The sequence below is a fragment of the Thunnus albacares genome, chromosome 10 (genome assembly GCF_914725855.1).
Source record: "Thunnus albacares chromosome 10, fThuAlb1.1, whole genome shotgun sequence".
NCBI lineage: Eukaryota > Metazoa > Chordata > Actinopteri > Scombriformes > Scombridae > Thunnus > Thunnus albacares.
The window spans coordinates 9,753,604-9,861,825 of NC_058115.1; the positions used below are offsets into that span (position 1 = coordinate 9,753,604).

Sequence of the window (108,222 nt, forward strand, 5' to 3'; positions counted from 1 at the left end):
TATGGAGCTCTGGAGCTGTTTAGTTTTTTGTGAATTCCTTCAGTTTCCCCCCCTGAGCTCCCTCTCCCCATTGTGTCATTTGAATAGAAGGATTTTCACATTCAACGCAAAATCCCAAAGGAGGATCAGCGAGTGAGACCAGAGTTCAGTCAATCACTTGTTTTCACTGATGTTTCTTTAGAAATCATAAGTGCTTTCTGATAAATCCAGCCAACAAATAGGAGAGAAAATATCTAAGAAGAGAACATATACAACAACTATATAGGCTATGAGAAATAGACTAAAATTTTAATAAATAGGAGGAAAAATAGAGCAAACGGCACTGTAAACCTATATATTGTATAATAACATAACTTACCTATAAACTGTATTGAGCAACACACACATAAAATTAACTTTCGTGTGTGTGTGTGTGTGTGTGTGTATGTGTGTGTGTGTGTGTGTGTGTGTGTGTGTGTGTGTGTGTGTGTGTGTGTGTGTTTGTGTGTGTGTGTGTGGTGTGTGTGTGTTGCTCTGTCTGCGTGAGAGCTTTATCACAAATCAGAGTGTCGGCGTCTGCAGGAGCTTACAGGGCAAGAGTTCACCGGTCTGTCGGGAGTCTCTCTCTTAGTTAGATGATCGCTGACGAAGTTTAGAGGCAAAAAACCAAACACATGTGATCTACAAAGGAGTCGCTGTCCGCAACATAACTTCTGCCTTACTCATGGATATAAGTTAAGCCGCTAAAAGTCCACTGGATAAGTTTAGCCGGTGTGAAAGGCGGTGTTTTTATTGACTCGGAGGACAGCAACGGCGATGCCCTTTTAACTGGGGGGAAGTTTTCTGGGGGTAAGTCAACATCTTTCAGATTGTCTTTCGCGGGTATGATAACTGGATAAGCTAGTTTCTGAAGTTATTGGATTTTTAAAGTGTAATATGTTCGGTTAAATCGCCTAACATTGTCATTTTGAAGAAGCCTTAACGCTAAACTAAGTTACAATTTCACAAACGAATTTCATGAAACCGAATTAGGAAACTTTCTTCAGCGTTAATGTCATTTTTTATTGACGCCATATTTTTTTAAAAAACGTAACTGTTAGACGCCCAACCCAAAGTTATGCTAACCACACATCTGTCACCGATGGCGACTATCTACTGTCACAGCAGATGGCAAGTTTTGTGGTATGAATTATAAGACTAAAACAACAAAATATAGCTTTTTATGTGTGTTTAAGGACTATATAACAATTATGTTATTATATTGTCACACCACTCACGTTGTAAAGTTGAATAAAATCATATTATCAGTGTAACTGCATTAATAGTCAAGGAAAGAGACATTTTACATTTACATGCTACGTAATAATAACTACATGTAAATATGTGTGTAGGAGACTATCCTAATCTGGCATTTATTTATACACTCTATATTTTTGGATTGATTGAGTACATTCTTTAAATAGTAGTCTTCAAAAGCTTATCAGTAAAAAGCCTATAAATTAAACTGTGACATTCAAGGAAGAGGCCAGCTTAATTGAAACACATCTTTGGTGAGGATCTCATGTAACAACAAAGATGTATGCTGGAGGCCCCAATTACACAAGATGCTTCCATACATTAAAGGGATTATGAAGTGGGGGTAATTAACATGTAGTAGTGTGGCACTTGCCATAGCATCTTCCTCCTCAGAAGAAGCTTATCTGAGCTGTGATGATGTCACAGCCGAGCAGGCCTGAAATAACCAGACATCTCTGTAGTGAGCGTTTCCATGACAACACTGCCTCCTGGTTTAAATGGTGGACGGGGATTGTGTCTCAAATAATTGCTTTGGATAATTTGGACCAAATATGAGGGGAGGGAGGCGGTGGGTGTTGGTGACTGTTGAATCATGGTACAAAAACTCTCGTCTGAGAATCACATGATCAGACCTCTAAAGTATATTTTACATTCATGGCATGCATCTAAAGACGTTCCGAGCAAGTTAAGACAGAATAAGCATGACATGAAATGATAAGGCAGTCAGTTTGATGTCAAATTCCTGAATTAAAAAAAAATGTGGTTTTGTTCCTCCAGGTGTTTGTGTGTGAGAAGAGAGCGGCCCACGACATGATGGCCATTGGAGCTGATAGCTGACACTGTAGAATGAGAGAGGATGGAACAGACAGACAACCCTGCCCCTGAGAGCAACAACCCTAATGGGTTTGTCAACCGCGTGTTTAATGTTTCTCTGGATGTAAAGAATGAGACCAGCAGTGTTTATATTCAGGAGACTGGGCCATGGCCTGCAGAGGGGCAGGGAGAGACCCAGGCTGCCTCTGCTCAGACCCCTGTCAAGGACAGACAGGAGGTCAACCGGAGACCCCGTGCCACAGGGGGCATCTGGAAGATCTTGAACCGAAAAAGAGCTGTCGCGGAGCTGGAGCGGAGACCCCACTCCATGATCCTGCCCGGGGAGGCTTCCATCCCTAAACTCTCATTTGCTGACAAAGTTCGCTCCTTCAAGAAGCTTAAATCTCCTTCTTTGTTTAGAGGGAAGACAGGGAAATTGTCCACTGCCAAGTTCAGCAGCTCCTTGGTGGATGAGGAGTCTTTCTGCCGAGAAATTGGAACTCCACAGCAGTCCAGCAGGGGCACACTTAGACACCGTGGGAAGAGGCATTCATATGCTGGCTACACAGCAGAGTTTGACTGCTCGTTTGAAGATATTGACCTCACTGCCCCCATAGATGGCCATCAGCCCACTGAAGTGGGAGAGGCTACGACTCAGAATGGTTGTAAACCGTCTGAAAGAGTTACCTATACGAAAAGAAACCACAACAATTCAACCAACTGTAACAAAGCAGCTGCAGGCTGTGAGGAGCCCAGCATTAAGGGTAGCCCCAGGACCCCCCATGGCGCAGGAAGGAGACACAAAGATGTGTGGAGTTACCTGAGGAGGATCTCTCTTTTGGGGAAGGCCAATCCTGCCTACTCAGAGAGGAGCTTTGATTCTGAGCTTCACTCTCTGGACAAGACTATGGACTCGGATTATGGCTCTGTAGACTTTGAGAGTGTCAGAGACTTCCAGCCACCGCCCCCGAAACACTCTGACAACAAGGGGCACTTTGGTGGTCTATTCAAGTTTTTCAACAATGTAGCAGAGACGGCCAGAAAATGGCGGACAACATCACGCTCCTTCTCCCCTCCAGAGGGAGAGAGGACACCGATGAGTTCACCACAGGCCTCACAGCACACAATGGACAACATCCATAGTGTGTCCCTGACACTCCACAGTGATGGACTTCCAAAATCCCAGCCTATCCCAACATCACCAGTGAACGCAAAATCCTCACACTCCAGTAACTTTGACAGTGAGGCTTCAGCACCTGTGACAGGTGGGCGATCCCCTAATGTGGTCCTGAAAGCTTTTAGGGCATGCCCAGGGCATGGGGCTATCAATGGCCTTCAGAGCTCTGAGGGTTCAGACAATCATATAGACAGAGAGACAAACCACAGATCCACAGCCATTGTAGAGAATCATATCCCCCAGTCAGGTCCAAACACAGAGACTCAAAAAGAAGCGGAGGTTGAAAGGAATCCATTAAACTGTCTCTGTAAAGAGGAAAAGGTAGAGGGACAGACAGGAAATGAGCAGGATTCCAGGGATGCTCCACCTGACTCCCACCAGATACAGGAAGTGAATATCCAATCACAACAAGGTGATAAAGAGAGCACAACCAATAGTGTGCCAGCATCAGATTCCACAGAGGAAATATTTAAGGTATGTGACTTTAAATACAAATGGAGCTGTGTTCATTACCAGCCACTGAATTTTAATAAATGCATTTAATTTGTGATGCTAAAGTACTGTTTTGTTCCATTTATGAGAACAGCATTTTCATGTATAATGTGTCACATTTATGCCATAACCACATTCCATTGCAGGCTTTTTCCACATCATTAACATTGCCAAAGGCATGCATCATGTAATTACTGCATAAATGCTCAAAATACCATTTTATGTAACTGTTTTAACCACAGTCATTCTTTTGCTTCTTAAAATCTTCATCAACAACAAACTGGAATGTAAATGGTACCAGAGCTGTTACTCATTGCCTCATGATGTAAGTCCTAGGTGTGGTTCTTTAACTGTCAGATAGAAACAAAAACATTCAAGACACCAGCCTGTGAGGACATGAATAGGGCACCTATTCATGTCAGTTGTCCTTTTGCCCCATCTGTTGGAGAGAGGTGGTAATAGTCAGTAATTACAATGGGGGACAACATCACACTAGAGGAGTTTGTTCTTTCCTGCTTAGCCAGCCTCATGTAGCATGCAAGGAAACCCTATTTCCCATCAAGCTGGCAGTGTGTGACTGCGGTAGCCCCTAGAGCACTGTGACGTCTGCGCTTCATGATGGCACCCTTCCCTTCTCACTCCAGTGGAGGCATAGTCATCTCCCTTCTAGTCACACCAACGAGTCAGGACATGTTTGCCCCAGCTCCTAATGACAAAATTAGATATGACATCTCAATACTCAGCACACTTTCATAGGGGTTTATTATGCAAGGGCAAGAGCTCTGGGAATATGTGTTTTGGGAAGGGTGTTAATGTGCAGTGCTAGGAGAAATTATGTCACCGTGAAAATCCTCCTTTCCTTTTTTCCATTTTTACAAATCAAATCCACCTGTCTGTGGTATATTTTTTTCTCTTCTCTGAAATTTAACTGCCATTAAAGGGCAGTCGCACCTATTGCGTTTGCCCCTCTTACATTGCAAGTAAGAACATAATCTCCTTGCTACTAGAACCTTTTGAGATAAAACACGAGATATATTTTGATGAATCTATAAAGAAGACATTCCTTCCACCTCCTGACACGTGAAATGTGTTGTTGCACCTTTATCTGGGCCAAATTGCTGAGTGTCTGTGCCAATCACAGCTGTGTGAGCAGATTGCCAGCCAGACAGGCTGCAGTGTAAGACAGCCGGGCCCAGCCATGCCCCACTCTAGCACAGAGAAGACCTCTGTACCTCACAAGACACTGCGCCATCGTCCTCGCCCGGCTTCAGCTGTACTGGACCTGTGGAGGCCCAACCCAGAACGAGATCTCTACAGCCATTATAGTGAGGTCGGCTCACTGTGCCGGCGGAGACGCAGGCCTGCTCCCACCATGCAACACTCTCCGGGGCAGAGACGGACAGCTGCTCGTTCCAGACCTTGCTCTGTCATAGAGACCAGTGTTACTAGGGAGACGCAGTCCACGGAGCTGCATCACAGAGTAAGATGTCAAATAACAAAACACAGGCATTCATGCATAAATTCACTGAAAGTAAACATACAAACACTGACATAAAAATGTCAAATAAGCAGTCCCATAAATCTACCCACACACACAGTTATACAAAGCAAATGTAGGTATGTTCTCATAAATATGTCTCATCCAGGTGAAAAAATGAGAATAGAAGGGCCAAGTCTCACTAGTAGTCTCCACCACCTCACTGATAAATATAGCCCAGGCCTATAATGAATCAAACACACTACAGACTTTGAAGGGCAGCCCAGTACTAACCCAGTATTTATACACCACTCACTGTTAGCTGCAACAATGCATGCATGCTCTGCCCCATTTATAGAGGCCTGTACTTCTGGATTCTGCTTTTCCGTCAGACCCCCCCCCCCCCCTTTTTTTCTTTTTCTTTTTCTTTTCCTCTCTCTCTTTCTTTCTCTCTCACTCTCAGTCTTTCTCTGTGGCCAATTTTCTGCCTCATCGCTCCCATAAGCTCTACCTCTCATTGCCCTAACTCAGAGTCAGTTCATTTTAACCTGAGAGACCGCCTGGTTGGCATGATGTATAGTCTCTCATGGTTTGCTGCAGGGCATGCACACCGACCAATGCACCAGAATAGACTTGCTGGATGTGAAATACTTTAATTCACTGCAAAAAGGGGACAAGGCAGTAAGGAAGAATTTTTTTTAACATGAAGGGCAGGGGAGTGTGTGCATTCAACCTTGTGTGTGTGTGTGAGTGTGTGCATCAAAGTAACTGTATGGAATATAGGAGGTGCCCTAACTACTCAGTACCCTCTAGGCCTTGTCTCGCCCGCCGGGTGTGTCACCGTTAGAGCCCCCATTGAGGGTATCTCTCCAGCGGTGCCGCTCCCTGCCTCTTCCCCCCAGCACTCTCACTGCCTTGGCGCTGCTCCTGCCTCAGTCAGGTACCATTGCATATCTTTATTTTGCATTAATATGTAGACTGTTGACTTGTGTTTGTTTGTTAAATCGATCATCTGTTTGCCTGTCTGTCTGCATGTGCCTGTCCAGTGGACATGGGTCAGACATCGTCCGTCCGTCTGCGGTCTGGGGACTCCAGTAGCTGCAGGAGGAGGAGGCTGCTAAGACCTGGTTCAGAACCACTGCAGGTCAACATAGTGAGTCAAACACACCTCTCATAAACACATACATAAACATATAAATACTGGTCACTGCTTTTGCTTTCCTTTCTGGTTTTCAAGGCCCTTAGATGAAAGAAATGTATGATATAAAGTACCTATATTGCACACACACACACACATATATGTCACACTGAGTTTGTTTACCTGACAGATATACTACATGAGTAGATGTGAGATAATAAAATGTATAATTGAGTATGAGTATGACTGGTAAATAACTTCTCACTGGTAACGATACTGGTAATATGGAGATGACAAGGCACCGGTCAGTGATTGATCAGATAATGAATGAATTGACCTGTGAAGATGGTTGCCATGTGGATTAATGTCATCCAGTACTCTAGGGCAGAAGTTCTCAACCAGGGGTCCAGGGACGCCCAGGGTTCCTTGAGGGAGTTCTAGGGGGTCCCCAGAAAAATGGGGGATAGTTTATTTTCACTATTTCATTCACTGTAGAAGTGAGCCCAATGTGAGTAAAAGTCATAAGAGTGACTATTCTGATCATATGTTTTACTTTCTCCGTGGTTATCTCATCAACTATAGTTGACAACTAGAGAATTCTGGTCTTTCTCGTATCTAACAACCAAAATTCTTTCAGGTGGAGGTCCCTGAAGCGAAATCTTATCAAATGGGGGTCTGTGACCTAATGTGTATCAATTTAGGGGTCCTTGAAAAAGTTTTAGAACCACTACTCTAAAGCTATTACTCATCCTGAACTGGGCACCCAACATCTCCCACATCTTTTTTTTCTTTTTAATTGAGGAGCACAATTTCACAACAGAAAGAGAAGTGACATTAAAGGATAGGTTCATATCTTTTTAGTGTGTCTTAAAACAATAATCAGATGCTCATATGTGCAGTTTGTGCTTGGTGTAATCATTCCTCCTGTTCAGACTGGTCATTAAGAGATCTCTTTCTAATGCACTTCCAATGTAAGTGATGGGGGACAAGATTTAAAGTCCTAATTCTATGCAAATTTGAAGCTAATATGAGGCTTCAGCAGTATGAGTTAGACAAATAAAAGTTTTATTTTTAGCACTAAATTCTCTCTGTGTGCTTCCCCTGACAGTGTTTCTGTGCTGAGCTGCAGTGGAAGGATGGTATCACAAAGAGAAGATTTTGTAGTGCAAAGACACTGTGGAAGACATTTGCGTGATTTGTCAAACTCAGATTGATGAAGCCTCATAATAGCTTCATTTAATGTCTAGGATGCATTTATCACAGACTGTGAATTTTGTCTACCATCACTTACATATGTATTAAGAAATGATCTTGCACTGGATAACAGGAACAGGAGGAATAATTACATCAAGCAAAACTTGTTTCAGTGTTTATATGGGTAACTGTCTATTGTTTTAAGGCATTTTTAAAAAAAAATATGAACCTATCCTTTAAATTGTTTCTGTACACCTGGTGTGCTGGATTCTATGAAAGGTGTAGCACATCTTTGTCAGTTGTGTAAAATTAGCTTTAGAGTATGTCAGAGTTATACTACGCAGGAAGTGAAACCAGGCATTTCAGAATCGGTTCTTTGATGTGCAAGTGGCCTCAGGGGGATTCTAGTGGAAGGAGATGCAGAGTTTCTCTGAAACATCCTGACAGAGTAGTGAACAATTCTGGGCCTCTGTCCAGCATCAGTACCCACAGAACCGCAATGCACAGGCCTTTACACTATTTACATTATTATTTGATCATACTAAATTGAATAATAGATATGTTTCATAGCTTGTTTCATCCAACATTAAGTCCATTTTCATCAACATTTGGTAATAAAGAGGTATTTTCCCCACCAAAGTATGTAAGTTTAATATCATTTAAGAATGAATGTGCATATTGTTGTAAAGATATGTGAGTAGTGCTCACATTTTCTGTAGTAGACTCATTCAAAGTACTTACAAGGAGTCAGTAGGGATTAACCACAGCATTTGAAGTCCAATAAGTAGTCAATTTTCATGACAGAGATGCTGTCTACTCAACTGTTGAATTATGAGCCCAGGGCTTTCAGTCCTCAAGCGTCCTTGCATTGAAATTTAGTAAAGTGTTTCTTTGAAAAGGTGATACTACTGCATTTAGGCTTTGATTATAACTTTTTCTTGCTGGTCTAAATAGTGTTTGTGAGCCACTGCACGTTGTTGCCATGACACTCGCTGGCTCCTGTTCATCTTCTTGCTTCTATCTTTAGGCAGCCTTTTTAAGTGTGAGCTAAATAGAGAAAGTGTGTGGGTGAGAGAGAGAAAAAGGGGTGGGAGAGAAACAGAGAGGGGAAGAGAGATTCTCCCTTTGTATGTGCACTTTTGTGTCATGGCCCTCCCCTGGGGTAGGGAACGTGGACACATAACACTGGAAATGTCTTGTGTGTGTTTGAATGGTGAGGGAAGTTCATGTGTAGCAGGCTGAAAAGCTGGGATTTATGACTGCATCTTCAGCATGGGAGTAGCATATATATATATATATATATATATATATATATATATAAATATACAGTATATACTTTATACGCACCATATGACATAACATGGTAATGCAGCTGTAGTTCAGTCACATGGATGGATGATGCTTCAACATGAAAAGTGTATGTTGCAGTTTTTTTCTGGTAAGTCATGCATTGTTTATTTGGTACAGTACAGATCTCATGTCGGCGTTGGATCTGTTGTTTGTGAAACAGTGCAGTATATGTTACAGTCTTCCTTTTAGGATGACTACTGGAGCCTAGAGGCCGCAGGCAGAGAGAAAGCATTCTCACTGCAGTGGATTAACTGTTAATGCTGACGCCTCTCTTCTCCCTTTCATTTAAATGGATTTCTCCCCCAGTCACTGCCCTCTCCTCTCCTCTCCTCTCCTCTCCTCTCCTCTCCTCTCCTCTCCTCTCCTCCTCTCCTCTCCTCTCCTCTCCTCTCCTCTCCTCCTCCTCTCTTCTACTTTCCAACAAACAGTAGCAGTAGAAGTCTTTGTTAATTCCTATGCAGATGAGAGAACAGTTTCCTGTGTGTTACTAATGCTGTGCCCGAAGCTCTGCTGTCAACTTGTCAGAAAGGGGGACTGTCTTATTAAGGGCTTCATGCAGATTAAGAGTTTCAACAGAAATCTTCTATGATTAAGTTTGGGCTAACCTGGGTCTGTCTGGTCATAATCATATTATGCAATGCTATCTATTTATTATGAACGCATGAGTCAGCAGGCAGTGCCTAGTTGGGCAAATAGTAGGGCAGTGATGAAAAAGGACAATGTAGAGCCGTGCAACTATTTATGCACACGCTTTCATACACATGTAGGAGCCACCGGTGCTCATATGTTAATTTAGCCACTTACACATTATGTAGATGTTTTTATCTGCCACCGAGGCCTCAGCCTCAATGATACACCCTTTTCACAACACATACACACACACACACACACATAAACACACATTTCACATACTCTCCTGATTGTATTCAGAATTCATCTGTCAGGGTGTATGAGTCATTGCATTGACGACTTCATTATTTGGTGAGGAATGAATAGCACCGGCTAGTGATATCTCTGTCAAACACACTGCGAGTGTGTAGCTTTTGTTTCACCAGGGGCTTTATTTTGAGCCCTGTGAGAGAAACCATGGGAATAGGTCTTCCTCAAAATAACTGCATGTATGTACAGTCCGCACCCTGAGCCACGGGCGACCTAGAATCCTTTATCAGTGTTCATTCAACGCCGTTCCCCTGCCAAGATACAGACACACATCCGCTGTGACTTTCTGCAGCCACCAGCTAATACTGTTTTGTAGGATGAGGTGGGCTCTGATAAATAGTAGTGCTGCTGACTGAATCTGAGCAGGTGGTTGTGTCAGAGCCTCCCTTGGCTGTTTCTTCCACAGAATGGGTTTTATGCCTGTCAGGTGTGCGCATGTGTGTGTTGTCGTTGGTGCATGCATAGGCGTTCGGCTCCATGCTTATGTGGTGTGTGTATATGTGTGTGTGTGTGTGTGTTTTTGTGCATGTCAGGGAGAGAGACAGAGAGGCTCAGGGCCTTTTCTCTTATATAACTGTTGAGAGGGTTTCCTTTGCTCCCTACAAAAGCCATTTCCACTTTTATTTCAGATGGTTGCATGTTCCCAGGGACTGGAGGAACATTGCTGTGTGTTAATTCTCTGACTCACTGGTGTATCCTGTTTTATAGTATTTCCGTATTATATGTCGTTTTCTGTCACGTTGTGCATGTCTGTGCAAGTACAGCTTTGTGTTTGTGCTTCTTGACTGCACGTTCTGTTTTATACCTCATCAGCGCCAGTATTTCTATCTTTCCATCATCACTTGAACTATGCAATGTCGCTGCCACAGTAGGACAGTGGGGATATATTGGTGGATGGTTTCAGTTGTGTCGCAACATGCAGTGATTTTTGTTATGAGACTATTTAAGGCCTACGGCACTCCAGCGCTTGTTATCCGGCATCAGTTGTATCATTGGTGATAGTTTTCCCAGGCTGCTTAGGTGATTTTACCCACAGTCATCAGCTTCCACTCTTTGTGTAATACACTGTTTGTTTTCATGGCTTGATGGGCTTATACTTGGGATAAAGACTTTTTCTGGTCTTATGTCAACACAAAAGAATGTCACTTGTGGCAGGTGATATGATGATCCCTTATTATCTAACAGCACCATCTTAAAGCAGAAGCTCACAGGCTAAAATGTGTTGCAGTTGTCTTTCACAGAGATTAAAGACATTTTATTGATGTATTAATTCCATTGATAACTTTCAATATAGCTATTCTCTTTTTTACAACTTAAAATTTTCACCCAACTATGATAATGGTCTAGAATTGTATATATCTATATATCATGGCAATCTCATTACTCATTATCTCTCTATGTTACATTGCATTATAAAGAGAAGGTTGTTTGGCCCAGGTCCTGCCGGTGTTTAGTACACATACAAAGAAACTCAATAATTCTGTCTTCTGCTAAAAAAGTTGCAATTTTACTGTGCACAGAATACTTGACACTTGACATTTTTCACGCATCATCACATCTCACGCCACTCTCAAGCCAAAATCTTCCACACTGGATCTTCAGTAACCTAATTGGCAGATCGCCACAACGTTTTAATTAGGTAATTTAATAACCTAAGAAGTAACAGTTCATAAAATACAAAAATGATTGATGAAAAGCTAAAAATCAACAATTGTGTAATTCTCAATATCACACATTCAAAATGAATATTCTCTCAAGCATAATTTGGCTCTTGCTGTGCAGTATTATATTCATGCTCTCATAACTAGCTAAAAAAAATAGTCCTACAGATGTGTCCTATCAACATCAGTGACATCAGGGGCAAAAAACAGATGAAACTAGGATGGCAGGTATTAACACTCGTTCATTGTGCCAGTAGACTATTTAGTCCTGATTAGGGGTTGTCATCCCACTGCTTTGTCAACATACAGGCTCATTTCTGATGGCTGTTGTTGTGGGAATCATGCGTGTGTTCTGTTCTAATTGTATGTGTCTTTAAAGGACTTTTTCAAGTCTGTCCTAAAACAATAGTCACATGTTTTTTTTGCTATAATCATTCATTTCTTTCATTCATCTCTTCATAATGCACTTTCAATGTAAGTGATGGGGGACAAAATCCACAGTCCTCCTTCCCTATAGAAATGTATTTAAAAGTTTATTTGAAGATAATATGAGTCTTTACTTGTCTGCATTAGTGAAATAAAGTCAATATCTGTCTTTTTGGTGCCAAATTTATCTCTTTTTTGCTATCCTTCCACTGCAGCTGAGCAGTCGAGACACAAAGAGGGAAATTTTTACTATAAAGACTCTAACTGTGGAAGATATCCACATTATTTGACAAACTTAGACGGCTGGAGCCTCATATTAACTTCAGATAAATATTTAAATACATTTTTGCTCAAAACGAGAACTGTGGATTTTGTCCCCCATCACTTACATTGTAAGCGCATTTGGAGGGGATCTTCTAATTGTCATCATTAACGTGAGGAATGATTACAGCGAGCAAAACCTGTTTCAATGTTCAGTTGGACACACTATTGTTTTAAAATAGAGTTGAAAAATTGTGAACCTATCCTTTAAAACTGAGCCACAAATGATCATTTGTTGATTCATCATCTTCTAATTGTCAGCCAAGTCAGCTGTTGCTTCCACAATGAAGGAAACAACCAACTTTTGCAACTGTTACTTAATCAGAGCATATGGAGGGAGCATCCTGGTAAAGTAATTTGAAAGACACTACATATGCAACCTGCAACTCTTAACTGCTATCAAGAATTTTCCTCAGTTTAAGTATTTTTTCACTTTTACTTTTAGATCTTTTAAGTGTGATTTCCTATATATTAGATTTTTTAAAATTTAGAAATAAAAAATAGTGATCACACTACTATATAACACTTATTGTAATACAGTAAGTTGTGGGAAAATCTTGTAATGACAACTGATGCATCAATAGGATAATAACTAATAACCATTTCTCTTGAGATAAGTGATTTTTTTCAGCTTCATGACTAAGCATCTCATTGTTTTATATTTATAGACAACAGCACTAATCTGAATGTAAGTTAATTGAGTTTTGTGCTCTAAATAACATACATAGCCCTGGTCACTTTGTCCCTGCTTTAAAATAATGAGACAGAAGCTAACTGCCTGTACAGTGCTCTGCTAGTTAGAATGTATCCTGCAGGCCTCTGTGAAAGATGGGCTGGATTTTTCTGGCAGCTGCCACTTCTTGTGTACATTATTTAGCTTAAATTTCTGCCTCTGACCTCCCTGGCTTCCTGCTACACCACATGCGGCGTCAGAGAAAACCCTCCATCACATACACGTATTATGCAACCCCTTCACTGCTTGTATTTCTTCCTCAACCCCCCTCTATCCGCCTCCCTTTTTTCCTGATCTCAGAGCTAGTCATCCCTCCCTCCATCACTTCCATCTCTGTTTTCTCCTCTCCTCAGATCAAGTTTTCTCTCCCCCCACTGTTTTTTCATCGCTCCCTCACCTCACCTCCCCTCTATCCACTCCACCGCCCTCCCTCCCCCATCCTTTCCTCCCTCTAGGCATGTGAAAACACCTGCTTCCTGGGGCCTGTTGTGTGTGCAAGTGTTTTTTTTTGCGTATGCAAGTTTCTGTGTGCATCCATGCTTTGTGTGCAGTCATGTATTTTAGATAACAAGCTTGTTAGTAAATGTTTTACAGGACAGGGTGATATCAGATGGAGTCTATGATGTCTTAGATGGGAGGAATTGACCAATCAACATGAAGTAAGGTGCTGAGAAACACGGAATGCCAAACAACCCTGCGCCTAAATATTGCTTCACTGCAGAGTTTTGCATTTCAATCCGCTATGCTGCTTTTGAACTCTCATGGTGTGGAAGCAGTGAGAATGTAAAATCACTTTAGCTCAGAGGACAGGTGGAGCTGTTCGTACCTATCCCTCCTTCATAGAGAGTTACACATCTAGTGGGCAAGATGGATGGTTCCACTGTCTCAGATGAAGTGACATGCCTCACCAGAAATAATACTGCCTCAAAAGAGACATATTACAAATCCCCAACAAAAATTACATTCAAATGTAGTAGCCAGGAAGGATGGGAAGGCACCACTGTGCTTACGACCCAGTGTTTGGGAAGGGCAGGTGGCTGACAGTGCTCTGATGAATGGTGACACTAGCGAGCATGCTCAGTACACTTGTAACCGGCATAGTACATGGAGAGTAAAGCAATCCTGGCTTGGGCAACCAACCAAATCCTGGTATAGGTCATTTGGTCTTTGTCCCTCTCCCTTAAGCTGGACTCTCTAAAGACCAATCTGCAGGGTTTTATTTAAGTACACACTGGCACTGATGCTGAACAGAAACATAAATAAATAACAGACTTTATTTTTAACAAAGTTCCTTCATGCTTCCTTTTTGTTGCAGTTTGTGAAATTGTTAAGCTACAAGTCTGTCTGTGGGGAGCTTGTTACAGTGTCTGCAGAAGCACTGCTTCCCCTCTATGGGAAATTTTACAGGAATTTCACCTTCACTGAAGAAATGAGAGCATTAGGGATCTCAGATTGAATATTTTCAAAAATCTGAAGTGTCTTTTAAAGCATCTTCTACTCTGTAGATGAATCAAGGAGGCTTAAATGGAGTAAGTAGATGCGTTAACTTGTCAAATTAAAGGGGCCATATTATACTTTTCTACAAGTTAACACAGTTCCCTGGGGTCTTAAGATTAGATTAGATTAGATTAGATTAGACTATTTTTATTTCAAACATGTTAAAATAACAAAATAAAATGTATAGGCAGCCAAATAAAACAAAAGAAAAAACAAAAATAACAGCAAACCTTCAGTAAGCAACACAAAGAATAACCTTTCAATGTTCGAAAAGGGCGTAGGATGAAGTGAAGAACTTCTAGTCCTACCCCCTTTTTTTTATACTTTATCGATCAAATCAAAGCCAAAAAACATTCAATTAAGATCTTATTAAGACCTGGGGTCTTAATAAAATGTATCTGACATGCTTTGGTCAAAATACCACAATGATCAAGCACCACAGCAGCTTTTCCGTCCTGTCTGAACAGCCCTCCAGTTTGAGTGCCTGTCCCGCCCACCTGACCTCCCTCTTCTGCAGGGTGTGCTGGCTACGTCAACCCGTAAACCGCAGAATCATGGCTGCTGGAGAAAACATAGCAGTTCCCATGAGCGGTGCAGCAAACACACCAAACACCTTGTGTTACTCATGCGAGTTTGACCGTGGGATCATCTGTGTTTATTCACCCCAAACAGCCAGCGAGCAAAGGCAGGGACCAACTAGTCCCCAACCAGGGTGGTGATGTTTCTGAAGCTCAGCCTGAATGAGCCCAAAATAAACTTAACTAAACTTTGTCAAGTCTGCAAGACAACAAGCAAACACTTTTAAAATGCTTGTTTTCTGAATGGAATTCAGATCGATCAGGGCTATGCTAACACTGTAGCTGCTCTGTCCACACTCTAATGTCATCTAAAGACATTAATATGACAGTGATGTTATTGTTTATCCACTTATCTACAAACTGTGTAACTTTAAAATTATATAAACTCACCGGCATTTAAGACATTTATTATTGATGACAGCAGCTGTGGTGGTGTGTGACTTAGCTCCAGCTAGGTTGAGAAGAGAGTTTGAAGATAAATCCACTCAATCCTAAAAGTTAAAAAAAAAAAAAACAACTTCTCCCACCGGTAAACTGCTCTGGATCAGAGCAGAATCGGGTGTTTATTCCTCCAGAAGATGAGACAATTGCAACAATGCAGGACTCTCCAGCTCTGCTCCCCAGCTCTCTCTGGCAGAGCTCGCCGGCGCTCAGCAGCCGTCTGTCGGCAAGCAGCGGCTCTGTCCCCCGGTCCAGCCCCACGATATGCACAAATTTTTCAACCTTAGCTTAGCTTAGCTTAGCTCAGCTGTTCCCGGCTGGTGCTTGCGAGAAAAACATGGTGGACCTCAGGAAATTTAGTGGGTGGAGACTCAGAAAGAGGCATGGATGAGGGGTGGTACAATTTCAATGAACTCCAAGTGATGTAAGAAGGGGCATCAAAGTACAGAGCAAGCCAGTTAGTAGGCACATCAGAGACACAAGCACTGAAAAAGCGAATTTTTTCATAATTTGGCCCCTTAACTCACTGGTGAGAGAAGAATAGCGTCAAATAAATAGATTAATGATGGTGAATAGGTAATCCAATTAAATGCACTACTGCACAGAATACAGTGTATTGGAATTAAACTCAATGAAAAGATTTTTTAAAGATTTCATGAATATAGTGAGGAAAACAGGTGAGACATGCAAGCTTGTCTTCAAAAGCCTGTTCTTTATTTATTTAATAAGGGACACCATATATCCTTAATTCTGGCAGTATATACAAAGGCTTCTGTCTGTTTCCCTGGTAGAGCTGCACAGTGTTATTCATACTCACAAGGGGCTGACATAAAGAACACAGTCGCAGGACAGATTCATCTTTTTCTACAGTCTCCAGAACACTCAGACATTGCACTAGTTTATCATTAAATAATCATTTGTTTTTGTTGGTTTGATATTTCTTGTGAAGGCGTCAGGTCTAGGACTGTTGTCATATCACATGTGATTTCTTCAAGCCTAATTTTAACCCTCCCTATTTGGCATGACTTATCTGTTCTATCATATCTATCTCACTCTGTTTCTCAAATTTCTCCTTGCTCTGACCCACTGACTCGTCTTTACGCTAACAGCCAAATTCAGCTGAACGAATAAACAGCTGATGTCTGAACAATGGTGACAAAACTGTGTTCAGGAAAAGTCCAGTGATTTATTTTTAGGCTTTTTTGTGGCTGGAAGGCTTGGGAGGAAGCAGGAAGTCAGTGTGGTTGTCGTGGGGATGGGAGGGGAACAAAAGAATTGGAGCAGACTGGAGCGGAAAAGGGTGTGGTGGGCTTTGCCTCTCATTAGCCAAATACCTACTGACCACAAACAGATTCATTTGCAGTGAAATTTGCAGTCTTATGCAGGGAGAACTTTTCTGAAGATGTGGCTTATTGGCTAAAGCCACAAAGAATTAGGATTGACCTATGAGTAACACAATCTCTTAAAGAGCTGATCTCAGACCAATAAATGGACATAGAGAGGTTTGGTTAATGTTCTTTTCTGTTATATAATATTTATTATTTTATATTACATTATATTTCTACAAAATATGGTTTTATAATAAGTGAATATCCAGCAATATTCCTTGTGAATGCAGAATTTCAAAGAAAATCTGCAGAAAGTGATGAGATGCTCCTATTCTCACTGATGTTGTAATTAAGCTAATGCTTAAATAATGCTAAACAATAAGGAGGATCTGAAATCATTTTCATCTCAAGGTGAGAGGTGCAAGCATTTTCCTCATATGGTTGTCAGTGTGGAAATGATACATGATGTCAATATTGTAGCAAATCACTGCTGACTAAATAGAGCTTCCTGCCTACATCCTATCAGGATATTCCTAACTATTATGGGTAGATATTTCTTCTAAGGCTTATATCTTGAATTAGTGCTCTGCAGCAGTAGTACAGCATGCTTTTTTGGCAGCATTGCATCAACCTTGTTATGTGGTTTATGTGCACGCACATCTGTTTGTAATATTCATTGACAGGATATTGAGGCACACTCGAGATCTGGAGACAGTCCAGTTTGATGACATTAGATTGGCCTCAGCTATTTACAGACAATGTTCACCCTTTGGCTTAGTTGGACCATGCCATTCAATGCACACTGGAGTAGTTCTCTCATGGGGGAAATCTGTCCCAATCAAGTGGGGAGTGAGCAGCTGCTTCAGTGGCAGGGGTTCAGCATCATATTCACAAGGGAGGGTGAAGGGTGAGATCATGAGACTGACTGTAAGTTTGGTGCATTGCCTCCCCATCGCAGCCATTATGTCAGACCCTGGTGAAAAGGAGAGTGCACAAACACAAAGCAAAGTTCACTTTTTATGTATTAATCTCCTTATGAACCTGACCTGGTTGCAGGGCTAGAGAAGTGACTCTGCAAGATGAACTAATTCTTTATTCATGAGTGGGTGAGGTCAGCAAGGATGGATCTCATAGACGAGCAGGTATCAGATTTACGAAGGCATCCCCCTTTAAAGCAACTACAAGGAGTTTTTAACTGGTTATGAATGGTCTTATTTTAATACTGATGCCTCTATAAGCAAACAAGACCATCAGCAAGAAGATTGGCTATTTCTATATAGTTATTGTAAAAGCCTGCCACCGGGTCGGATTTGATCAGATGAAACAATTTACGACACGCAGACTGGAAGAGCCTGTGTTTACATTACATGTAGCATGAGGGATTACAGAGATGTTTCTAGGACGAGGAGGAGGACATTTCTCTTTATTTGATAAAAAGTAAGTTAAAAGTAAAGTTACACTTGTTTCCCGACTGATTTTAAAGAAGACAAGAGAAAAAAAGAGAGAGCATAAGCGAGACAGAGTGTGAGTTATGTTCTAATAAACACGCCCACACCTCTGCACAACCCTGCGGCGAGGTGCTGCATTGCTGGGTTTTGTGTGAATGCAGCTTTACATGTAACCAACAGACGGGTGACAAATTAAAGGAAAAACCAGTACGGGCCTGAATGCTTGACCCCTACAGTGAGGGGATCTGGTGGCTCTGTTATGCTTTGGGGGGCATTTTGCTGGCATGGTTTGGGTCCACTTGTCACCCGTCTATAGGTGTATGAACAGTACTAAAACAAAGTTTACTTTGTTTCACCATCTTGATGTTACAGTTATTAATCTTACATAGTCACAAACAAAATCCTGCAAACAGCTGTGTTTAAAAAAGAAAAACAGTATTAAAAATAAGTTGCGTCTTTCTTTCACTCACTTCCAAAACAAATTCATTTGGTAGCCAGATCAAGATCTATACGCCAGGAGGCGGTGGTGCTCATGGGAAACGCAGTCTCATAGTTGGATAGATCAATGGATAGAATAAACCTTTCACAACAGTGCTGCAAATGTTATCTCAATTCATTTTCATCAGGAAAACTCAAGGCGAATAATATGCCGGTTAAAGCTGGCACATTATTCGCTCACATTATTTTTAGCACTTTCTGCATACATGAACATAAGTACAATATAATTTAATTGTCCTGCTACTTTTCTCTGTATCTGTTGTAATTGTCCTAGAAAAGTGTTGGCATTAAGCTGATGAATGTCTCAAGATGTGACCGAAAGATTCAGAAAATTTCCAGTAAGTGGAACATATGCTAAGAATGTTCAAACTATAGATATTTACTATGCATTTTTTATTATATAGTATTATAGTAGTATCATTTTTGAGACCGTAATTTGTACGTTTTTTTATACAATTTGAAACATTGGCAATTGCAGTAAACAGATACATACCTAACTATCTGCCAGACAAATCCTAGTTATAATAGATGACCCCCTCACAATAATAGCAGTCCTGAAAACGATGGGAGTCATATTAACTGGTTGCATCTGTTCATGTTGTGCATGTTGTTCACATACAACCCATTTAAGTTCAGTCTCATCGAACATGTGATTCTCCACTGGTTGGAGAAATTCTGCTGTTTTTACAACCTCTCCCTCTCCTCTGTATATGTATGAGTATATTAGCATTGGTGTCTGTGCAGATTTAGACTTTCAGATGTGACCTTTGTTGTCTAAATGTCAGGGAGATTGGAGAGGGAGCCCACAGAGGTAGGGCAGGCTTATGTAATCTGCTCACTTCGCGTTTCACACACATGCACACACACAAGCACAGAGCAGAAAAAAAAAGCTTGTTTGAGGACGGTTGTCATATCTCAGCTGTGATGCCTCGTACAGCCCTCTGCAACTCACTGAAAGCTTGGCTTTCAGGAGCCATTGCTTTTATCAGCATGTATGTGCAGAAAGTGCCCTGGAAATTATTTATGGCTTTAAAAATACTGATATAGTGCACTCCTTTGGTGTTATTCTTTTAAACTTATTCTGAGGTTTTTTGACCTATCTCAAAGCTCTCAGCTGAATGTGAAGACAGGAAGACAGGCTGTAGTTTGGCGAGGGTGTGTGTGTGTATGTGTGTTGGGTGGTTGACTGGGTGGCTGCTCTGGGAGTATGGGAACTAAACTGCACTGATTCTCCTGTATGAATCCATTCATGATCATGTTGTGCTCCTTTCATAATCTGCCAACAATGAGAGGTGCGGACACCAGGACAAGCTCTGCGGCTCCGGCTGGGACGTGTTCATGTGTAGTACAATGTTCACCTTAAGTATCACTGTGAACATAAAGGCCAAAATAATGATGTGCATGCCAATGGCAAACACGTGCAACTGATGGGAGCTGGAGCCATTTTGTCCTGTCACTCACAACACTGAGCCTTAAAGGAATACTGCACCGAAAAACTGTTTTGAATACCAAATACTCATCCCCCTGTTGGTTTGAAATGCGGCTCTAAAATGTTTGTAGCTTGCTGCTTTGCGGAATACATCAGATGTAATCGCCATGGATTTATGGCATTTATAGTGGATTCCAACTTCAACACAGTTTCATGGCAAAAGAAAAAAATATCAAAACATCCATATAAACTTCTCAGAATACTCCTGCAGCATAATCCACTTCTCTGCTATCCACACGCTCAGCCAAAATATGTCAACCTGCAACCATACTCACGTATCCCTGCAGTTCAATTTATGCTTCAGAATCTGCCAATAAAAGATTGAAAACCTGAACAAACGGACTCCAATATCTAGCGATATTTTGGCACAAATATGACTGTTTGGATAAAGGAGTGGAATTGGCTGCAGGAGATTTTCGATGGGCAACTGGATGCTTGCAGCTACAGGTTGTAACTTTAGTGCTTACTGCTACAATAAATATGTCCCTGTCACTTTGAGGGCACAAATTATGAACTCAAAGGAATAATATCTAAAATGATATTGGTTTAACGATTATCATTTTTGAATATGTGTGGAAAATGTTACCGTTGTTTGTTTTGTAAAGTATGTGTATGGTGTAATGTCTTTCTGGGCTTGGGCGTCACATGATTTCCATATTACTGCACCTCACTGTTCCTGGGGGCTTGGAAATTATATTCACCACAACTGTTTGGAAAACCACAGCGCTCCTGAATATATTTTCCTGTTCCACAAATTGTTTCTTTGTTTAGTTTAGAGGACTTCACATACACACCCTATTCAGATGAGGTTTTGGAGCAAGGTCATGTTTTACTTCTCAACCAAATTTTTTTCTACCTTCATTCATTTAGAGTAGGTTTGTTGCACACTTAAATAGTCACTAATACAATACAAAACTAATAGTTGCTAATACAGCACAGTCTGAACTGTTGGCCACTGAGCAGCTCCATATATATGTGTGTCCTTGCATTAGCATACACAAAATGATTATTGATTTTCTCAGAGACTACAGAGGACTAAGTGAGGATGTCATTGTCTCTGCTGCATCTATTTTGGCCATCTTTTTGTAATCTGTCTTTTGCAAGTCCCCCATTTATTTAAGTGTTATAGTAAATTGCTGGAGAACTTGTGTAATCAATAAAAGGTTGTCAAAATTATTAAATTGCAAAGTGTAATATTACAGTGTACGCAAAACATTATTACACTTTGCCTTCAACATTGTTATTGCATGACAGACACGTTACATATATTTTCATAATATTTTGTTCAGTTATTTAAATGTTTTACTACATGAGTTGTATCATAACTGTAATGAGATGCAGCGGTGATGGCACTTTCTCCTTTTTCTTATTTGTAGAGACACATTAGTATAAACCTCTTGATGCTGTCATGGAAAGCAAAACATGTTGCAACTTAAGTAGCTGTTCATTCTTTTTTTATTCTTCATTTCTCTTATAGTGTCTGCATTGTATGCATAAACTGAGCAGAAGACGTTTCACATGCTTCGTTTCCAACATTTTCCCCTCTTCTGTGTATTACTTCACTTGAGTTTGGACACTGAGCTTCGCACTCTGTTTACACTGAAATATGTGAATATGAATACAAACTATTTTAGAAATTAAACACAAATTGAAGTGTGACTGTTTGGTCTGGAACTGCCTATTTTAAAGTGTCTTTTGTGAAATGCAATAACTTAGAATTAAACAGTTCAAACAAAGATTAAAACCGTGTTTTCATTAAACATTTTTGATCAGGCAGAGATACTTTTGCATGCATGGCTGCTTGCGTCAGCGATGTCTGTCTGGTGCACAGGTGGTAATAAAGAGTGCACATTTGGTTGATTATCAGATCAACTGGGCATACTGTATCTGATTGATGCGTGGCCACAGACAAATTGGCACAGACAAAAAGGCTGACATTATGCCAATAAAATTATAAGATGGTGATCACATTGAGGAACGTGCATCCATTATTCTGACATTTATTCTCCTTCATCACGGGCTGTTAATGATAAATGATAAATCACCACAGCACGGTGATATTTTTAGATGGGGTGGGAGATGAATGAGGTTATGATTCTGGCCTCTGTGGTCGATGTAGTCAGCGAGGGGCTGGCTGTGCCCCTCCCCCGACTGTAGGTGATGGCTGATGCCGGTAGTCTAGCAGCGGAGCGCTGATCAGTAATACAGGACCGCCTCTCAGCCGCACAGCCGATCTCCCTGGTCCCCTCTCACCGGAAGGCAGCTCGGCAGCTGCGACCAGCCTGCGCACAGCCTCTCTCTTGTTTGCTTTGAGAATCTATTGGCCTGAGAGTCGGTCGGTTTAGGGGAAGAGGCGAAACACCGGCAGGTGTTGACTAGCGGGGAGAAATCGCGGTGCAGACTGATGACGATGATGATGGTGAGGATGATGCATCTCTTCCCGTGCCTTTATGAATTGCAACGCGTAGTGTGAAGAGGCGTAGGGGCATCTATTTTTTTTTCATATCTTGCCTAACTGTAATGGTGGATTTCTTGGTCGCTTTGGGGCTACGTGTCTAGACGGGGGAGCTGAATACCGCCCGTCACAGAGAACGCATCTCAGCATCGGCCCGCAGCGCTGCGCCATGGCCTTGGATGTCCAGACTTGCGCGGTGTTTACGGTGATCGCGGTTCTGGTGCTTGTGAACGTGCTGTTGATGTTCATCCTCGGTACACGTTAATGGATCTGCGCTTGGGGCCCGGTTCGCAGCGCACCACACTTTCACACAGGAGAGGAGAGAAAGGCAGTGCGCGTTGGTCGAGAGCGGGGACACCCGGCGCTCCATCACGGCTACGCGTTGAAATGAATGACGTTGGTACAACATAATGTATTTCTGTTACCCCCCTCCCCAATCCTTCGTTATGTCTTGTGTCCTCTCACCGTTTGTGATAGCTAGTGTTGTCTGGTGGTCGTAGTTGTGCGGATACAGATCTGTGATGCTCTTACCTTTTCTGTGGTGACTGGAAATTCATATCCCCCGCATATAAACATGTCCCCCCCCCCCCTACGTCGATCTCCCTCTCTCCTCCATGTTGTATTTTGTGGATTATGCGCATGGATTAATTTTATTCTGTAGCCTAATTATTCGATTTTTAGATGATAAAATGAAACTGGTGGTCTTTTTTTAACAACAGCCTACTGCTGCGTCAGGACTTGTTTTTCTATTTGTGATCCACTCTAGCCACATCTACAACATGGCAGCTAATAGCTGAGCAGTGATCTCTCCACTGAACTAAATGTGATATTTGTAGCAAATAGCGGTGCAAGTGAGAGGTTTGTGCTGCTGATCTTAGGCTCTGGAGGATCATTGTAATCTCAGCTGAACAGTAACCAATAGCAGGCAGTGCTAGGCCTAATAAAGGAGGGCCTCCTTCACTCCAGGTTTCCCCCATTTTAGATGCAGCTAAACTCAGCTCCCATTTCATAGCCTACAATATTCACATTTCAGTATAGCACCTGTTTCTGAAGCCCACACACTATTACACTTGGTCACTAAATAGTGACCAATAAAAAATTAACCAGTGTATGTGCATACTTCTTACAGATGAAATGCCCTCCAAGTGAAAAGGCTTGTCATATGGAGATTAAAAAAAATGCCTATATCCTTCTCTTCCACATGCAGCAGCATAATCTAATAAAGGATTGGAGGCAGGTGTCATGAATGTTGAATGAATGTCAGAAATAGATATGCTAAAAGCCTATCCCAGAGCTGTCTATGACAGTCCTATTAATAGGGATGGTAGGCTGGCTTGGTTTTTTGAAGATACTGTATGTGCTCTCTCACACTCAAAGCTAAGTGCTGTGTGTTTTCTGTGTGCCTAGTTAAGTGGTAAATGTTGTACCGTAGGTGTAGAAAAAAAAATTTTGGCGGCCATGTTTTATGAACAGAGATACCTCCATCACATGCCATGGCATGTGGGCTGGTGTTTTCATCACTGTGGTACAACGCATAAACATCTTTCTTAGCAGGGACCCCCACAGGACTGTAAACATAGTCTCTTGATGCTGTGTACTGCAGTGGTTATGGCTCAGTTGGCTAGCAGTGATAACACAGTGGTACTTACACATGTGTTCACATGTAAGCATGTGAGCATGATTAGTTGTGTGTGTGTGTGTGTGAGTGTGAGGTGGTCTGGCTGCATGTTATCTGTAGCTCCTCTTTGAATCAGAGTCCTGTGCACGTCCCCAGTGTTCACACATTTGTAATCCCTCCAGGACAGGTGCCTTCTAAAAGAGTTCTGTTAAATGCTGTGCAGTCAGAAGTGTCAATGTGCGGATGCTGTGCGCGAGCGAGACAACAGTGTGTGTGAGGATGTGTGTATATTTCTCACCGGTTTTAGACAGAGCATCTTTGATTGGCTCCCAAACTCAGGGTATAAGTGTATTACATAACAGGGTTGGCAGACACAGGGAGGACGGACCGCGAGACTCACTCGGTGCGTCGGAAAGAGAAGCCTCTTTCTGGAATACAGCACCTTGTTACTCGACATCTCAGGCTCAGCTCTTGCGGAGGAGCATCACCTCGATCACTTCCAAAAAAGGGATTTAATTATCATGATTGTATGAACCGGACTTCTCCATGCATACACTCTCTGAACAGTTTCATGCCACAAACATGGTAAGGCTGGCTAAAGGCGTGTGTGTTTGCTCAGGGATGCTGTAGGTGCTTTGGTGCAGCTGTGCTATGGCTAGAGATAGAGGAGGATGTTGGAATGCAGTGGAGCTGCCAGTGCAGTGAATGCTGATGTGTTGTGCTGCAAAGATGATATAAGGAGTGAATTGCTTTTCCGTTCTCACATATTTTCTTGTCAGTCTCCATTCCTGTGCTTGAACATGAAACAGAGAGCATTGTCACATATGTCCATGCAAAGAGATAGATTCCTCTGCATTCATTTGCATTGACCCAAATACAGGTTTTGCGGCTTAAAGACGACTTTTTCGCCTTCTGATTTTTTGATGTTGTAACTGCAGTGTAACATAATGATGACATAGGTCATTACAGCACACAGGTAATGATGGGCATTGTGGAAAGACTTCTCTGTTTGTGTATGCGTTTACTGTATGCCATTTGATCAAAGGTATGAGGGTGTGCTAAGGCAGGAATTGGGAAGATTGATTATGTAATGTTTTTAATTTATTCAGACATGTAGAGAGGGAAAAGGGATGCAATGTATTGGAGAGGGCAGTGTTGATCTCATTAGGGAGATGGAGGGATGGAGGGGAAAGAGAGAACTGAGCAGGGAGGAACATTGGCTGTGAATGGATCTCTAGCTTTCTCTCTCCCTCGTTCTTTCTGTCTGTTACCTATATTACAGCAGATTGATGGGGACTGGAGAGATTGTGCTTGGAGTGAATGGGGCTGAAAATGGAGTGGTGTTGGAGGGGGGAGAGGAGGAGGTGGGGGGGGGGGGGGGGGGTGGATTAGGCCAAGCAGACATTACAGTAAGGGAGCAAGAAGCAAGACTGACCTCAGTGCCAAGGCTCATCTGTGCTGTGGGTGCTGTTTCAGGCAGAGGTCTTGATGTCAGATAGTGACGGTCAAGTAGAACTGCTTCGGGTTCACTAGCGTGTTTGTGTTTTTTTTTAACTATCCATTCGTGCAATAAATGATTTAAATCAAATTCCTCTTCCTGAATCAACAATGATTTTTTAAATCTTTTTGAGCACTATTCATTGGTCCTGTTTCCATGGCAGCGTGACACATGTTTTTGCGGTAATCCTCCTCTCTTCCTGTAGTGGAGAGCTTTGAGATATAGGCTGGAGCTATTGTTACCCCAGCTCCCAACCCTGTGTGATTCCTGATTGAATCAACCTATTCAATGACATCTTTGATCTTAAACCTGCATACAGAGGCGTATACTGTCTGTATACCTTTGCATTTACATGGACATGGAATTGATCATGTTAGTGGATTCTCTAATGTGATCGGTTTGCCACATTAATATTTAATAACAGGGTGATATAAAATTTATTCAGTTGTCACCCTTTGTGCTTGCTCTTTGTGTGTGTCCACTCACACACACATACACACCTAAATTTGGAAATACTCTGGTGCATCCTGAACTGTCCTTGCCTCATCCCATCATCTTGTCAATACCAGTGAAGCATCCTCATCTGTCGCCATGACGACGGCAGTTCTTTCCCTTCCAGGCATGGACGTCCCTCCCTGTGTTCACTCCTCAGCCCTGGTTGGCTTATATCCCCTGTAGCTGTCTCAGTAAGCCATCAGGGAAGTGGGCTCTTCTACAGGTTTAAGGGGCAACAGAGCTGCTGAGTTTGAGAGCTCGGATCCTCACGGGGGGTTTGGTTTGCTGTTTCTCATGGACGTTCTTACAATCTAAATGCATCAGCACATACTGCTGTTAGAACAGCATTTTTGTGCCGGAAAGATGAGGTGCATTTTAAAAGGTCTTTCATTTTCTAAAAGGCAAAGCAAACTTAAATGATTTGACATCAGCAGAAAAACAACCATAACTAGCTTCACTTGAAAAATAACAGTAGTTTGATATTAATTAATTTTATGTCAATTCATATGACATCCCTGTCTCCAAGCCTTTGACAACTCTTTACCTGGAGCCTAAGCAGCTCCTGTCAGGCTCGGTTAGAGCTGGCTGCTCTGCCCACAGCCCCAGGGACTGGATGCATGGTTAGCTCCTGACTGGAGAATGCTGATGAACACTACTTTGGAGAGAACAATTGGAACAAACAGTTGGAGCATTGCCACAGATGCATACATAGATTTAATGCATACGAGATTTCAAGTGTGTCTGCACATGCGTGTGTATGCATTTGTGCGTGTACACGTATGCAAGGCGACAAGCTGAGTCCTCGGTGTGATGGATAGCGGTGCTGTTTGGTGGATGGACGATGTCAGACGCAGGTCCTTCTCAGGAACATTGTCCGCTTTCTCTTGTCCTTTAATGAGAACAACCTTTAGCCCTTCCAATGCCCCTAAAGAATACTGATCAGCTCACAGCCTTTCATGCCCTTACCCGCAATATAATACTCTTATCATGTACATGCACACAGCTGTACAATTTAAATTTTCAGTGTCACATAATGTCCATATTATTTATTCATAATGTTAAAATCAATAGGAAAGATTTGATGAGTCATCCTTCCATGTTTTGTCAAAGACTGTGCTGCAGATAAAATAACAAGCCCTGGTGACAGAATGAAGGAAAGGAGATTATCCCTTCACATTTGTTTGCTCCTCAGCATTTATATTTCATTAACACGTGTAATTATTCTAATGTCATAATGGGCCAATTACCGTCCCTGTGTGGAGACTGGTGCTGTGCTTCTGAACGCTGTGTTGTTTCTCCACTAATGGCTCTGCCTTTTTTGTGTTGTTGTATTTTGTTGTGCTGTGCTGTGGACTGTGTTAGCCATTGTGTTGTTCTATTTGCAGTCCCTAAGCTGCCTGTGGGCCCTGGCTTTGAGGGTGTGTATTTGCATCCATTAGTAATCTGAGTGGGTTTAACAACAAGGATTCACACAAATTGAGACCAAAATGAGGCTGAGTACTGTATTACAATCACTTTCAAATTTGATTCACATGCTGTTGTAGATCACGTGGATCCATTTTATTGGTCAGTGTCTACGGTGCTGTTGATGCTGTTTCACTGGTGTTCCCACAGTAGTGGCTTCATTTCACGAGAATATAGCATAAGACATTGCCTGTCTCTCCCTCCAAATTTTCCAGTTGATAAGTGGAGGTTCAATCGTCAACGCTGAGGCGGTATGGGACCATGTGACCATGGCGGACCGGGAGTTGGCGTTTAAGGCCGGTGACGTCATCAAGGTGCTGGACGCCTCCAACAAGGACTGGTGGTGGGGCCAGATTGATGAGGAGGAAGGATGGTTCCCTGCCAGCTTTGTACGGGTGAGTTGCCATGGCTGGCCAGCGACCATAGACACAACACACACCCACACACATACAGAGATGGAGGCACATGAACATATGCACACAAGCTGATAAATACACATACAGGAAGGTGCACATGCACAAGTATTTTTTTCATATACACAAACACACACACAAGTACAACAGCATTAATATGCTTGCTCCACACGCAGAGACACGGAGTTGAGTAATGCTTTATTTTAATAATACATAACACTCAAGAGATCAGAGAACAGCTAACTAAGTGCCTTTATCGGGTGTTCAGGGACAACGAAACAAAGATGCTGATGAGCCCCCTTTTTTTTATTGTGGCATCAACTTCAACTCCTACCCTTGAAATGCACTTAAATTTACAACAGCTTCAATTTACATCATGATTATATAATCTCACCCGTATCTGAGCTCAACTAAACCTAACACTGTTAACACTGAGGCCTGATGCAGCTACTGTATGTTATTCCACACGTCTTTCAATTAACACTTGACTTACTGAAGGAAGAATTAGCATCCTTGTTGTAGGTGGAGGCTTCCCCCAGCAGAGCACCCTCCAGACACTCCTCATGGCCATTCCCACCTGTCCACCCTTCCATATTCACTCCTGAGAGGGCAGGGCAGACAGGCTGACTGACTGTCAACCAAAAAGTATCTCTCTGTTGTGTCATTCTCTCTCTCCAAGGTGGAACCCCACCCTCCTCAGCCCCAAACAAAACAGGTTTTCTATATCAACCCCATAGCAACTCCACGGTTCCAAAACACCACGTCAAAGGTGCGTTTTCCCAGCTTCATCTACCCATCCAGCCTGCCCGCCCACCCGCCCGCTCCAGTCTGTCCACGCAACGTACCCTCGACATTACCAAACATTAACGTCCCCATAACGTTATCACATCATCCTTTACGGGGTTGATAGAGAGGCAGAACTGATGAGTCAAAAGTAAAGATAAATATCTTGTCAAAGGCTTATACTCAAATTATAGAAATGTATTCATATAGAACTATGTATTTTGGGATGATTATTCCTGTTAACATTTATGTTTATTCCTATTTTTAATATGTATGTATTTAATTGTTTTCAGTACTCTATTTACTATTGACTCTGACTATTTCTCAGTCTTAATGCTGCGCTACTAGTTCTCGTCTGCAGTCAGTGCTCTCCCACCCGTCACTCTGCTTGTCTGTGGCGCTGCATTTCTCATCTTGTGTTTGGCATTCTACCCGTCGGTTCTTTGATGTTCTCTTGGCAAACTGTGTGTCATCAGGTGTTGGCTGCTGGGCATCTGAAACCACGCTCACTTGGCCCTTTCTATGAGCAAGAGTGGAATACGCTATGTATGTGGATCTGTGTGTGTGTGTGTGTGTTTGTGTGTGTGTGTGTGTGTGTGTGTGTGTGTGTGTGTGTGTGCGTGTGTGTGTGTGTGTAAATCATGAGATTGTGCGCAAGTGTTTATGCATGTATATGTGCAGAGGGGCGATTTTTTTTTTTAGCCACACACACAGGGTGTGGGCATTGAATATCCTCTGGGCACCAGTCTCAGAAATTCTTTGGAGAGTTTGGCAGTATGTCCCTCACCTTTCTGACACGCTGGACTAAGAGTCTTACTCACTGTCCAAACTAGCAGAGACCCTCTAAAAGAGGCTCTGTGTTTGTTAGATGTGTGTTCATGTATGTGCTGTGGGTGTGTGCGTGCTGCGTGCATTCATGCTCATACTGAGTGAGTGGTATAGTACCAGTTATATGACAAAGATTTTTTGATAAGAATACCTAAATGTATCTGTTTACTAATACTTTTTTCATCAGATTTATACATTTGACACTTAACTGTGCCCATTTCTTAGCCAAATGCATGTGTGTGCGGCTCTGTGTGTGTGTGAATGTATTTGTCCACAGCTGTGGGTGAACCAGGAGGATGGGGGAGCGGAGCCAGCCGAGGGGACCAGTGAGGTGCAGAACGGGCACCTGGACCCAACCAATGACTGTTTGTGTCTGGGCTCGCCTCTCCAGAACAGAGACCAGATGAGAGCTAACGTCATCAATGAGATCATGAGCACAGAGAGACACTACATCAAACACCTCAAGGACATCTGTGAGGTACTAAAACACGTGCACAAATCCCCCAACAAACACAAACATGCACACGGCTGTTCCAGGCAATGCTTTAGTACCAAAGACGCAGTAGGAAAGGTGAATAGTAGGAACTGAAAAGTATGAGAGAAGAAGTGGTATTTGATGCTACACAAGAGTCTGGTATGAATTCTTAACACTCACTCACTCAGCCATGTTTTTTTTTCTCGATTCCAAAAACAGCCCAAAATATTTCTCTCTTTGTTAAATATGAAACCACAATATGTCAAATATATACAGTAGTGGCAGCAGCCACTTAAATTTGTCATTATATTATGAATCAAGTCAAAGTGACAAGCTCAAACTCACACCCAATAAAAGTAAACAAAAGCCTTAGCAAGTCTTTTATTAAGATCTAAGACATGACATGCCCAAATTTAGAGTCAAATACTTAGATATGTTAACAATTTAATGCTTTAAATTCTGTGAAGAAATATAATTTTGTCTTTTTTTTTAAGTTAATTTTTCAATAAGTTGTGAATTTCTCTACCTGCGTATACAGTATGCATGGGCTTGATTTTACATTACTCCACTATGCAGCAGAATACATGTAAGCATGTATAGTGCATATACAGCTGATAAACTATTTTATATAACATGTAAGAGTATAATTAATACGTTATGATATATAATAATACATAATAATACATAAAACATTTAAATGAGCAACCAGCTTCATGTGTATTTTATTTATGATAGCAAACAGACCATAGTCATAAACAAACACTATTGCATATTTCATGACATGTACAACCAGTTCGTCTTTCTGCTGATGCTGTAAAAATACACAAAAATATCACTGAAGTAAAATTACTTAATTGATCCTGTTTGTGAAAGTTATCCATACTATAAACATGTTAATGATATGTCAATCAAAGAAGAAGCCTCTGTTTGACACCAGTAGTGGTTGAGTACAAGTTACGGAGCGTTCAGTTAAGAGTCACAGGGAAAACAGGATGAAATACCTTTGCTGCCTTATGACTTTGGGTGGCCAGGTCTCTAGTTTATAAATTTTTGCTTGTCTAATCATCTCTCCTTAATCCTCTGTATACCCTTTGTCTGTCATCCGGGTGAAGTGTAATGTTTAAAAATAGTTGCAGTAATGCGTAAATTTCACCTTCTCACCTCTGCACTTCCTGCCTATGGGAGCACCTGGCGTTTTCCAACTTGTAATAAACATGCACAGACAAGCAGTGTAGATGAGGTAATAGACATTTCTGGAATGAAGGGCTTTCTATTTTAAATCGCTACTTTGATTTTTATTATTTGCATTGAACTCGACTCAAGAAACAAAACAAGGGCTCAGCATGTGTATTTCACAAAGACAACAGGGAGAATTCTGGGTAGTGGAGTGTGAAATAGCAAAAACCTACCTCTTACAGCAAATCTTTTCCCAAAGCGCCGAAGCTTCAGGGCATTTAATTAACCACAAGAATGGGACTGACAAATTGGGGCCACAGTTCGACCTACACAAAATTGTCTTTGACTCTCCAAAAAGTCCTGCAGACTCATTGTTCATTTTGATTTAGATAAATTACATTTAAGGAATGACTTAACATGTTTATTACCAGGAATTAACAAACACATTGATGAGATGTAACAAGCTAAGGCCCACATTGTACATTTCTGGAGCATTTTCTGACTCATAGCCTTCTAGCCATGTCACATTTGAGGAGCTGGCCCTCAAACTGCATCATCTTCAGAAGCCTTAACATAGTTGTAACCCATATTGTTGCAGGGCTACCTGCGCCAGTGCAGGAAGCGTGTGGACATGTTCAATGATGACCAGCTGAAGGTCATCTTTGGGAACATCGAGGACATCTACCGCTTCCAGATGGGCTTTGTTAGAGACTTGGAGAAACAGTACAACACAGAGGAACCCCACCTCTCTGAAATCGGACCATGCTTTTTAGAACATGTGAGTTCAAATATTATCTTCCTTCTTTTTTTTTTTTTTTTTAAATAAAAATTAGAATAAATAGGCTCAGACACACTGTCCAGCTGAGAGCAGCTATAATTGCTGATAATTTTGTTAGGCCTGTTATCTCAAGATCAGAACTTAATTATCTCGTTATTTTGAGATAACAGTTAAGTTGTGCAGATAATTAAGTCACCAGCAAACAGTTTATCTCAAGATAACGAGATAATTAAGTAATGATCTTGAGAAAACAGCTCTAATAAAAATTTTAGCAACCGTAGCCGCTCTTCTGTACATATTGGCAGTCTTCTCCTCAGCATGTTTTATTTAAAAGAGGATCAGTACTTCTTTCCCTCTCTGATCATGGCCTTCCCTGCTCTTTTATTCTACAGCAAGATGGTTTCTGGATCTATTCAGAATACTGTAACAACCACTTGGATGCCTGTATGGAGCTGAGCAAGCTGATGAGGGATGGCAGGTACCAGCACTTCTTCGAGGCCTGTCGCCTCCTCCAGCAAATGATTGACATCGCCATAGACGGCTTCTTGCTCACCCCTGTCCAGAAAATCTGCAAATATCCACTCCAGTTGGCTGAGCTTCTCAAATACACTGCGCAGGAGCACAGGTAGCGTACGCTTTGGCCAGGATCACATTTAATTTGCTGAATGTGTTGCTGTTTGATAGGAGTTCATTTGTTTCTAAAAAGAATCTATTAGCGGAGCATGGCTGTATTGTGGATGCATTGTGTTGCAGTAGAGCTGCTGCAGGTGTTGGGTTTATTCTGCTGAAGCAGTGATTATCCATGCATGAACTGAAACAAGTGTTTGCACCATTTTACCAGCTTTCTATGAAGATTTTAGAAGAAAACATTAATCAAGGATTCTCAGTTGTATTGAAAATATATGCTACCGTACTGCAATTCATAACCGACATTTTCATTTCAGTGCACCAACATATGAATAATTGCACAGAACTCTGTATAGAAACAGATTACAGATTGAATATAAATCGGGTCTTTTCCTGGCTCATGTACAAGCATCAACATTTTCCACACACAGCGCATGCACGTCACAGAAGCACAGTACACAATGTAAACATTTGCAGAGGGTATCTCGTGCACATACGCATACGTGAGCATCCAGATGTGCAAACTCATGCGTGCAAGAAACATGCTGTAAGTGATTCAGCGTGTCTCAGCCAGCTCCAGGTCATTCACAAACCACGCATTCTCAGCCAGAGAGGGACAGGTGCCAGCTCTGCCAGCGAGGCCTGCCAGATCGCAGTGTTTGACTGTTAGGAGCTGTGGAGAATCTGCCAGATATAGGCCCGCTCTCTGTCACACACACACACACACACACACACACATTATCTTCCAAAGTGAGGATTGGATCCATAGCACATCTAAGCCAAAGGGATAAATCCAGCTCAGTTAGCATAGAAGCAGCCAGAGTTAACTGTGGATAGAGAAAGTGGCTGATTAGAATTAAATGGTGGTGTGTTATTTTGACTGTGTTCCAGCAGACATACTGCTTTTACTAGAGTTTATAACCCCAGTCCTTTAATAGGCCATTCTGTGTCTTTCACTACTAGTACAGTACATGTCTTCTTTAAAGAGTGGCCAGTCTCCAAGAGCTATAACTTTACCTTTTAATACCCCAGGAGTAATTATGTGCACACTGTGTCTGTAGCGACTATCGATACGTGGCAGCAGCCCTGGCAGTAATGCGGAACGTCACCCAGCAGATCAACGAGAGGAAGAGGAGGCTGGAAAACATCGACAAGATCGCCCAGTGGCAAGCCTCTGTTCTGGACTGGGAGGTATGTGTTTGTATCGACTGCGGAGTAATTACCGAGCATCTGATGTCCACGGATGTTGTTTTATTGGCTAAATCTGGTCTAGTCTGTGTAGTCCAGCTTTGTAGTTACAGTTACTTTTACCCCATATAGCTGTCACCAAATGTGAATAGCTTTCCACAACCTTGTGTTTACTTTGTGAAAACAGTCAATTTGATGTTTACATATTCAGAGTCACTCCCTGAATTCCTCACATTTTTGTCTTTTGAAAAGTGAAGCTTTATGGATTTTTATGGGCTTTCAGACTGCGACATAAATAGGAGGACAGATATTTTACTCTTGCACTGTAACTGTCACCAAATTTAGACAGATTTCGACAACCTCAAGTTAACATCGTGAAAAAATGTCATTTAACATTTGTATATGACTTTAAAATCCCTAAAGTTACTCCTTAAATCCCCTATGTGTCTCTCTTTTTCACAAACTACAAAGGACATCTTCTAAATGTTCACTTCAAGACATTCAGACCTAGACATAACCTTGCATTAGATGCCTAATCATCTAATATAACATCTTTTAACAACATTAGGCTTTTTAACTTTTGGCAGTTGCATCTATTACCTAGTAATGTCTCTGAATATCTTTTTGATTTATTAATTGTGTATCTGTTTTCATGCGTGTGTGTGTGTGTGTCTAGGGGGATGATATCTTGGACAGAAGCTCGGAGCTCATCTACACTGGGGAGTTGTCATGGATCTATCAGCCGTACGGACGCAGCCAGCAGCGAGTTTTCTTCCTCTTTGATCACCAGCTGGTCCTCTGTAAGAAGGTAGGCTGTCTTGTCTCTTTGTTCACTTTCTCCCTTTTATTTGAAGACTTTGTTGGCTGAAAACAAGCTGATAAGCTAAAAACGCACCCCCAGCCTGTGTTCTTGAAACTTGTGTATCACATGCTGATGACGGAGATGCTTGAAGACAATGTGACTCCTTCAACCTTACTTGAGAGCTGCAAATAGATTACATAACACTGCATGAGACGCATCACCCCTCAGTGAAGATCCGTTCAAGTACTCAGCACCTTTCACAAAATGGAGCTGTGGTAGTTTGGGCTTTAATGCACAGAGGCTGCGCTCTCCTGTCAGACGGATGTTCACGCTCGGCTAGGCTCGACAGTACATGCACACGGAAACGCAGACACAAATGCGGACAGACACTTAGACACAAACATACACAGAGACAGAGTAACCGCAGCATCACAGGCGCACACACGTGTACACACTAAGGAACAATAATTTCTCAAACACACTGAAAAAGTAGCATATATATGGATATACTGTCTTCCTGCTTCTCTATCCTCCCCTTTGTTCATCTCCTTCTGTCACGGTTGAACATCTGTGGCACCAGAAATGAACTCTGGTATGTCTGCAGATCACCACATGTGTTAGCTGTTATGGTCCACTGGAAAAAAAAAAGCTCCAAGACATACTAAATTATAAATTTTAGTCTTTGTTCTACACTTCCTTCTCCAGCATCCTCAGTGCCACATGTGTAACGGCAGCCCTCGGGGGTGTGTTAGTAGTAGGTTGCATGTAGCCTTCCATCTTTTCCTCCCATCTCTTTTCTTATCAGCACACAGATGCAGATTTCTCTCTGCACGCTCATTAGATGATTTTTTTTTTTTTTCTTTTTTACCTTCATTGACCTTCTAGTGTGACTGGATGTTATTTTGTCCTAAGGCAATGGACTACAGAGATTGTTTTATGTGGACGTCTTATTCATGCAAATAATCAAAGTTGGGTTGGTTAAGGTTACTTGCGCTTGACGTATTTACATAGAGTTTAAATGATAAGTCGAATGGTTGATTAGTTCCACTTTATCCAGTGTGAAGATTGGTGGCTTTACTCTGTCTTAGGTGACAGTAAATTTAACATTTTTGAGTTTTGGGCTGTTGGTCGGAAGAAACAAGCAATTTGAAGAGGTCACCTTAGACTTTATGAAATTGTGATGTACATTTTGCTCTATTTGTTGACATTTTATAGACCAACGATTTATAAGTTAATCAAAGAAATACTCATTAGTGACTTATCAGTGATGAAAATAATTGTTAGTAGCAGTCTTTTACTGGTGTAGTTGAGCAATATAAATCACATATTTATAGTTTTTATGAGGCTTCGGTACTTCTAAAATCAAAAACGATACTTCAAAATCAAAGAATTACTCCAAATCTGTTGTGGGTGAAAAATATGAAAACAAAATATATTTTTGATTACCACTATTTATCTGTACTGTTGTTAATCTGTACTGCTAATTTACAATACGTCTTACACAGTGTAGTTACTGCTGGTGTTGCATTAAGGGGACAGAATATTAGAAACACAAAATGCAGCCTCAAAAAATGTAGTTGAATCAACACCTCTCTGATGCAAACCTCAATATTAATCAATTATTTATTCTTTATTATTATTATTTTTATTATTAATTATAAGCTTCACAAAGATATAATTTAATGCAAGGTTGTTGCATTACATTGCACTTGTATATCTTATAAACTAGTATGTGACAGTGCCAGGGTTAAAATAGCAGTTCCTACCTTTTTTATGTCGTGATACCACGGAATGAGCAGATTTGCAGAGAAATTTGGCATCCTGCAATGTGTATGGAGGGTGCTTGTATGTTTGGGCAGCAGATGGAAAGGGTTGCATAAGACAGACTCTCAGGATACCACGGATGCTTGTTGACACCTATAAGGTTCAGCACACACATGCACACACGCACAATAATAGACACCTTCCCTTCCTCTTCCACAGGATCTGATACGCCGGGACATCCTGTACTATAAGGGCCGCATTGACATGGATCGCTACGAGGTGCGGGACGCCATAGACGGGCGTGACGATGACTTCAACGTCAGTGTGAAGAACGCTTTCAAACTGTGCAACAAAGACAGCGAGGAGATCCACATCTTCCTGGCCAAGAAGCCGGAGGAGAAGATCCGCTGGCTCAGGGCCTTCCACGAGGAGAGGAAGATGGTGCAGGAGGATGAGAAAATCGGTTAGTCGCGCGCATCTCCGCACCTCCCTGTTAGTTTCAGTCACAATGGGCACACAAGAGCAGTGATAAATTGTTTTTGCTGCAGCACACTACAAAGCACGTTTTCAGCACAAAACATGAGCTCCCTGATGTAATGCACATAACATTCAAGCCATACCGTAGTTGTTATTAAATGAGTGTTGCAAATGTATTAATGTATTTATTTACTGCTGAAAATGTCGTCAAAAGTGATAAATTTATATGTAAAGAAATAATATTTCATTATTATTATTATTATTATTATTACGGTTTGGGTAGGTTTTGTGCTTTTTATGACTTTGTTGTGAAAAGTTAAACCTAAAGAATACCTCATAGTTGTTAAATCACAGGAAAAGACTTCTCGTGGCCCTTTTTTTTTTTTTGTCCCTGTGTGGAAACATTTTACAAAATACTGTATCGTTTGTTTAGGTTTTGAGATTTCTGAGTACCAGAAGCGGCAGGCAGCCATGACAGTGAGAAAGGTGACCAAACAGAAAGGTGAGGCAACAAGAAGATATCAGGTGATTTCCCTTTTCTTTTCCTCGCTGGTGTGCTCTGTCTTCTCATCGCTGTTTACTCTCCCTTCAACCTGCTCTCTTTTTTACTTTCTACACCTCTTTTTGAACACGCATACCTTGCTTATGAATGGACCTAGACTAAGTGTGTACTAAGTAAGCTAGAAAAGTCACGTGGCTTCATGTCTTCTCGCTTTTTTACCTTCAACATTTCCTATGAATTAAATGTCTGTCAGCCAATACACGAGGAAGACTTGATGTGTGTAGTAAAGCAGCTGTTAAGCATCAATGAAAAGACAGAGGGCTGTTTGCATGAAGTATTGAGTTTAAAGGGTGATTCCAGTGTTCAGGACATGTGGGTTCTGTGTCATGCTTGTCTTGAGAAAATTTAATACCTCAGACAACTGTTTGCGTTTTTTACTTTTACTGACTTAGGGTGGTCGTTGGTGCTTACGACTTACCCAGAAAATATACCCTAAACAACAAATGCCTTTTTGTAGGTGCAATTTTTCAGTAGTTTCTTCATTATGTCTTAATTATGTCAGCAAGTAACTTTTAGAAGAAGGAGCCTCTACTTTACATTGTGTCATATAACACAATGGAACAAGTGAGAGGAAACATCAAGGTTAATGTGTCATTTTTTCAATTTTACAAAATCTGTGCCACAAATGTCAAAACGCTATGACAGTGATAAATGAACCCCAACAGCCACCAACTATCTCAGTAACAGAAAAAAAGATGTCAGACAAGTTATTTAAGATGCTATCTACCAACAAAGAGACACAGACAGAGGACCCACATGTCAGTACTGCTGGTATCATCCTTTAAGATTTAGCCATTTTAGCGCTAGGCTAGATGTTTGTACATTTACCATTACTGATGTTCTTGCTATTGCCAGTGTCACAATAAAGCATGACCATCCATTAAGGTATTAATTAACCAATGACCACTGCTGGAATGTTCTCTCTGACATTAGGATCCCTGTAGATGTCTGTCAGAAGTAAATGTTGTGTGTTTCTAAGTGCTGTATGTGTACATGGCTGGCACAAGGTGAAGTACTCTCTTGAATTTCAGATTCATTTATAGATTTCATCTTGAGAAAGAGGGCCATGTTGTATGGACATGGTTTGAAAATGATAAAGGTATATGCATTAGAGTTCTCCTTAGAGCTAGCACAATAAGATGCCATGGCAACTGCTAAGCAGCATTGGGAGGTGTTGTGATTAACGTTGGCATTGGAGCATGCAGTCACTGTCCAATCTGTTTACAAGCATTGTCTTGACTATCCAATATAAACAGGTTTCACTAACACAAATAGATCTAACCCTTCTAACTGCTAAAACAGTGTTTGGCAAAATACCCCGTAACAAAAAGACACTGTTTCTCATCTTTTCATGTTTTTTTAAGATGCCATGGCAACTTTTGAATATTTCATCTCCAAATATTGACTGTATCTAATTTTTAATTACACTAGCATAGTTGTGATGCTTGTAGACTGTAGCTAAATGACATTGTAGACTGTAGTTAAACGCATATTAACAGCTTTTCTGTTGGCTCTATTTTCGCCACTCTTGTGTTCTCAAGTGTTGAGGGTGCTATTCAAACAAACGTGCTGTCAACAAACACAGAAGAACAATGTCTCTTGTCCAAATGCTTGGTCTCATCATTGTATCAGATGTAATCTGTCGGTTCTCTTGTTTGCCTGCTACAGAGTTTGATTGAATAGCATCTTTAGTCTCCCTTGTGTCATTGCTAGAGCTGAATTCCACTTTACTTCCAATTCAGCTGTCATCATATGATCATACTGTATCATATCTCAGGTTTAATATGCAGGAATGTTAACACCGAAGGCTCATTTCGTACGTCTATATGCCTGTTTTCTGTGGAAGCATGAATTGATGTTGTGTTGTTGTGTCTGTTTCAGATACAATACTGACAATGTTTCCTCTGTGCTATCCACCTCCCCTCCTTTTCTCTTTTGCTTTGTGCCCTGCACTGCCTCCTTGTCCCCTCCCTTCACACCCCCCTTCTTGCTCTTTTGCACCTGCCTTCCTAGGTGTAAACAGGTGCACGCCCCCCTCATACCCGCCCCCCCAGGACCCCCTCAGTGCGGGGCAGTATGAGGTAACGGAGGACATGGCACAAGGAGAGGTTTTTGAATTCAGTCAATCCAAAAGAGGCCAGGCTCCTTTCTGGCAGAATTTTAGTAGATTAGCTCCATTTAAGAAATAGAGATACACAGACTCTTCTGAAGGACCAGCTATTTTTCTTAGAAGCACTAAACACTGGATGATCATGTCCCATGATGAAGAAAATACGAAAAACACACATACACAAGAGACTTCAAAGTTAAGGACCAATGTTAAATATAGAGTGTGATTGGAAGCAGCAAGAGGACTGAAGACTTGGATTTAAAAAAATTGAGGAAAAAAAAAGAAACTTTACAATTCATATATGTTAGTAACGTTCTTAGTTATCATGCTTCTCCAGCTGAGTCAACCGTCATGAACTCTTTCCCTCGGATTCTGCAACACTCATCATCACACCATCTGAATGTCCTGGAGTTCATTGAGATTGTTGTATTATTTCATTTTTAATCCATCATCCAGAGACAAACACAAGGCCACGTCAGGTCATCCCTAGTAGTATGATTGTGTCTGAGATCCTGCTGTGCTGCTATGTGCAATTGCTTGTTGCATTCTTCTGAATGTGAGATTGAATAACGACAGGCCTCAGCTACTGGCTGAGGCATCTGACGGACCTGTGAAGCTCGACTGTCACCTCTGAGTTAGATCCATCCTACCGCTGATCACAGGCTCTACTCATGTCTGCGTCTGGATCTCCTCCTCACTCTCAGCGCTCCATATTCCTCTTCACTCTCTCAAGCTGTCTGCGTATAGTAGCCCTCTTTTCAGCAAGTATGACGTTCACAGTGTCTCCCTCCCTCTTTGCGTCCCTCTCTATCTCTCTACCCACCTGCTCAGCCTCTGTGAGTCAGTGGTTCTCAGAGGAAGAGCTTCATTCTTTTGGAAACCTGCCATTGGCCATGATATGATGGGTCAGGGAACAAATCAATAGTGGGAACATCAATAGAATATTTACATCCTTTCACCAACCAGTTTTGACAGGGTATTCATATCCGATCACGCCGAGGGGCTGTGGGTTGCATTTTACGGAGAGCTTGCCGCTCAGATGAAACAGCTGGGAGCAGGAGATAGGCAGGCTACGGTCCACCTGCCTTGTGTCAGAGCCCCTCCCCACTCTCCCCAGAGACCACCCCTGTAGCACTGTGCTGGCAGCTCACTGGGTGTTTGGAAAGAGTACAGCCTACCTCCGGAAATCCGCTGAGAGCAGAAAGTGAAGTTGATGCATTGGCCAAGGTCTGAAATAATATCTCTTTCTCACGTCAGCTGTAAAAAGACTTCCTCAGTTGACTTAATTATTTTGTATTGCTCACACTGTAAAAAAAAGCACAGCACATATTCAGTCTGAGGAGTACCTTTTTGTCTCATTTGAGTTAGAGTGATGCCACAGTGTGAGAAATTAGAGAGAACCATAACCAGCACAAGGGAAAATGGTCAAAAAATGATAAATGAACTATACGACTATTTACAGTTCCTGAGGTTGCGAGTCGTTACTGCAAAAAGTACTCTGTAGGAGTGTGAGCCAATACCGCAGGGAAGGCAGAAAGGTGGATTTAATCTGTAGCATGCAGGTGTCCTCTGTCAGATTCATGCATCTCTAAAGACTGCAGCTTCAAGTCTTGGCACTCCTCCCTGTCACGTTGTTTTCCAGATCTGATCCATGTTCTGGCAGTTAGCTCGGCACCGTTAAGTGAATTACAGAGGACTGTGGCCTGATCAGATTGATTTGTTTAATCATCAATGTCCCTGAAGCTGCTGTTGCAATGCTATTTCAACAGAGATATTAGATAAGAGAAGATCCACTGAGGAGAAAACTACCAATTTACACACACGATGAAGGTGTATTCTTTTCTACAGTTGGAATGTAAGTGAAACATCTGCCCACGGTTTGTGATCATATTTTGACCTCAGATGCAGAAGTACATTTTGTGTTATATCACCAGATGGACAGTACATATACAGTATGACAACTTGTGCAATGTGATATATCATTATATATCTTCACTATTCACTACCGTGATATGAAAGAGTTATATATCGTTCTATGTCATTTGTTTGCCTTCTTATAGGCCTTATAACCTATTGGAAAAAAAGACCTTAGAGTTGCTTTGTATGTTGTGTAATTTATGTTTTGTTTCAGTAAAGAAAGTTGAGAAATGGGTGAGTTGGCTGCTGGTGTCTGTAGAGATGGCTCCCAGTGAGATTGTTTTGGAAGATAATTCCCTTGTCTGGCACAGCAAAAAGATATGGTTCCCAGGCCATGATAACCTCAGGTCCCGTGCTACGCCCACCAACCCACCCCCCTTACACCCCCTCCCCTACTCCACGCCGCCACCACCACCACCACCACCACCACCAACATACAGATACAAGCATGCAGGCAAACACACACACACACACACGGACACATAATCATGCACACTTGCTGGCCCGTTCTGCTGCGGAGAAGAGAGATGCTATCTAACAGTGCCTTCCAGCATTCCACTAGTGATTATCTATTCAGTTTCACAGGCAGATTTGAATTAGTCATGTATTTTCCCTTCAGTGTGGGACTTGCATCTCTCTCTTCCTCTCTCTCTCTCTCTCTCTCTCTCTCTCTCTCTCTCTATCTCTCTCTCTCACACACACACGCACACACACTCTCTCTCTCTTTCTCTCTCTTTCTCATACACACTGGGAATTCCTCTTTCCCCCGGTGCATGAGATCCACTCGGACAGAAACTTAGAGGTCAGGCCTTTTCCATATGAGTAGATACTGTGCTGTCTGACTGAAACACCTTATTATATTATATCACACTTACATAGCAGTAATTTTATTGCACAAAAAGAAGTTAATTCTGATTTCAGATGTTTAGAAACCACATAGAATTCCTTTATTGTTATATATTTAACTGAAAGATGGTTTAATTTGAATATATAGTAGAAACCAGATTTTCATTAGTCAAGTTAGGTTGCACATTTCAAAATATATTATTAACAGTGAGTTATGAATCAAAAGAAAAAAATCATCTATTTTACCTTTATCAGCTACACACTGTAAATAATGTAAAAAGAACAGATCATATATTTGGATATTGGTATTTTGCGTTGGAGACGAATGTTGTTCCAGTTCTAGCGTGCGGTAGACCTCAGTACCAGGTAAATGCATGCTTGTGGCATCCAATATTTTGCATGAGACTTAAGACAACTCTTAACAGATTGTTTAGTTTCATTTAACTTCCAATGGGATTCCCCACAATGTGGAACCATTCATTTGTGAACCCATGCCATCTCACTAAAGGGAGTTCTTTTCTCTGTCCACCTGTCTCCTGCTCACTTCACATTCACGGTTGTAGCTTCTGTTTTTTTTTATTTATTGTCAAGCAGAGGGGGGAAGCATCTTTTCCTCATGCTGAATCAAAGACTTAACTGTTGATAGGTAAAATGAAAGGCACTGATGCTCTCTTTGCCCAGATATAATGGGTACTATAAACTGTAACATTATCTTCAACTTTTTTTTCTTCTTTTCTTTGAGTCCAACCTACACTGTCATGGTCCAAACCGCTGGTTATTCTTGGAACACCATTAACTGCTGAGGCAAAACGGGTATAATTTTTCTATGACAACAGTGAACCAAATAGGAGTTAGCACTGATCATGGGCGTTTGTGTATAGATTTGTAGTCAAGCAGAAGAGCTGAATAAATGCGAAACCTCTCGGGATGAGCTAAAAATAAACATAATCCTGAAGACACACACAGTACTTCATTGCAATTCACATCATGCTCTTGTTTCTACTTAAAAAAAAAAAAAAGATTCTTTGGAGTACAATGACTTGACAGTACAAATTATTTCCTCACTTGTATTTATTGAATGCAGTATTAAATATTACCACTTTGGCCACATTGTTAGAAGGATGTATATATTGGTTTTTCTTATATAATTATCATTCTGACCTTGTACTGAGAGCTGAGAGGACAGCCTTCTGTGCAGTTTTTTTTTTTCCTTTTTCTTTTTCCGGTCATAATCCAAGACAGCCAAGTTAGCAGACTGTCAACTGAGTGCATCAGAGGTTCTCAGATTTCTGTAGTCCCTTTTAGTCCAGGTTGTATATGGAGCCAGTAACCGCGCTCACTCACATTTAGCATAGCAACATCTTCAGTAGGAACTCCTCACAGTTGGTTAATGCAGTCCTGTATTGTTTCAGAATAGTCAGGGTACAACAGAGTCTTCAATGAGCCATATTTGATGTGGTGTTCAGTGACAACAAAGTTAACAGAAGACTGGCATCCCCACTTTTGAAATCACAATCTATTCATTGTATATTACCATCTAGTTTGAGGTCTGGATTTTTGCCTATCACAGAGAATTTACTCACAGTATCCATATCCTTTGTCACCATATGCAAACATTTTGTCATTTTCTTTCTTGCTGGCCTTTGAGTTTGATTATTTGTTGTAGAAATGAAAAACCTGAAAAATAATGCCTATTCAATCCAGAAACTGTGAATGGGAGAGTGGAGATGTCAACTGTATGTACATTATATGTTTTGATGTAATCAGAAGCACTGGGAATATGTTGTACTTCGCTGTAAAAATAAATCCATATCTGATATAGCTGTACTTTTGTTGAAAATAAAACCTCTACAGAACTATGTGTCGAGGCGTCAAAGTGTGAGTGGGAGCATTGTGCTGGGTTTCCTGTTGTGTGACATCATCTCCTGTTCTCAAAAGCTGAAATATGAACTCCTGGATATGTGACAGAAGACTGGTCAAAATTTAAGTTTAAGAACATAGGATTAGATAATAACATCTTCAGGATGGTGTTGACAAGTCACAAAAAAAATTTGCAACAAACTTCCAACCACAAATTGTAACTATGCTGTGATCAATAAGTAATGAGACTTATGCAAATATATTCTCCCAGTTGGCCGTGCTGAAGTGTAGGCTGATAGCTCTGCTGCCTAATGTTTTGAAGTCCACAGATGCAAGACTGTTTTTCAGGCAAGATCTAAGACATCCTGGTGTGGTGCAGACAGTGACTCTGTTTGTGTGTGTGTGTGTGTGTGTTTTTCCAGTTGTGACTGTATGTATAAATAACTGATGACTGTATCTGATTGTGTGAAGATACCTGCGAAATCATTGCTAGAGGCGATGCAGGGAGACAAAAAACTGCCACTGGGAAGGCTCATATTTGGACAAGCACAATATGCAGTGTTACTGTGGTCTCTAGTGGTCAACCAAGGCGTTACACCTCCCAAGGACATGACAGATTTCCCAAGATGGAGCACTTTCTTTGCTCTAAGCTTTGTACTGCTAAAACTATTTATTCAAATTAATTTATTAAAAACAACTACAACTATTCACAAACTCCAATCTTCATGTGAAAAAGTAAAAACAACTTTACAGCAGTAGACAGCTCAGTGACCTCTAAAGGATACAGTCCAAATTTTTATTGGTGTACAATGAGATCAGCTGAGCATCCTTCATCTTGTCCCACTAGTTGGAAAACCCAACAAAAGTACGCTTTAAGTCAGTGAGGTAAACAATATCACCTGGCCTTTTCTCCTGATGCTAACTTGAGCATCATATGAGTTCAGAGGTGTCGTGCTTCAGGTAGTTCCTCAGGATCAGAGGAATGTCCAAACTGTCAATGGCAGACTCCTTCTTTGCAAAGGGGAGGTATCTTCGAATTGCTAGCCGAGTCTGCGACATCAGCGTTTTGGGACAAACTGTTGTAGAAAAAGACACACAAAGTTAGATCAGCAGTTGCATTTTGAGATGTAACATGCTAAAAAATATTCAGAATCTACTATAATTTGTGTCTCACCTCTCTCTTTGAGCAGCAGAACCAGAGCCTCATTCTGCTTTGTAGTCTTGTCAATGATCAGTGTAGGGAGATACACATCTGCCCCAAAGTCTATGAGTAGCTGGATGTACTCCACCCCACATCCATAACGGAGACACACCTCCAGGACTGTCTTTGGCTGCTTTATCCTGGCCAGCATCTTGTCATCTGTGCAGTTGTAGTTGGGGTTGGCCCCGTGTAGTAGGAGCAGTTTAAAGCAGTCCAGGTGTCCATACACAGCCGAGATATAAAGAGCCCCTCTGCAGGCTGTGGCATTGGAGGCCCACTCTGGCACTTTGGGTTTGACGTCCACCTCAGCTCCATAACGAAGAAGCTCTCGGAGCACGTCTACGTCGCCCTCCCGGGCAGCAGTCAGCACTGGCGAGCAGTTGTTGTACTGGCTGCCGTTTGGATCGGCTCCGGCCTTCAGCAGGGCAACCACACAGTCCAGATGTTTCCCGCTGACAGCTGTGAACAAAGGCGTCTGAGCCTTCACGTCTAAGCTGTCTATCTGGATTGAAGCACAACAGTACAGTTTTAGGAAATGCATTCCTGACAAATGTTGGTTTCGTGATCCAAGAACGTAAAGAGGCTATAATCAATATTTTTATTTTAGCAATGGGACACAACACTACTTGTCTGTGCAGTCCACAATTACCCTCGGCTCTACAGAGCATTTTGGGGTTTTTCAGCTCATTATTTTATTTTTATGGCCTGCCATAAGTGTTTTGGTTCACTCTCACAGCATATAGTGTTGTTTTTCATAGTGAAAACAGCAGCCAAAAAACAAAAAAACAACTATGCTACCTACCCAGCACCAAACAGCAGACAGAGAAACATAGTGACTAGCTGATAAACAAAGTGGAGCATTTAGGAGCTTAAGAGCCAAATATTTCCTCAGGAGTTGATGGATACCAGAAACAGAGCTACTAGCAGAATGAATATTGGATTTACATTTGTCAGGTGGCCAAAAACACAACTCCAAACTAATGTTAATGTTGCACTATATCCGCTGGAGGTAGGTAACTGTTTGTTAATAACATAAAAGGTAATTTATGTTTCCACTGCCCCCAAGTAGCCAAAAATGTGTTAATGAAGGTTTAAGTTGGTCGTACGAGTACACAAAGTATCATAATATGTGAGTGTTGTGGGTATTATCACCTTATAAAGTTGTGACAGCGAACAAAGTATTCCCCATTTACACATCCATCTTACACAGACCAACATTATAATTTATTTAACCATAACCTGGGGAAAATATATTGGGTCTACTGGATCTTCCACACTGTTGACCAGCTATTTACTAACTTTGTCTGTCTTTCATTTGACATTTGAAGCTGGGCAGGTTTAGTCAAGTGGGTCTAACACGTCTAGTACATCTGGAAACAAAGAGCTTAAAGACACTAAAAGGATCTGTAAAGTTGAGGCGAACTGGGGTTAATTTTCTGTGGGTTTGACCACTTTCACTTTACATTTAGTTGTCAAATCCATTGTCTAAATAAAAATATTGATTGTTACAGCTTAAATATCCAAAATGTAATGAAAAGGTATCTCACTTTATTGCAAAAGACGTGCAGGAACAATGGCTTTTAAATGAAGTGGGTGTTGGCTGAGTGCGGTATATTTTATTTATTAAACAAAATACTTCTGTCCATAACACCCACCAGCAGTCACATCTGTGGCGTCCCACCTGCCCCCTCCACACCCTCTCTAAAAGATCCATCTCATCATCCTCATCTGAAAGCTGTACAACAAAAATCCTCCCTCTATATCTCACCTCTGCACCATGCTCCAGCAACACCTCCAGGCACCTCAAGTGTCCCAGGGCAGCAGCAGTGCGCAAGGGAGTCACTGGGACCCCCCACCCACTCCGAGCATTGATAGACCTCCTGTAACTCTCCTGAGACAGGAGCTCGGAGAGAAGTGTCACGTTGTCGCTGCTCACAGCGTTGTTCAAGGCCTGACACTGCTCGTTGTCCTCATCCCCCTCCTTAGGCTGCAGCAGGGAGAAGATCTTAGAAATGTCCATCAAACTCATGTTGACAGCTTGGCCCAGAACCATAATGTAACTCCAGGCTAATGCAAGTCAAAGCCCTTCCATCTGCAACAGCACAGAGAGATGATAATCCACACAAACACGTACACATCTGCCATGCTCCTGTCATGTTTGATTAATTTTTTTTTGGCATGATTTTTATTTTAACATTTCACCATGAAAGTCTGTGACAGCTTCTTACTATGACCAAATACTACCACTACAAATGGAGGTAAACAACACAGGTTATTAATAAATGACACAGTTACTTTCTGTTTACAGGAGCAATCAAAGGAAACATCATAGTTGGATATAATGTGCTTGACTTCAAAACCCCACATAAATGTATTTTACATATTTCAAAAAAATGAATGCTTTTTGCCAGTAGCAACAAAGTCACACCATTTTTTTTTCAACAGCAGCGAACTGTGACTTACTGTAACAAGACACTCACCTCCTAGTTGCTTGCTGATGTTATATCCAAAGGTATTAAAAGAGGAGAGAAGTTAAACACTTTCCATCATAAGTCATGTGAAGAAAGAAAGAAAGTAAGACTGGAATACCCTCCAAGGAGTGTGTGATGCTTCCACAGGGGCTGTGAGCTGTGAAAAGTGCAGTATGGTGTGTCTGTGCGTGTGTGTGTGTGTGTGTGTGTGTGTGTGTGTGTGTGTTTTGGAGAGGGGGGGGGGCTAATTTTAGGCCACAGATGGGCCTGGTTAAACTTCCATTCTTGGAGAGTCGAGGCTCTGGTTTATAATTAGAAAGGTGATAGAATTGTGACACTCAGTCGGTGATTGGTGTGTGTGTGTGTGACTTTGTCTCTATGTGTCCTGAATAAAAACAAAAATGAAATGAAGACGCCTCCATGTCTTGGTTCAGCGTGTGTAGCGTGTTACAATTCTTCAGCTGGTCAAGCACGTTCAAACTGCTCACAACTGTATCTCTATAGTTTCCAGTGTGAAGATAAAGCCAAATAATCAATGAGGAAGGCCGTTAGTTTGCTGTATGTGTCCCGTTATCACCCTCTTTCCCTGATTCACACCAAGGCAGCCATTTTGGTAAGTGTCAGCTGCGTGACTGTCAGGAGCCGCCAGTCAGCTGTTCCTCTGCCAAACCCATGTCTTCATACTGCCCCATGTTTAGAAGGGAGGCTGAGATACACCACATTCTTTCAGCAGATGGCACAAGAGTCCAGATTCCTGGCATTGTACACATACATGATGAAGATTTATTTATTTATTTGAGCACAAAGGCACGGAACAATTAAACATGGATAACCAAGGTTTGCTTTTAATGCAAACTTTCTGAATCCCGACACAAGAACAGAGAAGAAATAAGCACATTAGCCACTGAAATAATATGAATAAATTCTGCTTTGTGTTGTTAGGAAACTTTACATTTGAATTGCAACAAGCAAGTTACAGTATTACACAATGAATGTCATGAATTTAAACTGCATCTTTGACATCAAAATTCTCTAATTTTTGATAACTATTTTGTTTTTTTTTATTATTATGAATACATTTCAGATAAAATACCACTATATATGAATTGTCTCACAGCCAGGCAATACAAAGCCAACCCATCACCTGCTAGTGATGCCACTGATAGCTGATATTGATATTAGGTACAACTGTGCAATCTAATGCAATCCAATACAAAAGCTCTGCCATAAATTCTACTTTTACAAAGCTTATACATTTTCAGTTTTTTGTTGACATTGTCAAAGGTGATAATTCTATGTTATGTTTGTTGTTGAGGTCATAGTGGTGTACTGGAATGCATTATATTGAAGTGTTAATAATATTTTGCCTCCCTCATACATCTTGATGGTGTGGACAAAATATTAAGAACACTTTTCAATATAATGCACTCCAGCACTGTTAGGTGGAACGGAGCAGGTGGACCCAAATGCAGGAGACTGCAGGCAGAGCCAGGCTGAATAATAACTTATTTATTCCAGTCTTGTGTTGGCAGAACAGTACAAACCTGAAAACACAACGATACAGAACAACAGCTCCAACAAAATTGAACCGAAAACCAAGACTTTAATACAAACTGAATTAATGAAGCAACTAGGAACAGGTGGCAAGACACAAGGGCAGGCTGGGAGCGTGTTGGCTGGGGAAGACGCAGGGAGCACTGAATGCAGGGCAGGTGTGGAGGGAAAAAGCAGGCTCGGGAAAACAAGAAAAAACACAAAAGGCAATAGCTGCTCTGGGCCAAGAACAAATCAAAAACAGAACTTCATCCACGAGTTAAATAAGAGTCTACAACATAATCAAGCACAAACCTCTTAATACATAAATCAAACTGTCTCAGAATTATATAAATGTAACTTAAAGGGCACAAATCATACTGAGCAAACACAGCAAATAAACTTCAGCATTACATTGCCAACCTTGGAACCTTCACCATAAAGACTAGAAATATAAATTGCTGTTGACATAAACACAAACTAGTAAATCTGTCAAGCGGAGTGGCCTGCACATTAAAGCATGTAACAACATAAAGACTGTCGCTCAGAGTTTCAGTTCACTTTTACACTTAGTTTTTTATGAGAGTCAATGTAGCAAGCAACAGTATCTCAAGTGGTCCTTAAATATAAACTGCAACCTCTTATCTGTCCTTCTTCCCACTCAGTCTAGTCTTAAAAAGGCAGAAAAGCCTAATGGTATCTGGTGGACTGATGGAGGGACATAGAACCATAACAAGTACACCACCACCCACTATGACCTCAATAATTAACCTAGAGTAAGTAAGAGTAAGTAGAATAATCACCTCTCTGACAATGTCAACAAAAACAGAAAATATATTAACGTCGTAATAGTATAATTTATGGCACAGGTGTTCCCAATAAAATGCTTGGTGACTGTATATGTAATATGGTGCATGTTACACATACTCTGTTACCAAATCTGCAGTTTTTACTTGCCACAGATGAGTGTTTAAAGTTGCAATAAATAAACAGTATATTATATTATATAATTAATACTATATAAATGATAAATACTATAAATTAACGTGCGTCCATGTGCTTCGCCACCAGATGGCGGTAATGACGCACTGATGTCAGGAAGTGCAGCTGTCGTAAACACTAAAAGAAGAGGGCTCTGTGATTTATAAACACAGCGAGCTTCGAGAGGAAAGCCGTATTGTTTCTGATGAAAAATCATTTTATGTTGCCTGGTTTCTCAGACACAGCGGTTGTTTCTAATAGTCGTTTAAGTTTTCCATGAAATTCGCGTTACAGTAATTACACGTCAGCGTCAGTGTGCGGCGTAACACGACTGAAAACGCTTCCAGGAGTTGTGTTTTGCACAAAATGGAGGAGGAGGAGGCCCTTAGAAACTACTGCAGAAGAAAGATTTCTGTCGTCTTAAACAAACAGCAGCAGCTTGAAAAGGAGGGGGAAAGAGGGAGACACAAACAGAAAGGGCAGGTTTTAGCCGGGGACGGGGTTAGAGGTCACAGAGAGTATCGCCCCCCTCTCCCCGACGGTACAAACCAAGGGAGAAACCGAACCTCCCCCGGACTCATGTCTCAAGGCCCTGAAGTTCATCCCGTCCCCCTGCAGCTCATAACAATGCTCAGGCTTAAAGCTTTCAAGGAGGAGATGAGGCGGGTGAGGAGACACGCATCAGTGACTCACTTTTACCATGTGGCATTTGAAAAAAAAAAAAAGCCGTCTTTCTTCGCCTCATGTGCTTTTGTGCTGTGGCAGGCTGCAGAGGTGGAGCTCCATGATCCCGCTGTCTGCAGTGAGTGTGAGCAGAAACAGGCTGCCCTGTCCTTGAAAACTTTTATCAGGAGGAAGAAGACACAACTGCAGTTCCAAGCACTGAAGGGCAGACTAAACACGCACATGAGCCATGGAGTAAGTGACTTTATGGACAGTCTCATTGTTACTGACTTATATTTGTTTATTTAACTGATCGGATCGCATTTACCAAATTCAACCACTCTTTCTCTTTTATAGGAGTTTGCACAACGGGGGAGTTTCTGCAAAATATTCCAAAGCCCTCCGATGCCCCTCACTGGATTTGGGAGGAACTACTTGGTGGAAATATGCAGGTCATAGCAACCTGTGGTTCCCTTAGCAACGACAAAGGAACGTGATGTTGCCCTGGCAACAGATGAAATGAAGGGTTACTCTGACAAAAACACTAACTACAGGAACTCATTTAGTAAGACCTCACTGTCCTTTTTCAGACAGATAGCTGCAGACACTACAGGCACAGTATTAATATAATAAGAGGGACAATGTTATGGTAGACTCCCACAATCCTTCTGCTCTTTTTTCACACACAGACTAAACCCACCCAATAGCCCAGTAAACATTGATCCATATGTTGATCCTCAAGTCCTCAGTTACACTACATAACAGGAATAAATGTCTAGCCTTGGTTTTAAATCTAAACTAGAACTACTACCTCGCAGTTGTATGCCTCCACCAACTAGTCAAGTTGCAGTTTACATCCATGTCTGTCCAGACTCATATATTTGAAGATGAAGACTTTGACGGATTTTAATAAAAGGTATTATGTGTATTTCTTGTATATGTTCACATGCTTGGCCAATACAGCTGATTCTGATCATCAGCCATGACAGTAGACAATGCTTCAGATGTGGATGTTGCTGCAAAGAAGCTACAATATGTAAAATGTGGATTCTTCACACACATCTTCAACCCAGCAGCACAGAAGATCTATATAATCACCACAGTTTCAAAGTGGGAACCCAAGATTAGTGTCACCAATTCAGCTTTCACCAAATGTGAAATATGGTTACAATCTGCCCTCCTGTTCCTGAGTTATGGTGTTGAATAATGGTCAGAAGTGTTTTTTGCACAACATTATGATGTCATAGTGAAGTTGACCTTTGACATTTTATTAAAATGTCATTTTATTCTATTAGACATTTGTGTGAAACTTGGTCATAATGAACATTTGAATTCTTGAGTTATGGCCAAAACATGTTTTGTGAGGTCACAGTGACCTTTGACCACAAATTTCTAATCAGTTCATCGTTGAGTACAAGCGGACGTTTGTGCCAGATGTAATGAAATTTCCTCCAGGCGTTCATGAGATATCACATTCATGACAATGGGACGGATGTAAGGTCACAGTGACCTTTGACCACCAAAATCTAATCAGTTCATCCTTGAGTCCAAGTGGACGTTTGTGCCAAATCTGAGGAACTTCCCTCAAGGCGTTCCTGAGATATCACGTTAAGAATAGATCGGACGGACAACCCGAAAACATAAAAAATGACATATTAACAAAGTCAGTACAAAACAGCCATTTATTTTCATATCACTGTATTAAAGTTTAACACACAACACTATTTAAAGCGAATGGGTCTGGCCTTTTTTTCTCCAGTTCTGTGGTCACTTGAACACTGTAAACATTAAAACAACATTGTGTTTTATTTAACTTTGCAATTAAACCTATTAGATCTTTATAATGGCACAAAAATTACACAATAGACGACCATGGAAGCATGCATGCATTGCAAAACAAACACAAAAAAAGGAAATACAGTACGATATCTAAGGCAATAAACAATAGTAACATGGGCAAAATTATTTGGACGTTTTGTCAAGTTTCTTTTTGCATTATTGCAGTTACGTGGTTAGGGGCTAGTAAACCTACTATGGAAGTCATACAGTTACATATAAACACATCCAAAGCACTGATAAAAACAAACAACGAAGACATTACCAGATCCTTGATCGGTTGTTGACAGGTTAGGAACAAATACATTTTGTTAAAGTGGGGGCTGTGTGTGGAAATTGTCCTGAAGCACAGATCTGTTATTTCAGCCATATACGGTAATGTACATGACTGATCTTAGATCAGTGTATTGGGTCAGTTCCCTTTAAACCCTAATGGATCTGAAGGTAGAGTCGGATCTACTCATCTGGCTTCCTCTTGGGCTTCTTTGGGTTGCGGGAGCGACTCTTGGCCTTGCACAGTGGGCAGATGGGAGCATTACGATGAATCTGCTGGTGGCAGGACAGGCAAGCCTGGAGGCAGGAGGAGGAATTTAGAGTAATCACTTCATATTATGTCCTTGCTGTCTTGTAGAGATCAGCAATAAGCAAGTAACTCTGTCAGTTGTCTCTGACAAAGTCTGTTCTTCTGTTAAGATTTAGGGTGTTGTCTGACTTTGTTTTCTTACCATTTTCTACAACATCCTTTCAGCCAGTTACATCTTGGAAGTTAAAATGGGTGGTTTTTCATTTTTCAAGAAAGAAGCCTAACTAACTGTTTAATTGAAAATTACTTCTCTATCTACTCACAATCCACTGACTATTTAAACTTACTTATTTTACTTTTTTTAACATCCTTTCTGCAGATATTTTACTTTGTAATGAGCAATACCTTCATAGGTGGGGGTTGCTGTCTGAAGGTGGCCGTCTGGCGGGCATCTTGCTTCCTGGACACCTGGAGCTGCTGTGCTGCTGCTGCAGCGGCAGCAAGGGATTCTGGGATGGCGGGCTCATGTGGCTCCTTCTGCCACTCTGCTTTTTGCTTCTCAAAGTAACTGTTCAAAGCAAAGAAAGAAAGACACATGGCTAGCTGTGATTCTTATTTGGAGCTTATAAATCATACTACAGTTGAGATTATCCCATCTATGCTGTGTATCAAGAGACGTGGACGAACAAAACCAAATACACAAAAGAGACTTAAATTGGAGAACAGTATTGTCAAGCTCACACATTCTCTTTGTATGTACACCCCTGAGCAAAAGTACAGTCATTGTGAAAGTGTTCGCATGCATGTGAGTGTGTCTCTGTGTGTGTGGGCAGGGGAGGGGAGGGCTGGGAGAGAAATTTGGCCTTGGACTTTATGCCTGACTGGCCCATTTTCAAAAATAAAAAGAAGTGATATCCTATTTCATTACGCTCTCTGGTTTCTCTCAAAATAGGTTTGTGATAGAGTAGAACTTTGAGCATTCACAGAACAAATTTGAAGGTTTATATTTTCTGTAACAATGATCCACTGAAGCTATGAACATTAATGCATATTTACAAGCACCATGTCATATTTCACATTAATGGTATGAATTCAATGTCAGTCTTGTTTTTATATAAGTTAATATTTCAGTTGGATTTTTTTTTTTTTTTTGCTAACACTGAGGTGTAGAGTGCTCAATTTCGTGCAGATATAAAAATGTACCTAACACCCCACAGGCCTGTGAGGTGTGATTTAATTTTCTTCAAAGTTGCTCCATCGCACCTTGAAATACAATTACAGTGGGCTCTAATAGGCAAAATTACTCTGCTGGCAGCAAGATGTGCAACTGATAGTTTTAAATCTCCACAGACACCTTCATTACTCTCTCGCTGTGTCGAGTCCTGTCTACAAAAGAAAACCACTGAAGAACAACAGTGGTGAGCCACAACTTTCTAAGGATCTCATAAACTCAGGGAACATCAGGGAGCGCGCTGCCAAGACGGGGGAAAAGAGAAGACGAACACCTGGCCAGAAATGAACTCATCATCTGAGCTTCCACACAGCACACGGCCAAGCTGAGAGGCCGGTCTGCCAACAATGCTGTCATCGTGCAGTAGCAGCGGTTCAGCACACTTCCTCACGAATAAAGTCAAGAAAATTTCAATTGGAGGTGATGTAAAAAAAAAAACTCTTTACCAACCGAAATTTTAAAAAATGACAATTCATTTGGAAATTTGCTATGTATTGTCATGTTAGGGAAGGACAGGAATGTCACATCTTTACAGCTCTACCTTTGAATGAAAGACCAGATCAACAACAGAACAATTACAGGAAAACTGGGCCTGAATTTTGTTGTGATGGAAGAAAAAATTCATATGATTGACTAATGATTATGTAATTGTTTCAATGGACTTTGCTCCTCAACCTTAGATCATCTTGCTTCAGGAAAATGCAGGTCAAAAAACATTGGTGTGTTGTACACTTTTATGTAAATAAAGCAATGATTGCTTAAAGTTAGACTGTTACGGGAGCTTAACAAAATTGGCGCAATATGAACATATGAAAATCATTGAACATAAAAATGTAAGCAAAAGCAAGCAAGTTTTCTGAACTTTCTCTACTAATAAGTGTAATCCAAAATTTGTATTTAATACTACAGATTCATTTGTGAAATCTTTGGTCTCAAGACATCTGATGTAGGATTCCCTGCCCTACTTTGTTTACTGACACTCCTCATCCTTATCGAAAGAGACAGAAAAAAATAGAAATAGTTACTGTACATTAGACTGATCTCTCTCAGTGAACTGCTTTATCTCAAATATGAGAAAATATAAGTTGTCTAACGCCGTCAAAATCACATTAACAGAATTCCTCTTATGCCTTTTTAAATAATAACCAAATCACTCTCTGTCCTCTGGTTGTGTCTAAATATTTTAAGGCCGTTTGTGTGCAACCCTAGTAACAAAAAAAGTGATCCACATGATTTCATGTCGGCCTATTACATAACTAACATCTTCAATAATAATAACATATCAGTAACAAATTTCCAGTAGTTCTGTTGTTGCTGAGTCACTCTGACGCAGTGACGCAGTGACAGATGCTGTCATCAGGTCATGAATTATATCTAGCTGAGCACTGATACTACTGCATGGTTGTAGTTCAGCAACTGTTTACTGCAGAATAAACTATCCTTATTAATAGACCGAAGCAATGCTTCAGTATGTTTTGGGACTGCACTGGACTAGTTCTCTTCGACTGGGTGGAAATTCTCAGTTTCTGTAAATGGGTAAACATTCGCTGATGTTTTCTGAACTTCAGTATACTCTTCATCAATTATTGGCTGCAAAAACCTCTGCGTTAACAAGAATATTTTATGAGACCTAAAGATGATATAAAACATGACTGTAAACATGTACTAGTTCTCAAATTAAGGTACCAAGCAACACAACATCTTCTCAAAGGAATTCAGTGTGCATGCATGTGTGTGTGTGTGTGTGTGTGTATACTGACTCCAGAGACAGCTTCTCCTCTTCTTCGTTCAGGTTAGGGAGTCTGTGTAGACCTAAAGTCATCCTAAGGGCGTCAACATGTTCCTTCAGAGGTTTGTACTCATCATGCAGGCGGCGAGTCGTCTCTAGCAGCTTGTTCAAGTCATTCTCTGACTGCTTGATGGTGCTCTCCATCTGAGAGGACAGGATTAGGTATAAGAGAAAGTACACGTGCAACTTCCTCATACACGCTACAAACTTTAAAATCCTGAAACTGGTAGTTGCTAACACAAATAGTCAATATATTATAATACAGACACTGAAATGCATTCACTATATCTGTATTATATGATACAGTTATAGATATATGTTTGTCCTACATCATTACTCTCAATGTTGATGCTAAATTTTACTCATCTAAACACTGAAGTGGGATTTTAGTGCCACTTCCTATATAGAGAGTGCTTATCTCTGAATGTGGCACTCACCACATTGATATCTGCATGGATGAGCCGCAGCTCCTCCACATGTGCCATCTTCTCCTGTAAAAGGAGATCCATCTCTTGTTTGTACTCTTTTAAATGCTTCTCCTCAGATTCCAGAGCCTCAAACTCAATCTTCAGACGAGACTTAATCTTCTGCATCTGGATAGTCTTGTTCCTGTAGCCAGCGGCATAGACAAAAGACACAAGCTGACAGGTTATCTCCCTCACAGATGCAGATAAAAAGAGACAGATTTCCTCACGAAAACAAGATCTAAAACACCACACATATTCCATCTGTTATACAATGCTTTCAATTTCTGTATAATTAGTAGACGTAACAAGTGAATTGACTAATTACTCCTACGTGAATTAATGTATTCTGTACATGAATCACTGTATAGTACATCTGTTACTCCGGTATTAAGCGTTGCTGCAAAGAAAACATCAAGGTAAACAAACACCGTGTTGAGTGACAGGTTGCTAAGCTCGCCAGCTAAGTAGCTAGCTAGCTTAACCACCAATAATTAGCGGCGCACATCTGGCATTCTGTTGATACACATCTGGAAGGTTGATGCATGTATGATTTGAACACGTACAAAAGCTACAACTTGTGTGTATTTATCTATTACTTATTAGCCTGTAGTGATTGCTTGCCAATCCTAGTATCGGAAGACAAGCTAACGTAAGACGACAATGGCAGAAAGCCATTAAAGAAAGGGTCCGCAGCAGACCGGCTAATAGGAGCTAACTCAGAAACAAAAGCGAAGCCAGGGGGCTTGTTCGTGGCTTGCTAATGTTAGCTAAGATAGCGTCTCTCAAACACCTGGCTACCATTCATTTTCATTCAATATCCGAGTCTTACCGTATTTCCAAGATATTTTCTAATTTGCACATGATTTCTTGTTCGTCTGCCATGATTTAAACAGTCCGTGTCGTTCAGCCGGCCAGCTCAGTCACCGTAAAGGCCACAGTGGTCTCCTTGTTGTTAAAAACACAACAGCCTGTGTGAGCGCGCACACGAGCACGCGCCCGCAATGTGAACCCGTGGCTACGTGAGGTGTGTGTGTGTGTGTGTGTGTGTGTGTGTGTGTGTGTGTGAGCTCTCTACCGCACACAACCTGTAATTAAACTGATATACAAAGTATCCATTTCCCTTAAACCAGTGGTTCTCAAACTTTTTCACATCAAGGACCCCTAATTAGACCACGGACCCCCATTTGATAAGACTTTGTCCCACGGTCCCCATCTGATTTTTGCTTTTAGATGTTTTATTACAGAAAGTATATGAAACCCATAAACCAAAATAGTCATACATTCTGTCATTGTGTTACTCATGGATGGAATTACCGTGAAAATAAATTACCCCCCTTTTTGCTGGGGACCCTTAGAACCCCCTCAAGGACCACTGGGGGTCCACAGAACCCACTTTAAGAACCAACACCTTAAACTGTCTGTCACATTGAGATGGAAACAAATTAACATTAGCATGTAATGTTTATGAAATGCACCAAGTTTCTTTCTGAAGTTAACTTTGTCACTTTAGCTACCAGGATTCAGCTACAATTAGAGAAAGAGCTCCAGATCCTGCAAGTATCATAATACTAATTTACAAGTAAAAGTGTTGCATTCAAATATTAGTAGCCTATATCATTATATTAATACATTAACACTATAGTTTTAATATAATGGAAGTAGGCCTATAAGCAAAAAACAAAGTAAGCATCAAAAGTTATAATACTTGTTAAGGATGTACAGTGATATACTAGCCTTTTATTAGCCTCTAATATTGGTTTGTTACCAATGTGTTAATAAGTTAAACATAAACAATATTACATAGCTACCGTTGGGTTGCTTTTCCCATAGTAGTATATTGTATTTATTTTATCTGTAACTTAGTGTGACTACAACTGTCAAGTAGTGGAGCAAAAAGTGCAAAATTTCCATCTCAAATGTAGTGAAGAAAAGGTTAATAACGTGGAACAGCGTTTACATAGACTTGTACTTCTGCACCGTGCTTGAGTAAAACACTGGATGGGTGGGTGTGGGGGCTCCTTGAACAAATATTAGTATTTCTAAAATCCTGGCTATGGTCTCCACAGATATTCTCTTGTTACATCATGAGCAGTTAGTGGCCTGCAAAACAAACACACCACCACACCAACCCTGAAATCAGTGTTTGCCACAATAACACCTGCTTAAATCATGAACTGAAAGGATTATTAGATTAGCAGGAACTTCACTGCTACTGGAACATCAGGTGCTGCTGAGTTACTGTTGATTTCTGTTCCCGTCTAAATTCTTTTAGAAGAAAGATCAAGTCCAGGTCCTAAATGAGTGATACACAGACAAAACCTAATCAATATAGGAGGAAAAGGGTTCTCAGATGAAGGCTGCCTCTCTAAAATGTCTGCCATTGGATTAAATAAGAGAGAAGTACTTGGGAACAATACAATGGTCCATTCTCATTCAGTCTAATCCTTGTTGGTATTGCAAGCAGTTTCATATGACTCCACAGCGAAAAGGCTACTACAAGTACCTCTCTGAAGAAGTGTTTCGGCTACAGATTAAAAAAACACAAATGTCAACTGTAAGTAGCTACCTTTAATTGTTTATATTTTCATTTTCATTATGTTTCATATTTGGTTGAAACATTTAAGTTGAAACTGTAGTGGTTTGATTGGAATTTGTGGACTTGCTCTGTAATTTGAAGGCTACAAGAAGGCGTTAGTCCGTAAACCTAAGGAAGATTTTTAGAGCAAAGTGTATAAAATCATACACTGTTTCCTGATGTTTTTAATTTGTTCATTATCTACATAGACATATACAGAAGCAAAGTTGGGATTTCATAAATATTCATGGGAACTCTCTGTTCAGTAAGGCTGTGGTACATTATTATTATTATTATTATTATTATTATAGATACTAAAGAAAGCCTTCCTTGCTTTATAAATCTCAGAAAGGTTTATGAGGAATGGAGCAAACAATTTCTCCTCATTGCTGCTTTTTTTCTACAGTATTTTACAGTCTGTACCAACTAACTATAGATATGTGTATATGGTTTGATACTACTATGCAAGATATTAACGCTAAATGGGTGACAATGTTTTTACCCAATCGTTAATACTTATTCATCATGGAATGAACCCCATGTTCTCAGTAAAGTCTAAAATATACTGTGGGCTTCATTTTTTGATTGTAGTCCCCACCAACCTCTTGTGATTGGATGCTCCTGGTTGAACAGAAGAATGTAAGAAACACTCTTTTTGGTCATTTTGCTGTCAAAAAACCAACAAATTTACCATTGTTTCAAAGAACCAACAAAGTTATTACAAATTTAGTAGTGCTCTTTCCACCCAGTTGTTGCTCTGCATGCTCCTTGATGCTTGTCCAGTGACACAGATGATTGCACAAACAGGATCTTTTCCTCCTGTATCTCAGTGTGAGTGTTTTCTCTGACAGATAAATGTCCGAGTTACAACCATGGATGCTGAGCTGGAGTTTGCCATCCTGCCCAGCACGACTGGCAAACAGCTTTTTGATCAGGTACGCTGTAAGTTACAAACAAACAGACAATTGGATGGACAAATGTGTGATCATGTTATGTGTTGTTATTTTTAGATAGTGAAGACAATTGGGTTGAGGGAAACCTGGTTCTTTGGCCTCCAGTATCAGGACAGCAAAGGCTTCTCCACCTGGCTCAAGCTGAACAAGAGGGTGAGGAGAAAGTTTGTGTGTCTTACATCCCTTGATGGCATAACTTCACTCCCCTGACAGCTGGATTTAAATTAAGATGTAATCATGATTGTAGTTTTGGTAATCCTACTGTGTCTCCCCATTGAGGCTAACTAGCATCTAATTCTTCATTTCGGCACCCGTTGGCGATGGGGTGCCAATCCCAGGTGACAGCTCAAGATGTGAAGAGGGACAATCCTTTGTTGATTAAATTCAGGGGCAAGTTTTACCCTGAGGATGTGGCAGATGAACTGATCCAGGAGGCAACGCAGCGGCTCTTCTTTCTGCAGGTTGGAGATGAATACATGTACAAGAGCAGTGATGTTTTCACAATTCACACAAAAATTTACTGTGCATATTGCTGAAAGAGCAGTAAAATTCATGCCAAATAACAACCCACAATCAGTTGAACACTCATTATTAGGAAAAGATTATAAACATATGGACAAAGTGGATATCACAGTTGTAAATAACGCTGTCTTATGCAAGTGTGGTACACTAACCCTGCAGATGCAAAGATAAATATGGAATCTCAGTCAAACAAATGCGATAAACTCTCTTAACGACCAGTGTGGTTTCATGATGACTCATGCAGATCCCTCACATCCCTCCATAAGGGAGTACATGCACACAAAAAATGGATCCAGGTGCACAAAATAAACATCAGAACACACAGGGTTTCTCTCTCTGCAAGTCACATTAACACTAATATCGTCATGTATGACAACCTTACACAGACATCACCATGTTACATAAGGGATTTGTGTTTTAAAACAGGTATTTCTGTCATTTTGTGTCTTAGGTAAAAGAGAGCATCCTTAATGATGACATATATTGTCCACCTGAGACTGCAGTGCTTTTGGCTTCATATGCAGTCCAGGTCAAACATGGAGACTACAGGAAAGACTATCATGTACCAGGATACCTTACAAGAGAGAAGCTGCTGCCACAAAGGTAGTAAGTCCTGGGGACATCAGTATTCACAAAAGTTTAACTTTATTCAGTCATCTGAATTCTAACTGCTGTGTCCTCTTTCCTGATAAAACCAGGGTTTTAGAGCAGCACAAGCTGAATAAGAATCAGTGGGAAGAAAGAATCCAGGTGTGGCATAAAGAGCACAAGGGAATGCTGAGGTACTGCAGTCTTACTACATAAGGCCATTAATGCACTTTTTGCAAGCAGGTGTTCTGTAGCACATTGTATTGTAATATTACTCCGCACCACAGAGAGGACGCCATGGTGGAATACCTGAAGATAGCTCAGGATCTAGAGATGTATGGGGTCAACTACTTCAGCATCAAGAACAAGAAAGGATCAGAGTTGTGGTTGGGAGTGGACGCGTTGGGACTCAACATCTATGACAAAAAGGACAAGTGGGTCACAATTCAAGAACATGCTATATGCCTCTGACAGACCTCAGTCAGTCCACTTCTTTGGTCCAGACAGTAATATCTCAACAACTATTGGATGGATCACCATGAAATTTTTTACAGTCATTCATTGTCTGTAGAGGATAAATCCTACTGAGTTTGGTGTTCTTATTTTTCCTCAAGTGCCACCAGCAGGTGAAAGTTTTCACTTTTCTTGTGAAATATCTCAACAGCTAGAAGATGGACTGACACAAAAATGATGTATAGACTTTCATGGTTCCCAGACAATACATTCTAATGGTTTTGGTGACCTCCTAACTTTTTATGTAGTTCCACCATTAGGTTGACATTTGTGGTTTTGAGTGGAATATCTCAATAACCATTGGATGGATTACCATGAATAAGTTTTGTGACCCCTAAATTTTTCATTTTGCTTTGTCGTCATTTCACAATTTCATTTCATCCAATACTTTGATTTATGATCAAATACTTGCAATGACATCAGCCTCAGCTGTACTTGTGTATTAGCATATGCTAGTATGCTAATGCACTAAACTAAAATGGTGAATATGTTAAACATTATACACCATTAGAGTATTTTATTATTATTTTGTGAGTATTTTAGCATGCCGATGTTAGCATTTAGCTCAAAGCACTGCTTTGCCTGAGTACAACTTTGCAGAGCTGCAAACTTGGCTGTAGACTCTCAGTATTGTTTTATTTGATGTTTTGTTCATGTCATAACTATGTTTAGAGTGTAAAAACATGATAACTTCATTAACTGTACCATACTTTAATGGTAAGTCATACCAATATTTTACAGGATGACCCCAAAGATTGGCTTTCCCTGGAGTGAAATCAGAAATATTTCCTTCAATGACAAGAAGTTCGTCATCAAACCAATCGACAAGAAAGCTCCGGTATGCAAGAACACTTTTATTAGTGCTTCTTAGTAAGTATTTATCTGCAGCAGCTACAGATTTTATGAAGCACATCACTACATGAAATACGGTCATGTCTTTTTTGCCAGGAACACTTAAAAGGATGGTTTAGGCCTATTTGGGGTGGAGGGGGGTGGGGGGGTGGGGGGGGGGGGGGGGGACTGCTATTTATCTGACATGCCTAAAGTCAGACAAACTGAATGCCTTTCTGCAGCTTGATGATATGTTGAACTAGTTTATCCTAGTTTAACTAAGTTCATGGATGCAGGATTAATAGCTTTTCCTTCTCCAGTGCTTAGGGTTGAATACTTAGTACTAATTATCTTAGCATTAACATTTTTAATGAAAACATTTTCACAACTACAAACAAGATCCTACAATTACTTCTTCAAAGATATGCTTATCATTATTAATTCACTGTGGCTATAAAAAGATGCAAGAGAATCCCATATGCTTGTTACTGGTGAAATTACCAATTTTCCAAATGCATAAATTACAGTGAGTAATGTAATGAGAGAGCAGCTACCACTTGATCTCATTCACAAACATGAATTTAGCCCCACAATTCAAGATGCCTTCTGACTGCATGCACAGACTTAATGAAAGCATCCAAGAGTTTAGGAAATAGTAAAATTCCCCCAAAAAACTGAACAGTCCCACCAAATTATTTTAACATATGTTTTACTGTAAAACAGATGAGATCCTAATGATGTGTCATAAATCATTCAATATATAATTAATGTTTTTTTTGTGTGTTAAAGGACTTTGTTTTCTATGTACCCCGTCTTCGCATCAACAAACGTATCCTGGCGTTGTGTATGGGGAACCATGACCTGTACATGCGCAGACGTAAACCTGACACCATCGAGGTGCAGCAGATGAAGGCCCAGGCCAGGGAGGAGAAGAACAAGAGGCAGATGGAAAGGTAAGAAAGGAGGAAATTATGACGCCTTATTTATTAATTTATTTATTATTTTCTTTATTTTTTTACAGTTTACAGGGTGTTCTCTCTGCTTGAAAAGAGAGAACTGTCAGGAGATATAGTTTTTTCAGATGTGTATTTATTCACAATTCTCCTGTCAGGGCTCTGCTCGAGACTGAGAAAAAAAAGCGAGAAAATGCTGAGAAGGAAACAGAGAAGATTGCCCGTGAGACCATGGAGCTGATGGAGAGATTGAGACAGATTGAAGAGCAGACAAAGAGAGCTCAAGATGGTCTGACAACTTTCTGAATACAAATTTTTCTCAACTTCGGTTTTATTTTTTTCTGTTTAAGAACATTAAAAAAATGGCTTGGTATATTGAAGTATTTTTGATTTGGAGATTTATACAAAGCTTATACCATGTTGACTTGTCTATGTATATGTGGTGGATGTTTGTTAGCACATGTGCATTTGTGTTTCAGAGCTGGAGGAGCAGACTCGTAGGGCTCTTGAGTTAGAGAAGGAGAGGACACTCGCACAGAAGGAGGCTGAGAGTCTGGACAAAGACCGCAGAGCTGCAGTGGAGGCTAAAGCAGCCCTGCTACAACAGTCTGATACTCAGATGAAGAGCCAGGAAAGCCTGGTAGACGTGCGCAATACACTTTCATGCTGGGTTCAATTCATTTTCGAATAAAAAGATTAAATGATACAGGTGGATGTTCTCCAAACCTAAAAAGTTTAAAAACTGGAGACCAATTTATTAATATAATTTCTGTGATCAAGGGCTCATTATGGTATCAAGTTTACCTAAAAGATAGAAACAAGTCAAGATATTCATATCATTAAGTGATACCTAAGGATACTGAAAGAAATTAACCTGAGCTGTGATTCTGCATTTGAACAGATACATGCATTCACACACACACACACACACACACTCACACATATTCTCACTAACAAACATACACACCCACAGACGGAGCACAATAAGATGAGGAGCGCTGTTAACTCTCTTCCCATTTGTGTGCACGTGTGTGTAGGCCACTGAGCTGGCAGAGCTTACCTCTAAGATCTCTCAGCTGGAAGAGGCCAAGAAGAAAAAGGACGAGGAGACAAATAGATGGCAGAAAAGGGTGAGAATCAATGAAAGAACCATGAGATAGATAAAAGATGAATCAAACATGAGCAAAGAGGGATGTCTGACACTACTAAGTGATAAAATAGAAGCAAGGCATCAACCAAAGAAGTATATCACTAGACTTTCAGACTGTTATTATGTGAATTTTGTAGGTATCATTAAGTAAAGTCGATTTTATTTGTGTAGACCAATATAACAACAGCACCTTTAATGGGGAAAAAATGGAAGAAACCTCAGGAAGAGCAACAGAGGACGGATCCCTCCCAAGATTTACCTAAAGTGTATGCAAATTGAAAATGAACAGACAGGATACCCAAATTTAAATTTCATATTTTTGGTGTGATTTACATATACAGTACAGTGTGTTGATGTTTAGGGAGAGAGAAAAATACATTTTCTTTGGGTCAAATGCCCCTTTTAACAGTACTAAAATGAAGAGGTGAAAGAGTCACACGTCTGGAGAACCTCCAGTTATATTTTATTCATAAAGTACCTTAATTTATTTCAGTGTTGTGGTACAAATATGTTTTTTAGAGTGGGTAACCCATGTTTCAAATTGTACATATTACAGTTTGGAACAAATCTAATTGCACTTTAATATATAACCACAGTGCCTAACTACAAGTCGTGTGTGTTGACAGGCGATGATGGCAGAGGCTGATTTGGAGCGAACCAAAGAGGAGCTGAAGTCTAAACTCATGGGTGTCCACATCCAGGATTCAGTCCACCCTCATATGCATGATCACGATGAGACGGATGAGAGCAGCGCAGAGGCAAGTGCTGAGCTGACTTCTCCAGGCATGGTCCGTGATCGCAGCGAGGAGGAAAGAGTAACAGAGGCCCAGAAGAACCAGAGACTGCAGAAAAACTTGAAGGTAAGGTTAAGTGAATATAGTGAAATGTCCTGTTTGACAGATTTTCTGTTATCTAACTCACCCTCAGGTCAGAGACCATTTTCTGCCAGAGATTATAGCAATCCTGAAGATGTCCCAGAGCTCTCATGAGTGCAGACACATGAATAGGAAAATGCCTTCAATACTTTTTAATTAAAGGTTAGGTTCTGTTAATGATATGTTCTGTAAAGGATCCACTTGATCTGAATACTAATGCAAATGTGATACTGCCCTAAGTCGGCAGTTTCTCTAATGGCCACTGGATAATAGCATTAAATGAGCACACTCTCTCTTGCATTTTTAGCCTTGTTAGTGACATGGCTCTATAGATGGCAATGTTGGTCTGTCTGTCAGTCGGTCTACCACTTTGGTTCAGAAATATTTTAACAACTACTTGATGAATTGCCATGAAATTTGGTAGAGATATTCATGTTCCCCAGAGGATGGATCCCAATGACTTTGGTGATCCCTTGACTTTTCCTCTAGAGTCACCAGCAGGTCAGATTTCTCACATATTCAGAGAAATAGCTTGGCATCTAGAAGATGTACTGGCACAAAAGCTTGTACAGATACTCATTATATTAGTTGTCACAAGTTTTTATTCGTTGGGATTTACACGAGCCTTGAATTTATTTGTTGTCTACAGTAGATTTATGAAAAATTATGTAAAAGTTTTGATGTAAACTATAACAGTCAAAACCTCAGGGTCAAATGTGGCCCACAGGCCACTACTTGCCTACCACTGCTGTAGACCCTTATGGTGCATTCACTCGGTCTTGTTTTCAATCACTTTCATTCGCTTTCAATCACTGACTTCAGATTCACTTAGAAGATATGTGCTTTGAGTGATGTGTCTTAGCTTATCAGCTATGGTTGTTGCTACCTCCTTGACCTTCCTCATACAGTTTGTGGTATGGAAAGAACATTTTTGTGGCTGTTCATTGTTGTCTTTAAAGTGTCTCGGTACACTTGCTGCGTTGCCTGTTAATATGTATAGAGGTTTTGACTCTGTTTTAAAGATGGCAGCTTAATTGCCACCACCAAAAACTTGTATGTTACCAAGAATTAAGTGCACGCTATATAATTAAATCTTTTTGCAGGTATATTATCACTCTATTGGTTGCAAATCTCATCCAGACCTAAGCCTATTACAACTGAAATAAAATTGCTCTCTATCTCACAGCCAAAACAAGATACCGTATGATGTTGCATTGAAGACTCAATACAAAAATGGACTTAATAACTATGGACAATAGAGTGTTTTCAGATGGGGATTGGGGGTAGTACAGGGGTGAGGGGAGAGGGGTAAGGCTTCTGAATAGTCTCCTAAAGAGTCTCAGGTAAGAGGATTTCATTCACTGTGTGTTTGTGTTCTCTTTCAGTTTCTGAGCACTGAGCTGGCTGGAGCTGTAGACGAGAGCAAGAAGACCCCCAATGACCTGATCCACGCTGAGAATGTGAAGGCAGGCCGTGACAAATACAAGACCCTACGTCAGATTCGTCAGGGCAACACCAAACAACGCATTGATGAATTTGAGTCCATGTGAGACAGTCTGCTGTAGGCCCACTCAGACTGACGGCAGGACAAGGATAATTGATGTTATTGGTCATATAGAGAGATTTTAGAAATGTAAGTGCAGATTATTGCATAGATAGCTAATTGACCTAATAGAACAGGTTGAATATAATGGCAAATTATATTGATAATATGCTTTGATGCCTTTAATGATTTTAATGCCATTTCACCTGAAAAAAAGTCAGTGAGAAAATTAAAACTCTCCTTGGAAATACATTTTTATTTTCAAAAGACAAAATACACTTTCATGGTCCAGATTAGTTTTCTGAACATATGAGACAAACATATCATCACTGCTATCATTTATGAAAAGGTTTGCTGTTGTTCTTGTCAGTCTTATTACACACATTTGCAATTTCAATATAAAAAACCCCCCTCATCAATATTGATCGATGAAAGCAGCATCATTTAAGGTATTTGTTATTCTTACCACTATAAATCCTATACTCTGTATCACAAATAAATACACAGAAACACCTTCAGTGAGCTGAGTGCATTAGTTTCCACACGAATTAGTTAGCATCACCTTCAGTCTGACTAATGAGGTAAACTGTTGTGCATCTGAGGCGCAAAAAAAAAAAACCAACCCAATTATCACCTTCAGATAGATGCTTAGTCCTAATAATATAAATAAACAGGGAATAAAAGTTACATTTCCACTGATGTGTTATATATAATCTTCTCCATTTTACTGCCATTTTACTGCCTCCACTCCTCCAAAAAAACACCACTATCAGATACGGAGCAACGATATCCAGCAACCCAGACTGTTCAAAGAAACAAGCAATCATGTTTTAATTTTTGTGTTCTGTTACTAAATGACAGAGAGTGAAAGGTCTTAAATTATTATTTTTTTTCGATTAATTTTGTTTGGATAATGTTGTTTAGCTGTTTATCATCCTGCAGTCTGCAGTCTCATATTAACTCTTGTTTACCCTTCTTATTTTGGTGACGTCCTCATCCATCTCATGGTGTCGAAAAACTAATAAAATAATCAGAGCCTTCATTGACCATCCCTATAACTGATATTTTTTATTTCGTTGAGGATGTCTTCGTGCTGTGATTAAAATCAGTGCTTGTGCGGGACAACTGTTGTGTATCTGACAGCATCTTTTGTTTATTAATCATGCAGCCAATCACAAAAAAACTTAAGGAACCTGCGCTACTAGTTCAAAACTAAAGTAGAAATTAAAGCGATTAAGAATGAATTCAATATATAATCCTGGCTTTTCTCGCGAGACCAAGGGTTAGTCCTAACCAGAAGCACTGCGCTGACATTGAATAGAGGTAATAAGTTACATTTATGGTTAATATTAATATGTGCACACATCAAAGTGCAAAATCATCCTACGCGCTTTGTAACCGTTACTTATAAAGTGAGTTTAAGTCGTAGATAGCCCGAATAAACGGTTACTCATTAATAATAATAATAATAAAAAAGTTCGACAGCCCTTTCCTAACGGGACGTCCCTTCCTTGTAACGACCTACGTCGACGGCTGATCTAAATTTCCTCTCCACTGAGAGATATGACCAGAGTCTCATTGGGTAGGCGGTTTTCCGCATGGAAAGTGTTGTTTTATGTGTTGCCCGTGCAACAAGAGTACAGCTCAACCTATAAAGACGCGCACTGAAGATGGCCTTTCTCTCCAGCTTAGAAGACACGTCAAACTCTTCAATAATAAATGAGCACGGTCGGTTGGATACTGCGGACACCTGTGCTTGCTCTACAACTGCTGAGCTCAGTGAGGCAGTGTCAGTATCTTTGGGTTTGGATTCGGTGTCTTCTCCTCTCAACAGCATGAACCAGTGCTCCAGCAGCGCCTTGGCAGACTGCGATCAAACATGTGGGAATAGTTCCCAAGGAGTACTGGAGTTAGGGGCGGCTGTAAATATGAACTCACAAGGCAGAAACTTAGGAGAAGACGACTTTGGAGAAGTATGCTATCACGACATACAGCAGGTGAGCTGTATGGATCTGCTCAGATCGGGCGAAATGGACAGCGCGCAAAGTATAACGCGCGACCCGGTGATATCCAGGTATGTCTGCAAGGAATCAAACTTATTTATGAATCCTTCGGCTGAGCTGTCCGCGCCCTCTCAAGTGGACGAGCTTTTATCTTTGAAACCAAATTCTGCTTACTCTGTAAATCCAAACCTATACAGAGATAGCCTGGGTGTGTGGTGCGCAAACGAGCGCGCATTGAGCGGGCGATCCGAACCAGCGAGAGACGGATCAGGTGCACATAATTTGTGTAAATATGGTAATTGCGGTCAAGCCTCTCTTGGATCCAGGCAGGACTGCCACTGTGTCTGGTACAGCAAGGGCGATCAAGGTGGTAAAGGTGGCATGAGGACAGCAATGGCACAAGGGTATGGCCAAGTGGAAAGTTACCAAAGTGCAATTTCTCACGGGCAGGCCACTTGCTCCACTATCAAGTCCGAACCTTCAGCGTGGATTGACTGCACGAATCGGAGTTTCAGGTAAATAACATTATAACAATAATATGTTTTGACTTGCTTTTCCTTTTCTTAGGCGTCATGTCATTCTTTCCTATCGCTCATGCAGTCTTACAATCTGTTGTCAGAAACAAAAGGACAAATTTGGCGTGAACGGCGTGTCTAGTGACTACGCTTTTATCTGCCGCGCTTTACAGTTGGTCTTAATGAGTGTGCCATTGTTGGATTTGTTCCTTTTCTTTCAAGGGGAGTGTCATGAATCCGAGGCGCACTATAAGTCTTACACTTAATTACTTGATATTTCTGGAGAGCATCGTATTCCATATGGCAGCACAAATAAATCAATTAACATGATTATTATATATTGTTATTTTCCACAACTTGCACTTACATGTTGTAGAATCATACTGTGTTCAGAGGCAACGTGCGTGTCAGTATTAAATCATTTGTGCCCTAAAGACATCATGTGCTCTTCTTGGCCTTGGCCAAGTTGTATTTCAGCACATGCAGCTAGACTGAATCAATGTTCAACCTTTCCCTCACTTTCCAGAGCTGCCCTTATTTGTGCTGCTAACCAAGCAAACATACTAGTGTATATAGCAGTGTGACTATAAACAAGAGATACAGCACCTGTTGCTGATCCTGCGCTCAGAGTGGAAGAAAATGCTCCACTTTTTGATTCCAAAGTTAAAGACTTAAAAGGCTACAGTTTTTAATCACTGTTTTGCCTGCCTGTCAATGAGATGACACGATAGCCAATCATGAGACGGGGTAATCTCCCCTTATAATTGGATTGGAAAGGTAATTAGTTCCCTAAATGTCATAACAGAGAGGCTAACTCTCTTTGAGGTCACACCTTGTGACCTAAATCTGATGTTAATGCGCTTAAGTTTTTAGGTGTATTGTAGCTGCCTAAGATGAAAATGTTTGTGAACTGTGCCCTCTGCAACCAGATGGATACCCAGTATTTATTAAATCCTTTAAAAGCAGCACTCTCATATTCATTTGTTTGTGTGTTTGTGTGTGTGTGTGTGTGTGTGTGTGTGTGTGTGTGTGTGTGCGTGCGTGTGTGTCCAGGCATGAGGATTTGTTTCCGAGTGTGTACCTGTCAGACAGGAGAGTGTGTCAGGTGTGTGGAGACGATGCTTCAGGTTGTCACTATGGAGCATTGACCTGTGGGAGCTGCAAAGTATTCTTCAAAAGGGCTGCTGCAGGTGGGTGTGACACACACAAACACACATACAATTACTTGTCTGCTGATTTAATTTATTACACCCACTCACTCACTCATGCAGGCAGGGCACAGTGACCTGAGATTATGAGGGTGAGCTATTTGTTGTCAGTAAACACCCACATATCGTTGCTATGAGTGGAACACTAGGCATTGTTGAACTAGCACCTTCATCCCACAGAACTTTTGTGTACCACCAGGTAAGCAGAACCACCTGTGCGCCAGCCGGAATGACTGCACCATCGACAAGCTGAGGCGGAAAAACTGCGCCTCGTGTCGCTTAAAGAGGTGCTTCATGTCAGGAATGAGCCTTAAAGGTGAGGAACTGGAGATATGAGCAGAATAAGAGACAGAGAAAGGAGAAGTATATGTGGTGTGCATTTGGAAAATTGGGATGGGATGGTCAGATGTGTTATTATGGATCCCACTGTTTTTCTTGGCAAGACACGGCTTACTCTGCCTCTGATTGGCTTACTCTGGTGTTCTTACCCTAACCCTAATCAATCTCACTCCTCATACCTTAACCTAACCAACCTAACCAATAAAAACAACAAGTACTAGCCAATCAGAGGTGTGTTTTGCCAAGAAAAGCAGTGGGATCCATAATAACGCTGGTCAGATACCTGAAATGCATTGGATCAAATTAAATGTTTCAGTTGAAATACAGTGTAACAAATGCATTTCAGAAAAGGCCAAAACTGCATTTGTGTTCACCCAGTGGTCAATGATCAAGAACTTTCCAATGTGTTTATGGTGAGGAACAGCTCCATAGCTGATAGCCATTTAAATACAGCCCCATTTACAGTCTTCCATCTCAGTTCTTTTCTTGATTTTTCCAGCCATGTTTTGTGTTATAAATCAGACAAAAGAACTTGAAATGGAACTATCTTGTCTCCTTTTTTTTAATCCTTTTTCCTTCTACTTATCTGTGGTGGATTCTAGGTCGCAGGCTGAAGGGAGCAGGACAGACAAGGAACGTAGAGGAGGAACAACCTTCAGCTCCCTGGGGTCCTGGAGAAAGAGGAGAGAGGCCAGGGAAGAAAGATGTAATCTTGGAGCCTGGAAGTGCAGTTGCCAGGACTCAAGGCGGTGAGGATTTGTGTGACATGAACTCAAGTTTTATTATGATAACTCAATATTGAGCATGCTTTGTGATTAAATATTTCCTTTTTTTCATTGTTTTGTTCTATTCTCCTGGGATCGTTGGTCTGTTTATAATTTTCAAATATTCTTAGCAGCGTCCCAGGCCTTGGCTCTGGGCATTCCCCCTACCGTGCGCTCCTGCCTATCCCTGCTCAGTGTACTGCAGACCATTGAGCCAGCTTTGGTCAATGCTGGACATGACCCTGCCCAGCCTGACAGCTCTGACTCTTTACTAACCAGCCTCAATGAGCTGGGGGAAAGACAGCTGGTGACCGTAGTGCGCTGGGCCAAGGCAATCCCAGGTAAACTGTGTAAAACATCAATAAACTATTCTATGCTAGGTGTTTGTGCCAATGCTAAGTGCACTAAATTGCTAATGTTGCTTTGTTTTAAGGTTCAGTGAAATGCTAGACAAACCATTTCCTATTCAACAAAATCATGCCAAGTTAAACACTGCAAGGTCAGATTTGTCAACATTATTGAGCAAGAGAGTGGATGAGATTGTGGAAGGCAGATCACACAGCATCACTTGTGTAACTTGTGTGAGTTCGCTGTAATTTAGATAGGCTTTAAGACTATCAGGAAGTATCAAATATCTACCAGCATTGGGCAAGGCCTCAACTCAGGCAATCAAGATGCTGCTCACCAGATAACACTCCCTGCTGGAGTTTTAAGCCAGTTAAACCAACCCTATGTAGTGTTAACCAGCCTGTTCAAATATTAACCACTAGAGGGGGATATGTTCTAATTTAAGCCTAGAATGGCAGGCTGAAAATGGCCAGCATTGTATCCATACTGTGCTTTTTCGCTGTTATTACAATGAAGTTTTCACTTTTTTTTATTGACTGTTGAATAAGTGTTTTAATCATCATTTTACACAAGCAGAGGTTTGATGAAAATAAGTGTTGTTAACAGGTTTCCGTGACCTGCATGTGGATGATCAGATGACAGTGATTCAGTTGTCATGGATGGGGGTGATGGTGTTCGCTTTGGGCTGGAGATCCTACACCCTTACTAACAGCTCCATGCTCTACTTTGCTCCAGACCTGGTCTTCAATGAGTAAGTCATGAAAAACCATTCACTTCACCCAGAATAGTTCTGTAGAGAGTTAACACTTAGACCGAAGTGTTTGAAAGTTTGTTAAACCTGGTGCAGTCTCTTCATCAAACAAAGAAAGTTTCTTCGGCCCTAAACAGCTGTAATAATCATTGTGACAGTGGATTTGTTGGAATATCATGAGAATTCACCTGTCATCACGATCGGAAAGAAAAGCACAGTGGAATACGAGCTTCAGAGGAAGACAAAAAACACACAATGAACGTCGTCTTTTTTAAGGCGAGACAGTAAACAAGTCTGTTCTGTTCTTACCACTTCCTTTGCATCTCATATATATACGTGGCCGCAGAGGGATCACCTCAGATGATTTATTCTGTTTCATCTTTACGAAAACCATCATCAGTCCCCGAGAACAGCGACAGCATGGAGTCGTTTCCTTTTTTTCCACTTCGTCGAGTTTTGATGCGCACCGCAACCTCCTCCAACCTCTATCAAAATGTTTCTGACACTCCAACTCCTGTCTTCTGTCTTTTTTCTGTACTTTTAAAAACTTAACACAGAGTTTGTGAAGCGAGTGACTGTACATGATGTACATAAATCAGCGACTCTTATCCATAGATTGTCTTCCGTGTTGAAGGAGGATGCTGCTCAGAATGCTAAAGCTCAACCACGGGTCCTTAGAGCAGCTTTCACTTGGCTGGTGTTTCGTGCAACATTAGCAAAACACTCATTGTGTCTACATTAGACCTCTGTCACTCTATTGGGCTGCCTCTGACCTGCATGGTAATGGATACGCCTGCCCTTGTTGCTGACCCTCATTTTTCTCTGCCTCTCTGTCGTTCTTTTTCCATTATCCATCTCACTCATTTTTCTCACCTCTGCTGCTTTTTCCTCTTTTTCCTTCGCTCTCGTTTTCGCTGCTATTAATTGTCTTCCTCCTTCTATATTTCTCTCTGTCTGACCCTCTCTTCGCTCTTCACTTCTCCTTTTGTCACACCTTGTGCTCCTTCTCCTCCTCTCATGCTCTTTTTGTCCCTTACTCATAGCCAGCGGATGCAAGTCTCCAGTATGTATGAACACTGTGTGCGGATGAAGCTGCTGTCCCAGCAGTTCTGCATGCTGAAGGTCACCCAAGAGGAGTTCCTATGCATGAAGGCCCTGGTCCTCTTCAGCATCAGTGAGTTCCCTGGGACCATGTCTCAAGTAGTATGTTGAAAATGTCAACTCAGCGATTGAAATATGACTACAGCAGAGTACGACCATGCTTCAGAAAATTGATGGAATGGATAGAGTCTGTGAGAGTTATTGTTGTGTTCTGGCTTTGTGGTCACAGTGCCAATGGAGGGCCTGAAGAGCCAGCGTTGTTTTGATGAACTGCGGACCTCCTACATCAAGGAGCTGGACCGCTTGGCCAGCCACTGCGGAGAGACCACCCGTACACAGAGACTGTTTCAGCTCACACAGCTGCTGGACTACCTCCAATCGGTATTACACACAACTCCACTTCACATATGAAAACACACCATACTGTGACTCTGAACTAGTGCATAGATGTCATTTTAGTTAGTGTCACAGACGTGCTTGAGCGGGAAATAGTGTAGATCAAAGTACACATAAACACTGTACTTGGCAGTGTTGAGTTATCATTAAGTAACTATCACTAACTAACTAGGCTACATCAAAGATTTTTGATCATTCCATGGCCTCAATGGAGTCTATCAGTCAATACATTTAAATTTTAAGCAGCGGTTTACTGTCCTTCAGTTACATACAGACTCAATTTGTCATATTAATGTATTATATTTCCATCCTTTACAACCATAATCCCCCCACATTTTTCTCAGCCCTAACAACCCAGGGCACAGCTCCAGTTCGAAATCTCCTGCCATCAACCAAAGTTCAACACATACCAAAGGTTCATATGACTCCTGTTTTAACTCCCCTATACTGGTTGCCTATCGCGAGGGAAGGAAATAGAGCCACCCTCTGGTGGCAGAGACGTTGCTACATCAAAAATAGCTGGAACGGAGGAATTATAATAAACAAGGACACACATTCTCAGTTATTCAAAGTACTACATTCAGTACAGAGTGCAAACAGCAGTTTGAGTCTGAGACACGCAACGGCAGCTGCAGTATCGATCTGCAGATGTTGACACACTGATATGCAACATCATGCTGGCAAGGAAAGTTATAGCCTCTGTAGTCTTGACACTTTTTCATTTTTTTATAGCTGCTGTTTCTGTGTATAGTATTTCTGTGTGGTTATAAATTTTACAGTCAAAACCTGCAAAAGTTTTACTAAGTGTATTTAAGCTGTTCAGTATGTTTGTGTGTTCTCTGTCCTTCCTGGTTACTTTGAAAAGGGAAGAAAAGGAGCTTTAACCAGATTTTATTTCTCCAGATGGGATCCAAAGCAAATTACAGCAATAGAATAAAATTATAGGTTGACTATGTTCTGTCTCTGAATATTCAAACTATAAAATTGGGTCTTCTTGAAATTATTTACACATTAAACACTTTTTTTTTTATTGTTAGAACGATTAGCTGTGGATAGTTGACTATTTCTGGATACTAGAGACTATTTAATATCCACTGGAGGATAGTGTGACACAATTATGTTTCACAATGTCATCCATTTTTATAACTTGCTCTTCATTTTGTAGCCTCCTGCTTCTGGCCAACATGTAGTCAAGATAAATATAGTCTATAAAACCTGAAAGGGAGCATGCTTCTTTTTTATTGACACAGCATATAAACATATTTGACTATCCTGTGAGCTTTCTGTTTTCAGGAAAAGATTCATCCATCGTAGCTGATTATATCTGCACAGTTAAAACAAATACATAAAACTTTTTCCAGTGATTTATGTAGCTATATATTTGTTAAAACCAAAACTATACTAATGCTGATTTTAAAACCTTTGAAAAAAAGTAATAAAAAAAATAAAAAGATTGACTAATGGATATATGCATGAATATTCTTGGTTAGGCTGCAACCACTAGAGGGTAAATATCAACAGTTCCTCGGTAACTCTTCTTAACAATTGGTAAGAGCATTTAGATGTCAAAGTGAAAACTCCTAGTGTCACGTCACTGATTGGGGCCATAAGATTAACATGCTGGAAAGTTTCCTCCCACAGAGAGCAGAGCAGCATCAATTTCAGACTTGTGTCTTCCACTGTTGATTTACCCTTAAAGGCTCAGCTTTGTCTGTGTCCCACTCACATCTTAGATCTTTTAATGCCTTATGAGCCGGAGGGCAGCCAGAGATTGTCTGGCAGGGCCCTTTAGGCAGAAGAACATAGTTGATCAAGACTTTGCAGTTCAGGGCCGTTTGGATTTACCCTGCCTGTGGAGCTTAAACCATCACAATGAGTGTCATCTTTTTTAAAATCACCTCTTAAAGCTTGTGTCAAAAGACAGGTTTCGGTATCATTTGTTATTTTCTATTTTATACTCAGGCTTTGTTCTCTTTCATTGCCGCACGAAGGTAAGTGAATCATCTTTGTCATTAATAATCTCTGCATGATCTCCGCCTCTCCTTTCTTTTTCTCTTTATCACAGATTGTGAGGAAGTTACACCAGTTCACCTACGATCTGTTCATCGAAGCGCAGTCCCTGCAGACGCGTGTAAACTTTCCAGAGATGATCTCGGAGATTGTAAGCGTTCACGTGCCCAAGATCCTCTCAGGCATGGTCAAGCCCATCCTTTTCCATGATACAGTCTAGAGAGGAGCTTCTGTGATTATCCAGTATGTGACTCGGGCTCCGGCACCCTGTCCTTCGAGGTGGAAGGTGAAAGAAGTATAAGCCTATCTTTAGCTGCAGGTGACAGTGGGGCACACTGAGGCTATGAAAGGATACTAACTAAAGGGAATATAACACACTGTTCCAGTCTATTGTAATCTTATTAGTCTGTTCTTCTTACTGCCTGCTCTCTGTATCACACACATGATCAAATGATTAAAACACTTTTTAGCATGCATTCCTCCCCATGACCTCATGAATGTCCAACCACCTGGCATGTAGACTCAATATTTCATTTCAAGAGGTAAGACAGTAGCAAATTTTTTTTTTTTTGCAGAGTTCACATCACCATAGCTTGTCTATGTGCAGTAGTATGACTTTTGGATTAGCTCTTTTTACAATGAATGTTATTGTGTGCACCTGAGATGAACAAAGTTGTTGATTGACAGTTAATAAGCTGTTGTGGCATGCATGCTAAGAAGTGACGCCGTCTCGCCTGAAGGCATATATAAACATTTTCAGAAAACTGTTCTCATCCATAGAGATAAATGGCCGACTAATTGTCAAAGGTCGATTAATTAAACACGCTTTTAACCTTCAGCTGCATTCATGCAAATTTCACATGTATATTTATGCATATTGTGATGTTACTGGTCACACTACAACAATGCAATCACAAGAAAATAACAGCATAGAACGCACAGAAGACCCCACTGACTTAATTGATTTGCACTATGAGTGGGTTTTTTTTTGTTTGCTTGTTTTTGAATGTCATACATTATTGAAGAACAATTTTTTCCAGAGTGGACATTTCACACTGTTGTAACTTTTCTACTGTTGTACTTTCTTAAAATGTTCTTAGCAAGTGCTTTGTAGTGAATCATCATGTAGTCATTGTAGCTTCTGAAAGATTTTTGCTGAATCTTTAAAGGTCAGGCCAAGAATTTGCTCATTTGTGGCAACATTTACAACTTAATGTGTAATAAAACTGAAGCATGAGTGTGTTTGTTTGTTAATAACAAGGGCAGAGTGAAAGAAAAGCACACTGATACATTATAGCACAAGGTGTGGTCCCTTTTGAGTGAATGCTAATGGTGATACAGTCATGTTCCTGTTTTTCCTCTGTCTGATAGATTCATTTCAGTCTGTGTTGTAGTCAAGTGGATAGACAGGCTTTGAAAAGCCTCAGACAGACAAGTCTTTTTCTGCCACTGCATTACTTACCCCTCAGGATTATCCCAGTCTCCACCCAACCAGGTAATAGGTCACAGCAGGAAACCAGAACATAGCAGAGCTGGTCGTAGGATGAGACCTGACTGATTTATTTCATCTATTTATCCTGTAAGAAACAGCAATGTCTACTGAGCTGACATTTAAAACTGCTGCCTTTGTTTTAATACCATCTAGTGGCTGCTGCTGAACCTGCATCAGATAAATGAAGCTCAGCAACAGTGTAGTATGACATCTGTTGGATCCATTGACATTTGCTTCGTAATGTAATTGGACACGGATTCACTCAATGTTTGAACGGGGTTGCCGTTAAATAGTCAGGTTCATGAGAGGGGCGGTCAGTATTAGGGTTCAAGTAAATAAAAAGTACATTTGAATGAATCAAAAGCATAATTTAGGGTTGAATTTGATATGATTTGGAAGTAAGAGTAATAATGTAAACTACATCAGGTTTTTATTTTACCCACAAGAGTTTAGATATGAGTGAATATGTATTTTTTGCAATACTTACAAATGTCTGTTGTGCTATAGAGAGAATTACACAACTTCGAGAGTTGGTTTATTTTAGTTACATGGTGCATTTAAAAGGCCATACTGTAAAAAGCAGTCTGTCTGGGTAACCTCTCTTTAAGTCCCATTTCCTGAACAACCTCTTTCAACAAGTATTTGTCCCTCTCATAAATGAATTGGAGCTGAACGAAGTTGGGATTGAAAGACATGCTGAAATATCACTTATTTCTAAATATATTCCCCGCTGCACATGCCCCTGTGGCTTCCCTTAAAAGGAATGGCGTCTTGTAGGTTTGCAATGATCAAAAATGTATGTGTTGATGTCGACATTTGAACTTAGTTTAGATTCCATTTGATTTCTGTGTTTCTCCGAGTCTGCCGTGCATCAATATTACATGCCTACTCTAGCAGAAGAGGGATTTTTCCTGTCGGGTAATGACAACCACAGAAAGCACAAACATGTTGGCCGCAAACAACAAACGTTTAAACTATTTCCTTATGTGTAGATTGAGCAGAGATTAGCAGAAGGAAAAAGTTTCGACTTTATAATTCACTTTAAACGTGAGAGGATGACAAAAGAAAACATTGTGCAACTTGAACATGAAATAGATGTGATAAAAGAGAAATGATAATGCTTAAGTAACTGAACACCCACAATACTGTGCTCACGAGGAAATGTCTTTGGCACAGAGTACAATACTTCTTGCAGGACCTTACATAAAACTTAAGTAATAATGTCTTTAACACCAGGTTACACTTACAGTGACCGGAAAAAAAAATTAGATTGTAAAGGTGGTAAGATGACACCCCTGAATGGGTTGTTTCGGTGGCCTATCTAATGGAGGGCGATTCCTACCCAAGTACCAGTCCATTAACAACCAATTAACTTCCTATTAATATTTTACCAGACAGGGCCTCTCATCCTGACGTGTTTTAAGGAGCTTTTCCCAGGAGTGTTTGAACATGAGCAGCTTTTAGCGCAGCATAAAGAGGCCTGTGTAATGGGCTGGAGGAGGAGGAGTGGCAACCTGATAGCACTGAGAGTAGAGGAGGGAGAGAGGAGAGGAGACAGACTTCTGCAGCTGGCCGGCCCCGCGCCGAGCCAAGCCTGTGCCGGGCCAAACAGACAGCGTTAGGAAAGCCATGATTTTTATGGCTGCGCCACGAGATCAGACATGAATAACGACCTTGTACCGTGTGTTGAGCGTAATTGGGTTTTGATACATAAAGATGTGACTGATGTGTTTTCTCTTGTTTACTCAGAATTATGGCTGAACAGCAGTTTTGCCTCAGGGACTTGGGAATGTTTGAGTTTATCATAGTCTTAAACAGGAATATCTGCTGTGCTGGGGAGTTGTACTAAACTAGCTGTGTGTGCGTCAGGATGGTTTGGGTGGACATTTAAAACTAGCCCGGGAAACTCCCTGAATTTAGAGAAAAAGAGGAAGAGAGAGAGAGAAAGGGAGGGAAGCAGAAAGAAAGAGAGAGGGAGGCCATTATGACTATAGCCTCAGGCAACTCCCAACGGATAAGGCATTTGTCTTCACTTGAAAGTATGATTTATTTTTCCACCAGTCAGAAGGGTTATGTTTGTCACCGCACACTGAAAGGACTTTTGGAAATAGCAGCAGAAGCAGAAATGGAAAAAAAAAAGAATATGTACTGGTTTTTTAATGCAGTCTTCATGTTTTCTCAAAGACTTCCCTCCTATGGTTACCTTGTTTGAGATCACTTTCGGTCTTCATTAACTTTAGTTAATCATACGTTGTCTAAACCTTTGCATCTAATTTATCAGCATGTGTGTGTTGATGATTAAGAGAAAGAGGGACTGTGGGAGGGGGGGAGGGGGGGGAGATGTGGTTGTATCAGGTTCCTTCCACTGGGTGTAGATGTGGTCTTAGATTTCTCTCTGGGCTGCTGATTAACTGTGTGTGTGTGTGCAAGTGTGTGTGTGTGTGTGTGCTGGGAGTGCACTGAGGAGGAGAGGAACTTCAGCTTTAATTTCCCCCAGCTCCAGATATTACACCCCCGCGCTCTCTGTTTTTATTGGAACAGAGACCAAAAAACACCAAGTGTTTATGATGCATTAAAACATGGTGGGGAACTCGAGTGTGGAATTGTAAATCTATACGTTTGGCTCTGTCTCTCCAAAGGAGAATTAATTCTTTTATAGAGGATTTGGTGTGTTTTATGAAGACTGATGATTGTATCGCGCCATGAAATCATGTTTATCATCTTGATGTGGAGGACAGAGGCTAGAGAAAAATTCTCTGTCAAGGGGAAAGAGAGGAAAAATGGAGGCAGGACTTTAGGGTAGAAAAAAAAATGTGCAGAGGGGCACATGGGAGGTAGGAGGAGTCATTGAGTTTTGGGTTGAAGCACAGAAGGAAGGAATTATTCTACATTACCCTAATGACCATTTGAACAAACGGATGGGTGAGGAGACCACATTACATTCTATTAACTCCGCTTTTGTTGTCAGTGAACTGTTAATGATGTACAAAGGGAGCTCTGCACTGCTCTCCTGGACAATGCATGCTCTGTGCTCCTAATTATTCTCAAGAAAGTGCCGGCAGCCTTTATACCTGGAGACACAGCTCTAATTAGAGTAAATATTCTTCTGGTATAACACCGGTATTGCCTCACCAATCCAACAGCGATTAGCTCTGTGTTTTTCCGCAGGCTGCTTATGCATTCCCAGTCCTCTCTGTCTCTCCTTCTGTTTTTCAGTCTTGATCATTGCCTTCGCCTCTTCCTCACTCTTTTCTTCTTTGCACTCAATTTACTTCCTCTCCTCTCCTTGCTTCTCTCCCTCATTCCTCTCCCCCCCCTTTTTTTTTTTGCACTAGCAGCAAAGCACCACTAGCTGTGACTGAATCCCAGTGTCTGCCCATGCTCCAGCCATCTCCTAGTTCATTATATCTGTACACAGTGTCCATGCCCTCCGCCCCTCATAGCCCCAGCGTCCCAGCCTAACGCAATGTGACAGCGCCGCCACAGCCCTCATTTACAGCCATCACAGGACAGATTTCCCCCTCCAAGGCTCCCCGTCTGCAGCCTGATAGATGGCACCCCTGCTTTTCCTGCGCGTGCATGTGAGCGTGTTGTTATTTTGTGTGTGTGCGTGTGTGTGTGCACTTTCCCGTGCATTTGCGTTCCCCCATTCATCTATGTCCGCATGTGTGTGAGTGTGTGTCCCAGTGCTGGAGCAGGCCTAAGTTTGAATGGCGATGTTTCCTCTGTCAGTAGTGATCTCTAAAACAATGTATTATGATATCACAGGGTTTTGTTTCCTCTCGCTCACTGTGTGTTTTTATAATTTCAATGCACTCACTGCATTCATTGTTCAGATGTTCTGCTTGTGCTCTCAGAGCGCTGCTTAGTTTTTAAGTGCATAGGTTGTGTAAGGCCTTCCATTTCTGTGGCGTTCTTATTGCAGCACCCTTGGGGCAGGCACATCTTTAGTTCGGGAAACGCTGCAGCACACTTCGGCTATGGTACACACAATTTCTCCTCTCCTCTCCGCTCCTCTCCTCACTTCTAAATATTATCTTTGTAGTTGTAGCCTCCAGCATCGGTTCTGTGTCGTACTGGGAAGGTCAAAACAGACACACGCACATACACACCACACACACACTCATAGATTTCATATATCTCTATCAGCCCTCAGAGGATCAGATTGTTTTACGGGAAATCATGTCATGGGTCAAATGATTGAATTATTAATGGAAGTGCGGTGCAATAACAATCGGCCCTTGTCTGTTGAGATTCCAACGTGATATTCTCTCAGCCTAACTTGATACTACCATGTTACAATCCAAATCCAATAATGCCGACTCGGCAAAAGAATGTTCCCCCCTTCTATTGTTTCATCAGTCGAAGAGCATCTCTAGTCTGTTGCCTTCACAGCGGAGAGTATTACTGAGTCTGTAGAACCATATCGACTGCCGCCACATTTCCGAGGACAAGGCAATACGTTTTCGTCAAAACAGTCATGGTAATGTAATTCACAATCATAGGACTCTTTCACAACACATTGGTCTATGAAAAGTGCATGTTTTTGTGCATATATATATGTGTGTCTACTACAGTATGTGTGCGTGTAATCTGGCATTCTTCACAAAACTCTAATCTTTGTTCCTTTTTACAGTGCCAGATATGGATTTTGTTCCTAAGCATAGCTGGAAATCAACCAAGCAAGTCTAAGGCGCATTCATGATTCACATTATGGAAATTAAAGCAGACAATTCAGTATTCCCACATTTGCATATGTAAAGAACTACACTCAAAGAGGTACAAGTATTTTAACCTTATTCAACACACGAGAGACTAAACTGAAAGTAATATTCGTCCATTGCGTTATGATGTTTTGAGAGGAGTTCACCGCAACCAGAGGCAGTTCTCATCTGTTCCCTCAGGCCTGTTTCTCACAAAGCCAGTATGGAAATTCGTGTTATTGTAAAAGCTGGGTGATGGATTCCTGACCTCGGCTCAGGAGGATTTCTCGGTCTGTTTTGAGAATGACCGTAGAGCAACACGGGGGAAAGAGACGTAAGGTCACCCCTTTAGCATTTATTATGCACCGGTGCCAGAAAACACAACTCTTTTAGACATCCTAAACATAGCGCGCTGGATACATGGGCTGACAACTTCACTTAGGAGACGGAAATCAAACAGGCTTGTTAATGCAGCTGCTGAAAACAGTCCCATTAGGAGCAGTCACTCCTATTCTTTGTTTTTTTATCATTTGTACTTGCCTTTTTATCGTCTCTCTCTGTTGGGCACGGCTGGGAAAAAAATGAAAAAGAAATGAAACATGTCCCCTTAACATTTAATGAAGACATCTCCCTTCCACTTACAGCTCGAAATGGATATCATAGAGAATAAAACAAGAGAAGAAAAAATTGTTGTAATAGGTTTTTTGGTCTCATATTCCTGAATGAAGGCGTTTCTATGTCTAGCTCTATCAAGCTTGTTTGCGTCATTATGCATTCTCATTACAGCTTAACAGAAGTTTCCCATCTGGAGAAGCAAAGTCCCTGTTTACAGTCCTCTCTTCCTCCCTTCTCCTCCCATTTCAAACCCAATAGACGTTCTCCGAGGCCTAAATGAGCTCGGAGACAAAAAGAGCACTGTGTAGTAGTCTTTTTTTTCTTCTAATGTGCTTTTTCCCTCATTATGTTCCCCACTTTATGGGAAATAGAAAACAAAAGACGACATATGTAATTACTGCATGACTAAAGTGTAAACATGCCTTATAGGATCGGGCTATGCTTTCGGCAGCAGGCTAATTGTAACTTTCCCCTTCTCCTTCAGTGCCTGAGTTACTCGATAGCTCACAGTCAGACACGTGAACATGCATATGTGCTTACATGCAAGCACACACCCACACAGATGCACTCATGTTGCGTGTGCACCCAGTTCAGTTTCACTTTCTCTCTCTGAAAAAAACAGGATATTTCTCAATATTGTTTATAGCCCTTATCGCTTTATAGACAGGCCTACATGACTTTAATTGGTCATTATTGCTGCTATTGTTAGGAGCACATGACTGTCATATAGTTATGTTCTCTGCACTTTGTCCGAGTTAAAAAAGAGACTCAAGCAAATCTTTTTTAAAAACAGCACTTGAGATTGCACTAGTGCATGTGTTAAAACTACTGTATGGAACTTACCAGCCACAGCCTTAAAGCCTCCTCCAGCAGTTAAAACCACAACACTACAACCATGAATGGCATCCCGGCCTTGGTCTACACACACATCATTCCACACATTACTCCCCTTAGCTCCCCTTTTGATGTGTCAGAGAGAGAACTAGCCACTGTTCCACTGTTTTTTATTGCTCACACAGCAATGTGTGTGTATATATATGTGTGAGTATGTGCAAGAGTATGTGCGAGAGTGCTTGCTCTTCAAAGGCTGCAAAGGGGGTGCGCTACTTAAGGCCTATTAAACCTGGAGCTCTGTTCATTGTAGCTGGGAGAGAGAGCGCTGCGTGCTGAGGCAGACAAAACGGCGAAGGCATACCTTTGAACTGGAATCATGTGGGAGCTCACATTTTCACAAGTGCTGCAGAACTGAAAACAATGTTTTGGCGAGTCCCCTGATATGTGTTTTTTCCTGCTAAGGGCCAGCTAAGAAAGAATCTGTTAGGGCTTTGCCCTGACGGTGTGATATTACAAGCCCACAGTACATAATCCAACATACTGCGAGTTATTAAAATATGACCATACCAGCTCCCCGGGGCTATATAACTCACACATACACTGTCTCTCTCTCGCACGCACACTGGTACACATTCCTGTGGCACACATGCAAGCACACTGTCCATACCTCTTTCTCTCTCTCTGCCTCTCTTATGCAGACACCCAGACATGCACACACAGTTTTATTTAAAGCTGCACCCAGGCTCCCAACCCACAGTAGAAGAGGTAAACTTTATCCACAAATCAATAATTTAATGGAGTTTCATACCTTCATTACACGCCTTACACTGCAGTCAGTCGCCCTGCAAGGTTAAGGAAGGCATGTCTCAGGAAAAAGACTACCAGTGTACATGTTACTCTATATCACCCAGGTACAGCAGATAAACATAGCAGACCGAGTTCTCTTAGGAAACAGGAAGGAAGCAAGTGAGACGTGAATCTGATCAATGCCACACACTGCAGTTTATGTACTGAGAACAGAGAGAAATGATCATAACCTGCAGGGTGGTTTGTGCAAAGCAGAGTATGGCTGGATTGATTTCCAAAACTCATTCCAAATAAAAAGAGGCAAGCTGAGTGCAAGTCCTGTGGTAATGATAGATATGATAGTATTGGATTCATTTATAGAGTGGGAGTACAACACTATTGTTAGATCATAATTCAAACAACCTGCTTCTTTCAACTATGGTAGATGAGACTCCCAGGAGGATACTGCTATAGTCATCTGCATTATGTGTGTAGTCGCATGCACGCACATACACACGTTCTGTAGATTCACACAATTTTGGTGTTCGTGCAGTCCCCAGGGCACAGAGCAGGACAGGAGATTTATGTTCTCTGTCGTCCAGACACGGTTCTCCCGGCTAGCTCTCCCCTCATTAGGGCTCCTACATGGTCATACGTGTTACTCTAACAAGCTGTATAGAGCCCCCCTCTAAAGCCTGATGGATTCGAGGGGTGGAGTAAGTTCCCTCCCTGCAAGAACCCGGAGGAGACATCACAATGCATGAAGCATCGCAGATACAACTTATCTCCATTGAGACACGAGGAGGACTGTGAAGTTGTTCAACCATTCATCATGGTTAGCTGCATTTATTGGGCCTTGCTTTAATGATCCTTTCACAAACATGAAAATGCACTGAAATTAAAATGTTTGGTTTGCACTGTGTGTGTGTGTGTGTGTGTGTGTGTGTGTGTGTGTGTGTGTGTGTGTGTGTGTTTTACTACCAGTGCTGTGACGGCAACTGAAGCGGGGGAGTATGTTTGCTAATCTCTATAGTTACCTGATATGAAATGAGTGTCATTCGCATTATCTGTTGGGTACAGAGACTGAAGCAAATATGAAGGCCAAATGAATAAACATATGACTTGTTTGTGCGCTGCTCTGCTTACTTAATGCATCCAGAGTCTATTTTGCAACGCATGCCTGACTGATCGTGGCATGTGCACGTGTCTGTGTCTCTGCTCGTCTTAATCTGTGTGTCTTTCTGTGTGTTGTTTACAGCAAAGCCTGTGAGATCTGTGCTTGTCATGGAAATCGACCGCGAAAAGAAAAAGAAAGAATAAGAAGCTTTGCTTTGTCAAAATACCATTTTATTGTGAAAGCTCAGGCAATAAATGGCAATATAACTGCCAATGAACCTCATTCTGTCTAAGTCTGCACCTTGGGATTTAATCAAAAAAACCCTGTAGCTGTTCACTTACAACTGATGCGATCAGGCTTCCTGCTACTTAGGAATACATTATAATGATTTCTGTAATTTAGACATAAAGACAAATAATAGACCTAACCACAACTAATGATCTCCCACTGGCCTTGTTCATTCCTTTTTATGGTGAAAGCAACAAAATTTCACACAGGTGACGGTTCCAATGAAGTAGCAAAATAATAGGTAAAGAGAGATCAGAGAGAAGCATTCAGAGAGGGACTATGAGCAAAATGAGCGTACGTTGAAGAGTGAGATAGACGCCCCGACATGCTCCACACTGCCCATATTTCAAGCACAGCCATCAAGAAGTGGCAAATAAAATGTCTGCAGTCAAATTTTACAGACCAGTAAAGTGTAACTTAATAAAGGCGGGGAAATGCCTGGTGTATTGACTGCTTGTGCAACAACATAGTGATTCCAGAATGATGGAGGATGCCATTAACAGCATCATTAATGAGCCAGCTCAATGCCTTTGTAATCAAATGGTTCCATTCAACAGTCCAACTTAGTCAAACAAATAGTGGGAAGTGAAAACAGTGGTGATAGCACAGGCGCAGCCAGCAGTGTGTTCCTTCCGAGCCTTTCCTGATTAATCACACTGCAATTTTTGCGCGCTAGGTCATTCACCTCGGCAGCTTTGGCAACAGCAAGGAGTTAGCTGGTTCTTGGAAAGTGCCGTTTTATCATCGCACCAAGTACAGGCTTTTTAAATGTAGGACAGGTCAATTCATCCAATCTAAAACTGTTTGAGTTGGCATGCTGTGTAAGTTTTTAAAAAGATATTTGGGTGATCTGGAGAGGGTTTCACTTTTCTAACACAACATCCAAAGTAAACCTTTTCATTTCCAATGATACAGAACCAGCGCGGCAGAGACAGAGTGCGGTGCCATTGTAAATTAATCAGCCTTGTGGAGGAGAAACAGGAAAAAGCATTCCTCAAATTAGACAAACCCCAGCCTCAGCTTGATGCGGGCAAGCCCTGGCTGTGATATGGCCGGCTTCCACACCACATACAGAGCCAAGGCAAATTTAGAGCTGATAAAGTTGGCCAGGTCTGTTACGGTTAACCTCCGTGTTATCAGTACTCCGGCCAATTATCTTTTCAGATGCCTCAACTCATGCGTTGTCTGCGATGCACAGATGAGAGGGAATGAGAGCGCATGAGTGGCATCACAAAGTATTGTTCATTTAGGGAAATAACAACAAAGTCATGCTGTGTTCTCTGGGTTTTTATCCAGGCACATTTCGACTGCTGAGTCGCTGTCAGATTTGTCCCTTTCCTCTGATCCAGGAACACAGCGAAGTGAAGGGAGACTGTGGTGTAGTCAGTCCCTATCCAAGCTTCTCTGTCTGGGGGACACAGGGCCAGCCTGGCTGCCCAGCCCCTTCATGGAGACAGTGCTGGGTTTAATTATCCCCAGCTGTGCTTCATCTCCCTCCCCAGCTGGGCTCTGTGTCCCAGTGTCCTCTGCAAGTACGTTGCATTCACACTGAAGTCAAGGTGAGACACACAGATGAGTGTGCACACACACAGAGCCTGCACAGACTGACGTGCGGCCACACATAGAGTATGTGCATGCATAGATAAATAGAGGCAGCAGAAACAATTATATGAACACCTGTACAATATAGCAATTTAATTTAATCATCCTTCAACAATTATTAGCACTGTGAAGCTTGTAATATTCAGTGTTTGTTGTGACTGTGTCAAAAAGCTGTTGATTCAAATTTACAGCATGGATTATTTATGCTTTCCTTTCTCTTGGATTGCATGGTGGTATATAGAGCATACAAAATAATATGAAGACCTTCTGGGATAGTTTGTATTCTGTAACATCCTGGCCACTTTTTAAGACTAAATTGCATTTTAGTATCTTGCTATTTATCAGGAAAATCATTTGCTTTCATGAATCTGAATTCTTTAATTTTTAAACACACCACCCAGAAACACCAGCGTCTTTGTAGGAATGCAAAGAGAGGTCGATCATCTCTTTACAAACTTAAAACAAATGATCTGAAGGACAGTATTCAATACAGCTCCTCCTCAGCTTTGAACCCATTACCACTTCACATTAAATATTACAAATATATATTTTTTTAATGCAAGTAAAATGTATTTTAGAAAATCTGGTGTAATTTGAGTATCTGCCTTTGTAATTGGATAATTGGGTCTTCTACTTCTTTATGAATTATGAACAAAAAAAATCAATCTCTCATTTCTGTTGCATTTTAGTTATAAATGATATAAACCCTCTAATGAAATCCTCATAGGCAGAGCTGTAGCTTGAGGGCACTGAGGTGTTGATAATTTTCTGTGTATTTGGGGATTTTAGCATCCTGGTGGAAATATACTTTTTTTCCATTTTAAAATGAAAAACTAATATTTGATAAATATTTTGTAAGGCTGACTCCAGTATTTTTTTAGAATCAATATATTTAAATTGGATGACTTTTAAGCCGCCCAAAAAAGATGAATTATTTTCACACCAAAATGTTATCCCTGGCAATAGATGTTGCGAAAACATTTTTAATAACATAATTGAACAGATATCCAGACACAATACGCAACCAAAATTTTTTTATTTTTTTTTATTTTTTCAAAATATTTTTGGTTCCTGGTCAAAATTTTCTTGGGGTGAGATAGAACTTTGGACTCCTGACCTAATTTTTTTTTTTTTAAAAACCTGGCTCACAAGACATTTTGTAGAATAACTTATGCAGATGTTCATGTTGTTGTACTCATTGCTTGTCTACATACACACACATGCACAAACCACACACATCTTCAGTTCCTTAATACAGATGTGAATGTTGAGATAACAAAGTACCACCGCCCCATACTGCTTTCAGAATGAGACAAATGCTTATGAAAGCTGTCCCTGCATTAAGCTTTTGCATGACCACTGGTTTGGCAGTTCTGATTGAATCCCAATCTGAACGGGTTTGACTTGGCCCATCTGTGCGACTGTCCTTGGCCTCAGTTTAGGGTCTGGGGTAGAGGGGGCTGCGGAGTTATCACACTGAGAGGCTGTTAGGGTCATTACAACCCTCTGCTTCGATATTTCCACTTTTTTGATGGGAGCCAAATGTTGTGCTGGAATCCCTGTGTCTGTCTGTCTTTGTTCCCGTCTCTCACCATCCTGTCCAGGGCTATGCCAGCACAGCTGTGAGCGGCAGCGTGTAATAAAAGTCTAATGCGAGCAGCTGCTGGGGGTTTAAACTGTAATGAGATGGTGTGTGAGATTACCACACTTCGCTAGTCGCTGAGAGAAAGCTTGGCACCCCGACAACACTGTCCCCCCCAATGGTACAATTACACTTTAGATATGGCTAATAGAATATCCACACAACGCCTGTAAGCAAGAAGCATGAAGAGCTTTAGCTTAGCCTCTTCCCTCTCATTTTCTCTGTCTCTCCATCTCTCTCTCTCCCATGCCCACAGCTGCATGGAACGTCCACCCCAAGGAGCTGCTGTAAACTGTGAAGGGTTGATGTAGGAAACAGAGACAGTGTTTCTGAAATCAAAGGCACGCCTAGTCAGAAGATTCCCACAGAGGGGGACGGATTTTTTTTTTTCCGGGGTTTGATAGCTAGAAACACAGTTTGCCCGCTTACATCAACCCAGCAAATAATTGAGGCCTCAAGTCATGAATAGTTGAAAGCCCTGTGTCAACTTCATTAGTCACCAATGGTACAGGATATATGCATACCCACATGGTGCCCATACATCCAATAGTGGGGTTACAATGGAAAGAAGGCTTGCTATGGAGTTGCTTTAGGCCTGCTGTGGAGCTTTTGTTATGTTCTACTTTATCATGCAAAATCTTTTCTTCTTTCTCCCTTCTTATTGTTTTGCTTATTTTCCATTATCATCTCCTATTGTGCTTGTGTTTCATTTATTTACTTCTTTTCTCCTCTCCTCCCCTCCCCTCCTCTCTCTTTTCTTCCCCTCTCTTCTCTTCTCTTCTCTTCTCTTCTCTTCTCTTCTCTTCTCTTCTCTTCTCTTCTCTTCTCTTCTCTTCTCTTCTCTTCTCTTCTCTTCTCTTCTCTTCTCTTCTCTTCTCTTCTCTTCTCCTCTCTTCTCTTCTCTTCTCTTCTCTCTTCCTGTCTTATCCTATTATTGGAGCACTATCCCGGGCATGATAGGATGGATGTAGGAACATAAAAGTGCTTGTTATGATTCCGGCACTCTTCAGAGGTACTCTGTAATGAAAGTTCAGAGTGTCTGGGTGTGAAGCGTCTGTACCTGTCATAGCAGTGCTGCGATAATAGGCCCAAAGGTGCCACTGCCTCATTGCAGTGGAGGAGGAGCTCTTCTGAATGCACACAGCTCTTCATTACCTCATGCAGAAGGCTAAACTCTAGATTCAAGCTCTGTGGAGCTGGATATTGTGAATGCGACCCCAGGGAACAGAGCGGTGGAATTTCAATACACCACCCGGTCAGTATTATTCCACACCTGAATGCAGTGCCTTCCAGACAATTAGTGGAGAATTATGGAAGGCGAGGCGTTGGGTAATTTACAAAGTCCGTCTCGCCTCAGCCCTAGCCTTGGCCTTGCCAGCCAGCAGGGATATTTCACATTCTCTCAGCAGGAGGGTTGTGATGCCGCTGGCAGGGAGAAAGAAAATGGATGCTCTCAGAGAACTTAAATGGGAGCGAACTCAATTTCTACTGGTATTTAAGAGATTTCGAGTGAGGCAGCTCCAGCCATTCAATTTCCAGACGTTACTGTTAAGTATCTACATGTCAGACTGATGTCTGCCTCTGTCACTGCAGCTGTATTTGCAGTGTTTCAGTGCAATTACAGCTGTGAGATTTTCTGTTTAGCAAATGGCCTGCCACTGTGGTACACTGTAACCGTTTTATCATCCCAGTGCAGACGAGCCCCGTCCCATTATAAATGCAAAGGATGATCAAGTCATTAAAGTAATATTTGAGTCTGGACTCTGGCTAGGCAGCCTTATCAGTGTACTCCACCATCCCTTTCATTAGCCCACCTCATCTCGTTATTATCATCTGCAGCAGATATAGTCTGCTGGAGATAACAGTTGCCATTTAACTACACCACAGCCCTTGATTAAAGTGCTCTATTAAGTGACACTCTGTTGTTATTTCGCCACAAATCCATGTCCTCATCTACAGAGAAATCTTAGTGATTATGAGACGACATGAAAGTAATGGAAAGTTGAGCAGGATTTCTGATCAACAGACGTCAGTTGATAACATCAAATTACAAAACACCTAAACAGATGATTCAGTTAATGCATCAATCAGTTCACTTCTGTTCTCCTTGTCATCTGCTTGTCATGCAATGCCACAGTGCCGCAGCTTACTGCTCATTGTGGAATGCTTATTGCCACATGAGATCTTCGTAGTATCCCAGCTCTTTCCCTCTGAAACGTGTGTTCCAGCTGTTACCACTCTATGGAGTTGTGAGGTTATAATGAGCATGGAAGCAGCTGCTTCCTCCTACAGTAGAGGCCCCAGCTTCTCTAATCCTGATCATTAAGAAAGGGAAGGGTGTGGGGAGCCAGAGCGCACAGACTTGTGGGCCTCAGCACTCCAGGACACACTGCAGAGACTTGGGTTACTCGACCGTTTTATTAGTCGGACCTGCAGGTATAGAACCTTATTGATCTGGCTGAAGTGGTAAAAAGGATTAACTTATGCAAGACAGCTGGACAAAGGACTACAAAGAAGTGCAGTGGTTCCACTTTTTCACCCATCATTGTCCAAGCTCTGGTCTGAGTTTGGGCATTCAGCAAAAATTTGCTAGTGATTTTTCTGCCATCACAGTGTGAACTCGCTTAGCTGAGGCAAAGACACAGAAGCCTGATATTTCTGTATTCTCACAGCCATAACGTCACCATGCATAAACTCAATCTTACACAAAAAAAATATCAGATTATGAAATATTTATGTTCTGACCTTTCTCAGTAATGATTTCATGATTTAATTTTCTCTGGCTTTACCTTAAAGTGCTGAGAGAATACAAAACAGACCCAAGACCCAAGCACCAGGCACGAGGGAAAAACGATGATCTATAGAGACGATGACATTTGCATTCAGCTTGTAAATATCAACAACACTCAGGCTGATTATTCATAGGTCTAGTCTTGCCTATTCCACTACTGTCTCTCAGTAAACCTTCAGACAATGGCAAAGACATCTCTCTGTGTCTTTCAATTTCTTTCTTTAATACTTTCAGCTGAAACAGTTGAGTGACTGATGTCTAAAACGGACTGCTATCTAATACAAGAGTTGTAAATCACAGACCATGAACATGCTGCTATTTAGATGAAATATATGCAAGCATATACCATGGAATATACCAGTGTAAAGTTAATAGTGTTACATTTAAAATAACAAGCCCACTCAACCTTGTCATGGCTCAGTTGACGTGAAACTGCACCCTGAGCTGAGACTCTAACAAGACTATGTCTTTGGAGCAATTTTATGTAGATTAGTAATATGCTAATTTGAAGCATGACCTCGCTGTTTGCCAGAGAAAATCTGTCTCTTTTTTGATCTGCATATTAATGCCCAAAGAATAGATGGAAGTTGAGACATGAAAAGGTTTAATAAAATCAGCAGGTAAAAGGCAGCCTCATAATTAATCCAGCAAAGAGGAAGGCTTCCACAGACAATGGCCGCACCTCAAATTCATAATTGGGCCCTTTATTGATATTCCACAGCCTCTCCAGCACATCTTCTGAAACGGTGATTAATATTTCACTGTTAAAAAAAAAAAAACCCTGTGGTGAGACGTGCTTAACTTCCTCCTGTAGCTCTTGCACAACTGGCTGAACCAATCACAGCCCAGAATTATCTCACTGAGAATCAACACCCCCCGGGTGATAAATACACAAACTAGCAAAATTACTAACCAAACTCATTTTTCAACAAGAAACACAAATGTGGGTGCAGTTCAGGGGACAGGCCATGGCTTTATGTGTGATGGTCTGTCATTGCGTTTGCTCTACCTAACCTCTCCTGACACCTGGAGTCAGGGACCCCCCTTTAAATGTGTAATATTCAATCTTCCTGACAGCTCTGCTAATGACCAGGAGGAACCAAAACAGAGGTAATAGGTGAGCCTCAAAATTGCTTTCAAATTATCCCTGATAATGATTCCCTTCCAACTAATAAACTCTGTGGTGTGTGTGTGTGTGTGTGTGTGTGTGTGTGTGTGTGTGTGTGTGTGTGTGTGTGTGTGTGTGTGAGTGGCAGTGTGTTTACGTCGGGAGAATGTAGAATGGCAGGGCTAATTATCAGCACTATTAAAGGTAAGTACATCCAGCTGCATCCCGGACAAGTTCTAATGAAGGACAGCAGACAAGCTGGACTCTTTCATCTGTCGTCTGTTGTTGGTCAATATCCACACCTCCAGATTGCTGCTCTGGTTCTGCTCCAGCTCTGGCTTGACTCAGAGGAGAAAGTTAAACATCTCGCTGTGGGATTTATATTATTCCCCGGTTAGTTTCAGTAGCGTGCAGCGGAGGATAACCCTACTAAAACTCACGTTACCACCTCTCTGAACAAATGGAGTTCAATATACAGTACTAGTAAAAAGTTTGGACACACTATCTCATTCAAGGGAATGGGAAGGTGTGTCCAAACTTTTGACTGGAACTGTATATTGCATGCGAAAACAACAATTTAAGAAAGTCATATTTCAGGATGATTAAATCTTAATTTTTTACCTGATACAAATAATTTTGTCAAACACCATTAACATAGCACAACTGCTCTTAATTTGTTTTGGTGAGATATGAAATCTATTTTTCAGCTAGAGCTGACAAGAAATATGTCTGAGAAGTTGATTGCACGGTTGTCACACTCACATCCCAAACATCTGTTAAGATTAGAGTAAGAGAACTAGATGGATACGCCTAATTTAACCCATTTTTCTCCAGATATGTATCTACATAAATTACACTCCTTAGGCGATTTTAAGAAGGAATACTATGTATATCAATGTCAAAGTTAAAAAACAGGAAAGTGAAAAAAGTGGTCCATGTAAGATCCGTGGAAAGACACAGTGACCCAACGTAAGAACATAAAAGACACCAAATCTGTTTCAAGTGCTCTTTTATAATAAAGAAAATAACTAAACTAAGAAGCTAAAAATTTAATAATAACCACATAAAGGGGATAACATAAACTCTTAACAAGATTCAATGCCGTTTAGGCACAAAAGGATTTGGTTATGGTTTGAGAGATCGTGGTCATTCTTATAAAGACACCAACGTTGACTATTGGCAAGAGACAGGATGTACAAAGTCAAATTTTGCAGTGTCATGCCACTTCTACATTTGCATTTGGGAGATGACATTATTCCCATGGAAAAGGATACTTGTCTGGAAAGTGGCAACATAGGTAGTTTCCAACATTTTAAGAAAGTATGGTTGTTTAACAATGTGGCAGTTTTGTGACTTTTTGTTCAAGAAATGAGAACAGTACACCACATCTCTGAGAAGTGACACACAATGGCATGCTGCCATACCAAAAACACAGGCCAGGGAACAAAAAGTCTGAAACTGTTGTTTTTGGACTTTTATCCTTGTGGCTCCATGCCAGTGTGCATCACTAAGTAAGTAGTTTCGAGAAATCTTACCAAGTCATTTTTGCATACCCCATTTCCAAATTTCTGTAGGTTAGACAATATTTGGCTTGTTTATAGAAAGGGATTTTTGCAGTGCGTATGAGAAAAACAGTATTTATTACTCTAACATCACTGTTTAGGAAGTCAATGTTTAGAGCATAAAGCACAGCTGCAGAAAGACTGCAGATCCTTTCCTGAGATTTTCTTATACAGTATGTTTATTGCTGCACAGGGAAGAAATTGGCTCATTTAATAGAGGCCACACTCCTGAGTTACAGTTCAGTGTATTTCAACACTTCAGCTCACTGTGCTGTATGCCAACCTGCAATATATCTGTCTCTATTTCTCCTCTAATGCATGTAACATAGTAATTTCTACATTTCTAATCAGTGCTGCGTAAATACATCACTGTCAGTGTGCAGCACTCTGCCGACTTGTTTCTTCTCTCAAATTACAACCGTTGTAAGTGCTCTTAATTTTCCAGAGCTGCATGAATGATATAAAATATTTAAAAACCAGCATAGAGCAACAGCAGAGAGTTTCATAATCAGGCTAAGTACGTGGTGGTCCATACTTAACTAAATGAGTCCAGAGCTGTGCACTGCTGCATAACTGTTTGACCTCTATGCTGCACATTCATTTTCCAAACATATGTTGGCTATTTCAGCAGCTTTGGACTGTGAAACTGAGACAGGAGGAGAGAGGTCTGTCGTGCATGTGAGCATGATCTAACTGGCTGTGAATACGGGGAACGGACCAGCGGTTAGTGGTTGGGGAGGAAAGTTAGCAAACTGAATGACATGTTTGTGTGATCTGATGCAGATTTTGCTGAGGCGCTCTGCTGGAATGGGGTAATCCAGGGCCTTTCAGCTATGAACTTCAAATCATTTCCAAACGTACATGAGCACTCACACACACACACACAGACACAGAGAGAGAGAGAGAGAGAGAGAGAGAGAGAGAGAGAGGGAGCCATACGTAATTATGCCACCAATCCCCACCAGCATAAACACTCGTAAGGTACAGCTGTTCTAGTGTGTCCGATATTAAATGACAAGGTGACTTGGTGTCCTGTAGGCCACCTGAGAGGTAGAGCTCTGCAAGGGGACACAGCAATCTATTCTCCTCAGTGCTGAGAGGAACTTACTCAAGCAGAGCAGCAGTTATTTCCCCACTCTGCTCTGCTCCGCTCTGCTCCATTCCCTCCCCGTTTGCCTTCAAGTCAGCACCAGTTAGTACTTTCTTCTGTGTGTGTGTATGTGTGTGTGTGCGTGTGTGTGCGTATGTGTGTGTGTGCGTGTGTGTGTGTGTGTGTGCATGTACGAATGTGTGTCTGCAAGACTGTACGCCAGGCTAATTTCCACCGCGATGCACTGCAGTGTGCTATGAGCGTTCTCCAGGATATTGATGTGCTGCATATTAGGCAGCAGAGTGAATCAGCGCTGTGTGCTGTAAATATTCTATTGTCACTTTAATGCCTCTGTCAATGGCTTTGTCCAGGGTAATTCAGTCCGCTGGTGTTTCTGTCCCCCGTAGCTTCCACTGGTGAGGCACATCCGCACACACTTCATGCACACACATGCAGATACAGAGAGAGTGAAACAGAGAAAATGAGAGACGAAGAAGAGAGAGAGAGATAGGGAGGACATACACACACATCTCTCTCTCTCTCTCTCTCTCTTTCTCTCTCACACACACACACTTTGCCTCGGGTTTTTCTTGCCGTCACAGATGATCAGGCCCAGTTTTGGCTTTAGCTCAGCTCTGACCAACCCCTGGTCCTGGAGCCAAACTGTTAAAAGACATTAAGTCAGCACAGAGACGCGCCACTGCTTCCTCTCACTGCTAACCACAGGACACTAAAAGTGTGTGTGTGCAGGCATGTGTGTGTGTGTGTATGTGTGTGATGGAAATGGGGTGACTGTGGGCTAAGATCTGCACACATGTGTATCTTAATGAGTCTTTGCATGTAGGCCTACTGGCGCATGTGTAGCCTTCTTCTTGGTGAGGTCAGATAGAGAGGGGCAGAATATTTGGAGCAGCCTTCCGGTCTCTCTGGGCGCACCACATGCCTGTCGCAGCTCAGTGAGCAGACTGTGAAAAGCTTATGTAAATGACGAACCGCTCAGATGTGAAATCAGCCCTGTATTAAATTGTTTTGTTCCACTTGTCAGAGCTGATTAGTCCAAAAGCTCTCCAAAAGCTGCACAGGTATTGTGTTGATTGTATTCATATAGGAGCCCATGCAAAAAAAACAAAAAACAAAAAAAAAAAAAACATAGATCACCTCGGGAAAGAGCATCTGTGTAGGTAGCAGGGTGCAATTGCTTTCTGAAGTGTGATCACTAGTCACTTATCCCATGACAGATTAGTGTGGTGGTTTTTGAAGCTGGATGCTGGATGGTCCTTCACAGATGGACACTGATTGCGATCCTCCCCCATATGTATCCAGAAACACTCCACCTGTCTCTTCAAAGGAGGCCATTCTCGCTCCATTACAAAGACCAGATCACAGGTTCCATTAGTCTAACCTCAGTCCACTCCTGTCTGAACGTCATAGGCCAAAGAACTGCAACTCCCCTTTCTCTCTCTCTCTCTCTCTCTCTCTCTCTCTCACACACACACACACAAACACACACACTTCTGCGACACAGCACAGGTGGCATGATATCTTCAATTCTGAGCTGGGATAGTTGGGGGAAATTACAGTGGAGGACAGGGAGTGAGAGACAGGGTGAGAGGGGGTGAGAAAGAGAAAGCAGGGAGATGTGTGGGCAGAGAGAAAGCAATAGAGAGAAAGAAAGAGAGAGAGCGAGAGAGAGAGAGAGAGGCAGTCAGGAGATTGCAGTATGACGGCTGGAGGGCTCACTGCATAAAGCAGGTCTTTGAAAAGGGCAGACAAAGAGAAAAGGTCTCGGCCAAATACCTGAAAGAATGTTGAGAGGAAAGAGGAGTGCGGCCAAAGGGAGATAAGGCAGTTAGCCGCACACTGGGGCAGCTCCTGTGTCATTGGATCAGGTTACTTCTGCTTGCATGTGTGTGTGTGTGCGCGTGTGTTTGCATGCACCCATCTGTGTGCTCGTCCATTTGAGCGCCGAGGTCGATACCGGCCCTGCCGACATTCCGGAGTGGTCTGTCTACGTTCATGGTCCAGTGAGGTCGCTGACAAAGCCGTGATGGGAGAGGCTGTGTGTGGCGCCTCTAGGGCGAGCCCAGGTTGGTGTGACAAGACTAGGTTAAGAGACATGAACCACAACATCAGGCCAGACTACAAGGTAAAGAGAGGAATAACAAAGTCCCAATATTTCTGTGAGGCTAGAGAAGATTCTGGTTCCTATGTCCTGCTTTTTCAAGTTCTTCTTCTGGGCTTCAAAGCATCTTAAGAGGAGAGGCTGCTTTGAAAGTGATTTTCAAGTCTGGGCTTTATCTGTGTGTGGGAAATCACCCTCTAGCTATTTTGTAAGCTTAGCTACCTTTGAATAGACTAACAGAGCCTTAGGATAAAGGGATCTACAGAGCTACCGTAGCAACAAACCGAAATGAGGTGCAAATCAGCCTCTCCCTGTGTTGGTGTGGAAACGACAACAAATATGTCAGGATATTAGAAGTGGATAATATGAGTATCGAAACAAATCTAAGAAGTTATTAGTTGTGATTGAGGTCTGATAGCAATTAGTCTCACTCCAGCACACAGACTGACTCCTGTCTAATGATGTCATTGACCTTGTCACCTCCCGGAGGTCAAAGTGTCCATGTTAAACCATGCGTAATGGTTCCGTGTTTAGACTACAAGGGGCTGTCCGGCTAAATGGTGATGGATCGCTTCTTTTTGCCGCTGGTGGTGTGTGTTGCATCAGATGATATGGGTCTCAACATGATACGCAGTTGATTAAATCAATACTCCAAGGAAATGTGCGGTGGGCTCCATTTCAATCCAATAACACAGGGGCTTTAGGTGTGTGTGTGCGCACGTGCCTGCACATGTATGAGTGTGCCTGCGCGTACCCTTGAGGAGCGTTTGCACATAACACAAATAAAAGGACAAGGACATTGTGTTTGTTTGCAATATGCTTTTGAAATTAGGTCATCAACAGTAAATGCACACCTCTAAAGAGTATTCATGATCATCTGAAACACATGAAAGCAGAAATCTCTCCACTATCAGCGATGACAGACTAGATGATCTTGGTCATTTACTGCCTCAGGTTGCTAAATCATAAGCAAGAGATGGAAAATGACTGACAGCCCAGCAGGCTCATGCAGAAACTGAGGAATATTTTCCTATTTTCTCTGGCTTGTTTATTAGATTTGTTTGTCAAGAAGAAGCCAGCTGCTTCTAAGGCAGAAAAAAAAACCCGAATGAGACTGGTGGAGAGATGAAGGATCTGGATATAGAATAGTCGATATGAAAGAATATCCACTCACATGACCACTGCTTTGCGCGTTATGTCAGGAGTTGTTAGCAGGACAGGTGCTGCCCTGAGGCTGCACACATCAACAACAAATTCATGCACACTGTACATCACGCTGTTAACACACAAACACACAGCAACACACAAGAGCTCACAACAAGGAGAAGAATCCGTGCTATTTTACTTTTCTTGTCTTCTCCCTCTTTTTCATTCATTCCTTCTTTCTTTCTGTCTCACCCCAGCGGTGACCCATGGCAACCCCCAGTCTAATGACTGCCGCAGTTTGACACTCATTAAAGGTGGTCAATTAACCAGAGGGCCCTGAGTCACTTTCATTAGACGACTTGTAAAGGTCTATTTTAGTCTGGCTTTAAACACAGAGGGGGGCAGACAGGACAGGCGCTGGGGTACCTGGACCTCGAGCGGTTGCAGTTGTAGACGCAGGAGGGGGGGGGGAGCGGTATTTAAAACGTGTGAGATAAAGAAAAAAAAAAAAACCTCTGGAGAGTCATTTGTTTTGTTTGTTATTTGTTTTGTTGAACTGGATTCTGTTGGTGTTTTATGGAAACAAACTCAAATGGTAAAAAACAGTGAAATTGCTGAACAGAGCACAGAAAATGAGATCTCATGAGAGAGAAGATGAAAAACAGAGCCATCTGTGCCGAGGGTTGGCTCTCTAAAGACGATCTGGTCTCATTTCAATCCTTTGTATCACTCCTTTACAGTAAATCAAGGGAGAGAGTTTTTTTCAGATGGTTTGAGCTTTTGTGTGCGTGCATTCATTCTTATGGCTGCATGTGCATGTGTGCTAATATAGACGAGAGTGCACCGAGGGGGAATGTTTTTCCCATTTTGCATGCTTCATGCTGTAACATATCTTTGTGTGTGTGTATCTGGTTTTAGGCAGAAAGCGTCTCCCGGTCCCAGGCCTCAGGAGTCATCAGGCTGTGAAGGTCAAGTCTGATTCAGAAAGAGACAAGGCAGATTGGCATGGAAATGGAATCTGCTGTCTCCGTGCCAAACGTCCAGACTGACTGACTGACTGCCCTCAGCCTCTCATCACATCCAAGTCTATCCTCTCATCGCACCGTCCACTCCTCCTCCTTTTGCGGCTGCCTCTGCATACCAATATCAGAATAACACAGAGAAGGAACAGCTCCGAAATGGGCCTGTTTAATAATCACGATGTCAAACAATGTCTGCATGAACGGGAAACATGATTCCAGCTGTTAGTGCAGCTAGGAACCATCTGCTTAAAGCAGAGCTGTCTCTTCTCATTGCTGTTTTGCATATGGCAGATTTAGCCTTAAGCCATTTTTAAGCAGTTATTTTATAATGAAACAAGAAATGCACTTTTTGAGCTAATATATTCATAAGCAGTCGCTGCTAAGAGATATTGTTCAAATGTTTATTGTATCTTTATGAGAGAACTCAAGTTAGATGAGTTGTATAAGGCCTAATGTCTGCTGTGTGTTTGTGTGTGTGTGCGTGTGTGTGTGTGTGTGTGTGTGTTCTACTGTTGTATGTAATGAGCATGCGCTTTTGATATGAATGAGTGCATTGAGGCGTGAGATGAGTATGTGCCTGCTGGTACGGAATGAGTCCTTGTACTTCTTGTGTGTGTTTGATTTTGTGACTGGACTGCGTGTGTGTGTGTGTGTGTGTGTGTGTGTGTGTGTGTGTGTGCGTGTGTGTGTGTGAGAGAGAGAGAGAAGGGGGGGAGGTGGGGGGGAGAGAGGGAGGGAGTGTTCACTGGGCTGAAATGGGTCCCTGCCTTTCATGAATATTCAGTCACCCCCCGCGTTCCACTGATGTCTCACTGATGTCAGCTTGCGTGTGGGAAAACGGGTTGCCCTGGTAACAATGCTCCCCCAAAGCTGTTTTTACTGCTGCAAAAAAAATGGGGATGTGTACTGTAGTTCATCCCCAAAATGCAAAGTGTGGTGGTCTGGAGCCAGTAATAAAGTACAGCTGAGTGAAATCTTCCTGATCCCATGTGGCACCCTTAAAACTAGGGCAGCACTTAGGTCACATGTTTAGGTCAGTCACCCTTCACTGAGGGATTCTCTAATGCATCCTGTCAACCGCTGTGCCACTACAGCATTGCAGGGAACACAAAGGCACGTCAGCGCCCGCTCATGATGCTGCCTGACTGCTCTTCTCAGTTTTAATTTCTCTGCTGGGTTTTTTCACTGTGAATTTTTCTGTTAAGATGAAAAGCTCAGATATAAAAGGTCTGTTGAATGAGAGATGTTATTATTCTGACACTGTCATTGTCAAAAGGAGATGCAGGCGGACAAACAGGCATGCAAACACATTCACTCACCCACACTCTATCCGTCAGCATCTACCATCTCTGCCCCCACAGATGTTGCCCAGTATTTAGGTCAGTTAGTTTGCAGATGGGTGGTCAGCAACGCTTGTATTAGCTTGGGTTTCCAAGAACTGATACAATAGGCCAGTCAGCTCTCAGGCCACCCCGGAGAGGCCGGAAGTGCAGCTCTTTATAATTATAACCGACAGTGTTCGCTTACGGATACCAAACAGCATTAACACTCGGCTTATGACTGTTAATTACAAGGTTTAGACTGCTGTGAAAATCAGAGGTACTGAGGAATGCCACCACTGTAACTGTGGAGATAAGATTGCTCATATGACCACAGACTATTATGTTACTATTATTGTCTGCTACCAGCAACAAGTTCAGCATTCCTATTACTGCCACTACCACTGTCAATGAGATCATCATCAACCATTTTCCCCCTTTAAAAGTCAGAGCACATACCTGTTGAGTTTAATTCTCTTATGACTGTACTTTGGGCTATATATGCACTGGCCACGCTTCAATTATTTTATCAATGTTTAAGGTTACTGAATGTCAGCTCACTCATTCATACACAGTGTAGGTTAAACATGTCTCCATTCAAGTTTCCACTCAAGTTCTCATTCAGTATTCTCAGGTTTTCATGAAATATTCTCATCTTTTTTTCAATATTCTCACATTTTTTATTCAGTTGTGTCAGGTTTTTGTTCAGTGTTCTCATGATTTATTCAAAATTCTCAGATTTTTGTTTAATATTCTCAGGTTCTTGTTCAATAAGACTAGGTTTTCATTCAGTATTTTCAAGTTAACATTCAGTATTCTGAGGTTTTTCTCTAATATACTCCGGTTCTCATTAAGTATTGACAGGTTTTTGTTTAATATTTTCAGGTTCACATTCAATATTCTCAGGATTTTATTCAATATTCTAAAAGTTTCACTAACCTTTGACATTGATATTTACTAAGTGGCATGACATTGACTTAGACAGTGCATTTAACTGAAAAAAGAAACCTGAATTTACATATTAGACTTTACTAGACATGCCTACTAAGTTTCTTGTCCTTCACCTTGCTGTCAGTCAGCCAAGACCAGCACACCAATGCATGATTGATGTAGCTTAAAAACAGGTTGAAAAAAAGTTTCATAAGCACCAACAATGCATAAAGAGAAAAAAGGCCATTACTCCAAAGTACAAATGTGTGTCTGTATTTGCAGGGGTGACTCTTTTGTAGTTTTAAACATCAAGAGCAGTTTGAGTGAAAGGGGGGAAATGAGAGAGACAGAAGGAACCAAAGCTTCAAGGCATAATACTGTAATTGGAAAATTGTGCAAATGCATTTTGGAGTCATGTTATATAAATGGCCAGCAGAGATAATGCCTGAGATTCGAGGCATGGCCTAATTGAGAGTAGGAGATGGAGGAGGAGAGGGGTGGTGTTGCTGAGGGGGCGAATGAAGTGTGGGTTTTAAATTGGGTGAGGGAAATGTGGATGGAAATGGGATGTTTTTAAAGATGTGGGATGGGAGGGAGGCAGAGAGCGAGCTGTTTCTCTTTAAAGGGGAGGAGGGAAAGAAAGAAAGGGAATAATTCCCACTTTCTCCCTTGGTCTCCACACCTGTGACCCAGCAGCCAGCTGCCCCAGCTATTTCTCCCATAAGTATGTGTGTGTGTGTTTTTTTTTATGTGTGTAAGTCTCTTAGGCTCTCACAGGCTCTCTCTGTATGATTGATGAGTCTCAGTCAAACCTGGATCCCTGCCATAGCCCAGGCCTGATCGGGCATGTTCTGGTCATAACAATGCCATCAATATGTGGCTGACGGGTGTGTGTGTGTGTGTGTGTGTGTGTGTGTGTGTGTGTGTGTGTGTGTGTGTGAGTGTGTGAGTGTGAGTGTGTGTAATGAAACATAAAGATGAAGCATAACATAACCCAAGAGAAGCAAGATGCTTTGGTGGAATTCCCATTTCCTGCCCCTCTGAGGGATTAAAGAGGAACGTTGTTTAGATATAGTTCCTGCCATTGATTGGAATTTGAATCACATTAATTAGTCCTTTCATGAACTATCCATATGTTACTGTTTGACTGATGAACTCTGCTTTCATGGTTTTTCTTCTCTCAGTTTCCGTTTCTTTGTGCCGTCTCAGGTTTCCCGTGTAGCTGCAGGATTGACCAAAAATCCGCTTGATATTTGATGAGCAGCATTTGATGAAAAGCATTAGTGTGCCTGCATTATTTATGAATGGCGAGTGATGCATTAACTCATTAAATATGTATATGTAGCCTACATTACATGAGAAAGAACATGTCCCATAGCATGTCATATTGATTCTGGTGTGAGTTACGAGTCTCCTGCACGATCCATATGAAAAAACATTAGGAGATGGCACACCAAATCGCAAAAGAGCCACATATTGACAACCTCTCCCTCCCTGGATGCGTGGTCACAGTTGAGAAGTTGCAGAGTTCAGAACTTGCTTGCTTCAACAGATCAAGGGTAGTGTCTGCACATGCAGCAGATTTTGTGTGGGAGCAGATTGTGTGAAATAACGTGAGGGGAAACTAGGATGCGGTGCCAACTTACACCGTTGAAGGAATCAGACCAGAGTTATTGAATTCTTTCCCTCATCTGGTTAGCTATCATTTTACATCTCCCCCTGACAACTTTATTTTCCATCCATGGCTTCCTCACAAGCTCTGCTGGCCTCATAAGACGTGAAAACGACTTGCCTTGCAGGCAGTGATGTAGTAGCAAACAAAATGATAAGTAAACTATGCTAATGCACAACCGGTTGGTGATCATCTGAGGCAAACAACCACCAGTGCAATCTAAAATGTATTTCTCAGCTCAGAAAAAGTATTAATCTATGCTTCCTCACCTTAAAATACCCTGCATTTAGTTTGATAGTAATTACTTTGGTGGCCACATACTATGAATTTATAATATGCAATTTTTGTCAGCCCAAGGAAAAAGTTGAACACCATTTCACAAATAAAAATACAAATTCGCTCTGCATGTAGGTCTCAATGCCTCAAAAGTGACTGTGATAATCTCCAGTGTTTGACTTCTTTTCCACATTACAAACTGTTGTTAAAAAACTCAACACTGTGTAGAAAAAAAAAAGAAGCTTACTTCGAAGTTCTTTTCACAATTAGTATTCACAGTCATGGATGAGAATGAGTATATGTTAAATTGTTCCCAAGACACCTCAAACTGCTGGCAGCTGTTGCTTTCCCAGGTGACTTGTTTCATCTACAAAGACACGTGAGCCACCATGTTACACGATAAAAAACCAAAAAAAAAAAAAAAAAAATGTGAGGAATTACACATGCTCACATCAAGTGTGAAAACTCATGAGGGTGTTTTTAGCTGCAGTCTGAAAATGTAGAGGAGTCTAAATATGCAAATGATGTGTAGTCTGTGCGTGCAAATGCCAAAGTTCTGACATGAAAATGGCTGCGTTGAAAATGAACGCAATGAAAAGAGACAACACTTGATCACCCTTGTAAGCTGCTGAGGAGTCCTCTAATGATGCAGTAATACATACACAGTATACAACATGTTTAGGATGAAATAAAATCTAACTCCTCAATTTCTAAATACACTGGACAACTGAATGTGGAGCGGTTATTTGATTCAATAAAGATGCAGTGCATGCTTCCAACAGTAATATTTCCTTATTTTTGTGATGTTGCCTCTGTTGTAGAACAACAACTAATACACACACACACACACAAACGAACACACAGAACAACATGGAGTCACATATAGTTGCTCAGTGGGGGGAAGGTTTTAATAAACCCACAGTAACGTAGATCTATGGGGGCGTCTCGGGACTGAGCCAGGAAACCAGATGAACGTACCTGCCCCGGGGCACAGATAGAAACAGCAAGGGTGGGGGGTGGGGGGTGGGTTGGTGTGGGGGGGTGGGAGGTGGAGGGGGGAGGGGGGAGGGGGGGGAGGGGCTAGGGCAGTGAAGCCACAGGCACATTATGTCTCTCATTGCCCTGACTTTTTCTCTCTCCCGCCATCAGTCTCTTCCCTCGTCCACATCATCAGCCACACGAGAGCCATGCCCACAAACACTGATGTGTTTGTCAGAGAAAATGCCCAATCACTTTAATAACATTTCATGCCATCTCTGCTTTCACCAAGGACTTGGAGTTTGTTCCTCAGTCGGATAAGCGCAGACTGTAATTTCAGACAAACGCAATGGAAATGCCGAGTGCAGCCAATCAGATTTAATCATGTATGAAGAAATGTAATTTTGGAGGACACCAGGGCAGAGCGGGTTGATACGGGTATTAGTTACTATGCAAAAAGGCGTGTCCATACTCCCCTAATATGAATTTATGAAGGCTGCTTGTGATTTCAATCTGACTAATGTATCAGAACAAACCCATCTGTGCAGCACTGACCCCTGAGGTGAGGGGTTTGGAGGGGGCTGAGAGGGAAGTGCTGAGTGTGGGCGGCTGGTTTTGTGCTCCCACCATGAACCAAGGTGGTCATTGAGATGAGGATATAATCTTTTTACCCACATTTGTAAAGCTTGATGGTAAAACAAAGAAGGAAGAGAGAAAGACCAAGTTCCATGGGAAAAATTTTATTTATCAATATGCGGTAGTTTCCAAACTGGTGGAACATTATTTCCATTGTAGCTGGTGCCAATAGGTTACGCTGAGAAGCGGCGAAAAAGTGAATGGAAAAAAAAAAAAAATTAAAATTAAAATAACAAAACTTGACAGTTATGATTCAAACAAAGGGAAACAAATTCAACAGGTTTTGCTTACACATGCACATTGAAAAATAATACTGTGGCTTTGAACAATAGCAGAAATCAACCTACATTGAGACTCATGCTATGAGCCATCAACCAACATCCTTGTGCTAAATTAGGAAAGGAGGGATGACAAAGGAGAGGGGGCGGAGGGAGGGAAAGAGAAAGAGAGAGCAACTTTAAAACAAAGGACCGCCTGGGAGATAATGAGTGGTGTATACTGGATGATTTATTGGTGAGCGCAGAACGGTCACATTCTCATACGTGGCCCCTTTTCTTGTTCCTCTCCCTTTCTCCCCCTTTCTCTCTCTACGTCTCTCTCTGTCTGGCCCGATACACTTATTAAAACTGAGAAAAGATTAATCTTTCTGGACCAAAATGTTTCTGTTACATTTCATAATGGAGTGGAAGGTGTAGGTAACTCAAAGGCAGTGGAATAACACAGTCTTCATATGCAGAGTTAAGTGCTGTCTCCAACAAGGAAGGGGCCTTATCATTCATAGTTTCAATGGCCTATCTGTTTCAAAGCCGCTTGGTGACAAACCTTCAGTCCTGAACAGCTTCTGATGGGCAACTACAATCCTGTTGAATGGCGATGTAAAAACTCTGAACCCCAGTTTTTTTTTTTTTTTAAACACGTGTGGTAACAAAGACTTTTTGACAATACTGGACGCTGCAAAAAGACAGCTTGTATGTCCGTTGCAATATTCAGTTTAACTCTAAAAGAAAATAAAATAAAAACATATTGCAAACAGAGACAAAAATGCAAGGATTCATACAAAACACACTTTAAAAAGACAGCTATTTACAAACATCCTCCATTACAAAAATCTAATCTTAAATTTTTCTTATGAGCAGTGTTCAGGTGAAATTACATCTTAAATTGGGCTCTATCCATATATTTACATTTCTCTGTTAACTCCTTTTAATTTTTTTTTTCTCACCCAAATTTGAATAACATTAAGTGGTCACTAGAATGAATGAAAATGAAATATGGTTCGTGGTAATTTGGTAATGACTCCCTTGGCTGGTGTAGGTGAATGGATGCGCACCGATCCGAAACAAAAATATTTGATCTAGATGTGTTTCACAGAGGGCCGCTGAGGGCTGCATGCTGAGTTAAAACACAGGACCACAAAAGCACGAGCAGCTGTTTAGGCTGTTAACTC

At 41.4% G+C, this 108,222-nt stretch overlaps 5 protein-coding genes across 15 annotated transcripts; 3 read left to right on the forward strand and 2 right to left on the reverse strand.

Moving 5' to 3' along the window:
- Positions 1–518: 518 nt before the first annotated feature.
- LOC122989891 (rho guanine nucleotide exchange factor 9) lies at positions 519–44,912 on the forward strand. Of its 6 annotated transcripts, none has more exons than XM_044362910.1 (15): positions 519–828; positions 2,053–3,739; positions 4,899–5,237; positions 6,048–6,174; positions 6,281–6,387; positions 28,021–28,200; positions 28,898–28,987; positions 30,107–30,307; positions 32,079–32,258; positions 32,651–32,883; positions 33,947–34,076; positions 34,750–34,881; positions 36,859–37,102; positions 37,550–37,618; positions 39,692–44,912. In XM_044362910.1, the coding sequence occupies exons 2-15, from the start codon at positions 2,132–2,134 to the stop codon at positions 39,865–39,867; spliced, it is 3,816 nt and encodes a 1,271-aa protein (XP_044218845.1). In that variant the 5' UTR covers positions 519–828; positions 2,053–2,131; the 3' UTR covers positions 39,868–44,912. The 6 variants fall into 6 exon arrangements, with proteins under 6 accessions (XP_044218845.1, XP_044218847.1, XP_044218848.1 ...); XM_044362912.1 differs by having other exon boundaries at positions 37,550–37,641; positions 39,692–39,784; XM_044362913.1 differs by lacking the exon at positions 4,899–5,237.
- On the reverse strand, positions 44,121–48,295 carry LOC122989892 (ankyrin repeat and SOCS box protein 12-like). Its single transcript, XM_044362917.1, has 4 exons — positions 48,093–48,295; positions 47,381–47,704; positions 45,586–46,114; positions 44,121–45,487 (listed from the first exon to the last, which is right to left on the reverse strand). Exons 2-4 carry the CDS (start codon positions 47,663–47,665, stop codon positions 45,342–45,344), a joined length of 960 nt encoding a protein of 319 aa, XP_044218852.1. The 5' UTR covers positions 47,666–47,704; positions 48,093–48,295; the 3' UTR covers positions 44,121–45,341.
- Positions 48,296–52,924: 4,629 nt separating this feature from the next.
- On the reverse strand, positions 52,925–58,123 carry zc4h2 (zinc finger, C4H2 domain containing). 2 transcript variants are annotated; one of them, XM_044363979.1, is made up of 5 exons: positions 57,936–58,111; positions 57,077–57,248; positions 56,611–56,783; positions 54,025–54,187; positions 52,925–53,666 (listed from the first exon to the last, which is right to left on the reverse strand). In XM_044363979.1, the coding sequence occupies exons 1-5, from the start codon at positions 57,986–57,988 to the stop codon at positions 53,553–53,555; spliced, it is 675 nt and encodes a 224-aa protein (XP_044219914.1). In that variant the 5' UTR covers positions 57,989–58,111; the 3' UTR covers positions 52,925–53,552. The 2 variants fall into 2 exon arrangements, with proteins under 2 accessions (XP_044219914.1, XP_044219915.1); XM_044363980.1 differs by lacking the exon at positions 54,025–54,187 and having other exon boundaries at positions 57,936–58,123.
- Positions 58,124–58,456: 333 nt separating this feature from the next.
- Positions 58,457–68,768, forward strand: LOC122990593 (moesin-like). 4 transcript variants are annotated; one of them, XM_044363975.1, is made up of 15 exons: positions 58,457–59,660; positions 60,273–60,320; positions 60,533–60,616; positions 60,692–60,787; positions 60,973–61,095; positions 61,608–61,759; positions 61,855–61,938; positions 62,032–62,178; positions 62,999–63,095; positions 63,878–64,041; positions 64,200–64,330; positions 64,521–64,687; positions 65,079–65,171; positions 65,818–66,051; positions 67,452–68,768. In XM_044363975.1, the coding sequence occupies exons 1-15, from the start codon at positions 59,577–59,579 to the stop codon at positions 67,614–67,616; spliced, it is 1,869 nt and encodes a 622-aa protein (XP_044219910.1). In that variant the 5' UTR covers positions 58,457–59,576; the 3' UTR covers positions 67,617–68,768. The 4 variants fall into 4 exon arrangements, with proteins under 4 accessions (XP_044219910.1, XP_044219911.1, XP_044219912.1 ...); XM_044363976.1 differs by having other exon boundaries at positions 64,521–64,681; positions 67,452–68,767; XM_044363977.1 differs by lacking the exon at positions 60,273–60,320.
- A 138-nt stretch (positions 68,769–68,906) lies between these two features.
- Positions 68,907–78,281, forward strand: LOC122990420 (progesterone receptor-like). 2 transcript variants are annotated; one of them, XM_044363780.1, is made up of 9 exons: positions 68,907–70,127; positions 71,181–71,317; positions 71,535–71,651; positions 72,277–72,423; positions 72,570–72,779; positions 73,393–73,537; positions 74,581–74,711; positions 74,868–75,019; positions 77,100–78,281. In XM_044363780.1, the coding sequence occupies exons 1-9, from the start codon at positions 69,280–69,282 to the stop codon at positions 77,262–77,264; spliced, it is 2,052 nt and encodes a 683-aa protein (XP_044219715.1). In that variant the 5' UTR covers positions 68,907–69,279; the 3' UTR covers positions 77,265–78,281. The 2 variants fall into 2 exon arrangements, with proteins under 2 accessions (XP_044219715.1, XP_044219716.1); XM_044363781.1 differs by having other exon boundaries at positions 68,908–70,127; positions 72,573–72,779.
- The last annotated feature ends 29,941 nt before the right edge of the window (positions 78,282–108,222 follow it).

What these genes read in the sequence shown, in the direction of transcription:
- zc4h2 (XM_044363979.1), bottom strand. Translation starts at nt 57,988, where the DNA reads ATGGCAGACGAACAAGAAATCATGTGCAAATTAGAAAATATCTTGGAA. An exon ending in GAAAATATCTTGGAAATACG is followed by an intron (nt 57,249 to 57,935) that starts GTAAGACTCGGA and finishes CGCTGGCTACAG; the next exon opens with GAACAAGACTATCCAGATGC. An exon ending in TCCATGCAGATATCAATGTG is followed by an intron (nt 56,784 to 57,076) that starts GTGAGTGCCACA and finishes CTGTCCTCTCAG; the next exon opens with ATGGAGAGCACCATCAAGCA.
- LOC122989891 (XM_044362910.1), top strand. Translation starts at nt 2,132, where the DNA reads ATGGAACAGACAGACAACCCTGCCCCTGAGAGCAACAACCCTAATGGG. An exon ending in TACACTGCGCAGGAGCACAG is followed by an intron (nt 32,884 to 33,946) that starts GTAGCGTACGCT and finishes CTGTGTCTGTAG; the next exon opens with CGACTATCGATACGTGGCAG. An exon ending in AAAGGTGACCAAACAGAAAG is followed by an intron (nt 37,619 to 39,691) that starts GTGAGGCAACAA and finishes CTGCCTTCCTAG; the next exon opens with GTGTAAACAGGTGCACGCCC.
- LOC122989892 (XM_044362917.1), bottom strand. Translation starts at nt 47,665, where the DNA reads ATGGTTCTGGGCCAAGCTGTCAACATGAGTTTGATGGACATTTCTAAG. An exon ending in TGCTGGAGCATGGTGCAGAG is followed by an intron (nt 46,115 to 47,380) that starts GTGAGATATAGA and finishes GCTTCAATCCAG; the next exon opens with ATAGACAGCTTAGACGTGAA. An exon ending in TCTGCTGCTCAAAGAGAGAG is followed by an intron (nt 45,488 to 45,585) that starts GTGAGACACAAA and finishes TTTCTACAACAG; the next exon opens with TTTGTCCCAAAACGCTGATG.
- LOC122990420 (XM_044363780.1), top strand. Translation starts at nt 69,280, where the DNA reads ATGGCCTTTCTCTCCAGCTTAGAAGACACGTCAAACTCTTCAATAATA. An exon ending in AGTTGCCAGGACTCAAGGCG is followed by an intron (nt 72,424 to 72,569) that starts GTGAGGATTTGT and finishes AAATATTCTTAG; the next exon opens with CAGCGTCCCAGGCCTTGGCT. An exon ending in CTGGGCCAAGGCAATCCCAG is followed by an intron (nt 72,780 to 73,392) that starts GTAAACTGTGTA and finishes TGTTGTTAACAG; the next exon opens with GTTTCCGTGACCTGCATGTG.
- LOC122990593 (XM_044363975.1), top strand. Translation starts at nt 59,577, where the DNA reads ATGACTCCACAGCGAAAAGGCTACTACAAGTACCTCTCTGAAGAAGTG. An exon ending in AGCGGCTCTTCTTTCTGCAG is followed by an intron (nt 61,096 to 61,607) that starts GTTGGAGATGAA and finishes TTTGTGTCTTAG; the next exon opens with GTAAAAGAGAGCATCCTTAA. An exon ending in ATCTATGACAAAAAGGACAA is followed by an intron (nt 62,179 to 62,998) that starts GTGGGTCACAAT and finishes AATATTTTACAG; the next exon opens with GATGACCCCAAAGATTGGCT.